Below are 144,179 nucleotides of genomic sequence, written 5' to 3' on the forward strand. Positions count from 1 at the left end.
ATCTACTGTCGCCCAAGTTGTCTGCTAATCCCCACCAGACACAGTCAGTTCTACTATAATGTTGATTTCAAAGAAGTAAATTTATACTCCAATATGATTAATATATTAGGCAACACTATTGTGCTCATAATGTTCCCTAATATACAAGGGATATTATAAAAAAATTACTCATGCATATATACTGTGGGAAAAATTCTAAATAAAATAAATAATAATAATAATAATAATGTTCCCTAATATATTAATCATATTAGAATATAAATTTCAAGCTTTCTTATGTGCGATTTTTCCCAAGAAAACAGAATTTTAAAACAGGGGAGAGAAAGGGAGAGGACACCATTTCACAATAACTTGCAAGCTGCAATCCTTCTGACATCCTTTTCCAGAAGCAATTTTTTGGGTTTGTGCCAAGGTAGAATATCATATTTACTGTATATCTTCTGGTACACTAGTAGCTGTAAGTGAAGAAGGACTATTCCACATATCCTGAGATTCCTTTCAGCAAGATCTCCAGCCCTGAGTCTGGAGTTATGGTCTGTCAAATGTGTGTGAGACTTTGCCATCTCAGGATGTAGACTAAGTAGGAGTCTAAGGCTACAAATGTTACCAGTATTTATTGTAGTGTTTATGTATTTTACCCAAGTGTCAGGGATAAAATTGTGCTACTGTTTTTAATTAGGCTTATTTTTTATATATTACTAATAATGATGTGACTTTAATCCTATTTTCTCTATAAATCTTGTGGCTTTTATTGCATGATTTTACATAGTATATAGTACTTTTGAGTGAGACTTATAGCAGAAATGATTGTACCATTGTCTTACCTAATTGCTTTGTCTTTAGTTGGTATGTATTTTGTGTTAACTTGTTAATATTTCCTTGAATTCTTTAATCTTCCAATCTTTAAATACATAGCTCCCTTTTATACCTGCTACTTTATAGCCCAATTATCATTCTAGGTGATTCTCAAACAAAATATTTCATTTCTTAGCTCTACTTTTTTTTAAATACTCAACCTACTAAGCCTGAAAAACAATCTCTCCTCATTTCTCCTAGTATTCTAGCTTTTCTTCAAAGCTAAACTCAAGTGCCACCTTTTACACAAAATCTTTCAGGATACAGAGTTGCTCATGCCTTCCTTCTGTAACAGTCAAAAGTTGAACTAAGGTACAATGTTCCAAGCATGGTCTTTTGTTAGTAAAACACAAATTTACCAATATATAGGATCTCAGCTGCCATAGCAAAGTTAAGATGCCATAGGAGAGAGATATCTCTCTTTTATATTTTGGGGGAGTACAGTACAATAACAGGACTTAGTAGATGGGGAACAAGTTATTATTGGTTAAAGGAGCTCAACATCATGAATGGTAAAAATCAATATGATTAGTTACATAGCTGAGACATGAAGGACAATATGATTGGTTGGAAATTTGTAATGCTCTGTTCTCTAAATTGTAATGGTTCTCTGTAAGCATATTTCTTGGGGAGCTTCTAGAGGCAGCCTTAGTTTCAGTTAAGTTCAATAATCCCAAAATGCAGCCAGGAGTTAAAGTCCAGATCCTTTATTGTCTCTTCCAAAATATTATCTTCTTCACTTAGGGATCAGCTACTTTTCTGGAGGCCTTCCTCTCTCCTTGGTTCTTGAGAGCTCTTGTCCGAATGTCTCCATCCAGCAAAAGGTTGAAGTGGGAATGAATCTTTTTTTTTTTTAACACTTTATTTATTAAGCACTTATTATGTTCCAGATGCTGTGCTAATAGTTTAACAGATATCATCTTATTTGACTCCCACAACAATCCTGGGAAGTAGAAGCTATTATTATCCCCATTTTAAAATTGAGGCAGAACAAAGTCAAATAACTTGCCTAGATCACACATCCATTAGTAAGTGGCTAAATGAATTCAGATCCTTCTGACTCCAAGTGCTCAATTCACTGCTGCTGCTGTAGTTGTTTGTACTTTGTTCTTGAAAAGGAGAATGAAATTAGAGAGGTGATGTTATGACACACAAATTGATTGGCTTTAAGAGAGAATAGGCCATGCAGAGCTACCAGCCTCATTTTCCCTTTTAGAGCCATCTGGGTCCAGTGTTCATATATAAATCAGGGTACTGGAGATGGCTTGTTACTGTGGGCCTTTTATTTTTTTTTATTAAGCAAAATTTTATTAATTTTTATAATTATAGCATTTTCTTTGGCAGTACATATGCATAGGTAATTTTTTTTACAACATTATCCCTTGTACTCCCTTCTGTTCCGAGTTTTTCTCCTCCTTCCTTCCACCCCCTCCCCTGGGTGGCGGACATTCCCATACATATTAAATATCTTATAGTACAATATATATGTGCAGAACCGAATTTTGTTGTTGTTGTTGTTGCAAAGGAAGGATTGTATTCACAAGGTAAAAATAATCTGGGAAGAGAAACAAAACAAAAACAAAAACAAACAAACAAACAAACAAAAACAATGCTCACAGTTTACACTCATTTCCCAGTGTTCCTTTTCTGGATGTAGCTGATTCTGTCCATCATTGATCAATTGGAATTGGATTAGCTCTTCTCTATGTTGAAGATATCCACTTCCATCAGAATACATCCTCGTACAGTATCATTGTTGAAGTGTATAATGATCTTCTGGTTCTGCTCGTTTCACTCAGTATCAGTTGATGGAAGTCTCTCCAAGCCTCTCTGTATTCCTCCTGCTGGTCATTTCTTACAGAACAATAATATTCCATAACATTCATATACCATAATTTACCCAACCATTCTCCAATTGATGGACATCCATTCATCTTCCAGCTTCTAGCCACTATGAAAAGGGCTGCCACAAACATTTTGGCACATACAGGTCCCTTTCCCTTCTTTAGTATTTCCTTGGGATATATGCCCAGTAGTAGTATGGCTGGGTCAAAGGGTATGCACATTTTGATAACTTTTTGGGCATAATTCCAGATTACTCTCCAGAATGGTTGGATTCTTTCACAACTCCACCAACAATGCATCAGTGAGTGGGAATGAATCTTGACTCTGAATCCCCAAGAGTGTGGGGGATTGTGGGTTTTTCTGTGGGCTTATGGGAGTTCCTTGTTTATATGCTGTACACTAAGCATACACCAACCATGCATCTAGGAAACCATTATTTGTTATAGGATTAAATCAATGCTAAATTAGATTTAACCATAGTCTCCTCAATTCCACTCAGTACCTTGTTTCAAGTTCTGGAGCATAACATCTCCTTGTAAGGTCAGATCAATCATATTGAATTAGATAATTATTGTCTCTATTCCTTCCAGTGACTTAGCATCTTGTAAGAATCCTAACAAAAATTGTCAATGAAGGGGTAGCAACAATCCCTTCCTTCCTTCTTGTGACTAAGAAATGTTTATTGTTCAAGTCTACCTGCAAGGTTAGAGACAGTGGACCTGACTTCTTTGGATAACAAACTAGAAATCCTTGACATAAGAACAGAAGAGATTAATATAAGAACTTGATTTTTAAACATGTCATTACCAGCCAGTAGGATTCTGAACAAAAAAACATGATGCAGGAAGTTACAGGACAAAACCAGTTAACTGTTAAGTAGATCAATTAAAAAAAAAACTACAGAATCAATCTGAATAGTACACCCCCAAATTATCTTCTTTGTATATAATTTATATATATAATAAGCATGTTGTTTCACCAATATAAACCCCTTGAGAACAGTTAATGTTTTTGTATCCCCAGAATTTTATGATACAAAATAAACCCAAAATAACTGTTGATTAATTGAATTACTCATTGAGTCTTTTGTGCTGCTCACAATTTTCCTACATTGCAATAGAATTCATTTTGGAAGCTGTGGACAGTAATTGACTTAAGGAGTAGATTAGGAGATAGGAAGAGTGATTTTGAAGGAAAGAAAAGAAGTAGGAAGAAAAGAGAGGAAAGGAAAAGGGAAGGAAAGAGGGAAACAGGGAGGAAGGAAGGAAGGAAGGAAGGAAGGAAGGAAGGAAGGAAGGAAGGAAGGAAGGAAGGAAGGAAGGAAGGAAGGAAGGAAGGAAGGAAAGAAGTAAGGAAGGAACGGAGAGAGGGAGGGAGGGAAGGAGGGAGAGAAGAACGGTTTAATAAGTTCTCACTTAATATGACAGAGATTGTTCTAAGCACTTTAAATATATTATTTTTACAAGAAATGTGTGAGATAGCTGATATTGTAATCCCCATGTTATAGTTGAAGAAACTGATGCAGACCACTTGTCTGAGGCCAAATTTGAGTTTTCTTGACTGGAGTAACTGGGCTCTATCTACTGTATCATCTGTTTACTTCAGTTAGTAAGCTGAATATGCTACAGCCATACACGTACAATTAACCCAAAATTCAAAATTTTAATGTACTGTCTAAAGAGACAGATAAAATGAAGATATTAAAACAATACTGAGTCATGATTATCTCAACCATAAGCATTTTTCCCAGACAATAGTTTTCTGCTTCCCTATCTTCCACCTGCACAACCACCTAGTAAAAAAGACCACCACAAGAGGGCTGACTTAACCAATACCTCACAGGAAACATGGATCAAAGATGTCTGAAGTCTCACTGATTCTATCACTTTACAATGTAGAAGACAGGCAAGGATAGCATGTATTGTTATCTTTGTATTCCCAGGGGCTTCTAGAGGAAGCTGGTTTATAGTTGCAGCTCAATAAATGTGTGTTGAATAGAATTGATTCTTCGAATCTAACATGGTGAGTTCCTGAGTAAAATCTCTCTACTCCCATAAATGACAAATATTTAAAATAATAATTATAGAAAAATTCATCTTAATAAAATGTCTCCTTTTGTATATACTCAAGTGAGCATCCCTCTCCATTCTCAAGTTATTCATAAGATTTTTGTCTAGATCTCTCCTCTGATATCTGACAGAAACAATGCAAGGTAAGACAGACATATTGAGCCAAATTTCATCCTAACAGAAACAACAATGCATGCACCTGTACCATTTGGATAATTTAATTAAAATAAAGTATGGAGAAAGGGCTTAACAAATTGTGGTATGTGAATATAATGGAATAGTTAAAATTAGAAGGAACTTTAGAGATCATCTTATCTCGCCTGCTTATTTTAAAAAGGAAGAAAATGAGACCCCAACATGTCAAGTGATTTGCCAGACCACACTAATTGAAAGTGGCAGAAAAGGGATTTGAACCAAGTTCAAGGAGTTTCTAATTCCAATGTTCTTGTATTCCATTCTTTCTTTTCTCTGGGTACATATAGTATCCCCCTGTACATTAAATTGTAAGCTCCTTGTGGACAGTAATTCTGTACCTACCATGTGCAGAATAGTACCTAATACACAGTACATACATTATAAATGTTTATTGGTTATTTGATTAATGATAGCACTAGACTTTTGGAGTCCAAACATAGCCATGTCACAGACCCTAATCTTTGTGGAATTACAACTGAATATAGGGGCAGGAAGATATATACAAATAATTATTGTACATAAAGGATGAGATCTATTGTACCTCTAGCTGAGAACTCTTCAGAATGCAACACCTTGAAGTATTTGTTGCTTAGTCTTTGTTCAATATTTGTGACTCCCTTTGGGGTTTTCTTGTACAAGATACTGGAATGGTTTGCCATTTTCTTTTTCAGTTCATTTTATAGTTGAAGAAGCTGGGATAAACAGGCGAAGTGACTTGCCCAGGGTCACACAAATAGTAAATGTCTGAGACAAGATTTCATTTTAGATCTTCCTGACTCCAGGCTTGTGCTCTCTCCACCAGAGAGTGGATCTGGACTAAGTATTAAAAGAAGGTTGATGAAAAGTAGAATATTTGTACAAGTTATCAATGTAGAAAGTGAAGATGGTACAAGGAAACTTCATGGAAGAATGATAACTTCATATGAATTTTGAAGGGAGGGACTTATTTTTTTAAATTTCTAGTACCAGTACTGAGTAGAAAACCATTGTATATTTGTTAAATAGATAGTCAGATGCATAAACAACTGAACAAATAAATACATAAATAAGCACCTGCTTGCATGTGTATAGAGTCACAAAATATTTGATACAGAAAACTATTTGATGTCATCTCATCTAGTCTTCCACCATAATATTCATCCCTTCTTGATAGCATCATAAATACAAATAAATACAAAAAGAGATATCTTTTTCTACCTATAGAATCAAATAATCTATCTATAAATCTACATATCTATATCTATGTCTATCTATGTAGATAGATAGATATAAAAGAAACTGATTTTTTACACCTACATTTAGGAGCAAACTGTGCATCCTTCCCTTTCCTACATCTTAAAGGCTGGGTCTATTTTAATGAATGGTTTTATAAAGTTAAACAAAAGGCATATAGTTTCTCTGGCAAATATAGTACACATTTAACAATGGAAACTGATATAACTATATCTTGACCTTATGAATTACGTATATTTCAATCTTTCTGCTCCATTTCTCCCCTGAATATAGGGGTTTCTTCAAAAAGACAGAATTGGATACAGTAATATACACAGCCAATTCCATAACCATAGCCTACAGAAATAATCTTTTGGTGGTAAAGAAAATGATATATACAATATTATATTTTGTCATTCACTATGGCTTATCTGAATAATCTTTGCTAAGTATCCCATTGTATCTATGTTTGCTCACTCATTTACTAAAGCAGTGAACCAAATAAAATTGACTTACACTACTTAGGAAAAGACATCATCTATCAGACAGCATATGTGGACTGACAGAATAGCTGAGGGTTTAGCAAAGTGAAAAAGACAGAGAGAGATTCAGACAGAGACATAGATAGAAAGGGAAACAAAGAAGAGAGAGAAAGAGAGAGAGAGAGAGAGAGAGAGAGAGAGAGAGAGAGAGACAGACAGACAGACAGACAGACAGACAGAAAGAGACAGAGTCAAAGAGAGAGAGACAAAGGCAGAGAGAAACAGACAGAGAGAAAGAAAGAATAATCAACTAGCTGTGTGACTATGACAGGTCACACCCTTTGTCTCTCTTTTTAAAAAAGGTTAAAATAAATGGAAGGAACTTTTAGAGTCTTTTCCAGCTCAATTGATGGAAATGCAACCATAGTCCCAAAGCCCATTGTATGTGGGTATTCCTTCCTTTTTGATAGAGATGAATGCCCTACTTTGAGGAGTGATGAAAGGGCAGAATCAGAACTTCAATCTTCAAATCTTCTTCATATTCTCATCAAGCTTGGAATACCTTTAAATCCTATGGTTGTTTTGGTCACTTCTGACTATCAGCTTCTAGAAGGAAAATGGAAAAAGTCAACCCTATTTCAGGTTTCTAAATGAAAAGATTCTGGTTTGACATAAAAAGATCTAATAGATTCCATTTTATTTCTATCTCCAGTTTTCTACTAGAGAATTCATGAAACTCATTCTTGTATAAGATCAGGAACATTTCTCTCTCTCTCTCTCTCTCTCTCTCTCTCTCTCTCTCTCTCTCTCTCTCTCTCTCTCTCTCTTGTTTGAGCTAAGTTGCTTTATTCTCAAAGGGAGAGTTTTTTCACTCAATATTGTCAAACATATATACACAATCTTCTCGGATTTCTCTTTGCTATCATTTGGATAAATGGTTTTCTTTGAAATTTTTATGTTTGTTCATTATGAAACTAGTTTGGTAGGCTCCTTGGATATAAAGCTTGGAGTTCTCCTTCCCTCCCAATAATGATGCTGAAATGATAAATTAGGTTGAACTTGATCTTGAACTATACTAATAATATTGAAGGAAGATGATGTATAAAATCTTAGTCATTACTAGTTTTCTCTGAGAAAAGGAGAGTGACCTCTGGCCCCAACCTTATACTTTTCTTCCTGGCAGAAATTAGTATGCCTTGAAAAAGGATGTAGGAAGAAGGGGCTAGAGATGTCAATTCTGCTTCCCTTTGAGTCACACAATATCCATAAGCTTCATGTTGGAGGATGGCCCCTTACCACAATAATAATAAAAATAATTTTGATGATCCAACTAAAGGAATAAAGTTTGAGATCATTCATCTGTTCTTCCTACTATTATTCTGACAGTTTATTAGTTCATAATAATGAGAGACAGCAAATGAGACAGCAAAATGTAGTTAAAATAGGTGGAAGCCATAAGAGCTGGCAAAGGGTATCTCATATATGTCATGTTACTTCTACTTCTAAGTCTCAATTTTTGCATCTGAAGAGGAGTTAATGCTTGAACTACCTCAATATCAGAGTTACTATAAGGATCAAATGAGAAAGCTTATGTAAAAGGGTTTTACAAATATAAAGAAGTATATAGATATAAGTTTATAAGATTCAATTTATGGTAATGATAAAAGCTAACTGTTCCTGAGAAATGATGTGGAAAGCTTCAGTAAAAGGTAAGTGTTGGTATAAAATGAAAATCAGGATTGCTCTACCATCCAATAAGCTTTGAAAGAGTAAAGTAAAAATTTTTGTATTGTCCATATTTTAGAGCTGCCAAGGAAAAAACCAACATCCCCTTTAGTAATCACGTCAGCATCAACTGGGAGCTTTTCTTCATGTTACAATAACCTTGACTCAAGCTGATCATGATTGATTGGCTTGTCTTGTTTCCTACCTATCTATACAAGTTTCATCATCGTAGCATGTAATCATGACCTTTCTAGATGCTAGTCACTCAACCAAGCTGGACACTCCCCACCAATCCCATATCACCAATGTACTCTCTGAGAGACAATGAGGGACACTAGAAAGTATTGTGTATTGGAAACCAAATGAGTTCTGCCCAATATTGAACCTGCTACTAGATCACAATGCAACAATGAGTGAGTTATTACATCTCTGTAGGCCTCAATAGTTTCATCTATAAAATGAAACAAGTAGGTTAGATTATCTCTAAAGACTCTTCCAACTTTTCCAATCTATGACCAAACAACCAGGTTTGCTGTTGCTCTATTCTCAATAGAGCACCTAACTAAGAGCATTAATATTACTTAGCCCTGAGCTGATAGGTTGACATGATAGCAAACATTTCCCAGAGAGGTGCTTGAGCTATGGTTTTTATTATTATGCCTGGGAACAGAGACCCACATAAGATTGTTTAGTATTCATAAAACACCATTGGCCCAGCCCCAGCCAATTTAAAGCCCATATTATAATTGCTAATGATTACTCATGAAAAAGACACTATTCTATGTTTAAAAAAAAAAAAAAAACTGCAATCAGTGGGAATCTATTCACCTAGCCATTTTCCACTGATACATTTTCTAAACAAAGCTCTGCCTAAATTGTTCATAATTATCTTCTATTCTTGCTTTTTCATTACTATCCCCCTGCCTCTCCTCCTCAACCTCCAATCCCCAAACAGAACATTTTACATCTCCTTAGACATTTGGTACAGGCATTAGGATCGCATTTTTATGTTCTGGATAAGTTAAAACCTAACATTTACTAATCTTACATATTAACTTCTGTGCTGAAAATCTAAAACGTAGAATTTTAAAATAGATTAGCAATAGAGAAGAAAAACACAGCTTTGTTTTTCTTTCTTGTGTATGTACATTCAATACTGATTTCTTCATTGATTATCTAAGATATCACATAATGATCAAGTTGATATTGTACAAGTTTATGTATTTTTCTAAATTAGTCTCTTAATGGTTTCTACTCAACTCAAACTCATTTATATATGTGTGTATGTATTTGACCTTATTATCATTCTATATATTCGATAGATAGATAGATAGATAGATAGATAGATAGATAGATAGATAGATCATTCTATATATTTCCTACTTATGAACTTATGAACTTCCCAAAAATATTTTATATCATTACTTCTATTTCTCTTCTATCCATTAACTCTTCTGATTGATCTCACCATTCTATTGAAAGTTTTTTCAATGATGAACTATCTCTTAATGAACTCATTCTATAAGTTTTTTAAGTCTCCATTCTGCTTGACCTCACTGCAGTTTTCAGTATTTTTAATCACCCATTATTTCTAGATATACTCTTTTCCCTCGGCTTTATTGACAAGACATTGCTCTCTCCTGGTTCTTCTCCCACCTGTCTGATTGCTAGAGAATATGTAAAGCTAGGATGAAGAAGACTTTTAATAGTAGAGCAATGATTGTAGAGGTCAGTGTTCAGGGAGAACAAAGGAATTGAAAGATTAGGGATGAAAATGCATGTAGTGGTTGAAATGGAGAGGTTTCCACTTCCATGAGCAACTGCTGTGAGTCTCAGAATTTAATCATATAAGAAGTAGTAATGGGGTAGCCATTAAGCAAGAGAGATACCAAACATGGAGGAATTTGCAGATTAAAAGTGCTCCAAAGTTCTAAATTTTATGTTTTATATTATTTTGATATCCTTCTTTAGAAGATATTATAGATATAAAAATCAAAGGAACATAATAATAGCTAGTATTTTCATACTGTTTATATATACATACATACATATTTACATAGTACTGCTATGGGCCAGTAATTGTGTTAAGAATTTTTCAATTATTATTTCATTTGATCCTTACAATAACCTTGGGAGGTAGATTCTATAATGATTCCCATTTCATAGTTGAAGAAACTGTGATAAACAGATTAAATGACTTGCCCAGGGACACACAGCTAGCAAGTGTATGAGGCCAGATTTGAATTTGGGTCTTCACAACTCCAGGCTTGACATTCAATTCACTTTGCCACCTCACTACATTGATACACAGTAAGCACCTAGCATATAGCATCTAACAATAAATTTGGGTTGATTGAGTTCCACTTTGTCCTCTAGAATTTTCAGGCTTGTTTGTTGCTTATTTGGATAATAAAATCTTCCTTAATTTCATGCAAACTAACCTTGCGATATATTTCTAGATTCTCTGTTATAGATTTAAAAGGGAATTTTACTTTGAAACCTAGCCAAGATTCAATTTGTTTGATAATTGAAATCTAATTTAAAATTTTAATTCACTTTTTAAAAATGTATTTTCACCACCCACAAAGGAGAATTATAAATATTTTATCTCCAAGACCACTTGTGCCCTTCCCCCCATCAAAAGCAAAATACAATGACATAAAAAAATTACAAAAAGCAATCACACTATTAAGTATTAATTTTAATAAGTTTCAAGTCAGATTATTAATTTTCTTTCTTCTTATTCTTTATCCCAAGATCATTTGCCTTCTGAGAGATACCCTTTTCCTTGGCTACAAAGGCCAAATTTATGCAATGACCAGAAGTGAATATTAATTTTGCTTAGACCAAAATTGTTGCAACTTAGAACATTTTATTTCCAAAACACTCTTCTGTCTTGTTTGAAAACAAGTGTGTCTGATTCACAGAAAATGTATGAACAGAAGGAAAAATTCCTCTCAATGAATATAGTATATTCATTTCTATTGGACTTTTTGCTCAGCAGCTAAGTGGCAAGGTGGAGAGACCAAACTGGACCTAGAGTGAGTCAGGAAGATAATTAAAATCCAGCATCAGGACCAGTAAAGCCATGTGCCCCCAAACAAGCCCCAATCTCTGTATCTCAGTTTCATCAACTGTAAAATGAGAATATTAACATTATCCACGTCATAGTGCTGTTATGAGAGCAAATGAGATGATAGCTATAAAATGCTTACCTAGCACAGTGTCTGACACATAGTAGGCACTTCATGAATTCATGTTCCTCTTCCCAATTGGCTACTTTTAAGTATTTTAATGATCCATATGACATAAATCATTATTATGCCACTTTTAACTCCCATTTCTATCATGCAGTATCCCCTGAGTGCTCAGATATCTAGTGATCTCTCTTATCTCTGAGGCCCAAGAATGGAGATTCACAAATTTTTTGGTCTCAGGGCCACTTTCCATTCTTGAGGACCCTCACCAAGAGCTTTTGTTTATATGGATTATATCTATCCATAGTTAAAATATTAGAAATTTAAAACTTTTCATAGTATGAAAATTGATTTGTCCTTGTAGATCTCCTTGAAAGAAAAGATCCTCTGAGGTCCCCACATAATGCTATGGGAACCACATCTTTTTTTTCATTCTAATTGGTATACTTTGTACCAATATATGTTTATATTTTATTTTATGCATTTAACATTTATTCTAAGAAGGTATCCATACGAGTCACCCAATTGCCAAAGAGGTTCTTTTTTGGAGGGGGCTTTAATTTATTTAATATTTTCCAGCAGTTACACTTAAAACAATTTTTTTTACATTTGTGTTTAAAACTTTTGAGTTGCAAATTTTCTCCCTTATCCCTGACCGTAGAGCCAATCATTAAGAAAGCACATGTAAAACATTTTCATAAAAGTCACATCATCCTTATTTTATGCCATGTCACTTATTACTTAATTATAAAACTTTAATTATTCTCATTCAAATTTAGAACTAGAATAAGGCAGTCAGTCATTGACTATGTAAATCCTCTTACTAAATAACTCCCTTTCATTTTGAATCTTTCATTCTTATCTTTTTTTCATCTTCTGATGATCCCTAAAACCTAGTTTTCTTCTAAAGTGATCACGTCTCTTAGTATCCTTGCAAAAGCTCACTGTTCTTTTTTTTCTTTTCTCATTCTACTAATATGCAGAACCAGGAAAAGCAATTGGCTTCCTTCTTTCTGCCCAATTCTAATTTTGGACCTTCCTCCTGATACCACCATACTGTAATTATCTCTCCTCTTTGATAGTTTATTCTATTTCGCCCATATTTTTGTTGCTATGATGCATAGACTTCCAAGTCATTCTCCCTCCTCCTACAAAAATTTAGTATCTGACTCATTGTCTTCTTATCCATTTTTCTTCCCACCCCTTCAAGAAGCTTTGCCTCAGTTTATTAGCTTTCCTAATTTTCATAGCATCTATATTCAGTTGATCTTAATCACATTGAGCAAAACAAAATCACCATAGTGCAAAGAAAATATAAAATATGCAAATCTAGAGATCTCTCTGACCCACATGTTTAAGTGAGTTATTTGTGCCCAACTTATGGGAGAACCTTCCAAACTCATAATCAATACACTGTACCTCAGTCCCAATATTGTAATGTCATCAGTCCCCTTAAAATATGAAAGATGATTTACACCATCCTAAGCACAGAGAGAAGTGCTCTCCCATAGTAGCTCAATTCCATTCACAGCTCTGCCTATTGTTCCAAGTATTAGAGTCCTATTTCTTCAAAGTACTAGAGGTCTTAACCTGGAGTACACAAATAGGAGTCAATGGACAGAACTAAGGAAGTCTGTAGACTTGAACAGAAACATATCACATCTTAATTTTCACTAACATCTGATGTACTTTTATTTTAAAATATGATTCCAAGAAATTCATAGGTTTCACTAGGCTGCTAAAGGGGTTTATAGAACAAAAAAGATAAGAATCCCTGGACTAGAGCTACCATCTTCCTCAGCAACTGACTGATTGATTGACTGGCTGATTTTCTGATATACCAATAAATGACATATTACTCAGAATCTCTTGGTTCTGTGTCTTTACAGTGAAAATAATCTGAGAGTTAATATATACTGCCATGTTATGCTTTGTTTGGATACCCAAATCTTAACCTTATACTAATAACACCTGACACAACACTCTAGATCAATGTATGGGGATATAAGAGTCTGTGTGTCCAAGTGTGATGATAACAACTACATAAGTTTCTAAGGTTATTGTAAGAATCAAATGAGATGATACCACTTGATACATTGCCAAGCACATAATAGACACTTAATAAAATGAGTTTTCCTTTCTCCTGGACCAACTGGCTTTAGAATAGACAATGGGTCAAGTTAGAATGATAGATTCCTTAACTATCTAGCCTTCATCAAAGAAAATAATAATAAAATAATAATAATTTGGGTGAGAAAGCAAAGAGTAAGGGACATAAAAAACAGGACTAGAAAGATAGAGGTGACATGAAGTGGAAATTAGGGCATGGACATGGGCTAGTTCAAGTTTTGCATCATGTATTTCCAACTGTGTGACTCTCATAAAATCCCTTACCCTCTCTGGGATTCTAAGTTTTCACATTTATAAAATTAAGGAGTTAGACTTGCTGGTCACCAAGGCCCCTTTTATCTCTAAATTTATGAATTTATGATCCTCTAAGTGTCAAAAAACATAGGAAAAGCATAAGGTGGAAGACCATGAAAGCTATAATCTATTATCTTCCTTCCTTCTGAATTTTTTGCAATTGTGGAAATTTCTCAGGTTAAAGCTAGTCTTTAATAAGAGATCAAAACTAAACCCTTAATAATAAATAGAGATGTAGTTGAATAATGATTTAGTGCAACTCTGCACATATATGTTTCATTATGCCTGATTAAATAGTAATAGCTCATTGATCTTCCTGTGACCTCAACTTCCTGGAACATAGCCCCAATCCCAGAAGTCAGCAAAAATGGCCTCTGAGCATCCATTTCTGAACTCAGAGTTTTTGTCCATAATATGCTTGAAGAAGAAAATTAGAAGAAAGAAAATTAGACCAGGCACCTTAAAAATCTCAAGAAGTGACATCTAATAGCTTGACAACAGTAAAAGACAGTAAAACTCATAAGCAAAAGTGAAGTACTATATGATACAAACATAGCACTATATAAAGAAAGAATGTTCATTATATTATAAAGACTCCAAATCATTAAGTAAAGGTTTAAATATATTCACTTCTTTTTAAGAAAATAAGAAAATAATGTATTTTGGGGAAATTGTTAAAATAAACATTAAAAGTAAGGTTCATACATGATAAATTTAGTACACAGATTTTGTGTGTACACATAACATTTCTTCATTCTACTAGTATTTATTAAGCAATGACTATTGCCTAGGGACTATATTAGTCAGTGAGGACACAAAAATGAAAGAACAACAGCCTTCTCCTTCAAGAAACTTACATTCTACAAAAGGGAGGAGAGGAAGAAAAGTACATAATATATTCACAAAAAAAATTAAATTCAAAATATGCAAAGTAATTTTGAGAAGAGTCATTAGCAACTTTGGGGATCATAGGTAGTGTTACTTGAGTAAACCTTGACAAATTTAGGGACTTAAAGATGTATAGGACACAAAAGCAAGAGATATTCTGTAAGAATAATAACAAATAGAACAGTTTTTAAGGTGTTTAAAAGCCAAACAGAAAAATTGTTATGCTAATCTAAAGGAAAGAGAGAGTTTATTGAACTTTCTTGACCAAGGGAATGTCATAGTAAGAGCTCTGCTTAGGAATAAGTTACATTCAACTTCCTGAAATGTGAATTGGAAAAGGTAAAGAACTCCCAGGAAGTCAGGGAAAGAGAATTAGTGAATTAGAAAAGGGAAAGAACTCCCAGGAAAGCAGGATTTGTGAACTGGAAAAGATAAAGAACTCACAAGAAAGTAGGATTTGTAAATTGGAAAAGATAAAGAACTCCAAAGAAAGTAGGATTTGTGGATTGGAAAAAGAAAATAAATCAGTTTAAAAAAAATTAGTAAAATGGAAAAAAATTCCATAGAACAAAATAACTCATTTGAAACTCCATTGTACATACACAAAAAGAAGTAAAAGAAAGCTAATGAAGAAAATAACTCATTAAAAATCAGAACTGAACAAATAGAAATGAATGATTCATTGAGACATCAAGAATCAGTCAAGCAAAACCAAAAAGATGAAAAACTAGGAAAAAAAATACATGGAAAAACAACAGACTTGGAAAATAGATCTAGGAGAGATAATCTGAGGATCATTGGACTTCCCGAAAATTGTGATGAAAAAAAGAGGCTAGATACTATTTTACAGGAAATCATCAAAGAGAACTGCCTAGATGTAATAGAATCAGAAGGTAAAATAGGAATTGAAAGAATTCATTGAACACCTTCTGAAAAAAGACCCTAAAATAAAAACTCCAAGGAATATTGTGGCTAAATTTCAGAACTATCAAATTAAGGAAAAAATATTACAAGCAGCCAGAAAAAAACAATTCAAATACCAAAGTACCACAATAAGGATCACTCAAGATCTGGCTATTTCCACATTAAAGGATCAAAGGACCTGGAATCTGATATTCCAAAAGGCAAAAGAACTTGGAATGCAGCCAAGAATAAACTACCCAGCTAACCTTCCATGGAAGAAGATGGATATTTAATGAAACAGATGTTCATTTGTTTCTAAGGAAAAAAAAAAACAGGTTTAAACAAAAAATTGGATCTCCAACCATAGGACTCAAGAGAAGCCAAGGAACTCTTGAGAACTGTATTTCTATTGTGGATATATGTTAGGATTACTAAGTGAGAACTCAGGTTGTCTGGATGGTGACAAGGTGAGAATTCAGGTTTTCTGGACAATTACAAGGTGAGAACTCAGGTTGACTTGATAGAGGGGGCAAGCTCATTGGCTGGGGTGGTTCTTCCCAGAAGCCCTTGCATTATCCCACGCCCATTCTCTGGGAGGATAAAAAGAGACAGCACTGGGCGCAGAGAGCAGATCGGCCTGGAGAAGGATAAGAGCTGGAGGAGATTCAGAGCCAGGATTCAAGAAGAAGACTCTGAATTGCATCAGGCTTGACGGGGCTCTCTGCAGGAAGGGAAGTCACTTCTTTGGACAAGAGTTAACAGCAACTGCCTGGAGACAACGGTTCTCTACAGGAAGAAGAATCTGTCGGAGAGATTTGAGTAAAAGAAACAGCAGATCTCTTCCCAGAGAGCGATCCAGCAGCTTCTGGAGACGACAGCTCGTTACAATTGGCGCCCAACGTGGGGCAAGGACTTTTGCTTATCCTGACAAGAGGAGCTAGACCAGACCTTCGCAATTTGGCGCCTGAACAGGGACAGACACAGTCCTGATTCCAGTGGAAAAGCTTCTGATCTAGATCTCAGTCTCTCTGACCCAGAACCGTGAGTAACGAGGAAACTTTGTTAAAGATTAAGTGAGCGTGCTAATAGATAAATAAGGAACTTAACTTGTTAAGGGCTAAACCAGGAATCTCTTAATAGCTGAAATGGGGCAGATGTTAGCTATATTCAATCCCTGGACCTCAGCCGACTCAACCTCAGCCCCAGACGCAACCTCAGCTCCATTCAGGAGTGGTACTATAGAGAGTATAATCAAGATAATTGAGGAGCAGAGTTTACTTGTAACCTGGGTACAGATTGCTAAACTCTTGGCTGCATTAAGACGTACATCCCCTTGGTTCTTAGAGGAAGAAAAGATAGATGTAGATAAATGGAAGCTAGTGGGATATGAAATGAAAGAATTTCAAGCAAAAAATGGGCCTCGTTCAATTTCTGCAGAAGTATTTTATATCTACAACATAGTTCAATTAGCCTTAAACTATCAAGCAAGTTGTAGGAGAAGGAAAAGTTCTAAAAATGAACAGAGGAGGAAGTGTGAGGAAAAAAGGAAAGATCAAGATCTTTCCCTAGAGCAAGAGGATTTAAATGAGGAATTATGGTATGATTCTCTTGAAGAAGCTTCAACCCTGCCTAGAGAACAGATTATTGACAGGCCCACATCAACCCCACCTTCAGAGATGGAGGAAGAAAGAGGGGAAGAGGCAGAAACACAAACAGAATTGCCTGTGAAGAAGCCTAAGCCTATGACAAGATTAGAAAAAGCATTGGTTAAAGCTAAGAGAGAAGGACAGGATATAAGTGATTTTATACATGCATATCCTGTGATTGAAAATACTGACTCTGTAGGTAAAAAAAGGAGAAGATATGCACCTTTAGATTTGAATACAATTAAGGATTTGAAAAAAGGTTGTACCCTTTATGGGGCTACATCAGCTTATGTCAAAATGTTACTAGATGGTTTGTCTTATGAAGTCCTAACCCCGAATGATTGGAAATCCATAGCAAGGACATGTCTGGAACCTGGAGAAAATTTATTATGGCTTGCGGAATTTCATGAATTATGTAAAATTCAAGTCAGATGCAATTTGGAAATAGGAGTTAACACACAATTCACTTTTGAGCACTTAGCTGGTGAAGGTCAATATGGAGAGAATTCGGAACAGATTAATTATACCATGACAATATATGAGCAAATTGCTAAGGCTGCAATAAAAGCTTGGGGTGTCCTTCCTGGACAGAAAGATCGTGGAGAGGCTTTCACTAAAATACAGCAAGGTCCCAATGAACCTTTTGCAGATTTTGTGGGACGTTTGCAAACTGCTGTCAAAAGAACTATTGGAGAAAATTCAGCTACAGAAATAATGACCAGACATCTGGCTAAGGAAAATGCCAACGAGATTTGCAAAAGAATTATATGGGGATTAGACAAAGATGCTCCTTTAGAGGAGATCATAAGACGCTGTGCTACAGTGGGAACAAATGCTTTTTACACCCGGACAATGATGAATGTGGAAAGACAGGGTCCCTCATGGCAAGGGCCTTCTAGAGAAACTCGGCGATGTTTTCAATGTGGAAAAATTGGGCATCTAAGAGCTCAGTGTAGATATGGAGATACAGTGAGAAGACAGGGTGAGAGAAGACCTAAAACTCCATGTCCAAAATGTCACAAGGGCTCCACTGGGCCTCTGAATGTAGATTGACACAGGGAAATGACAGGTGGGGCCCAGCTTCAGCCCCCCAAGTGGGGCATGATGGCAGCCGAGGTTACATCCAGAGAATTTTAAGACACGATCAATCAGCCAAAAGGCAATCAGATGGAAGAAAGGGATTGAAATTAGGAAAAATAGAGTTGTGTGCAGTAGAGACTACCGAGATACTCCCTGGAGAAGTGAAATCTGTTCCTGTTGAGCCTATGGATTCAAGAGCAAGTGAGAAAACATCCAGGCAAGATTTATATCTTGCATGTCCACTCACATAGTGGACTTCCAGGTCCCATTTTTGATGGAAATTCAAAGGCAGATAGCCTTCTAACCATGTTAGCCAGTAGTCCTTTATTTCAGGAAGCGCAAGAATCTCATTCTAAATATCATCAGGCTGCTCGAGCTTTACGTTTACAATTTGGAATCACAAGAGAGGAAGCTAGGAGCATAGTAAAAAGCTGTACAGCTTGTCTTCCTTTCCATGCTCCTACACTCCCTCCAGGGAAGAATCCTCGTGGTTTGAGACCCAATGAAATCTGGCAAATGGATGTGACCCATTATAAATCTTTTGGTCGTCTATCTTTTATTCATGTCGTGGTAGACACCTTTTCAGGATTCACATTTGCAATGCCAGCAGCAAAAGAGACAGCCCGAGTGGTCACTGAATTCCTTATACAAGCTTTTGCAATTATGGGTGTGCCACAAGCAATAAAAACAGACAATGGACCTGCATATACGTCCAAACATTTTACACACTTTTGTGCACAGTATAAGATTTTACATACCACGGGCATACCCTTTAATCCTCAAGGGCACGCAATAGTAGAGAGAAGAAACAGAGATATTAAGACACTCCTCCAAAAACAAAAGAAAGGGGGAGCCACAGGTAGCCCTAGGGAACTTCTAAATTTAGTTCTCTATACCATTAATTTTCTAATTTTTGACAAAGATGCACTGGCTCCAGCAGACAGGTTTTATAACCCACCAGAAGGGCAGTGTCCAGTGAGAGCATCTCCACTGTCCTTAGATAATCGCCAGGTGATGTGGAGAGATCCAGAAAGTGGTGAATGGAAGGGACCAGATAGGTTAACTGCCTGGGGGAGAGGGTTTGCTTGTATTTCTTCAGCAGGAGAAGGAATCAGATGGGTGCCAACAAGTCATATTCGCCTTGTCCATCAGAGAGAGACAGAAAAAGAGAAAGACCTCAAAATAAAGGAGAAGATCTAAGAAACATCTGACACTGAAAGAGCATGGATAATAAGAAGACTGTTAAAGAACTTAAAAACCAGCAGGAATCATTGGACTTCCTCACACAAGATGAGAATAATGGACAATGGACTTATGGACATTTATAAATTTTCAATTTATGATTATGTTATATACTTCTAGCATGTGTTATGTTACTATGTTACTATGTGCTTATGTAATTCATGTAATTATCTGTAATACTTCCCATATTGATGGATTTATATTTCAAGGTCATTTATGTAATTATCTGTAATACTTCCCATATTGATGGATTTATGTTTCAAGGTCATGACTGTCCTATGTTCTAAATCAAAAGAAAGGGGGAGATGTTAGGATTACTAAGTGAGAACTCAGGTTGTCTGGATGGTGACAAGGTGAGAATTCAGGTTTTCTGGACAATTACAAGGTGAGAACTCAGGTTGACTTGATAGAGGAGGCAAGCTCATTGGCTGGGGTGGTTCTTCCCAGAAGCCCTTGCATTATCCCACGCCCATTCTCTGGGAGGATAAAAAGAGACAGCACTGGGCGCAGAGAGCAGATCGGCCTGGAGAAGGATAAGAGCTGGAGGAGATTCAGAGCCAGGATTCAAGAAGAAGACTCTGAATTGCATCAGGCTTGACGGGGCTCTCTGCAGGAAGGGAAGTCACTTCTTTGGACAAGAGTTAACAGCAACTGCCTGGAGACAACGGTTCTCTACAGGAAGAAGAATCTGTCGGAGAGATTTGAGTAAAAGACACAGCAGATCTCTTCCCAGAGAGCGATCCAGCAGCTTCTGGAGACGACAGCTCGTTACAGATATACATAAAAACCACATTTATAATTTGATTTTATTGATATAACATAAAAATGGAAGAGATAAAAAGAGGGAAAATACATCCCACAAAGAGTCAAAGAAAACCTATCGTATCTGAGGAAATTTAGACAGGGGGAGGAACATTGTGTGAATCTTACTCTCATCCGAGTTGGCTCAAAGAGAAAATAATTGACATATTTGTTTTATAGAGAAACTTCTCTCACAACATTAAAAAGTGGGAGAGGAAAAGGGAAAAGGAAAAGAGTATTAAGGGAAGGGTACAAGAAAGGGGAAGGGATTCAAAGGGGGGAGGGAAGCATACTAAAGAGAGAGGGCTACATGACACAAGTGGGGCTCATAAGTTTAATACTTGGGAAGGGGTTAAGGGGGAAAAAACATAATTCGGAGATATTATGATGGCAGGAAATACAGAATTAGTAATTTTAACTGTAAATGTGAATGGCATGAACTCTCCCATTAAGCGGAGGTGGATAGCAGACTGGATCAAAAGTCAGAAACCTACAATATATTGTTTACAGGAAACATATTGAAAGCAGTGAGATATATATATAGAGAGAGAGTAAAGGTAAAAGGCTGGAGCAGAATCTATTATGCTTCAGGTGAAGTCAAAAAAGCAGGGGTCGCCATCCTTATCTCAGATCAGGCAAAAGCAAAAATCGATCTAATTAAAAGAGATAAGGAAGGAAACTATATCCTGCTAAAGGTAACAGACAGTGAATTAATATCAATACTAAACATATAGGCACCAAGTGGTATAGCATCTAACTTCCCACACGTTTTGGTATGATGTCTCATTATTGTCATTTTCTTGGGTGAAGTTATTAATTATGTCTATGATTTGCTGTTTTACCCAATCATTCTTAAGTATAAGATTATTTAGTTTCCAATTATTTTTTGGTCTATTTCCCCCTGGCTTTTTATTAAATGTAATTTTGATTGCATTGTTGTCTGAAAAGGATGCATTTACTATTTCTGCCTTACCGCATTTGATTTTGAGGTTTTTATGCCCTAGTATATGATCAATTTTTGTACAGGTTCCATGAACTGCTGAGAAGAAAGTATAATCCTTTCTGTCTCCATTTAGCTTTCGCCAAAGATCTATCATATCAAACTTTTCTAGTATTCTATTTACCTCTTTAACTTCTTTCTTATTTATTTTGTGGTTTGATTTATCTAATTCTGAGAGTGCAAGGTTGAGATCTCCCACTATTATAGTTTTGCTATCTATTTCCTCTTTCAGCTCTATTAATTTCTCTTTTAAGAATTTAGATGCTGCACCACTTGGTGCATATATGTTTAATATTGATACTGCTTCATTATTGATGCTTCCCTTTAGCAGGATATAATGCCCTTCCTTATCTCTTTTAATTAGATCAATTTTTGTTTTTGCTTGATCTGAGATGAGGATGGCTACTCCTGCTTTTTTGCTTTTGCCTGAAGCATAATAGATTCTGCTCCACCCTTTTACTTTTAGTTTTAATGTATCACCCTGTTTTAGGTGTGTTTCCTGTAAACAACATATAGTAGGATTCTGGCTTTTAATCCAGTCTGCTAACTGCTTCCTCTTTATGAGTGAGTTTGCCCCATTCACATTTATGGTTAGAATGATTAATTCTATATTGCTTGCCATCTTATTAACCCCTGCTTATGCTTTTCCCCTTTCCTTCCCTCTTACCCCCCTACCCAGTATTAAACTTGTGAACACCACTTGCTTTTCACAGCCCTCCCTTTTTAGGATCCCTCCCCCACCTTAAAGTTCCTCCCCTTATTTTACCCCTTTTCCCCGAAATTTCTGTATTCCCTTCCCCTTAGCTTATTCCTTCCCTTTCATTTTTCAATAAAGTGGAAGAAGTTTCACCATAAATCGAATATGTCTATTGATACATGCTATGTTCATCTCCCTCCTTTCTTTCTCTCAGATATAATAGATTACCTTTGCCTCTTCATGAGATGTAGTACCACCACTTTACACTTTTTTATGATATAATTTCCTTTCCACCTCTAGTTTCTAAGACAAATTGTAGATATGTTCTTTACATATTTTTTTTTTGGCAGAAGTAAAGTTCTCAAGATTTCTTTTTACCTTTTTAGAAATCTCTTGAGTTCTGTATTTGAAGATCAAACATTTTATGTAGGTCTGTTTTTTTCATCAAGAATAGATGGAAAAATTACCCATGCATATGTACTGTCAAAAAATGTTATAATTATAAAATAAAATTAAAATTAAAAAAAAAAAAGAATAGATGGAATTCATTTATTTCGTTAAATGTCAATTTTCTTACCTGGAAAACAATGCTCATTCTTGCTGGGTAAGTTATTCTTGGCTGCATACCAAGTTCCTTAGCCTTTCGGAATATCATGTTCCAGGCCCTGCGTTCTTTTAATGTGGACGCTGCTAGATCCTGGGTTATCCTTATTGTGGATCTTCCATATCTGAATTGCTTTTTTCTAGCAGCTTCCAATATCTTTTCCTTTGTCTGATGGTTCTTGAACTTGGCCACTGTCTTTCTTGGCGTTTTGATTTTAGGGTCCCTTTCAGTAGGTGATCAATGAATTTTTTCAATGTCTATTTTACCCTCTGTTTCCAGAATGTCTGGGCAGTTCTCTTTGATAATTTCCTCGAAAATGGTGTCCAAGCTCTTTTTTTCCTCACATTTTTTCAGGGAGTCCGATTATTCTCAAATTGTCTCTCCTGGATCTGTTTTCCAGGTCTGTTGTCTTTCCAATAAGGTACTTGACATTCTTTTCAATTGTTTTGTTTCTCTGGTTTTGCTTGACTACTTCTTGGTTTCTCCTTGAGTCATTCATTTCTACTTGTTTGATTCTAATTTTCAATGATGTATTTTGTTCACTCACTTTTTTATATCTTTTTGTAATTGTCTAATTGTGTTTTTAAGTGAGTTTTTTTCTTCTATGGAATTTTTTTCCATTTTATCCATTTTATTTTTTAGAGAGCTGTTTTCTTTTTCCAGCTCACTAATCCTGTTTTTCTTGGAGTTGTTTACCTTTTCCAGCTCACTAATCTTGTTTCTCAATGATTTGATTTCTTTATCCACTCTGTCTTTAAATGCATGGGATGACATCTCCAGGCTCTCTTGCCAAGCTTCCCTTTCCTTTTCCCATTTCTCTTCCAGCTCTCTTGTGAGAGCCTTTTTGATTTCCTCTATGATATTCTTTTGTATTGAGGAGCAGCTCATATCCCCCTTAGGGGATTCCTCTGGGGATAGTCTGGTTTTAGTCTCCTCAGTATTTGAAGTCTGCTCTCTCTCCATAGAAAAGCTGTCAATGGTTAGAGCCCTTTTGAATTTTTTGTTCATTTTGTCAGAGTAGGAATTGAAGAAAACAAATTGACAAGAGAAACAATTGGTCTGTTTTGCGGGGGATGGGGCTGGATGGTATTAATGGGCTTCCTTTACAGACTGGGGGTAGGGCACCAGAGAGCCACTAACAGAACAGTGATGACTGTACTGAGTCTGCACTCTGAGGCTCTGAGAACGCACTGAGTCAGTCCAGGTGGGGGTTGGGGATGGCCAGGTTCTGAGAGATGCTGGCTTTCCGGGGTTTTAATCTTCACCTCCGGTGTTTACACCCTCTCTGCTGCTCCTGGCTTGCTGCCAAGATGGAGTATCCACACTGGGGAAAAAGTCTTTTCACAGAAACGGCAGAGAACGTACCCCTCCCCCTCAGGTGTGAGCTGTGTTAGCTGCCTGTCTCTCTCTGGCTTGCCTGTCCTCAGTCTGCGCCCAGTCTGATTGACCCTCCCCCGAGCAAACACAGACCTTTTCTGGCGACTTTCAAAGATGTCTTCTCTTGGTGATTATTTGTGGATTTCTTTCTGGGTCAAGCGTTAAGTCTGAGGCTTGTCATGAAGTAAGTTCTGAGAGAAAACGAGGAGCTCAAGCAGCTGTCTGCCTCCACGCCGCCATCTTGGCCAGAAGTCTCACATCTAACTTCCTAAAGGAGAAGTTAAAAGAGTTGCAAGAAGAAATAGACAGCAAAACTTTAATAGTGGGAGATCTCAAACTTGCACTCTCAGAATTGGATAAATCAAACCGCAAAACAAATAAGAAAGAAATTAAAGAGGTAAATAGAATATTAGAAAAATTAGGTATGATAAATCTTTGGAGCAAACTGAATGGTGATAGAAAGGAGTATACTTTCTTCTCAGCAGTTCATGGAACCTTTACAAAAATTGACAATATATTAGGACATTAAGATCTCAAAATTAAATGTAGGAAGGCAGAAATAGTAAATGCTTTCTTTGCAGATCACGCTGCAATAAAATCTACATTCAACAGAAAGTTAGGGGTAAATAGACCAAAAAGTAATTGGAAACTAAATAATCTCATCTAAAGAATGATTGGGTGAAACAGCAAATTATAGACACAATTAATAATTTCATTCAATATAACAACAATGATGAGACATCATACCAAAATTTGTGGGATATAGTCAAATCAGTAATAAGGGGAAATTTTATATATTTAGCAGCTTACTTGAACAAAATAGAGAAAGAGAAGATCAATGAATTGGGCTTGCAACTTAAAAAAGCTAGAAAAAGACTAAATTTTAAAAACCAATCAAATACTAAACTTGAAATTCTAAAATTAAAAGGAGAAATTAATAATACTTAAGTAAAAAACTATTAAATTAATAAATAAAACTAAGAGTTGGTTTTATGAAAAAAGCAAAGAAAATAGATAAATCTTTGGTAAATCTCATTAGAAAAAGAAAAGAGGAAAATCAAATTGTTAGTATTAAAAATGAAAAGGGAGAACTTTCCACCAATGAAGAAGAAATTAGAGCAATAATAAGGAATTACTTTGCCAACTTTATGCCAATAAATTTGATAACCTAAGTGAAATGGATGACTATCTCCAAAAATATAGGCCTCCCAGATTAACAAGGGAGGAATTAATTGCTTAAATAGTTCCATTTCAGAAAAAGAAATAGAACAAGTTATTAATCAACTCCCTAAGAAAAAATCTCCAGGACCAGATGGATTTACATGTGAATTCTACCAAACATTTAAATAACAATTAGCACCAATACTGTATAAACTATTTGAAAAATAGGGAATGAAGGAGTCCTACCAAATTCCTTTTATGACACAGAAATGATACTGATACCTAAACCAGGTAGGTTGAAAACAGAGAAAGAAAATTATAGACCAATCTCCCTAATGAATATTGATGCTAAAATCTTAAATAAGATATTAGCTAAAAGACTACAGAAAATCAATCCCAGGATAATACATCATGATAAAGTAGGATTTAGACCATGAATGCATGACAGGTTCAATATTATGAAAACTATTAGTATAATTGACCATATTAATAATCAAATTAACAATAACCATATGATCATCTCAATAGATACAGAAAAAGCATTTCATAAAATTCAACATCCATTCTTGTTAAAAAAAAAACACTTAAAAATATAGGAATAAATGGACTTTTCCTTAAAATAATCAGTAGCATCTATTTAAAACTATCAGTAAGCATCATTTGTAATGGGGATAAACCTTTCCCAATAAGATCAGGAGTGAAACAAGATTGCCCACTATCACCATTACTATTCAATATTGTATTAGAAATGCTAGCTTTGGCAATAAGAGTTGAGAAGGAGATTAAAGGAATTAGAATAGGTAATGAAGAAACCAAATTTTCACTCCTTGCTGATGATATGATGGTATACTCAGAGAATCCCAGAGATTCTACTAAAAAGCTATTAGAAATAATCCACACCTTTAGCAAAGTTGCAGGATACAAAATAAACCCACATAAATCATGAGCATTTTTATATATCACTAACAAAATCCAGAAGTTAGAGTTACAAAAAGAAATTCCATTTAAAGTAACTACCGATAGTATAAAATATTTAGGAATCTATCTGGTATGTTGTCTCATTGTTGTTATTCTCTGGGGTGAAATTATTGTGTCTATGATTTGTTGTCATTCCATTCTTTAGCATGAGATTATTTAGTTTCCAATTACTTTTAAGTCTATTTTCCCCTGCTTGTTACTCAATATAATTTTTATTGCATTGTGATCTGACAAAGACACATTTACTATTTCTGCCTTTCTTCATTTGAATTTGAGGTCTTTATGTCCTAATATATGGTCAATTTTTGTATAGGTTCCCTAGACTGCTGGGAAAAAATTGTACTCCTTCCCATCTCCATTTAGTTTTCTCCAAATATCTTTCATACCTATATTTTTAGTCTTCTATTTACCTCTTTAAATTCTTATTTATTTTGTGGTTTGATTTATCTAATTCTGAAAGCACAAGGTTAAGATCTCCCACTATTATAATTTTTCTATTTCTTCTTGCAGCTCTCTTAACTTCCCATTTAGGAACTTACATGCTATATCACTTGTTGCATATATGTTTAGTATTTATATTGCTTCATTATCCATGCTACTCTTTAGCAAGATGTAGTGCCCTTTCTCATCTCTTTTAATTAGATCAAGTTTTGTTTTTGCTTTGATTTGAGATCAGGATGGCTACCCCTGCTTTTTTGACTTCACCTAAATCATAATAGATTCTGCTCCAGCTCTTGACCTTTACCCTGCATATATATTGCCCTGCTTCAAGTGTGTTTCCTGTAAACAACATATTATGGGATTCTGGCTTTTGATCCAGTCTACTATCCACCTTTGTTTTATGGGAGATGTCATCCCAATCACATTTATGGTTAAAACTACTAATTCTGTATTTCCTGCCATCTTATTATCCCCAGATTATACTTTTCTCTTTCTTTTCCCCCTTACCTCCCTTATCAGTATTAAACTTATGAGCACCACTTGCCTCATGCACCTCTCCCTCTTTAGAATCCCTTCCTTCCCCTTAGAATCCTTCCCCCCTTCTTATATTTTTTCTTACTATTTCTGTATTTTCTCATATTTAGCCTACCCTTTTCCTTTTCCCTTTTCCTCCCCCACTTTTCAATGAGTTGAGAGAAGTTTCTCTGCAAACAAAATATGTCTAACATTTTCTCTTTGAGCCAAATCTGATGAGAGTAAGATTCACACAATGTTCCTCTCCCCCTTCTAAATTTCCTCAGATAAATGTTTCCTTTAACTCTTTGTGAGACATACTTTCCCTCTTTTTACCTCCATTTTCCCCTTTTTCTAATACAATTTCTTTTCCACTTCCAATTCCTTTTTTATATTATAAGAGTAAAATCAAATTATACATAGACTCTTTCTGTATGCCCATAACAGAAATACAGTTCTCAAGAGTTTTTATCTTTTTATGCTTCTCTTGAGTTTTATATTTGGAAGTCATTTTTTTTAGCTCGTTTTTTTTTTTCACTTAAAATAAATGGAATTAATCTATTTCATTGAATATCCATCTTCTTCCATGGAAGAAAATGCTCAGCTTATCTGGGTAGTTCATTCTTGGCTGCATTCCAAGTTCCTTTGCCTTTTGGAATCAGATTTCAGGCCCTTCAATTCTTTAATGCAGAAACTGCTAGATCCTGAGTGATGCTTATTGTGGCTCCTTGGAATTTGAATTTTTTTCTGGTTGCTTATAATATTTTTTCCTTAGTCTGATAGTTCTGAAATTTAGCCACAATATTCCTTGAAGTTTTTATTTTGGAGTCCTTTTCATAAAGTGTTTGATGAATTCAATTATTTTAATGACTATTTCTGATTCTATAACATCTGGGCAGTTCTCTTTGATATTTTCCTGAAAAATAGTGTCTAGGCTCTTTTCTTCATCATGATTTTCAGGAAGCCCAATAATCCTTAGATTATTTTTCCTAGATCTATTTCCTAGCTTTGTTGTTTTTCGAAGTAGATATTTAACATTTTTTGCTTTTCTTTTTTTTTTTTTTTTGCTTTTGCTTGACTGGTCCTTGATGTCTCAATGAATCATTCATTTCTATTTATTCAGTTCTGATTTTTAATGAGTTATTTTCTTCATTTACTTTTTTTACTTATTTTATTTATGTCCAATGGAGTTTTTAAATGAGTTATTTTGTACTATGGAATGTTTTTTTTTTTTTCATTTTACAAATTTTTTTAATTAATTAATTTATTTTTCCAATTCACAAATTTTGCTTTCCTGGGAGTTCTTTACTTTTTCCATTTCACATTTCAGAGAGTTGTTTTCTTTTTCAAATATTTTTAAATGAGTTATATGCCTTTTCCATACTCTCTTGCATAGCTTCCCTTTCTTTTCCTATTTTTCTTCTAGCTCTCTTTTAAGATCTTTTTTAATTTGTTCTAGGAGAGCCTTGTATGGTGGGGACAAGGTTATATCCCCCTTTGGGGTTTTGTATGGAGACTATCTGCTATTATTCTCCTCAGAGTTAGAAAGCTATTCTCCTTCGTTATAGAAGCTACCTATAGTTATAGCTCACTTTGGTTTTTTACTCATTTTTAAAATAAAAATCTTTTAGTCTGCCTTTTAGGCAAGGAGGTTCCACGCTTCCTCTATAGAACAGGGATGGACAGTGGCTGTCCTGTGAACAGGCTGCGAATGGGTTGTGAAGAGTGACCATGTTGCAGGAGAAGAACTGCTCTGTGGAACAGTGACTGCTGTGTGAAGAGCAGCTGCACTATTATCATGCTGAGTCACTCCTGGTGCTGGGTGGGTGTGGCCAGGTCACAGTTTCACTCTGGATTTTGGGGTACACTCTACCTTTTGTGTTTGCGTAACTTCTCTGCTGATCTACTGCTTTGCAAACAAAGCAGAGCAGCCAACTTTTGGTAGAGTCCTCCCCGCAAATTCTTTGCCTGAGGAAACTTCACCCACATCCTGGTCCATATGTGCTGGCCTCTGTGTTCTGCCTCCCTATCTATACTGGCCTCTTCCTGCCTGATCAAGACAAACCTTTTCTGGTGATCTTCCAAATTATCTTCTGCTGTTAATTTGTTGTACTTCCAATATTCATGGATTCTACCAGTCAAGCACTATTTCAGAGGCTGAATTTTGTAATCAATAGTGAGGGTAGTAGGGGAGCTCAGAATGAAGCATATGTCTTCTCTGCCATCTTGGCTCCACCCCCCAAAATGGTATTTTGTGATCCACACTCAGTTCCCACAGTCCTCTCTTCAGGTGCAAATGGCTCTCTTCATCACAAGATCACTAAAACTGGATTCAATCTTCTCATTATTGAAAAGAGCCAAGTCCATTGGAATTGATCATGAGATAATCTTATTGTTGGTGTGTATAATGATCTCCTGGTTTTGCTCATTTCACTTAGCTTCAGTTCATGAAAATCTCTCTGAAATTATCCTACTGATTGTTTGTTACATAACAATAATATTTCATAAATTTTCATATATCATAACTTTTTCAGTCATTCTCCAACTGTTGGGCATCCACACTTTTTCCAGTTTCTTGTCACTATAAAATGGGTTTCCATAAACTATATTTGCACATGTAGGTCTCTTTTCCTCCTTTATGAAATCTCTTTGGGATATAAGCCCAGTAGAAACACTGCTGAATCAAAAGATATGCACATTTTAATAGCTCTTTGGGCATAACTTCAAATTGCTCTCCAGATTGGTTGGATCTATCAACAATGTACTAGTGCCCCAGTTTTCCCAATCCCCCTCAACATTCATCATTATCTTTTCCTGTCATTTTAGCCAATCTGAGAGGTGAGAAGTGATACTTCAGAATTATCTTAATTTGCATCTCTCTGATCAATAATGCAAATCTCTTATTTTGGAAATAGTTGTTTTGGTAAAATACTACTCAGGATCAGAAACTACATTATCTCACACAGAAGATACTTTGGAAGTGTTAACATGTATCAGGGAATAAATTGCTTCCAGAAGTCTAGAATGTCTAAATGATGCATCTTCTAAAAGTCAAAAAACATATATTTTAGCTGAATAGAAATGAAGAACTTTTTTAGAAATTAGAATTGTCCTTTAGTAAAACAGATTATTTTGAAGTAGTAAATTCTCTATCATTGTAAATGTTCAAGCACATAATGGAATATGGTAGGAGAGGAAAACTAGTTCATCTTTAACATTTCATCCAGTTTTAAGGATCCGTGAAATTTACTTTCTAATCACAGAATCACAGGACTCAAAGTGACAAACAATCTCAGAAATATCTAGGTCAATCCACAGTAAAAGGATGATTCCCACACACATAAGTAGAAATCATTTGGCCTTTACTTAAAGATTTAACCTCAGTCACTGCTTCTAGAAAGTAGCCCCTGTATGTGAAGAACATAAGAACCACTAAAATAAAAACTTAAGTAACTGAAGGATTAATTGGAATATTCATCTGTATTAAAGGACTTAAAATTGAAAAAAGAAATGTAATTTCATCCTAAATACATATGACCATCCAAATGAGTTCAAAACATTATTCTGCAGCAGAAATTTAGCACACCTGCCTAAATTAGTGATCTGAAACTAGCATATTAATTTCTATGGCAACCAAAGAAAAAGAAATTCTTGGAGAAGGTACATAATTGTCACTTTAGTCTATTGTTTTTAATGTTAAGGATGAGCTATATTTGAACTTGTCCTCTTCATCCCCAATCCAGCACTCTATCAATTGCACTACCCAATTGTTTCACAAATTAATTGATGCTCTTTATTTGTTATTTCATTCATTTCCACATGTCACTTCTAGACCTTCTCTTCTAGAATGGCCTTATCATTCATTTTTTCTCATTTGAAGTTGATGCCTTTTATTTATCTCTCCCCAAATCTTTGCCATGATTATCGTAACTATTCTACTTTAGGATTCATTTCCTCCTTCCTTATAACTTTAGAATTTGAAACTTCAATATTTTGACAAGTTGGTTTTGTTATTTGTCTTTCTTTTTCAGGGATATGCACTACATATACATATATACTAGACAGACACACTGTTGTGAGTCAGTTGATCAGAAAAGTTTTCAAAAGTAGAGAATGAGAGAAAAACCCAGACATGCATTTCAATCCAAGAAAAATTAATTGAGCAATTAATTACAAGATAATGGGCTAAGTATTAGGATCCAATGACAAAAATAAAAGCTCTTAATCTCAATAAATTCATATTTCCTGTGGTGGGGAGGTAAGAAGGCAAGGAGAGACTAGAGATAAAATATGAATTCAAACAATTATTGTTCCATGGCATCTGAGAAAGGAGAGGACGCTGACTCTTTTAGGGGAGTAGAGAGATTTATGAAGGCTTCATCAGGAAGGCAGAATTTAAATTAACTGTGAAGAGGAAAAAAGGCAGGAATAATATCTTAACCTCACTTTCTTCATCTAGGTTGAGTTATTTTCTCCTTAAAAGATCATTGAGACATTAGCAAAGACTCAGTTAGCACAGGGAACAGGAAACTAAAGGCTCAGATTATTCATATCACTTTTCATCATCTGAGCACAAAGCAACCATAGAGAGCTAAAGAGGCTCTGTGATATTTGGCTGGTGGAGTGTGATTAAAGCTTTGCTCACCTAAATCAGTTCAGGGGATTCTCAATGGCTAGCCTTGTTTTGTTTAATTTTATTTTTACATTATAACTTTATTACTAATATAGTATAATTCCTGTGATCCAGGTTCAGTATGCATTTTCTTATACCTTAAACTAATGCCTTATATTTTAATTAGGCTAAAAATTGTATTTTATTTTTCTCCAATTACAGGAAAAATAATCAGCATTCATTTTTATAATATTTTGAGTTTCAAATTTTTTCTCTTTCCAAGACAGCAAGCAATCTGATATAGGTTGTGTGTGTGTGTGTGTGTGTGTGTGTGTGTGTGTGTGTGTGATTCCTAGCCTTGTTGAATCTTTCTCCATTGTTAATTATTTTTAATAATTGGCAAATGTTTCATTTTGTTTCAGTATCAAACCAAAATTACTTAGGGACTTGCTAAAGTTAATCTCAGAAGAGTTGCTGAGAGTCAGTGATGAAGAGGGAATGAATAATTTTGCAAAGACAGAAGATAAAATATCAAATTTTTATTGTTTTGGTATTTTTTCAATTATGTCCAAATTTTCATGACCCTATCTGGAGTTTTCTTGGCAAAGATACTGAAGTGGTTTGCTATTTCTGTCTCTTGTTCTTTTTACAGATGAAGAAACTGAGGCAAACAGGGTTAAGTGACTTGCCAGAGTCACGCAGTTGGTAAATGTCTGGGTTCACATTTAAACTCGGGAAAATGTCTTCTTGACTCAAGGACTAGCACTCTATCCACTGAGACACTTAGCTTAATATCAATTGAATGAACAGATAATGTACAGTTTAGCAAGAATAGTTAGTAAAGGGGAGAAGTATGAAATAAGATTGAAAAGACTGAAAAGAGTTCGGTTGTGTGAGTTAGACTACCAGAGAAAACAAGCAGTTACAGCAGTTGAATCCTCCAAAAAGGGTAGAATACAGCATCAGGGGAATAGAGATGCTAGTACCAGAGGTGTTGAGCTTTGAGCTGAGTATAGAAGCTATAATTTGGATACATAAGGATGTGAAGAAGGAAAGGTAATTGTCAAATGCTAAAAATAGCATCTAAATCAGGATTTGCAGGCTAAGGAATTTGGAAAGAACTCAGTAACTTTAACCATCATAGTTTCATACAAACAAGAAATGTATGAATTATTATATTTCCTTTCTCTTATGCCATGCTGGACTTTGCACATAGAATGAGGCTCACCCTTCTAGTGGAAGTTAAGGAAAACAACTCTGGACACTGGATTTGGAGGACAGAGTGGTTGGGAATCAGGCAAGTCATCCCAGAAGTTACTCAATGAATATTGATTCAATGAATGAGCACATAAATGAATTTTTTTCAAATGCTTTGAATTCTCTTAAGTATTTGAAAAAAAATTTCCATTAAATCTCATTTATACTATTGTTATAACTTAAGAAACCAGGAGTTTATGAACTTCTTGGGATTTATAAGGCTCACCTGAGTTTACTTGTGGCCTACTGCTTCTGCTATGTATAGCATGCATTTCCCCACTTTCTATCTAACCAATTTCTCTCTCCTTTTGTCACCCCAAGCTTATACTTCCTCTTTGGGTGAGATGGCCATACTCTTGTCAACAGTTGGTAGTTTCCTGTTTATCATAATACAGGTGGCAATCCAGGTACACCTATAAAGGAATCACTACCCAACATAAAATAAAGTAAAGACCTTTTTTCTGACAGAGTAAATTGCCATGATATGCACATTATTGTAACCAAGGCATGATTCCTTGATTAAGATGAATCAGAAAGATATGCACAGAACTAGATATGAGTCCAATCTTAGCACAACTCTCCAAAGTGGCATTGCCATTCCTTTCCTTCTCTCAACATGACACAGATTAAACTTAACCAGAATCCTTGTAATTGACTTTGTTATACCTTCCCCTATTGTGGGTGCTCCCCCATGCTCTTGCCCTATAAGCATCAATTTGAGTGAACTAAAATGCTCTATGATAAAAGACAATATTTTATGTATCAATGATCTGTTTGAATGTTTTGACAAAATTCCTTGTAGCTATCCTTTCAAACTTTCCTGAATCTATATCTCTAAATTTATTTTATTTACTTTTTCCTCATCCTTTCTCATATGATTTTCATGCAAATAATTTAGAAATTATCACCCAAAAAGCCTCCTACTATTAAAATATGATTATGAAAATATAATTGATTTCCTCCTCCCACAATATTTTAGCTTTTATTGCATGATTAAACTTTTATTAATAAAAGAAGGGAAAGGCTTTATAAACCTGGATTCTTTTTTGTTTGTTTGTTTCCAAAAATTTCTTCTCTCAAGGAAAATACTTCATTTTTTCTGTTTATCATATTGCTCTCCAATCTATTGAATTGAAATGCTCACAATGGCAAACTTGTTCAGCAGTTCTTTCTGGAAAACAAAGCACACTTATGGACTATTCTTGTGACCCAGGAAACAGATCAAAAGATTTAAGCTTAAGATTAAAAAATGAATATTTATTTGCAGACACAATATTCAGTCCTCATTCAGTCATATTGTATAATTCTACTTTAAAATGTTATTACAATTGTTATTTTAGAGTTTAAAAATACTTTTTTATTGTTGCTAAGTCATTTTTCAGTCATATTGTAATGCTGGAGAAACTGAGGCAAGATAGAGATTAGAGAGTATTTAATAATTTATTTAAAATGGAGAGATTTACTGGGATCAAATGGATCCATGGTTTGGACCCAAGGCTGAATAAGACTATAATCTCCAAGAATTCAGCAAACAATATGACTTCTCAATGACCCATATACACATGGCTCAGATTCAGGGAGTAGACTGAGGCAGAGGTGGAGTCAGGGGGCTGAGAGCAGGAACTGGACTCTGACAGGGTGGGGTGAGCCTCTGGAAATGGAACGATATAGGATATGGGATGACCTAATGGGGGGAAGGAACCCCAGGGATGGGGAGAGGCATTCTGATATTCTAAAACACAAGAGCTTTTAGCCTTATCAAATATTCTGATAGAGAGGGAGGGGGGGATTTGCAGGACTGAGTTTTGATCTGATAATTATAAACTGAAGCAGAACAATTAGAGAAACTGAGTCAGGACTGGGTCAGGATAATTAGGGAAACTGAATCAAGACAATAAAAGAGAACTGTTGTACAACAATATCTAACTCCATGACCTCACTTCTATATTTTACTCATTATGTTATCAATATGTTGCAATCTCAATTTTCTCATCTGTAAAATGTGTATAGAATAGGATTATTCTGAAGATCAAATGAAATACCATTTTTAAGATGCTTTGCAAACCTTAGAAAGTTATAGAATTTATGTTACTATTTTTATTATACACTTTAAAGTCATATAAATGTTAACCTTGATTTTTGATCAACGGATATTTACTAAGCACTTAGTATAAGCCAGACAGTATACTAATTACTGAGAATTCCAAGAAAAAAAGATCTCCCTAAGGAGAATACTTTCCAAAGAATGAGAAAATATGTATAGAAATGAGGACAAATATAAATCAGAACATATCAATATAAATTAAATATAAGTATATGTAGATGGAAGTATTTATTCTTGGTAAATATAGTAAGTAAAGTATTATTTACTATACTTCAAAGTACTTATGATAGACTATTATATAGAAGGGAAGGCTAACACTTGAGAGAACTGGGGAAAACCTACTGTAAAAAATGATAATGTGAATTGAGTAAGGATGCAAACTAGGGATCCTGAGGGGCCAGAGTTTGGTGGGGGGAAGCCTTGTGCAAAGACATGGAGACAAAAGATGGAATACTGTGTGAAAGGAACAGCACATATAACTGGATTATAGCATTCAGAGGAGGAAACAATGTATAATATCAGGAATATGAAGAGCTTTCCATGCCATCCCGGGGTTTGTATTTGATCAATATTATTGTTATTATTATTAATAAATGTTGGTTGGATTGAATTTACAATAGAAGAGGAAGAAATTTAAATTGACCTCTACAATCACTAATGTATAAGATGGAACATCAGCATTCATTCACTTGATAGCTGTAGGCAAAATCAGGAGCTGAATTCCCCCAGGAGCAAGGTGGTTGGAGCTCTTAGGCTCAAAAGACAACAGCCAATTTGGTATCATTAGCAGGCTGGCTAAAGGTCATTTCTTACATCTGTTGTCCAGAGCAGATATTTCACTTATAAGTACATTTGTGTTCCTCTCTGTGACTTTGCCCAGAAGGCTGTCTAAAAATAGGGCTCCATCTTGAGGAGACCTAAGACAACAAACAAATCATGCTTCTATGTAGTTGCCCTTACTCCTCCCTTATTTATGGGGAGTGAGTGCTTCTTTTAAGATTGAAGAAATTTTCTTGACACTCTGCTCCACCAATTTTCTTTACCTATATTACTCTTCTACCTTTTTTCTTCCACCACATATACACCTATATATACCAAAATATCACCATAGATAGTTTTTGAATAGTGTGTTTTAGAACTGGGAAATACCTTATCGTCATTTAAGCCAAGTTCTTCATTTTCATAGGAAAATAAACTCTTAGAGAGGATAAGCAACTTGCTCAATGTCATATAAGTTACAAAAGAGCCCAAACTATAAACTACTCCTCATCTAAAATTCTTTCTAACATAACTCATCACACTTCATAGGATGCTTTTTGTCCTACCACAACTGTGATGCAACAGTTGGTATCTATGGCAACCAGGTTTTTTTTTTTGTTTTTTGTTTTTTGTTTTTTAACTTTCTTATCTATCATCAGTCTTCCAACATTTCTGACTTTTGGAAAGTCTTGTTTCCTTCTATATTTAGTTAAAAAAAAACACAGAAGACAGCATTTTAATGGAACTTTAAAGTACACAAAATATTTTATCTCATTTATTCTTCTACAATATAAAAGTTCCTAAAAGATGCTACAGCTCTAAAGATTATAGAAAATCCATAGTATTGGGACTTCTGGCCAAAATGGCAAAGAGGACCCACACATCTATTTAAGCTCTGTCTTATTCTCAGAATATTTTTTTCATGACAAATCCTCAGAATTGGTGCTTGATTTTAAAAAAAGCACAAGTAATTACCAACAGAAGATATCCTTGAAATTCATCAGAAAAGGTATGGTGAATTTTGCTCACAGGTGGGGATGGTTAGATCGGCACAGACTGTAGGCCGGCAGTGAGGGTACCGAAGGCAGCTCACACTGAGCAGACCTGAGGGGGGTGAAGTGTCATCTTAGCCATTTCTTCAGGGAGAACTTTACCACAGTGTGGCTACTTTGCCCTGGCAGCAAGCCAGTAGATCAGCAGAAAATCTATAACACAGGGGGTTATAAAGGGCTGAAACTCTTGAGTTAATGCACTGAGATTGGACAACCACGCATGTAAGGCTAATTACCGTGGACAATACTCTATTAGAATATGCTTGGAAAATGTCCCTTCCCACTAGCCTGTGCTGGCCCAATCATTTGGTGTATACAGAGAATTATAGGAGGGACTAGGGAGTGGAGTAAGATTAGCCAGGGTCACTTCTGGGCAGGAGACAAAGAGGTGAGGTCACAGAGATCCTGCACATCCATTCCCTTCATTTCTATCACTAAAGACCAAGAATAAAGACCAAGGACTTTTGCTTATCCTGACTCCAGCTGATTCTAAGGTATCCAGGATGCTAATGCAGTCACCACATTTGGTGCCCAACATGTGGACCAAGGACCCTAATTTCTCTGACGAAGTCCCAAGTGACCAGGAAATAGGGTGAGTATTTTCACAGACAAACAGGGAACTTACTTTGTTAAGGGCTAAACTAGTAACCTTTTCTAGCTGAAATGGGGCAGACATTAGGAAAAGATTCTCCCCCATCCCCAGCCCCACCCCAATCCCGCCCTGAAGGGGTGCTGTAGAAAACATACTTAAGTTGATCAAGGGACAAGGCTTAATTATAACTTGGTTGCAGATCACTAGACTCTTGGTTACATTAGAATGCATGTTCCCTTGGTTCTTAAAGGAAGAAAATAGAGGGCCAGATAATTGGAAACTAGTAGGAGATCAACTCTGTGAATATTACAATGATAAAGGTCCTGGTTCAATTTCCAAGGAAACCTTCTATATGTACAACATAATGCAATTGGACTTAAAGAATCCTACAAGTTATAGAAAAAAGAAACATTTTCAGAACAGCGAGATGAGGAAGTGTGAGGAAAAGGAGGAAGACAATGAACAGATTAATAACAATATCACTAGAGGGCATTGGAGTTAAGTGAGGATGAAGGGCATGGTGAAGGGAATGGTGATTCTCATTCTCATCAGGCAGCTTCAACCCCGCCTAAACCAGAACTGGTCCTTGACAAGCCCCCATCAACTTCACCTTCAAGGATGGAGGGAAGAGTAGTGGGAGGGGCAGTGATATCACCAGCACCTCCCCCCCCCCCCAGCAATCACCCCCTCCTTGACTAAATTGCAAAAGGCACTACTTAAAACCACAGAAGAAGGGAATTTCTCTTTGTATCTCTTGCTGTTGCATTTTGTTGGTGATATATAAAAATGCTGAGGATTTATGTGGATTTATTTTGTATCCTGCCACTTTGCTAAAATTCTGAATTTTTCTAATAGCTTTTTAGCAGAGTCTTTGGGGTTCTCTAAGTATACCATCATATCATCTGCAAAGAGTGATAGTTTGGTTTCCTCATTACCTACTCTAATTCCTTTAATCTCTTTCTCAGCTCTTATTCCCAAGGCTAGCATTTTTAATACAATATTGAATAGTAATGGTGATAGTGGACAACCTTGAGTATATCTCTCCATTTAATAAATTATTAAATACTCTCTAATCTCTATCTTGCTCAGTTTCTCTGGCATTACAATTGAAGAAAATAATTTGTTTTTTGTTTTTGTTTTTGTTTTTTTTTTTAATTAAAATGGAACAATTGGAAGCTAATGACTCTGTAAAACATCAAAAATGATAAAATTGAAAAGAAAAAAATAGAAGAAAATATGAAATAGCTCGATGGGAAAAACAACTGACCTGAAAAAACAGTGTGAGGAGAAATAATTGAAAATGTTTTTTTGTATACTTGAAAATCAATATGAAAAAAATAAAAGAATTTAGACATCATCTTTCAAGAAAATTTCAAGGAAAAAAGAAAGCAAAATTAAAATTTAAAGAATTAAAATTCAACAAATTTAATGAAAAGTTCCAGGAATATTATTGCCAAATTCCAGTGCTCCTAATGATGAATTGTTTACACTATTATATTGGAAGGTGATACTTGTAACTCCTAATAATTTTGTAATTATAGAAGTTAGAAGTATGCTTAGATGGATGGCCTGAGTATGAATTGATTATGATAAGATGATACTCAAAAAACAAAATTAAATTAAGGGGTAAGAATGAGTGATGCACTGAGATAAGGGGAAATGGAAAGATAGAATGGGGTAAATTATCTCACATAAAAGAAGCAAGAAAGAGCTTTTGAAATAAAAGTGGAAACTGGAGGTAATTGCAGGCAATATTTAAACCTTACTTTTATCAGAATTGGCTTAAAGAGGAAATAATATGCAAACTCAATTGGGTATAGAAATCTATTTTGCCTTAGAAGGAAGTACAAAGACAGGGGGATAAGAGAAAGAAGGAATCTGATAAAAATGAGACTAGCTTAAAGGAGGTGGGAGAAAGAAATAAAACACTTTTGAAGATGAACAGGATGACAAGACAGAGAGACGTATAAATAACCTGGGGTGAGGGGAGAAGCATGATGAAGAGAAATAAAGTTAGCAACCATAAGTGTAAATAAGAATAAGAAAAAGAGTAAAATAGAAGCAGAATGTTTACAAAAACAAAATCTACAATATAATTTTATTAGAAATATATTTTTTTATTTTTTTTATTATAGCTTGAAATATACTTTTAAAAAGGGGTTTGGGTTGAATTTATTATGTTTCATTTGAAATAGTTTTATAGGGATTAGCAATTGTGATTTCAGATCAAGCAAAAGGCAAAAATCAATGTAATTTAAAGAGATAGGCAGGGAAACTATGTTATGCTAGAAGTTACAATAGACACTAAAGTAATATGAATGCTAAAGATATATGCACTAAATGATATAGCATCCAAATTCTTAAAGAATTTTAAATTATTTACAAGATAAAATAAACAGTAAAATTATACTGGAGAGAACCTTGTCTTTTCCCCATTAGAACTAGATAAATCTAAACAAAGAATAAAGGAAAAAGAAATTAAGATGAATAGAATTTTAGAAAAATTAGATATGATAGGCCTCTGGAGAAAATTAAATAGATATAAAAAGAAATATATCATTTTCTAAGAGGTATATGGCACCTACACACAAAAAGACTGTATTTTACTGCAAAAAATCCCATAACAAGAAAAGCAGAAATATTAAGTGCTTCTTTCTTAGATTATAATATGAGCATAAAGTCTGATTAAAATTAATTAAAAATGAAATAATTGAATACTAAAGGGTGAGAAGGTCAAAGAAGAAATTATAGAAATAATAAATACCTTCATTAAAGAGAGCAATAACAATGAGAAAATTCATAGAATACAACCAAAGCAATACTGAAGGAAAATTTACATCTTTACATATAATGGAATAGAATAAAATAATCAAGTAGAAAAAGAGAAGATCAATCAATTTAGTGTGCAATTTAAGAAAAGCTGGAAAAGAACAAATAAAAATCCACAATTATACAAACAGAAATTAGAAATTTTAAAAATCAAAGGAGAGATTAATAGAGTTGACAATAAGAAAACAAATAATTACTAAATAACACATGGGATTTATTTTTTGAGAAAACACAATAAAATAGATAATGCATAGTTATTTGATTGTTTTAAAAGTCAAATTAACAGTAGCAAAAAAGACAGTTATAATCATCACCAATGAAGATGAAATTAAAGCAATTACTAAGAACTATTTTGCCAATTATAGACCAATAAATAACAATCTAAGTAAAATGGATGAATACTTACAAAAAATATAAATTACTCAGATTACCTGAAAGAGAAAATAGAATATCTAGATTACCCTATCTTGTAAAAATAAATTTAAGAAGCCATCAATGAATTCACTATGAAAAAAATCCCCTGGATCAGAGAGTTTTACAAATGATTGCTATAAAACATTTAAAAATAATTAGTTCTAATACTATATAAGCCATTTGAGAAAACAGGCAAAAATATATTATCATATTATTTTTACATCAAAAATATAGTATTGACAACTAAACCAGGAGGAGAAAAATAGGGAAAAAAAACATGAATTGATATTGATATAAAAAATTTAAATAAAATTCTGGCTTGGAGATTGCAGTGGTATATGACAAAAATCACACACCAGGAGCATATGAGATTTATACCAGTAATATAGAGCTCATTTGGTATTAGAAAAACTGTCAACCATATCAATAGTAATATCAATAAAAATCATGTGATTATCTCATTAAATTAAGGGAAAAGGTTTTAATAAAACAGTACTCACTCCTATTAGAAATTCTAGAATGCAGGGAATAAATGGAGTTTTCTTTAAAAGGATAATATTTTCTATCTAAATCCTTCAGCAAACATTATTTGTAAATAAAATAAATTAGAAGCTTTTTCAATAAGATCAGGGTGAAGCAAAAATGCCCATTATGACCACAGTATTTAATACTGTTCTAGAAATGCTAGCTATAGCAATAAGAGAACAAAAAGAAATTGAAATAGGAATAAAGAAACAAAATTATCACTTTTTTCAAATGAAATGATAATATACTTGAAGAATCCTAGAGAATCAATTAAAATAAATTACTTGAAATCATTAAAATATTCATGGATGTAAAATAAAGCTATGTAAATCATAAACCTTTCTATATATTACCAAAAAAAAGTTCAGCAACAAGAAATAAAAAGAAAAATTTCAGTTAAAATTACAATAAAAAATAAAATACTTGGGAAGGGTCTAAATGTCAAGACAAATACAAGAACTATATGACCAAAATTGCAAAACACTTTTCAGATGAAAAAAGTCAAATCTAATAATTGAAAATAATATGACTTGCTCCTGGGTAGACTAAAATGAAAATTCCACCTAAATTTATTTATATTTATATCTTTATCATATATAAATATATGTGTATAAATAATATATAATAGTATATTATATCTTAAATAATATAATATTAAATAATATATACATTATATTATTGTAATATTGTTTATATAATATAATATAATAAAACATATTAATTAATATTAAACAATATAATAAATAATGAATATTTATTTATTTAGCACCATGTCAAACCAATGAAACTACAAAAAGTTACTTCATATTGCTAGAAAAATAGTTTTAAAATTCGTTTGAAAGAACAAAATTTGAAAAATATTGAGTAAATATTTTTCATGTGCAAGGTGGCGGCTTAGCCATACCAAAAATTAAACTATACTACAAAGTTTATAATCAAAAATTTGCTTGGTGCTATCTAAAAAATAGAGTAGTAGATCTGTGGGATAGATTAGGTATACAATATACAATAATATTTTATAAATACTATATAATAAATAATGTTTTATAAATGCAATTTTATAAAACCAAAGATTCAAACTTTAGAGATTAGAATTCATTTTTTGACAAATACTGCTGAGAAAACTGGAAAGCAGTTTAACAGAGAATAGGTGTAGAACAACATTTCACATAGTATATCTAGATAAGGTCAAAATAGGTACATAATTGAAACAATGGGTGACCATAAGTAAACTGGGGGAGCATGGAATAATTCACCTGTCAGATGTATGAATAAAGGAAGAATTAGAATGAAAAAAGAGATATCACGAAGGGATATATATAATGAATAATTAAGACTTCATTAAATTGAAAAGGGCTTGTGTAAATAAAACCAAAGTTAGAAGGAAAGGAGAATAATGTGAAGGGAAAGAATTTTCAATCAAGTTGCTCTGGAAGAAGCTTCATTTATCAAAGATATAGAGAACTGAGTCAAATTTATAAATATATAAAAATTATAAGTCATCCCACAATTTAAAAGATAAAATTATATGATAAGAACAGGAAGTTTCAGGAGTACCAGATTGTATAATATGACAGAAAAAAAATGACAACTGTTGGAGCAGATATTGGAAAACTGATACATTAATACATAGCTTTTGAAATTATGGATTGATCCAATCATTCTGGAAAACAAGCATGTTGTTTGGTATACAGTACATAATTAATAAATAATGTCAAATAACAAATAATTGACCCTCTCTTTTTAGAATATGAGCTTCTTGAGAACAATCACTGTTTCATTTTTTGTCTTCTGTTCTCTATGATTGACACAGTATCTAGTAGATAGTAATTGCTTCATAAATGCTTCAAAATTGTAACACTGGAGTAAAAACAATAACAAGCCAAGCACAAAGAGAAATTTCATGTGGGCCTATCATTCTTACTAATCTGTCTCTTCAAATCTTTGTGTTCAACAGTTCCTATTCTAGGAGACCAGTCCTTCTCTTAGATCTTTTATGACTCTTGCTTATCCAAATTCTTCAGCTAAAACTTGGTAAGCAGGCCTACTTTCTTCTGTTTTATGAATGGGACAAGCCTTCAGATAGACAGCTTGTTTAAATTCAAGGATAAACAATTCTTTCTTTCCCTGTTTGTATATACTTCCTTATCTAGTAGTAGAATGAAAGAATTATTTACCCTTAGATAAAGACCTATCTGATAAAGGTTTTCACAATTTCAGATAACACAAAGCTGAAAGGAATACTAATACACTTGATAAGACATTCACAATCCAAAGAACTCAAACACCTAAAAAAGTATCAAATCAAAATAGATATAATTTAATGAAGACTTGTATAAACACTTACACCTGATATTGAAAACTGGATACTATTTTCCATGATCAAATTCTAGAGATTTTAATCAAAAAGTTTAATATGATAAAATATTTAATTTTAGAAGCCAAAGAATTTAATATGTTCTTAGGCTGCTTTTTACAAAGGTATAGTTATTAGGACAAAGGATGATGATAATCTAAACTCTGTGTTAGTTAAACTCTATCTAGAATATAATATAGTGCTAAGTACCATATTTTAGAAAGGAAAAGGGTAAACTGTAGAATCACTTTTATAAAAAGTAATTGTACATACTAAGTAGAGGATTATGCCCAATTAGGGCTGCCACTTTTCTATAGAATTACACATACTAGAAACAATATTTAGATAACGGCTTCCACATTGAAGAGAACAGGGATTGAAGAAGTCAATGAAACAGTATGTCAGGGTTTTTAAGGAGATAGTGATATTAAAAATTAGGTCCATCATGACACAGACAGGGTACTGATACCTAAACCAGGTAGGTTGAAAACAAAGAAAGAAAATTATAGACCAATCTCCCTAATGAATATTGATGCTAAAATCTTGAATAAGATATTAGCAAAAAAACTACAGAAAATCATCCCCAGGATAATACACCATGATCAAGTAGGATTTATATCAGAACTACAGGGCTGGTTCAGTATTAGGAAAATGATTAGTACAATTGACCATATTAATAACCAAATTAACAAAAATCATATGATCATCTCAATAGATTCAGAAAAAGCATTTGATAAAATCTAATATCCATTCCTATTAAAAACACATGAGAGTATAGGAATAAATGGACTTTTCCTTCAAATAATCAGTAGCATCTATTTAAAACCATCAATAAGCATCATATGTAATGGGGATAAACCTTTCCCAATAAGATCAGGAGTGAAACAAGGTTGCTCACTATCACCATTACTATTCAATATTGTATTAGAAATGCTAGCTTTGGCAATAAGAGTTGAGAAAGAGGTTAAAGGAATTAGAGTAGGTAATGAGGAAACCAAATTATCACTCCTTGCTGATGATATGATGGTATATTTAGAGAACCCCAGAGATTCTACTAAAAAGCTATTAGAAATAGTCCACACCTTTAGCAAAATTGCAAGATACAAAATAAACCCACATAAGTCATCAGCATTCTTATATATCACTAAAAAAAAAAAAATCCAACAGTTACAAAGAGAAATCCCATTTAAAGCAACTACCTATAGTATATAGGAATCTATCTGCCAAGGGAAAAATCAGAAACTACATGAGCAAAACTACAAAACTATTTTAGTGACCTATAAAAAATAACAACAAAGTTTATATGGAAAAACAAAAAGTAAACTCCTCCTTATATATACTTTCTAAAGGAGTGAACGCCTTTAAAGGTGTGAACTAAGTACATAAGCATTAGCACCTTGTTTCAAGTTCTGGCCCATAACAGAAGAAGAAGGAATTTATGACCAAAGAGGAACTAGAGATCATTATTGATCACAAAATAGGAAATTTTGATTACATCAAATTGAAAAGTTTTTGTACAAACAAAACAAATGCAGACAAGATTAGAAGGGAAGCAATAAACTGGGAAAACATTTTTACAGTCAAAGGTTCTGATAAAGGCCTCATTTCCAAAATATATAGAGAATTAACTCCAATTTATAAGAAATCAAGCCATTCTCCAATTGATAAACAGACAATTCTCAGATGAAAAAATTGAAACTATTTCTAGCCATAAGAAAACATGCTCCAAGTCAGTATTTATCAGAGAAATGCAAATTAAGATAACACTGAGATACCCCTATACACATATCAGATTGGCTAGAATGACAGGGAAAGATAATGTTGAATGTTGGGAGGGGATAGGGGAAAACTGGGACACTGATACATTGTTGGTGGAATTGTGAATACATCTAGCTATTCTGAAAAGCAATTTGGAACTATGCTCAAAAAGTTATCAAACTGTGCATACCCTTTGATCCAGCAGTGTTACTAATGGGCTTATATTCCAAAGAGATTTTAAAGAAGGGAAAGGGATCAATATATGCAAGAATGTTTGTGGCAGCCCTCTTTGTAGTGGCCAGAAACTGGAAACTGAGTGGATGCCCATCAATTGGAGAATAAAGCAAGAAACCTGCTATTATTCAATTGGCTGAATAAATTATAGTATATGAATATTATGGAATATTATTGTTCTATAAGAAATGACCAACAGGATGATTTCAGAAAGGCCTGAAGAGACTTACATGAACTGCTGCTGAGTGAAATGAGCAGGACCAGGAGATCATTATATACTTCAACAACAATACTATAAGATGATCTATTCTGATGGATGTGGCCCTCTTCAACAATGAGATGAACCAAATCAGTTCCAATAGAGCAGTAATGAACTGAACCAGCTACACCCAGCAAAAGAACTCTCGAAGATGACTATGAACCACTACATAGAATTCCCAATCCCTCTATTTTTGTCTGCCTGCATTTTTAATTTCTTTTTCAGGCTAATTGTACACTATTTCAAAGTCCAATTCCTTTTATACAGCAAAATAACTGTATGGGCATGTATACATATATTTTATTTAACTTATACTTTAACATATTTAATATGTATTGGTCTACCTGCTATCTGGGGAAAAGGGTGGAGGGAAGGAGGGGAAAAGTTGGACAAAAGCTTTTGCAATTGTCAATGCTGAAAAATTACCCATGAATGTATCTTGTAAATAAAAAACTATAATAAAAAATAAAAATAAAATAAAATAAAAATTAGGTCTGTTTTATGAAGTAGTGATTAGGTCACAGAGGAAGATTTATTCCTGTACTGAATTCCATAAAAAAGAGGTAAAATGACCATCAGATCAGTACATAATAATAAGTTTCTGAATTTAATAATGTGACATACCAAATGAACTGCAAAGGAGAAAGGATTAACAAGTAATGGCAGCAAAGAGAAGGATGAAAGTGGTAGATTGAGATAAGAAATTTGATGATTCTTCCACCTAGCCCAATATAAGAGAATGTGTGTTGGACAAAGTAGCCTTAGTTTAGAAGACTAGAGTAGAGGTAGGAGAAAGCCCTCATCTTCTCAGTAATGAATGAGGCCTATCTTCAAGTATTTAAAAAAATCAGTTCATAGTAAAAATGTATTTACTTAACTCCAAAAAGTAGAAACAGGAGGAATGCATGGAAGAGAAGTAGAAATGGTTTAAGATTCAAAATTAAAAGGCATCTGTGAGAGGTAAGGGGGTACCATCCTTGGATAGCTACAAGCAAAAGTTGAATGATTGCTTGTACGGAATATAATTCAAGGAATGCCTGTAAAGTTTCTGGTTATGCTAGAATATATTTTATAAAACTCATTGTTGAGCATCTCAAAGTATCAAGGAACTTTAGGAAAAATATCAAAATGTGATTGGGAAATGTTTAAGAAAATAAAGCCTCAATACAACATACATAATGTTAATTTAGTGGTTTTCTAAATCAACTTTTGGCCTATAGAAATGCATACTTTTTTTCCACTGGTAGACAATTTCTAAAGATAATTCCAAGGTGGACATTCTGTGATTTCATGATTCATAAGTATCCATTTTTCTTACCTATAAGCATCTTTGTTCAATGCCTAAAGAGTTCAGAAGTCACATATAACCAATAGCAGCTGAAAGGTTTAAAATTTGTTTTATAGCCAATGGCTCTTCCATGTCAGCCCATGTTGAAGCTCATTCTATACCGAGTCTCTTGGGTGTCTTTTCTTCCTTCAAAACAGTAGTCAAGCAAAAATTTATTTTAGTTTTGGTTTTGGTTTTGGTTTTGGTTGGTTTGTTTATTTTTGCATTCAGGGCCCATGGAATTAAGCTTATCCAAAGATAATTCAACAACAAAATGAAAGGGACAGAAATCAGGTAAATTTAATTATAACTAGTATACATTGACTTCATTTTCTCCAATTCCTTTCTCTTAACTCTTGCTGTATATCTAACCATAATCACATTGCTGTCACAACTGGGATACTTTTTAATTTTGATGACTAAAAGACAGCTGTTCCCAAATTGGCCCAGATCTCTGCCAGCCTTTTCAATTGCACTATACAATCAATTAAACTTCTCTGACCTATTCCTGTCTCTAGATAAATTTTAGAGGTGACACTTTACAAAGCAAATCATGTATATAAATTGGTTCTACTGACAACTATAGAAGCATAGTTATACATGACTTGAATATTATCAGATACCAAAATGTCCAAGAACACTGACTTCAAGAAAGTAGTCAAGATTTAACTAGAAAAATTCTCATTTCAGCTACTTTATTCAAACACAATAAGTCTAAGCAACACAGACAACAGAAATCTTTCTTTGTAGCTATTTATTTCTCATTGACTGAAAACAATGTCAAAAATATTCATATTGTGCCCCAATTAATGAGGTCAATAAAATAATTGCCTTCTCTTCTAACATCAGTACTATAAAGAATTAACATTAGAACCTTAGCCCCCAAAACTGACAGTGAGAAGCTTTCACCAAGTGCAGTTATTAAAGGAATTCACCACATTTGAGGTAGTGGAATATTATTGTAAGTTCATAGAACCACTCCATAAAATGGGTATTAATTTAATCCACAAAGTCCCAAAAAGGACAAGCAGGATGGTGAGTGGTATGAAAACAGTCAGTTTCAATTCATCTGAATATTTGATAAGAAAAACTATGTAATGAAAAGGAAGAAAAGGACATTTTCCACTATTGCAAAGGAAAGAATGAGGACTAGCAGGTTCAAGCTAAAGATGGATAAATATTATTTCAATTTAAAGGGAAATATCTTATGTTGCTCATCTTTCATTTCTGAAAAGGATCAGTAATGTTTTAACTACTGAATGAATTGTAGTGCAACCGAGTTGCACCAATTCATCAGCCTTACCCTTTTTCCCAGTCCTTGAAGTACAGTGGTAGGACAAAAGTCAAGATAACTGTTGATGGCCTTGAAAGCAGTAGATGACTTTGGAGTCTGACCAAGTTCTATGCATTCCACATCACCTGCTTCTGCTGCCTTCCACTCATTCTAATAAAGAAATCTTCATATGCTTGGAATAGACATCCTCCTAACTCACCTACTGAGTTTGAGACCTATTACCCTCAACCAGGTTTAGTCTCTTTGCTGCAACAGTTTTATCAGAGTGGGGCACTGCTCATGCTACAGCTTCTTGGAGGAACAGTGAAAGTTGAGTGCTAGTAGACACGAGAGGTGAAGGAGCAATCCTGAAGAAGAAGCAGGAGCCCTCACACTAGAATTGCTAGTCCTTCCTGAACACCTTATATATAAAGCTTAAAACAACCATAATGGTAGCTGACATTCCTCTACCTACTTGAAAGTTTAAGAAATACCTCATTTTGACACTGAAATACACGACACTATTAAGATAAGGTTAAGAAACATTAACTGACCCACTCATAGCCACAAAAGTAATGGGTGGAAGCAAGCCTTGTCTGATTTCAGTTTCTACATTCTTTCCACTATAAAAGGTGATGTAAATGGCTAACTTATCCTTGAAAATAACAATATAGTACTAAATCCAAATAATGTCTACTTATATAACTGCCTGATCTCAGAGTGAAAAGTTAATGAAGTTAAAAACTTATGTCACTAAATTTTACTGCTATATAATTCTTATGAGTTATGCATTTACTTTCTTCAGTATTTGTAAACCCAGTGTCCTCAAGTTCTTTTTTGGTGCTATGCCCCTCCTTGGGAGCCTGGTGAAACCTATAGTCCTATTCTTGAAATATTATTTTTAAATGTATAAAATGAAATGAGCAAACAGATTCTGCCCAAATGCAGTTACCAAATTAATTTTTAAATAAGTTAACAGACCCCAGGTTAAGAACTTTTGTTACAAATTATTGCTTATCACTGGATTTATATGTTTCAAAAAAACATTTTTTTCTTTTTGGAGAGCTAATCAAAGGGAAAATATTCATTAATTCATTAACTACCATCTTCTTTCCAATGTGTCTTTTAAACCTTACACTAGCCCAGAAGAAACAACTTTTAATTTGCTTCTGCAAAAGCCCTCCTTGAGTTAACAGTTATTCTCTCCTTTTACCTCTGCAGGTGTTCTCTCAGATCTTATATCTTTTATCTCTCAGATTCCCCCAAAGAGAAGCATACAACATGCTTCTATATTAAGCATTACTTTACTTTTCTCATTCAGTAATTAGGGACTTTTAGTTACTGTCTGGGTTTCTTAAAGAAACCAAATGCTGCATGCCCTCCAATTTATAGCAATAGTAAGTACAAGTAAGTACTGTGTAATTGAAATTTAGCAGTTGGGCAAATGATCATTAAGGACATTCTTTTTGTGATACCCTGTGTTCTAAATGAGGGAAATATAAAGGTGTCCCAATGTAGTCATTAGTGTCAAGAATCTTTCACTCCCCCTTGCCTTACTTTCTCTAGCTTCATTGTTTTCTTCTAAACACTAAAATAATTTCCTAATTGATTTCATGGCATCTGGTCTCTTCCTCACAAGTTCAATAGCCTTATAACTACTAAATAAACTTCCTAAAACTTGAATAGGGCCATATCATACCGTTTTTTTGGGGAATCACAAATGAGTCCCTCAATGTTCTCCTTTTAATGTTTAACATCTTTCACAATTGGCTTCCAATATACTTTCCCAGGTTTAGGGCACATCATTCCCTTTATACATTCTATAATTTAATCAACAGGTCTATTTTCTACTCTGTGAATTCTACATTTCATTTCTCATTTGTGTACAAATTGTTCTTTGTACCAGGAATGTGCTTTTGCCTCACTAATTCCTCTCAAGATGCTTAGCTTCCTTCAGATCATGTACCTCATCCCAAAGAATACTTTTAATGATCTGTCCAATTATTAGTGCTTTCTCCCTCATACTTAAGTTATGTACATGATTATTCACTTACACATTTCATTATTCCTTTCCTCCTCTACTTCCACAAAACATAATCTTCTTGAGAGGAAATGATTTTTTCAGTGAGTTTTTCTTTGTATCATCAGTATCCACTGCAAAACATTGCATATAGGTATTTAATAAAGGCTTAATGGGTGTATTGGAATGGATTGAATTCAATGTATAGTTAATTCTCCATATATTTCTCTCCTGTTTTCCAAATATGGCAATCATTCCCTTTCTCAGGGAGCAACCTCCAAGTGTTATAACTTTGAAGTACAATTCCAGACAGGTCTTTTCCTAAAGCATTACAGTTGAGTAGTTTCTTAGTCTCAGGCCTCACAAAAAGTTGTCTTTCAGGTGCCTAATGTACAATACAAGTTAATTCTCTGTCCAGTTCCATACTAACCAGTAATGATTTGCTATTGTATTACATGCTAACTCTCCCAGAGCCCAAGTAGCATAACTCTCACCTATTTCTTACTCTCCATAACTTGGAAGAATATCTACTCTCTCCTTGGTTGTTTCTTACTTCCCTGACATTTTCTGGAAGGAAGTTAGGCAGTGTAATACTCAACTTACTCAGATTGTTTTCCAAAACATCTAAATGAATGTGAAATAAGAAGCATTTATTGCTCTAACAATACTAGGTTGTTGTTCAATAGTTTATAGCCCTACCTTGTTCAAAAGACAGCCAGTTTTACTACCTATGTAGACAATATACATATTATATATAATACACTGCTACATATAACATACACACACACATACACACACACACACACACACACACACACACACACACACACACACACACATATATATATATATATATATATATATATATATATATATATATATATATATATATATATATATATATATATATATATATATGTAGGCAACTCCTTCATAGAAAAAAGAAAAAAAAAAAGATGATTTTGTCAAAAAAGTTCATGATCTAGTGGCCAAGATTCTAGCAAGCTTCTAATTCTTCACAATTAGCTAAGATTGACTTGGGACTGTCCTTGAAAGCTTCCCAATTTGTTAGGGATATGCCCAAACTTGTTTTGTTAGTACAACATTTTTATACCTAGGTTTTTCTCCAAACCCTTAAAATATATCTGAATAGAAAAGAAGAAGAAAGAGAAGAAGGAAAAGGAGAAGGAAAAGAAGCACAATAAAAAGGAGGAAGAAAAACAGCAGCAACAGCAGCAGCAGAGAGATTTTTATTAAAGATGGAATTTAATCTAGGTCTTCCGGATGCTGTCCATTATGGCAAGTTACTTCTTTGTACTGATGTATATACATATGTATGTACTTGTAACTGCTACCCAAAGTCCATTGGCATGAGATGCTCTCCTCCTTGGTAAAAATAGTTTCTGTCCTGTGTTAGAGATTGAACAAAATTGGTGAGAGTTGAGAGAGCTACGGGCTTTACCAGTTACTCTTCTGTTCTCTTCAAGGTCATTCTTCTTTGAAACTGGTCAAACTTCAAATCTTGTTTGAGTGTTGTCACTTCACCTTCTCCTGATGTCCAGCTTTAAGCTATTAAAAGAAAACACAGGAGAAGATATGAGGAATAGATAGTCTTTGTTATGTATCTCTTCAGACTTGCTAATCTAAAAACTTTGGGGAATTTCCCCTTGACTGAGATTTAGGAAGTTTTCTGTATTGCCTGGCATATCCTCTCCTATGTATACCTTTTTTGATTTCTGTGGTACTATGATTTTGGCCCCAAACTCTTGCTTCCTCTCTTAGAAAGAATGAAAATCTCCTCTAGAGAACAGTAGGGGGGAAAGAGGCCAATGTTGTCTATTATATTTCCCTTTGAACCACAAAATGACAGACCTTACTGATGGGCCTCTTCTCTTTATATATGCATATATTTATGTTTGTATGTTTGGTTGATATTTGTAAGCCATTATTGGTTTTGTTTATCCAGAGAAGTTTTTGCTTCCAAAAGGTTTATGAAGTATAAAAGAGCCTAGATGTTAATTAAATGGCTTGTAGGACTTGTCTCTGCCCTTTCCACTGACATTTAATCTCTTAAGTTTCTTTTCCAGTTTTTAGCTACTTTAGTTTTCTCTCTCCCCCTCCTATATCACAGGCATTTTTATTATTTTTTTATTTCGAAGTGGGACAAATTCCTTTTATTACCAAACCCTACTTGTTATTGTTCCTTATTTTTTTTCTTGAAAGCCTCTCTTATCTTTTCTTCTCACCCCACTAGTCCCTGTGGTTGCAGTTAAAATGGTAGCCAGCAGCTTCTGGCTGGGCTTCAGAAGAACCTTCATTTGTCCAGATTCGTGAGGGACCAGAGGCTGATTCTAAGCTTTGTAGGTTTACCAACTCAATTTTATCTTTTCAACTCAAAGAGTTTTAGGTCCTGGTAGAATGAAATCACATCAATTCATCTCACAGGAGACTGATTAATAAACCAGAATGCTAATTTATTAATTTGCCATTAGAAATGTAACTGAGACCTGGCCAGTACATTCTCTTTTGGTAGATAAATGTACTTGGAAAACCAAGCCACAGGAAGATCAGCTGGTTTACTGCGAGGCAATTTAGTGTAGAAAATAGAGTGCCAGGCTTGTAATTTAGAAAGGCCTATGTCCCAAATTCCATTTCAAACACTGGCTGGGTTATGTGATCCTGAGGAAGTCCCTTAATTCCTTTGATGATTCAGCTTCTTCATTTATAAAATGGTAAGAATAATAATATATACTTCTTTTTGTTATGAAGATAAAGGAGATAATGTGAGGAGATAAGCAAAGGAAGAGGTGTGTAGATACTTCAGTGGATGGAATGATGGGATAAGAGGCAAGAAGATCTCCTGTTTTCCCTCCTGGCATCAATAAAAGTGTCCCTTGTAGAAAGGTGGGAAGAGAAGAAGCCATAGATGTCATTTTGCTTCTGTTTAAGCCACATATGGACAGTACATGAAACACATGGGCCTCTCTACATAGAGTTCCATTCTGCTATACATTCATTTATAGGCTAATTCAACAACAATTGATGATGCATCAACTACATGCCCACCACTGTGGCTACATGAAATAAAAAAATCTATGCCCTCAGAGAACTTATATTTTACTGAAAGAGTTTGGCCTAGAAAACACTACACTTAGAGCAGAACCAAGGGAACATTGTATATTGATAGACATCTTTTCAATGATTAGGTAATTCAATACAATTCCAATAGTCTTGTGATGGAAAGTGCCATCTATTCAGAGAGAGAACTATGGACACTGAATGTGAATCAAAGTATAGTATTTTCAACTTGTTATTATTGTTGTTTGTTTACTTCTTGGTTTTTTTGCTCATTTTTTTTCATTTTAATCTGACTTTTCTTGTACAACATGACAAATATGGAAATACATAAAAAGGAAACTCTACACTTAGTAATACTATGTGAGGAGCCATATTCTGTCAATTGATGATGGTCTCAATTTGTCATCCATTCCATACTGTGTTCTTATTAGCTACAGTCAAAGAAGATGACATTCTCTGATCCGTTTCGAACTTATGATGTTAGAGAGTAAGAAAGGACCAAAGAGTCAGCATTGATTGGTAATGTAGCACACTCTGCACTTGTAATGAAGCTGTATCTCATCTCATTTCATCTCTATTTGCTTCTCATGCCCTGTTATTATTCAATTATATCATCCTACTAATATATTTGCAGATAAATCCAGAATAATATCTATATTGTTTTATGCACTTAAGACATAAATACGGCCCAGGAGATATCTGTGAATAAAAATATAGTCTTCCGTCATCAAGTCATGATCTGGCAATTAGAAACTCATTAATTCCAGTCCCAGAAGCATCACTAAAGTACTCTACCAGTAAGCTTTCAGAAACCTCTCTGGGCATTAATAACCTCCTTGGGCTCTTGTGTCCTTGACATTGAAATGCTTCAGTGTCCAGGACCCTTTTTCAGGAATGGAATAAAAACCAGTATTCTCATAATGTTAAGTTCCCAGGAGATGGGTGTAACATAAACACAGATAAGGAATTCAAGGTCTTCCTTTGGAAATTCCACATAACATGTGGAAACAGCAAAAGTTCATAAGATTTAGAGATCGTAAAAAATCTAGTCCAGTTCTCTTATTTGAAAGATGAAAACTAGGGAAGAGATATGACTTGCTCAGAATTATATAAATGGCAAATAGAAGAACTCAATTTTGAAGCCTAGGCCTTAAACTCCAAAACCATTTTTCTTTCTATATTTCACTGAGATGCAATAACTGTTAGTTACATCTTCTCTATGAGTTTTTGCTTATCTATTTCTGTGAGAATATGTCAAAAATTAAACCTTTGACACCAGTTTTTACAACCAACATTGTATGATATTGCAAAGGGGATCTTATGACACAATTTTCTAGACTGTGAATTTTATGGATTGGTAAAATTAAGATGTTCTAGAAAGGTTAATCACCTTTCAGTGAGACTATGTAGTCTGGCTCAATGAAATAAGCATCATTCCTGGCATCCATGATCCATAACTGCTTTGAGTATTTACACTATTATATTCCTTTCCTGAAAAAACATCCAGGTTCAGTAGATGATTAGATCTGTGCCCATAATCAAATTGTTTAAGCTTCTGTTTACTCATCTGTAAAATGTAGATAACAGAGCTCACACTTTTGAGGAAAGTGGTTTTGAAAGTTTGTCATGCTGTGTAAATTTAAGCTAGCCTCATTATTAAGAAAGGAAAATATGTGTGAACATACTTCCTAAAGTGCTATTCAAATGTAAAATATTTTAATTTAAACTCTGAATTAAATTATAAGGAAAACAAAATGGGAGTTAAGAAACATTTAAGGGGCCTTTTAATTTTATGATACTTATTCTCAAACTTCTCAAGGAGACAAGCAGAAATTTATTATAATAAAAATTGAGAACAAATGTACTTTAAAATAATAATAATAATGGCTCATATTTATACAACACCTTTTGGTTTACAAATCACTTTCTGAAACCAATCAGGTAATGTAAATATGTAAATATTATTATCCACATTTTAAAGATTAGGAGACAGATTTGCTCCAATTGAAAAAGTCATGAACTGTCAGAATCTGAGCTTATATAGTTGATTTCAAATCCCATGTTCTTTTCATGATAGAGATCATATGATTTGGGTTCATGAAGATATAAAACTTCATTATAATAACAATAATAATTAAGTGCTTACAATTTATAGCCACATAAAAATGAGAAAGAAAACAGAAAGCAAGCAAACAACAAAACAGATAAAAATACTGTTTTACTATCCACACTCAGGTCCCATAGTCCTTATTCTGGATGTAGATGGCTCTCTCCATCACAAGTTTATTAGAATTGGCCTGAATAATTTCATTGTTAAAAAAAAAGCCACATCCATTGCTCATGAAGTTGTGAATAGATTCAGCCATTCTGGAGAGCAATTTGGAACTATGTTCAAAAAGTTATCAAATTGTGCATATCCTTTGACCCAGCAGTGTTTCTATTGGGCCTATATCCCAAAGAGATCTTAAAGGAAAGAAAGGGACACACATGTGCAAAAATGTTTGTGGTAAAATGGTTTTTGTAGTGGCAAGAAACTTGAAACTGAGTGTATGCCCATCAGTTGGAGAACGGCTGAATAAACTGTGGTATATGAATGTTATGGAATATTATTGTTCTAAGAGAAATGATCAGGAGGATGATTTTAGATAGGCCTGGAGAGAATTACATGAACTGATGCTAAGTAAAATCAGTAAAAGTAGGAGATCATTGTACATGACAACATCAATATTATACAATGATCAATTCTGATGAACCTGGATGGCTCTTTCCATGACATGATTCAGGCCAGTTCCAAAAATCTTGTGATGAGGAGAGACATCTGCACTTAGAGAGAGGACTGTAGGAACTGAATCTGGATCACAACATAACATTCTTACTCTTTTTGTTGTTGTTTGGTTGCATTTTGTTTTCTTACTCATTTGCTTTCTTTTTTATCTAATTTCTCTTGTGCAGCAAGAGAATTGTATAAATAAGTTTATACATATTGGATTTAAAATATATTTTAACATGTTTAAGATATACTGAATTGCTTTCCATCTAGGGGAGAGGGTTGGGGGAAAAGAGGAGAAAATCTGAAAAACAAGGCTATGCAAGATTCAATGTCATCAAATTATCCATGCATATATTTTGATAATAAAAAGCTTTATAAAAAAACAAGAATAAAAAAACACATCCATTAGAATTAATAATCAACATAATCTTGATGTTGTTGTGTATAATGTTGTCTTGATTCTGCTTACTTCATTTAGCATCAAGTCATGTAAGTCTCTCCAGCTCTTTCTGAAATCATTCTGCTTCTTATTCAACAATAATATTTTGTAACATTCATATACATAACTTAATCAACTATTCCCCAACTGATAGGCATCCACTCAGTTTCTAATCCTTTGCCTCTATGAAAAAAGGACTGCTACAAACATTTTTGCACATGTAGGTTCTTTTCTCTTTTTTAGGGATACAGGTCCAGTAAAGACACTGGTGGACCAAATGATATGCATAGTTTGATAATCCTTTGGGCATAGTTACAAATTGCTCTCCAGAATGGTTGACTCAGTTCATAATATCACCAATAATGCATTACTGTCCCAATTTTCCCAAATCCCCTCCAACATTTATCATTATCTTTTTTTGTCATCTTAGCCAACGTGAGAGATGTGTAATAGTATCTAAGTTGTCTTAAGCTGTATTTCTCTGATCAATAGTGATTTAGAGAATTATTTCATATAACTAGAAATGTTTTTAATTTCTTCATCTGAAAATTTTCTGTTCATATCCTTTGAGCACTTATCAATTGGAGAATGGTTTGCATTTTTATAAATTTGAGTCAATTCTCTATAGATTTTAGAAATGTGGTCTTTATCAGAACCCTTGAATGTAAGATCTATTTTCAAGTTTTCTGCTTCTCTTCTAATCTTGCCTCCATTAGGTTTATTTGTACAAAACTTTTTAATTTAATATGATTGAAATTATCCATTTTGAATTTCATAATAAACTCTTATTCTTCTTTAACCACAGATGCCTTCCTTCTCCACAGATCTGAGAGGTAGATTATCCTTTGTTGATCTAATTTGCTTATAGTATCATTCTTTATGTCTAAATCATTAGCCCATTTCAACCTTATCTTAGAAAAGGGTGTTAGGTATTGGTCAATGTCTGTTTTCTGCCATACTATTTTCCAATTTTCCAGCAATTTTTGTCAAATAGTGAATTCTTATCCCAAAAGCTAGATTCTTTGGGGTTTATCAGACACTAAATTGCTATAATCATTGACTATTATTTCTTGTGATCCTAACCTATTCCAATTATCAACTAATTTATTTCTTAGACAGTCCAAAAAGTTTTAATGGATGCTACTTTATAATATACTTTTAGGTTTGGTACAGCTAGACCACTTTCATTTGCATTTTTTCATTAATTATCTTGAAATTCTTGACCTTTTGTTCTTCCAGATGAACTTCTTATTATTTTTTTCTATAATTAATTGGCAGTTTTATTGGTATGGCACTAGAAAAGTGAGTTAATTTAGGTAGAATTGTCATTTTTATTATATTAACTTGGCCTACTACAATACTATTTGCATAATTTTATAATTAATTGTTCTCTAAATGTTTGGTAAAATTCACTTATAAATCCCTGGAGATTTTTTTTTCTTGAGTTGATTCATAACTTGTTCAATTACTTTTTTCTAAGTATTTATGGACTATTTATGTAATTTGTTTCCTTCTCTGTTAATCTAGACAATCTATATTTTTATAAGTATTCGTCAATTTAACTTAGGTTATCAGATTTATTTGCATACAGTTGTGCAAAATAGCTCCTAATTACTCTAATTACTTCTTCATTGGTAGTTCACCCTTTTCATTTTTGATACTAGCAATCTGATTTTCTTCTTTCTTTTTTCTAATCAAATTAACTTAAGCTTTATCTATTTTGTTGGGTTTTTTTCATAAACCCAATTCTTAGTTTGGGTTATTAATTCAATAGTTTTCTTACTTTCACTTGTATTAATCTCCCCTTTTATTTTCAGAATTTCAAATTTTGTATTTAATTGGGAGGTTTTTAATTTGTTCTTTTTCTAACTTTTTTGGTTGTATGCCCAATTCATTGATCTTCTCTTTCTCTAATATATTCAAGTAAGCATCTAGAGATATAAAATTTCCCCCAAAACTGTTTGGGCTACATCCCATAAATTTTGGTATGCTGTCTCATTATGCTCCCTTTAGCAAGATGTAGTATCCTTGCTTACCTCTTTTAATTAGAACTATTTTTATTTTTGCTTGATCTATGATCAGGATCACTATGCCTGCTGAAGCAAAATAAATTCTGTTCCAGGCGTTTTACCTTTCCTCTGTATTTGTCGCTCTCCTTTAAATGTGTTTCTTGTAACCAACATATTATAGGATTCTGGCTTTTAATCCAGTCTGCTATTCACTTCCATTTTATGGGAGTGTTCATCCCATTCACATTCACAATAAATTGACTAAACTCTGTATTTTGTTATTATCCCCAAGTTATACTTTTTCCTTTTCTCCATTCCCTCCTCCCCCTTGTTCATTTTTTTGTCTCTTCAAGTAATGGAATTTACTCATTTTACCTCTCCTTTCCTCTTCCAGGAAAATCCCTTTTCCACCGCTAATTTCTTTTTTATATTATCACAGTATAGTCAAATTATATCTACACCCTTTAAGTATATTCCTAACAAAGATACAGTTCTTAAGAGTTAAAAATATTGTCTTCCCATATAGGGATATAAACTCTTCTCTTTTTTATTTTTCTTTTTTTTTTAATTTTTTGACATTATATATGCATGAGTATTTTTTATAACATTATCCCTTGTATTCATTTTTCCAAATTATCCCCTCCCTCCCTCTACTTCCTCCCCTTGATGACAGGCAATCCCATATATTTTACATGTGTTACAATATAACCTAGATACAATATATGTGTGTAAATACCATTTTCTTGTTGCACATTAAGTATTAGATTCCAAAGGTATAAGTAACCTGGGTAGATAGACAGTAGTGCTAACAATTTACATTCACTTCCCAGTGTTCCTTCTCTGGGTGTAGTTGTTTCTGTCCATCATTGATCAACTGGAAGTGAGTTGGATCTTCTTTATGTTGAAGATATCCACTTCCATCAGAATACATCTTCATACAGCATTGTTGTTGAAGTGTACAACGATCTTTTGGTTCTGTTCATTTCACTCAGCATCAGTTCATGTCTCTCCAAACCTTTCTGTATTTGTCCTGCTGGTCATTTCTTACAGAGCAATAATATTCCATAACCTTCATATACCATAATCTACCCAACCATTCTCCAATTGATGGACATCTATTCATCTTCCAGTTTCTAGCCACTACGAAAAGAGCTGCCACAAATATTTTGGCACATACAGGTCCCTTTCCCCTCCTCAGTGATATAAACTCTTTAATCTTTAAAAATCAAAGTTTTTTTTTCTTCCCTTTTTTATGTTTTTATGCTTCTCTTAAGTTCTGTATTTGAAGATCACTTTTCTATTCAGCTTTGTTCTAATCATCAAAAATAAATTAAAATTCCCTATTTAATTGAATGTGATCTTTTCCCTTGAAAGATAGTGTTTAATTTTGCTGAATAGTTAATTCTTGTGTGCACAAGACCCTTTGTCCTCTGGAATATCATATTCCAGGCCCCTTGATCCTTTAAAGTGGAAGCTATGAGGTCTGTCTAATTCTAATTGTGGCTCCTTGATATTTGAATTATTTCTTTCTGGCTTCTTGCAGTATTTTCTCCTTAATCTGCTCATTCTGAGATTTAACTTCAATATTCCTTGGAGTTTACATTTTAGGGTCTTTTCAAAGAGGTGATCAGTGCATTCTTTCAATGACTATTTTACCCTCTGGTTCTAGGACATCAGGGCAGAATGATTTCTTGAAAGATGTTGTCTAGGCTCTTTTTTCATCATACTTTTCAGGTAATCCAATAATTCTTAGATTGTTTCTCCTGGATTTATTTTCAGGTCAGTTGGTTTTTACAATGAGATAGTTTACCTTTTCTTCTATTTTTTTTTCATTTTTTAAAATTTTGACTGATTCTTGATGTCACATTGAGTCATTCTCTTACATGTGTTCAATTACAATTTTTAATTATTTTCTTCAGCTAGCTTTTTTATTTCTTTTTCATTTGGCCAAATTAACTTTTAAATAGTTGTTTTGCTCACTGGATTTTTTCCCATTTCACAAATTCTTTTTTTTAAGGAATTGCTTTATTTTTTCCATTTTACCAAAACTATTTTTAAGGACTGCTTTTCTTCAGACAATTGCTATGTTTCCTTTTCCAAAACTCTCATGTTTCCCCATTTTTCTTTAACTCTCTTTTAAGATACTTTTTGGATTATTTCAACAGAGTTTTTTTGAGTTGGAGATAAACTTATATCACTCTTTGAAACTTCATCTGGAGATGTTTTCTCTTCAGTCTGCTGAGGATTTGAGATCTGTTCTTCCCTTTCTCCATAAAAGCTATTTATGGTCAGAGCTGTTTTTTGCTTTTTTTGCTAATTTTTAAAGGTTGAGGCCCACTTTTAGGGTAAAGGGGATATTGTTCCAAGCTTCCTCTACAGGTGACAGTGGCTTCAAACTTCCCTGGGGCTAGTGCTCCTGGCTTTTTTCTCATGCTGGGTGGATGCGGCTAAGTCAAGCTTGTTAGGCTGGAGTTCAAGGACTCACTATTTGCCTTCTGTAATTGCATGGATGGTCTCACAGGTAATATGCTGATCCACTAGTTTCTGAATCAGTACAAAGTAGTCAATACTGCCTTATTTTGGTTAAAAGTCTCCCTGTGCATTCACCCAGCATAAAGGCTTCTCCACACTGGGTCTCCTTGCACTGTGCCTTTGCTAGGCCTTCTTCTACCTTCCCCCACCTGATTCAAGTTCTTCCAAAATAGTTTCTGCTAGAAATTTGTTACAGTTCAAATATTTGTAGGTTCTATCACTCAAAACCCATTCAGAGGATTGATCTGGTGTTCATCTGAGGGAAGTCAGGAAGAGCTCAGACAAAGACATTTACAGTCTGCCATCTTAATTGCTGATAATTTATATTCTTTAGTGAAATTTTCCATTAATAAAAACAATATTCCTTTTACTCATTTGAAGGAGCTAAGGAATTTGGGGGTGAGAACTGTCTTGTATGGGTCTTCAATAGTTATGGCTGCTGAGAAGGTAGAGTTGAATCTCAGAGCAGCAATTGGCAAGACTCATCAAAGAATTTTTCATTAAATAATGTCAGTGATCGATGGGCTAAAAAGTTAGAGTGGTTGAATTGACAGTCGTTTGTGGCAATTAGTTAATAATTGTTTGTGGTAACAATGATGCTATGGCTCTTCTAAATAGGGATTGTTCTTTTTAAGAATGGTTCCTAAGGACACTAGGCATGAAATCAGAGAATCTTTCTTAGGATTTTTAGGTATATTGGGCTTATATCCCAAAAAGATTTTAAAGAAGGGAAAGGGACCTGTATGTGCAAGAATGTTTGTGGCAGCCCTCTTTGTAGTGGCCAGAAATTGGAAACTGAATGGGTGCCCATCAATTGGAGAATGGTTGGATAAATTGTGGTATATGAATGTTATGGAATATATAAGAAATGACCAGCAGGATGACTTCAGAGAGGCCTGTAGAGACTTACATGAACTGATGCTAAATGAAATGAGCAGAATCAGGAGATCATGATATACTTCAACAGTAATACTATAAGATGATCTATTCTGACGGATGTGGCCCTCTTCAACAATGAGATGAACCAAATCAGTTCCAATAGAGCAGTAATGAACTGAACCAGCTACATCCAGCAAAAGAACTCTCTAAGATGACTATGAACCACTACATAGAATTCCCAATCCCTCTATTTTTGTCTGCCTGCATTTTTTTATTTCCTTCACAGGCTAATTGTACACTGTTTCAAAGTTCGATTCTTTTTCTACAGCAAAATAACTGTATGGACATATATACATATATTGTATTTAGCTTATACTTTAACATATTTAATATGTATTGGTCTACCTGCTATCTGGGGAAAAGGGTGGAGGAAAGGAGGGGAAAAGTTGGAACAAAAGGTTTTGCAATTAATTGTCAGTGCTGAAAAATTACCTATGCGTATATCTTGTAAATTAAAAGCTATAATAATAATAAAAAAAGATTTTTAGGTATAGCTTTCTGCTATTTTCAAGAGTGACCTTTCTTGAAGCCACCATCATCTTTGACTGACATGTTTTCCACTTGTTGTTGTGGTTAATTATTTAGACATTGGTCACTACCCTTCCCAATGCCACCACCTTAGAAAAAATTGGCTATTGACTTTCACTACAGGAAGAACCTTTGATAGATTTCTTGAAATCCATATGTTTATCTAAAATAAAAATACATAAAAGACACAGAAGCACCATGTGCTCACAGACACATAGAGACCCATGAAAAAATGCATCTGGTTACTGTTTCCTCACCCAATAGTTCACATCATTCTACACTTTTAAAATTATAAAATGGATGAAAATAAGTTTGTAAAGTACTCTAAAAAATCCTGTGCAATTTTAATAAAACATTACACTGAGGCATCTATACAAAGATTAACACTTTCACATCAAAAGAGAAGAAAAAATATGGTGGTCTTAAAATACATGAAAAATAGATCAAAAACCTTTAGGAAAAAAATGTTTGGAATAAGCAGGTAGCATTTCACTGAACAGTACTACAGGCTGATAACAGGAACTTGCCTTTGGAATTATTAAATATACTACAATTACTTTACTTTCCTATGGGTGCACATATGGAATCCAAAGACACTCCATGAGCCATATCTACATAAATTCAATGAACAATATTTTAAGAAACATTAGACAAATTACTGAGTCATGGATTTATTGCGCTAAAATAAAGGGTTTCATGATTGCAATTCTGTTTAAGTTCTATGTTATCAGATAATACATATAAATTATGGTTAAGGAGTCTGTTCTTAGTGAATGGTATCAAGTATACAAGGAAAAGGGTTGGCTAGGTGGTGCAGTGGATAGAGCACCAGCCCTGAAGTCAGGAGGACCTGTGTTCAAATCTGGTCTCAGACACTTACTAGCTGTGTGACTCTGGGCAAGTCACTTAACCCCATTGCCTCAGCAAAAAAACAAAGCAAACAAAAAAAAAGTATACAAGGAAAAGATGGAGACAATGCACTATATCACTTTAATTTATAAAAATTTAGTATCTACTGAGTACCTATCCAGTTATAAATTGATAACTAAAATGATACAACAAAAGTCTGTTACACTTTGCACATTGATAAATGACAAAACCCTCATATCTGCTGAGGATTATCCAATCTCCATGTGTAGGAGGCAGAACTCAAATTCAGGTCTTCCTGACATCAAGTGTAATGATACTTGATAAATGATAATTTTTACTTGCATTATCTGATTTTTGCCTCAGGCCAATCCTGTGAAATAGCAAATGTTCTATTATCCTCATTTTAAAGCTGACGAAATGGATTTAATTAAGCAAAATAACCCCCAGAGAAGTCACATCACTAGTGAATGGCTAAATTGGAGTTAGAAATTACATCTTTTGACTTGAAACCTGGTCTTTTTTTTTTTCACTGTACCTTATGGCCTTACTTCCCAAATGGGTGTGGCTGAAATTCAGCAATGCCATTGCCACACAGTGCTGAGAATCAAGAAAACAGTGTTTCCCTTTTTAACCAGATGTGTGGCAGCATATCCAGACAACCAATCTGATTATTTACATGATAATTTACAAAAAAATAAGAATGCTAATCATAACCTTCTATAAGACAATAGGTTTCCTGGTTTTGAAGTAAAAGTAAACATAAGCAGTTGGCTCATCTTGAACCCAGTGAATTATGCCAAAGTTATGTGAAAAAAAATGTATGGGCTTCTCTGAAAATGCATAGCAATGGCCTGTTTATGGATTTGCTTTACACTGAACAAAAATAAGAATTGATCTGAACCTTGTACCAACCTTGATTTTTCAGCAGTTAAAAAAATTGATTTGGGGGTTTCTTTTTGGAGGACTACTCAATTTTGCACACTTCAGCACTTCATGATTTCCTAGCAGGGGAGATCTGCAGTCTGCAAAATATTCTCAGATCAAATTGGAAGTATGAAATGCCAAAAATCTCTAAGGAAGATTATTCTGCTTCAAAGATTACAGCCTTCCTACACACATACCTCCTGCCTAGATTCAGAGCTTAAGTTTAGGGGAAAGGAAAGAGAGTGAAGGAACTTAAGGATCCTGACATTTTGACTATACCAATGTCCTCATACAATCAATCAAAAAGGCAAGCAATCAATACCACTACCTGATTTTTACCTACTTATGGAAATAAATTTTAAAAGGTGAAGTTTGTTTTTATTTTTCCCTATATAGTAAAGTGATACTTGGGTGAAGTTCTGAATTCCTTGGGAATGAAGCTTGTTTAGAAGCTTCATTAACCATGTTAAGAACATTCATGTAAACATACAAACAAAAAACCCTCCATAAATTCTGAAAAATAAATTGGTGACTCTGCTCTCATTATGGAATATAATAATATAGGATGCAGAAAAATGCATTAAGCTTTTTTGGTGGGGCAGAATAAAATGTATGTGATAACATTTTGTTAAATCATCATAACTATCAAGATAAAGCACCTACTGTGTGCCCAGCACTGTGCTGAGTATTATGAATAAAAATAATTAAAAAAAAAACTAGAAACACAGTCCCTGATCCCATTAAGCTTATGAAGGAGTTGACATTTTATGGAGGATAAAGCATGCAAACAATTATGTTTATATAAGATATGTACAAGGCATAATTGGTTGTAATCTCTAAAAGAAGACACTAGCAATGTAAGAGTGGAAAATGTGGGATAGGGGAGACCCAGGAAAAGCCTCTTCAGAAAATGGGATTTCAGTGAACTGATTATAGGAGAAAAAAAAACAGGCATGAAGGAAGTGCAGGTCAAGAAAGAAAATATTCCAGGCTTGTGATGGAGTCAAATAAAAGTGTATATTTAGAAGTTTTCCTTTGAATTTTATTCTACTTTTGGTGTATTTATTTAGTAGTTGTAATGTTCTGTTCTCTAAATTATAATCATTCTCTGTAAGAAGATTTCTTGGGGAGCTGCTGGAGGCAGCCTTAGTTTCAGTTCAGTTCAATCACACCAAATACAGCCAGGGATTAAAGTCCAGATCCTTTATTTTCTCCTTTGTGTCTTGTCTCCTTCCTTGATCCTGGTGAGCTTTCTTAGAGGTCTATCTCTCTCCTTGGTTCTCCCAGAGCTCTTCTCCCAATGTCTCCAACCAGCACAAAGGTGAAGTGGGAATGAATCTTGACTCCGCTTCTGAGAGTGGGATTGTGGGTTTTAGTGGACTTGTGAATCTCCCAGAAGTTAATCTAGTTGTGAATCTCCCAAAGTCCTCTTTGGCCCTGAATCTCTTAAAGCTTCCAGTGGGCTTGTCCTTTTATATGCACTTTTAAAGGTGTGAAAGGTGTGAACTCTGAATTAGAGAATTGTTAAGTACCATGCTAAATTAGACAGCCGACTTAGCACCTTGTAAGAATCCTAACAAGTAGTATTTGTTATGAATGTTGCTCCACAAAGACTTCCTCTGATGCCTCATAACAACATGGTAATGGCCCTAAGTTCTCAGAAGTTACACCCATAGGGAATAACTTCCAACAAGTGCTACTATAATGGAAGGACTTCATGAGCCTGACAATTTTGTTTTTGTTGCTATTGTTGTTTGTCATTTGTGTTTAAAGAGGATCGATGACATCACATGGTGATATCTTGACTCATGTGAGAACTAGATTTAATTGAGGCAACATTGCAAAAATTCATCAACCATCACTCTATGTTCCAGAGACAAAGTCCAATGTCAAAACAAATCAAGTTAACTGGTGATGACCTAGGATGCAGCAAATTAACTTGGCACTTTTGACATTTAACTAAGTTTCAAGCATTCAACAGAATCTGTTCAAGTTGTTTTCATGGCCATTGGTATAAATAATTTTCACCTGTTCATTCTGCCAGTGGAAATTTTCACATGGTTGGAATAGAAATCCCCTAGCTCACTGTCAGATTTAAGGCTTATGAGTTACCCTCAACCTGATATGACCCATTTGCCTATATCACTATGCTTACTGGGGCTGTTGCACATGCTATAGATTCTTAGAGCCAGAAATGAGAGTAGAATGCTAGGTAGACAACAAAAATAGATAAGCAGCCCTGAAAAGAACTTAGCAAACCCTCACACCAAAAGTGCTAGTTCTCCTTAAACACACCACAAATACATACATACTGACAACCTAATCTGTTTTCAAGGGACCAAACCAGCTAAGTAAATATGGAAAGATATTAAATGAAACCCCATACATATCTACTTCTTTAAGGATGGTGGCAGAGTAGCACCAAAAGGGGACAGAAAGTCATGACTAACCTAGCTATTAGATTACTGATAAATTTTAACTTAGTTTTTATTTGTCCAGGAATCACACTGCCATGTAACTAGAAAATTTTGCACAGAGGAAATGTAGCACAAATCCTGCCCAAGGCAGCTTTATAGGTCTCTTTTGTTCAGTGACTCTCCTCCCTCCTCCCACATTTTCTGTTCATCATTGTTATAGATGATCAGCTAGACTCAGCATATACCAACCCCTTACCCCTCCCTCTGACTCCACTAAATACTGAGCTAGAATTACCTTAGTGATCAGTCCTTACTTGATTCAGCTATTTCTCCCCAGAACCAGAGCAGCACCTCAGAGGTATCTCTCCCACATGCTGTCTGAATCTTCTACTTCTGTGTCCCAGTATCCTCATTCTCCTCAGGAAACTGACAGATTCTCTCTCAATTATTTACATTTTAATCACTTTATCCAATTACTGTGGATGTGAGTTAAAGTTAGACAAGAGCTATTAAAAAATCCATGGGAAGATCTCTAGAGTATGGAGTATATATTCTGGAAAGGATTTAAGAAGAACATGGATTTAAAAAAGTATGTTCAAACGGATTGATATGACCAGTATCAGAAAGATCAAAGCTGTATTTAAATGCTGAGATCTCTATAATTCTGTAAGACAAGCTGATGACAAGGTAAGAAGACTAATTTTTCAATGAGAAATGTTTGCAATCACACATTAATCTCCTCACTCCACTCCCTTTGAAATAACTAAGTAATAGTGAGTACCTAAAATCTGTTTCTGGGAGTCACTGAAGAAGAAAACATCTATGACTTCAGATAAGGTTTTGGAACTGAAAGAGAATATCTATTCCAGAATTTTAGTGTCCTTGCTTGTTTGAGTTGAAACTGCTTCCCATCTTTGTGAGACATCTACCTTAGTCATTTGATGTGGTCACAGTGACTTTTGGCATGCTCTATACACTACTCAATACACTCTAGTGGCTCCCTATAAAATCAAATACAAAGTACTCTTTTTGACATTTAAATCACATCAAAATGACCCCAACTTACATCTCTAGTCTTACTGTATATTATTACACTCCATGAACATTAAGACCAATCTTACTGTTCCTCATATGTGACTCTCTCCCCTTTTCCCACAGTCTTCCCACATTCATGTTTTTCAATTAGGTTAGATCTTATTCTTTTTTTAACTATTAATTTTATAATTATAACATTTTTTGACAGGACATATGCATGGGTAATTTTTTACAGTATTATCCCTTGCACTCCCTTCTGTTCCGAATTTTCCCCTCCTTCCCTCTACCCCCTCCCCTAGATGCAGGCATTTCCATACATATTAAATATGTTATAGTATATCCTAGATACAATATATGTGTGCAGAACTGATTTTTTTTTGCAAAGGAAGAATTGGATTCAGAAGGTAAAAATAACCTGGGAAGAAAAACAAAAATGCAAACAGTTCACATACATTTCCCATTGTTCCTTCTCTGAATGGATCTGATTCTGTCCATCATTGATCAATTGGATCTGAGTTAGATTTTCTCTTTGTTTAAGATATCCACTTCCATGAGAATACATCCTCATACAGTATTGTTGTTGAAGTGTATAATGATCTCCTGGTTCTGCTCATTTCACTCAGCATCAGTTCATGTAACTCTCTCCAAACCTTTCTGTATTCATCCTGCTGGTCATTTATTATAGATCAATAATATTCCATAACCTTCATATACCATAATTTACCCAACCATTCTCCAATTGATGGGCATCCATTCATTTTCCAGTTTCTAGCCACTACAAAAAGAGCTGCCACAAACATTTTGGCACATACAGGTCCCTTTCCCATCTTTACTATTTCTTGGGGATATAAGCCCAGTAGTAGCACTGCTGGATCACAGGGTATGCACAGTTTGATAACTTATTGGGCATAATTCCAGATTGCTCTCCAGAATGGTTGTATTCTTTCACAACTCCACCAACAATGCATCAGTGTCCCAGTTTTCCCACATCCCCTCCAACATTCATCATTATTTGTTCCTGTCATCTTAGCCAATCTGACAGGTGTGTGTAGTGGTATCTCAGAGTTGTCTTAATTTGCATTTCTCTGATCAGTAGTGATTAGGAACTCTCTTTCATATGAGTGGAAATAGTTTCAATTTCATCATCTGAAAATTGTCTGTTCATATCCTTCTACTATTTTAGATCTTATCCTTGAAATATATTTCCTCTTCATCTCTTAAAACCAAAACTCAATTCAACCATTACCTTCAGCACAAAGGTGTCTCTGTCTCTGTTTCTGTATGTATCTATATCTGTCTTTGTCTCTGACTCTCTCTGTATCTGTCTCTGTCTTTCTGTCTCTGTCTCTGCTTATGTGTCTCTCTTGTCTCTCTCCTTTTTATGTGCATATACTACATATGTGAATTATTATATATGCTGTTTCAAACAACTAGACTTTGTTTCACAAGACCAAGATCTGTTTTACTTTTGTTTTTATATTTGCAGCTTCTCCCAAAGGACCTAAGTACTTAGTTAATGTTGATTAATTAACTAATTTCAAAAATCGTCCTCCTATGTTTGTTTTGAATGTTACCAAGAATATTCAGAAGAATTATCCCACAAACTTAGAACACAATTCCCAAAAAGGAACTGCAGAGATATTCTGAGGCATGGCAACATGTTTGGAATCACTGGTTAACATCCCAAGATCTTTTGTATATCTAATTTCTTGTATATTTGTTTAAAATAACTGGCACTTTTGTCCACATTTTATCTGCCACCTGTGGAGAAAACTTTTCTTCTATTTTCTTGGAAACCACATTACTATTCTAACCATAAATCATCCCTCGTGTGTGTGTGTGTGTGTGTGTGTGTGTGTGTGCGCCTCTTTCCTCAAAGATTGTTATTTGATTTGATTTGATCCTCAAAATTCAGCCTTTTTCCCAATAAACTGAACTTGCACCATATACTAAACCAGTTTTACTGAGTGTTTCATTATCCAGGGTCAGTTGTAGAAAAGAGCTCACCTTACTATTCTATGTTAACATGAGATTTTCAGTGGTTTGTAACTAGAGATCAGGAATGATGCACCCTCCCTCCTTTTTTACTCCTTCCCCTTCCTCCTTTTTTATCCCACCTGAATAACTGATAAGAACTCACTTCCATCTTTGGCAGAGAAATATATTCATTTAAAAAAGATAAAAAGATTTTATAAATATCAATTATTAAGGTTTTAGATAAAAGGAAACATTGTTCTTGTTTAGAAGCTTGTTTTTTGTTCCTGGAAAGAGGAATTTTGGTACTATTTCTAGATTGTCTTTGTATCTTAGCCATTGTTCTTCCTAATCACTTGAAATTTAACTCAACCTTAATTTTATCCATTTTTCTTTACTTGAAAGGCTAAACTCATTATCTTTAGTACATTTGATACCATTTTAAATGAAATCCTTGCAAATGCCTCATGATATGGTCAGCAGTCCATTAGCCTTTTATGGCACTTTAAGTCACCAGCAGCTAGAGGATAGTGTTTCTTATTAAGGATTGAAGTTTGGAGAGAAAAATCCTGATATCAATCCCTAAAATGATTAACTTCTAAATGAATAGAGAGGTGTGTGAATTTGAAGTTGGCCTCTTCTTAGGCAAGGAAAGGGAAAAGATGGAGACTAAGACATGCTTACTTATGTTTCCTTGAATAAAGTGATCTTTCTTTCCACTTAAATTGGCCCTTTGAATGTGCAGCTGAGATTTGGGAGATTGGCATTGAGGAGAACAAAGCTAGCAGATGTGAAAAGAAGACCAATGGTCAACAGCAAATCAAATATCACAAATATAAAATATTACCAATAATAAAGGCATATGATGTCCTCAGCAAGTGAGTTTTACTTACTCAAAGGAAATAAAAACCTAGAAGTGAAGAAAATATAAACCTGAAAGACTTGTCTTTTCTAGATATTAATCTGCATATTAATATATTATCAGGGAGTCTTTTAGTCTGTGGAAGAGCCCCAAAAGTTCTTAGGAAATTTACATGGTTCTATAGTAGAGGAAAGTGATGAGGATCAGTGTGTCAATAAGCAATTAATAAACACCTACTAGGTGCCATCACAAGGCTAAGAGGAGCAAAAAATAGTCTCTGTTTTTGAGGATCTCAATCTAAAGAATGAGATAATGTGCAAACAACTATATACAAATGGTCTATAAACAGTATAAATAAGAAATAATGAACAGAAGGAATGTACTAGAATTAATGAGGATTGGCAAAGAATTACTGTAGAAAGTGGAATTTTAGGTGGGATTTAAGGGAAGCCAAGAGGGGGAAAAATGAGTAGGGAGAGATGTGATTGAAGAAGACCAAGAACCATTCTGAGACAGAAAGGACTTGAAAGCCCATATATTTTACTCCCATCACTTGATGTTATCATTATTACAAATTGAGTCTTACAAGGGCTTTGGCCAAAAGCAATACAATTATTTAAGTTTCTCAGGGTGTCTCAAGTCTTCTGATTTTCAGCCAGTATGCCTTCCACTAGACAATATCCACTTACATGACAGAGAGACAGTTCTGAGTATGCCTCTATAAAGCCCAGCTATAATGGCTGATTATATCATCTTAAATTTAGGAAGAGAATTTCAGTGGACTAGAAACCCTTGACATAGAGCCTATTAAAGATCATATCTGATTTTCCCTATGTTTCTCAAACTATCTTGGTCTCAAGACCCTTTTACACTATAAAAAATTATTGAGAACCTGACAGAGCTTTTGCTTATGAGTTAAATCTATAAACTGAAATGTATTTATGCTGTTTTACAAATAGTTCTGACTTTACAGAAACCTTGAAAGACTCTGAGAATACAGAAGGATTATATGGGCTAAACTTTGATATTATAAATTATAATTTATTGTTGTCATTATTGTTCAGTCATTCAGTCATTGACTCTTTATGACTCCATGGACTATCGCATGCCAAGCCCTTCTATCCTCCACTTTTTCCAAAGTCTGTCTGAACTTATGTTGTTTTCATGACACTGTCAATCTCATCCTCTGCCATTGCCTTTTTCCTTTTTCCTTCAAACTCACCCAACATCAGAATCTTTTTCAGTGAATTCTATCTTCTCATAATGTGGACTAAGTATTTGACCTTCCAATAAACATTCCAAATTAGTTTAAGTATTGACTGATTTGATCTCCTTATTGTTCAAGGGCCTCTCAAAAGTCTTTTCCAGCACCATAATTCAAAGTGTCAGTCCTGGGGATCTCCTCTGTCTTTATAGTTCAACTCTCACAGGTATTTATTGTTACTAGGGAAAAAAAAAACAAAACTATTGCTTTGATTATACAGACCTTTGCTGTCACAATGATGTCTCCACTTTTCAGCATGCTTTCCAGATTTGCTTTACCTATTCTTTCAAAAAGAACCCTCTTTTAATCTCATGGCTGCAATTTGCTGCGTGCAAACATCTTTGAGCACCAAAATATAAAATATGATACTGCTTCCATTTCTTCTCCCTCTTTTTGCCAAGAAGTGATGGGGCCAGTTGTCATGATCTTAGTTTAGTTTAGTTTTTTGTTTGTTTGTTTTCTTGTTTAATGTTGAACTTCAAAGCAGACTTTACACTCTCCTCTTTCATCCACATCAAAAGGCTTCTAATTCTCCTTCACTTTCTGCCATCAGAGTAGTATCATTTACAGATCTAAAATTGTTATTTCTCCAGCACCATATTTATGCCTTTTGATTCATCCACCTGGCATTTCACATGACACAATCTGCATATAAGTTAAATAAATAAAGTGACAATATACAATCTTGTCATACTTTTTCCCCAATCTTAAGCTATTCAGTTTTTCCAAGTTCAGTTCTAAAAGTTGCTTCTTAATCCATATATTGGTTCCTTGGGAGACAAGTAAAATGATTTAGCACTCCCATTTCTTAGAGTATTTGTCATATTTTGTCATGAGCTACAAAGTCAAAGGCTTTAGTATAGTCAGTGAAGCAGAAGTTAGGTGTTTTTTCCTAGAACTCCCATGCTGCTTCTATAATCCAGAAAGTTTTGGCAATTTGGTCTCCAGTTTTCTGCCTCTTTGAAAACCAGCCTGTTCTTCTGGTAATGCTTGGTTAACATGTTAACTGAAACTTAGTCTGCTGAGTCTTAAACATAACTTTGCTAGCATATTAAATGAACTTACTTTATAAGCATTCTTTGGCATGGCCCTTCTATAGGACTGAATGATCTTTTCCAATGCACTGGCCACTATTGATTTTTTGAAGTTTGCTAGAATATTGGGTGCAACAATTTAACAGCATCATGTTTAAGGTTTTTAGGCACTTTAATTGGAATTCTGTCACCTAGTTTTATTGTTAGAAATATTTCCTAAGATCCACTTGACTTTATTATCTAGGATGTCTGGCTCTAGATTAGTAACCAATATTGGTGATATTAAGATCTTTCTCATATAATTCTTCTATGTATTCTTGGCAAATCTTAATCTCTTCTATTTCTCTTAAATCTCTACCATTTTTGTCTTTTATCATGTGCATCTCTGTATGAAATATTCCATTGATAACTCTAATTTTCTTGGAAATTTTTTCCTCACTCATTCTATTGTGTTCTATTTCTTTGCAATGCTCATTTAAGAATACTTTCTTCCTTCTTTGCTATTCTCTGAAATTCTGCATTAAGTTGCTTATATCCTTCCTTTTTTCCTTTAATTTACACTTTTTTTTTCTCAGCTATTTGTAAATCCATATCAGATAGCTATTTTGCCTTCTTGCTCTTATTTTTCTTTGTAAGATTTTTTTGTTACTGCTTCCCATACAATATTGCAAATTTCTGTCCATACTTCTTCAGGCACTCTATATACCAAATCTAATTTCTTAAATCTATTCATTACTTCCACTTCATATTCATAAGGGAAGCTATTTAGGTCATACTTACATTGTCTGATGGTTTTTCTTACTTTCTTCAATTTATGTATGAATTTTAAAATAAGAAGCTTATGATCTGAGCCACATGAACTCCAGCTCTTATTTTAACTGACTGTGTGGAGCTTCTCCTTTGGCTAAAAAATATATAATCAATCTGATTATGATATTTACCATCTTTTGATATCTATGTGTAAAGTAGATAATATACCAGACCCAGATAAACTGTAACCCACAACTATGGCCCATTATAGACTTCAAACTAATAATGTTTTTTTATATTTTTATGCTGTCTGCTTTTATGTAGCTTACAAGCTATTAAAGCTATACAAAAGAGACCAATAGGCCTCATTTGACCTGTGGGCCAACTTTGCTAACTCTTTTCCTGAAGTAATGAAATAAACTTTTTGTATTTGTATTTCCAGAAAGTGTCTGACACTTAGTGCATGCTTAATATATATTCAGTGACTGATATGTTGATGAGATGCCATAGATAATCTTTGAAATATTTTGAAAAATGGAAAAGGTGCCTGGGGATTCCATAAAATATAATTTCCCATTTTAAAGGGAAGATATAGCATAGTATAATAAATTTTTAACAAAGCAATTGGCAATGCTTTTGTGATATCTATTCTTGTAGATAAGAGGAGATTTATAGATCATATTAAAATTCAGTATAGCCCACTTGGAGTTAGTTGAATGGTTTAGATCTAGAGCATTGTCCATAATTGGTCAGTGCCAGCTTGTGGAAAAGTGAAGATGTGCCTCGATATGATATACCTGAACTGATCAACTTTTTTATAAATGATTTGGATGAAAGAATGAATGATATATTTTAAGGATATTAAAAACCTTGAAGGACTTTACTTGATTACTTACTTAGTATGCTAAATGACAGATCCACAACCCACTATAATTTAGACTGGATAGAATGGTAGAATGAAATATGATTCAATGGAAATAAAAATAAATTTATATACTTGATGTAAACATAACATTCAAAAGACAGGAAAAACTTCAAAAGACAGCTACTCCTTTTTAAAAAATCACCTAGGTGCTTTAATGAACCACAACTTCAATTAAAGTATTGTATTGTATTCAGTTCTAGGAAGCACATTTCAAGGAAAATCATAGGTTAACTAATATATCCAGAAAGGGGCAACCAAGATGATAAAAAAGCACATAAAATAAAAGAAATGAGAAGGACTTAGAAAAGTTTAGTCTGTTGAATAAAAAAAACAAGAGGGTTATAATAGTTAACATAAAAAAGTGTTTCAAGAAGAAAGATTTTTCAGGTTGGCCTAAATCATTTTGGAGATTTATTCTAGCTCTTCATTTGTCTAGGAACTATTATCCAGACCAAACTACACTGGATCTAAAATTATATGAGTGGAATAAAAAAAATAAATGTAAGAGCAATAAGAGAAATTAAATCAATAAGCAATTGTCAAGAGGGAGCAAGATGAAGAGATGGGGGATAGAGAGAGAAAAATAAAAATCAACTCAGATTTCAAGCTTGAATTATCAAGAAGAATAAAGTACCATCAACAAAAAGAGAGAACCTGGAAGGAAGGATATTTTGTGAGGGAATTGATGGATACAGACATGTTGATGGATTTCAGATATGTTAAGTCTGAGATACTACTAAAGTAACTAGGTGAATATCATAGTTATTGTTAGAATAAATTAACTAGTTAATTTTTTTGCAGAAAAGGAAACTAAAACTCAGGAAGTTCAAACTTGCTTACCCTGGGTTACATAGTAAGAGTCAGAGGTAGAATTTGCATGGGGGGGGGGGGGGTCTGCTGATTCCAGATCTAATTCTTTTCCCAAAAAACTGTCAATGTCAATGTCCAGAAGCTAACTGGAAAAAATAAACTAGAGGTCAAGGATAAGGCTGACTGGATATATAGATTTGATAGCATCAACCTAGAGGTGATCATTGAACCCAAAGAAATAAAAGTACTAATTACCAAAGGAAAGGATATGCAGAAATAAAAGAAAAAAGGCTCAAGGATAGAGTCTTAGGGACAACCACACCAGGGAGCAGAAGATAAAACATAAGAGATAGTGGAGGAGTTGTCAGACAGTTGGTGTAAATAGAGAGTAAAAAACGTCACAGATTTGAAGGAAAATAAGCACTCAAGAAGGGAGGAGTCTGTTGTGGCAAATACTTCAGAAATGACAAGAATGATGAGTCTGAGAAAAAGTCATTGGATTTAACAATTAAAAGGTGACTTGCAGTATATGGGGGACAAAAGCCACACTGCACTGTCCTTGTCTTATTAGCTAATAGTAGCAATAATAAATATGAGCTAATAGTGTAGTAAGATGATAAGGAGGAAAAGGAGGAGGTGCTAATCTTCACTGAATGGTATCAAATAATTATACAAGTATTTGGTGATAAATAGCATCCCTATGACATAGTAGACAGAGAAAAAGTATAACTTCCGTCAAAAAGACCTCATTTCAAATCCTACCTTAGATATCTACTGAGTATTTGACTCTGAGCAAGTCATTTAATCTCATTGCCCCAAACAATTCTCTGGGATTATAAGGAAAGAAGGAAACAAATATTTATAAAGCACCTAATATGTTCCAGTCACAATATTAAGAACTTTCCTGATGTTCTCATTTCATCCTCATAACAACTCTATGTGATATGTGGTATTATTATTCCAATTTTTCAGTTGATGAAACTGAGATAAACAGAGATCAAGTAATTTGCCATTACTTGTCACACAGTTATTATTTAAGGGCATATTTGAACCCATTTCAGGATCCAGTGGTCGGTCTGTCTATGAACTATTTAGTTGCCCATAAGTAGCTAAGCAGGTGCCTGCCTACTTTATTAATAGAGAGACTTTCTTTATAAGAAGAGCCCAACACCAATGAAATTATAGGTCTAATCCCAGTATTGTTATTGTTCAGTCTTTTCAGTCATATCCAACTCTTCATTACCTTTTTTGGAGTTTTCTTGACAAAGATATTGGAGTAATTTGTCATTTCTTTCTCCAGTTCATTTTACAGATAAGAAAACTGAGGCAAGCAGGTTTAGGTTGACCTGCACAGGATCACACAACTGGTAAATATCTCAGGTCAGGTTTGAACTCATGAAGTTGAGGCTTCCTAACTCCAAGTTCACCACTCTATCCACAGAACCACCTAGCTGCCCCTAGCCCCAGTATAAACCATTAAAAGATAAAAAGAGGCATATGTACTCTCTTTCCCATTATGATATTAGGTAGTTTTCAGGAAACCTGCATGAAAAAGAAGTAAACTACCAAAGAGACATAGTCTAGCTACAATTATTTCCCTGGAGACCCATTATCTTGAGAAAGTTTGCTCTCAAATTATCCATAGATATTGTAACTACAATTTTCATATATCTGCAGGAAAGAAGCAGAAATAAACAGCTAAAGCTCCAAATGTTTTTAAAAAATAGGTAAACGTTTGTCCTTATGTGGAGGTTTCCCATAGCCAGGATCAAGATCTCACAACATTCAAAGTGCTGCATGGATGCAATGATTTCCTCTCAACCATTTCCTCATTCTCATTTAGTTGGTGCCCTGGGGGATGTGTTCATGGGATATTAATGTGTTAGTCACTCATATAGTATCAGAATGCTCATGGAGAAAGCCCAGAGTATATCATCTCCTTTCTAACTGCCTTCCAGTGAAAGACCATATTCCATAAATGGGTTGCAGACTCCCACCAGAAAATCCACAAAACACTCAATGAAGTTTACACATCAAAAAATTCTACTTATGCCTAACAATGCTTGTCTCCCTCTTGGGACTCTTAATAGGTTTTCAGAGTAATCTGAAAAGCAATTAAGCTTACATTAGTGGTATTTCAATTCTTAAGGAAAAAAAGTATTTTGCCAAAGAAAAGACAGAATTTATGCTGGAATGTCTCTCCAATAAGGCAAGCTACCATTGTGTAAAATTTGATAATCTTTATGTGCTAAGTGAGAGAAGTTTTGAGACCACATACGATTGATGTTCAACTTTCTACAGCATATTCCAAATGTCTATTGCTTTTGCACATTTTCTTCCAAAGTAAAAGACTTGATTAAACTCATCTGCTACAAATTCTTAAGCAAAAGTCAAGGTAGTTATTAGCACCAACTCAGAATGTTTGAGATAGAAATGATGCAGGTGAGGACTCTAAAATATCCCTGACTGCAGCCTCTAATGATGAGAAGCTTACTGCCTACTAAGGTGGTCTACTTTATTATTTGATTGCACTATCGTCTAGGAATGTTTTTCATATTAAAATTATAGAAAATGACAACATTGTTCCAGGAACTCAGTTGCACAAACTAGGATTACTCCTGGATTTCTTACCATCTCTCACCACTACCATTCCATATCCAAGCTGTTACTAAGGCCTGTCAAATATCCTCTTTGCAACATCTCTTGAATATGCCCTCTTTTCTTCTCTAGCACCACCATCACTCTAGTGCAAGCCCTTATTACTTCATACTTGAATTGTTCCACTCAGCCTCTTGGTGGGTTGGTCTGCTTCAAGTTTCTCCTCACTCCAAACCACTAATGTGATTTTCCTAAAGTACAAGTCTGTCATGTCACCTACTCTTCTCAATAAACTACAGTGGCTTCCTATTGTCCTCTAGAGCAAATATGAAATTCCACTTGGCATTCAAAGTCTTTCATAACCTTCCTAGTCTTTCATAGACTCCTCCTGCCTTTTTAGGTTTCCTAAAACTTAATCTCCAAAAAGTATTTGTTCTTTGATCCAGTGGCACTGGCCTCCTGGTTGTTCCATGAACAAGACACTACATTCCTCTCTGAAATAAGTATTTTCTCTATCTGTTCTCCAGTTATGAAATATTATCCTTCCTTTCTTCTGACTACTCACTTCCCAGGTTTCCTTTAAATCCCAATTAAGATCCCAACTTCTACAGGCATATATGTGTGTGTATGTGTGTGTGTGTGTGTGTGTGTGTGTGTGTGTGTGTGTGTAATTTGTTTGCATGTTATCTCCTTCACTAAATTGTAAACTCCTTGAGGGCAAAAACTATCTTTTGCCTCTTTCTGTATATCCAGTGATCAGCACAATCCATGTCACATAGTGGGCACTACATACATACTTGTTGATTCTAGTTGATTAAGATCTGCTTCCTCAATAACTTAAAATGACTCAAAGGAATGAGGTGGCTGCTTTTAAAAAATCAACATAGTTTAAACCATATTATTTTTAAAAATAGTTCCCAGATCAAAAGAAATAATTCAATTTAATTTTAAAGCATTTATTAAACACTGTTTGCAAATCACTACCTGCTACATGTTGGTTGTGATTTTTTATGGGGATCAGGGAAAATTAAAAGTCTTTGTATTTTTATTTGAAACATTTTTATATTGAAGCAACAACAAATATGTTGTTCTCCCCTCCCCCCACAATTGAATGCAACTTACTTAAGGACAAGGAGAGTTTCATAATAAACACCTGCTATATTAGTAAAATTCTATTTTTAAAAGGAAAAGTGCCCTAGAGAGATATAGGTGGATAAATAAGCATTTCCTTCCTAAGTGGTTTCATGTAATATAGGCAGAAGATAAAAAGTTGCTTCTGTATGTATGTGTGTATGAGCATGAATTTATGTGCCAATGGGGCATATATTTACATCATTCATTAGCCATTCTACCTTAAATAAGCACCTCTTATGAAAATCAAGCACCTTGTCTGTGGAGATCCTTCTTACTCAAGAGCTCTTCTCAATGAACAAGCAAAACTGATGGGCTTTCCTTCAGGATAAGCTTCATTCCCTTGCAGTTTGATCACAGCTCTTTAGATACTGAAAAAAAAAAAAGAAAGAAAGAAAATGATTCGTTGAGTGTCAAGAAAATTCTCATTATATGTGAACTTCAAGCATTGCTTTTTCCTCAAAGGACTGTAATTCCTCACAATCTAACCATTTTTCCATGTGTCATATCATTCCTGAACTGGTTATTCCTAATTATCTTATCATTTGGAACCTGGGAATCCCCCAGACCACACTTTTCTCTGTAGGGTCATTTCCATCTGGGATGACAGTAGCTAATTGGCTGATTTGATTTACCTTATAGATTGAGTTAGCCCTTCCCTCTAATTAGAATCTCATCATTTAAAAAACTTCATTTGATAAGATGAACAGGATGGATAACTTGAAAAACTTCATTATTTTTCTCTGGTATTTTGTGTTTCTTCATTGCATGTCACCTCTTAGTGCTACTGTAACTATTTCTCTTAAAAGCTATGAATGTTTAAGATGGGGGAAATTTGTATTGCTCTTTCTTTCTTCTGATCATAATTCAAGCCAAGTTAACCAATAAATACCTGTCTGCTCAAAACTGAGTTGAGAATTTTGGGAGAGAATACAATGGAAGGAAAATATAAGAAATCTGTTCATGAGTTGCTTCTGATTCTCCCTCCCCCCATCTCTGCCTTCCCTTTCAAAGAGGTAGCACAGTACTGTGGGGAAAAGTGCTAGGTTTGGAGTTTATGCTATGGATATTACCAATAAATAAGATATATGACTATTCCTATGGTTACTTTACTTTTCTAGGTCTCAACTTTCTTACCTATGAAATGACAAGGTTGAGGGAGATAGTGTATATCTAGGATCTAGGATCTCTGGAAAGCACCTGCTCAGAGCAATTGGTACAACTGTGTCCTTTCCATGACTTTCCAACCAAGGAAATAAACTGGTAGAAGGGGTTAACACAACCAAAAGATATTCCATTCAGTCATTGGATGTAGCGTGCTGTCATCTCTAGAAGCTGCTGGATCGCTCTCTGGGAAGAGATCTGCTGTGTCTTCTACTCAAATCTCTCCGACAGATTCTTCTTCCTGTAATGAACCGTTGTCTCCAGGCAGTTGCTGTTAACTCTTGTCCAAAGAAGTGACTTCCCTTCCTGCAGAGAGCCCCGTCAAGCCTGATGCAATTCAGAGTCTTCTCCTCTTCCTGGAGTGCTGTCCTCTTTATCCTCCCAGAGAATGGGCGTGGGATAATGCAAGGGCTTCTGGGAAGAACCACTTCAGCCAATGGGCTTGCTCCTTCTATCAAGTCAACCTGAGTTCTCACCTTGTAATTGTCCAGAAAACCTGAATTCTCACCTTGTCACTGTCCAGACAACCTCAGTTCTCACTTAGTAATCCTAACAATTGGAGAAGGAGATGACAAATCACTAAAGACTCACAATGAGTCCACCCAAAATAGAAAACAGACACTGATTCAAGACAATCAAAGAAGATATATTTCCACAGATACTCAAAAAAACTTTTTTTATAGAGGGCAAAGTCTTGGAATTCAGGTATAAAACAATAGAATATTAAAAAAAAAAACTGATAGTATTAAATACTGTTAAAGTAAAAAACAAACAAACAAACAAACAAACAAACAAACAAAAAAAACTACCTAAGATGGTAGATTCTCAAAGTTATCCATCCATGTTCCAGGTTTTTGTTTTGTTTTGTTTTGTTTGGGGCTTATCAGATCTGTGTCTCATTAGCATATTATACAGCACCCACCCAAAAAGTGTTTTGGGTTTTTTTTCAGTGAAACACTAAAACTCTTTCCATACTCATGGAATGTTGAATACTGATAAATATATTCATATATCAAGAAGCAGAATTGCTATGGAATCATTAAAAATTCTCAAATGGAAATGAAATACTGCCATATAATGGTGCACCATGCTACATAAGACATTTACTTAAAAACTGGAGATAATTATACTTTAAAGGCTTATGATTTAAGCCCCATTGAAAATCTGTGCACCACAATCAAGGCCAGGTGTTTGTCAAAGATATGTTTGATATCATGACCCAGCTTTTTAAGAGCTAGCATCATCTACCCGAGGAAAACCATACATTGGAGATCATTGAAACAGAGATTAAGATAGTTTCAAAAAAATTTAATGTGCCTTTCTAGAGCAAAAGACAAAATAGAAGGACTCAGCCTCTACCAAGAATGGAGATAAATAGAAATAGATAAGCACAGTCTTGATGAGCAGAGTATTATTGACAGGAAAATGAGAAAATACAGAGCATTAATGTGGAGAAGTAAGCCCTGGTCTTTCCCTTTATTAGGTCCATGTGCAACACAAGAATCTCTTGTCTTTCCAAGGGGCAGAATAGCTGACTGGAAATCAGTGGGAACTTGAACCTCTGTGAGATAAGAGGTTAGTTGTTTCTAAATCTTAAACAATGAAAATAAAACTATTCTATGTTTTGAAGCCTGGTGAACCTAAACACTAATAACATAAATTAATGACCATCACCATTGAGATTATATCAAGTATGGAGGAGATAATCAGATTTGTTCTATTGAACACAGAGGACACAACTGGGGGCAGTAAGTATAAATTGCCCAAAGGTACATTTTGACATCATTTAAGGAAAGTTTCCCCAATAATTTGATCTTTCAAAAAATAAAATGCACTTCTTTTGGAGGCATTGGATTACCTTTCACTAGGGGGTCTTTAAGTGAAGACTGAATTTATTATGTTGTAGAGATATTTTTTGTTGAGGTACAAGTCAGACTAGATGGCCACTGAGTTTTTGTCCACTTCTAACATTCTCTATTTTTTAAGAGAAATAAGGATTTATACATTTATGAATCCTAGCATATACTATCCTTTCACATTAAATACACTGAGTAATTTTCTCATATTTGATTATATGGTACTTATGTAACTTTCTCTTTCTAAACAGAAAAAGTAAGCTTTGTTAAATCTATCTGGTCATCTCTGAACATAGAACTATAAGTAGGTGGTCAAAAGCAATGCCCTTGAAGTCAGAAAACATAGGTTCAAGTGAAATATTTGGTATTTATGAGCTATAAATCTATGTGCAGCCATTTAAACACTTTCATTACTTTCATTTTTCTTCTACGTAAATTGATGATAATACACACACACACACACACACACACACATACACATACACACTTTCTAGCCTTCTACCCCATGGGATTATTGTGAAAAAATATTTTAAACATAAAATACTTCATATATATATATATGCATATTCATATATATATATATGCATACATATATGTGAATTATATAGGAGGAAATGAAAATAATGGAGATGTTCCAAAGAAGAGGATCCAAATTGGTTAAAAAGATGGAAATAAAAACTTGGGTTAAGTTTTTTTACCCTCAAACTGAGATGACACAAATATCTATTGAATTTTAGAATTTAACAGGACCTTGAGATTATTGAATAATTGTTTTCAAGCATACGAAAGCTTATATTGAAGATGCCTACAAGTCATATCCATTGTCATAGAAATTGTGATTGAATTATTGAAAGAAAGTTTGTCTAAGCCTAAGAAAAAACATCTTGATTATAAAGGTTTCAGGGATAATTCATTCCACACATTTGCAAGGACACAGGCAGTTTAAAAAAGGAACTTCTCAAATAATAAGCCTAGACATGTCTAGTAATAAATTCCCTTGAGGTGATCAAATAGTTCATGGAAACATGGTACAACCAGAAAAGCATAATGATGAAGAGTCAAGGAAGAATAAATAGAAGCAAGATTCTGCAGCAGTAAAGGGAATGAGACTTGGAAATAGGAAGAAAGATGATAAGCAAAAGAAATATGGGAATTTAATGATTCAATTCAAAAAGTAAAGTGAATAGATATAATAAGGAAAACTAATGGGATTCATAAAGACATAAAAATGGCAAGGCAAGATGGCCAGAACCAATTTCTCTCCCTATTCTTCCTATGAAAAGAATTAATAGATGGAGGATTTCTTTCCTCTATCTAAGACAGTCACTTTTCATTCAAAAGACTCTAATACTGAAAGAGATTAAGTACATACTCATTTTGGAAGATGATACAGGGCCATCATGGGACAAATTCCTACTCCACAAAGATGGAGGAGGGACATCTCTTGGTGAAGAGTGAATATATGCCTAATGGTATTGGTCTTAACAAAACGCAAGAGAACATAACTTGTCAAAACAGTTCCTCTTCTATATGGTCTTTGAAAGCAAACTAACAGATAAATTTCACTTTTCTTTTTGTCTTTGATAGGTGAGATAGGTGCATTCTGTTTTATGAAAAGAGACACCTTGTGTTCATGTGAAATAATAATGGCTGCCTTAGAGTAGAAGTATATGACAGATACATGTACCCTACCATAGTTTTTAAGCCAGATCATAGTTGAGATTTAAGTCAAGAGCTCAAACATTTTTTACAGAAACACAGTCCATGGACAATGGGAAGCCAGAAGTGAATGTCATGTTATGATTAGATCTTGAAATTGGGTACCTTTGAAATATAATAGTCCAAAGAAAATCCCAAATTCCATCCAGACTAGGGATTGGTGTGAGACCTGCATCCAATAATAATTGCTGTGATGAAAAGTTGGTTCATATTTTGTCTAAAATAGATACTTACTGGCCATGCAATCGTAGGCAACTGATAGACCATAAGACCATAGAACTAGAACTAGTAAACATCTCAGAGGGTATCACATTCAACTCCTTCACTTAACCTTTCTCTTAAAATTTCTTTTCAACTTTCCTTTATGATTAGCCAATCATTAGAACGTTTCCTATGCCTTTTCAGTAAGGTATCAATGGGTACAATCCATTTTCCATGGAGAAGTACCTTTTGCTTATTTCTTGAAATTTTCCTGCAATCTAATCAAATTAATTAGGAAATTCATCAGACTGGGGAAGGAGTCCTGTCATCAATCCTTCTACTGAATCAGTATGTCTTCCAACTCCTGGCATCTAACTTTATAACTTTTCTAACTTCATTTAGACTGAATTAGTAACTTGCTCAAGTCTTCCTGACTCTGGGTTCAGTGTTTTATTCATTATTCCATCTACTTGCCCCAATTCAACATTTTACCTCTAGTTGAGCACATATCAACTCAACAAAATTTAGTAGCCACTATCCTCTTCCTCTATCTCTCTCCTAGTGCTGTCTTACATAAAGTAAACAATCAGTAGATGCTGACTTGAACTGAAAAAGTATCAAAGGAAATTACTGAATTTTCATCTCTTAGAGATCTTTAAAAATGGAACTGATATGTATCTATATTAAACAGTTTAGGAATTGATCAATCAAAAAATAAGGAACTAGATCTAATTGTTTCTTGAGGTCCTCTCAAACTTCATCATTCTGTAACAATTAAAAAGAAATTAGAATAACTTACCTTTTAATGTTGTGGATTCCTTCAGTGTGATGCACTTCAGTTACCAAGAGTCAATGATCTGCCCAAGATCATAGATTTCAATTTCAATGATATAAGTATACTTCAATTCACTCATGAATAGTTGAAAAATCATTGCTTTTTCTCAGATAACAATTTCATTTATTTCAGTAGACATTATAGAAAAAGTAACAACAAAAACTGACATAGAGAAAAACCAAACTTACTAAGGATAATTGCAAATATCTACTTAAATCAATCATTTGAATGGAAAAAAATCTCAAGGCTTACAGCATAATCTAATAGGCATTCCTATATATATTTGCCAAGCAGGAAAGAGTAGAAATAAAAGAAGAGAGAAGGACATGAACTTATAAGCAGCTCTTTTTACATTTTAATTTAATATAGTCTGATTTATTTAACAATTATTTCATGCCTAGGTTATATCCAGCGTTGTGGGTCCAGGTACTGAGATTGGAAAAAAAAATGAATAGATCCTGAAGGAGTTTGAAAGGGAGGGAGGAAAAAGTCATAGAGGTACACAAATACATGAGGAAAGAGAGTCAGAGACAGAGAGAGACAGAGAGAGACAGAGAGAGAGAGAGAGAGAGAGAGAGAGAGAGAGAGAGAGAGAGAGAGAGAGATCCCCTATTCAAATCTCTTAATTTTACGGAGGAGGAAATTGAGAGCCAATGGAGGTAATGACTTCCTAATAATCTACTATCATATAGGTAGCAAGTTACTAATATAGGATTGGAAACCAGATCTTCTGACTCCAAGGCCTAACAGGTTATGTTTAAAATATGTATGTAAAATAATATATATTCATAATCTATACATATTTAAACCCTAAATGTATTTTCTGTAGAATATACATAGAAAAAATTTAAACCCCAAATATATTTTTGTGGACTCTATTCTACAGGAAAATATAGAAATATAACTCAATAGGTATAGCTATTTAGCTTCCTATGCTAGCCCTCAAAAATCTGTTAACAGCTAGCAATATAAGTGAAATTTGTTCCTGGAATAAGTATACACAAAGTTTAACACAACCTAACCACAAATCTTCTAAATTAGAACAATAGAAAACAAAACTTCATCAACATGGCAGTTAAATCACTTTCCCAGATCCAAGCTGGTAGCAACTCTGTGCCTGGGTCATATACTCCAGAAGGGCCATAAAAAGGAGAGTGATGGTGAGGAATGAAAACAGTAGCATCTAGGAATTTGAAGACTAGGAGTTATAGATGAACCCATCTTATTTTGTAAATTTATAAGAATGTCTCAAAGTTCTGAGTCCATTCTCTACTTTTTACCCTTCTTTTATTCACTAGACTACCAGGATCCCAACTTCTCTTCACTTTGTCTTGCCATCTTTGGTGAACTTCCACATTTGCTCTCTGTGGCATACAATGTAAAGGATACAGAAAGAGAGAAAGACAGAGACAAAGAGAGACATGGAGTCAGAGGGACAGAAAGAGACAAAGAGACAGTGAGAATGGATAAGTGATTTTTCACCCTCTAATATCCTTGTTTATCATGAAACTGAACATATATATTAACAATATTTTGGTACCATAACCAGTTTATAATTTTTTCTCTATATGCATTTCCATAGCAGTTATTCCCATAGTGAGAGCCAACATTATGAATCAAGTCCACAGTCTTCATATACATAGGGAGCGAGAAGTAACTTCAATCAAATAGTAACAATTTGATATTTCTATAGATCTCTAAGTTTTTCGAAATGCTTTCCATACATTATCTCATTTGAGCTTCACAACAACCATATAGATAAATACTATAAATATTATTATCTTGATGATATAGTTGAAGAAATTGAAGCTGAAAGAAAATCTATTTTAGATCACTTTCTGCTTCAATTATCAGACTAGTAAATATATAAGAAAGGATATGATAAGATAATATTTTCTCCTACACAGAGTAATACAAAACGAAAAATGTCTTATGAAAGACAGACAGAGAGAATGGGAAAGGGAGAGAGGGATAGAAGAGTGAGTGAAGAGAGAGAAAAGAAAGTGAGAAAACATAAAAGAGAAAGAAGGGGGAAAGAAAGGAGGGAGAAAAGAGAAATAAAGAGAGAAAGAGAGAAAGAGAGAAAGAAAGAAAGAAAGAAAGAAAGAAAGAAAGAAAGAAAGAAAGAAAGAAAGAAAGAAAGAAAGAAAGAAAGAAAGAAAGAAAGAAAGAAAGAAAGAAAGAAAGAAAGAAAGAAAGAAAGAAAGAAAGAAAGAAAGAAAGAAAGAAAGAAAGAAAGAAAGGAAGAAAGAAAGAAAGAAGAAAGAAAGAAAGAAAGAAAGAAAGGAAGGAAGAAAGAAAGAAAGAAGAAAGAAAGAAAGAAAGAAAGAAAGAAAGAAAGAAAGAAAGAAAGAAAGAAAGAAAGAAAGAAAGAAAGAAAGAAAGAAAGAAAGAAAGAAAGAAAGAAAGAAAGAAAGAAAGGGAGGGAGGGAGGGAGGGAGGAAGAAAGGAAGGAAGGAAGGAAGGAAGGAAAGGAAGGAAGGAAGGAAGGAAGGAAGGAAGGAAGGAAGGAAGGAAGAAAGGAAGGAAGGAAGGAAGGAAGGAAGGAAGGAAGTAGGAAGGGAGGAAGAGAGGAGGTAGGAAGGGAGGAAGGGAGGAAGGGAGGAAGAGGAGAAGGAAGGATGGATCAAAATAATTTTCCAGCTAAAGACAACGTAGAAGATCAGCAGGAAAGGTCTGTCCTACCTAAGTGAAAGTGGGCTACATTTCAGTGCAGGGTTCCAGCACAGATCCAGCCCTAGCAAATAGGAACAGGTCTTGGAAACCACTAAATCAGCAGTGGCAAGAAGCAAGAGCTGCTTCCAAAGCTCTCTACCCACAGATGTAAAGGTATCAGACAACTGATCAGAAGATTACAAAGTCTCTTGGCTAGTATTGAGGCAGGACTTTGTTGTTTTACCCATACTCAGATCTGAGTCACAATAATGAGTAATAGTCAGGATGAGGAGAATCACTAGCACATGAGCACTTGCAGCCACAATGGAGTAAGGATGCCCTTCATAATTCCAAGTTCTTATGGTTGCTCACAAGAAAAGAATACAGATCAAGATAATAATAAAGACCCCTCTCCTTAGATCATACCACCTTGGAAGAACTGGAAACTTAGTTTTCTAGAAGTATCTCTGAAAACAGCTGCACAAAACTTCTGAAGTCAAGAAATAAGCAATAAAAATGAACAGATAATAGAAAGAAAATCTGACCATAAAAAAATTACTATGGTGACAAGGAAGATCAAAATGTACACACAGAAGAAGATAACAAAATCAAAACTCCTTTGCTTAAAAAAGGATAAAACATCAAAGCTTCTACTTCCAAAATCTCTAAGAAAAAACATGGATTAGTGCCAAGCCAAGGAAGAGCTCAAAAAAAGATTTTGAAACTCAAGTAAGAGAAGTAGAAGAAGACTTCAGATGAGAAAGAGAGTGATGCAAGAAACTCATGAAAAACAAATCAACAGGTTGGGGCAAAGGAGACACAAAACAAAACTAAATAAATAACACCTTCAAAAGACAAAGTAGGACAAATGGTGTAAAAAAAAATGATACAAAAAAACAATAAAAAGAAGAATGCCTTAAAAAGCAGAATTAGCGAAATGGAAAAGTAGTTATATAAATTCATTGAAGGAAAAAACTCCATAAAGAGTAGAATTGGCCAAATGGAAAAGAATAAAAAGCTCAAAAAAGAAAATAATTCTTAAAAGTATAACTAAACAAATGGAAGCTAAGGACATGAAAAATCTAGAAACAATAAAGCAAAAATGCAAAAAACAGAAGTCAATATGAAATATTTCATAGAAAAACAACTGCCCTAGAAAACAGATCTAGGAGAGATAATGTAAAAATTATTGGCCTGTGATTAAAAGCCAATGATCAAAAAAACACCTTCACATCATCTTTCAAGAAACTGTCAAGGAAAATCTCCCTGATACTCTAGAATGAGAATATAAAATGGAAATTTAAAGAATCCATTAAACATCTCTAGAAAACAGTCTCAAGATGAAAATTGCCAGGAATATTATAACAAAAATCCAGAGCGCCAAGGTCAAGGAGAAAATTTTGCAAACAATTAGAATGAAACAATTCAAGTATCTTGGAGCCATAGTCGGAATAACACAGCTTCTACATTTAGCAGCCTCTACAATGAAGAATCAAAGAGTTTGGGATATGATATTCTAAAGAACAAAAGAGTAAGGAATTCAACCAAATATAACTGACCCCAGAAAACTAAGTACAGTCTTTCAGAGGAAAATGATATTAAATAAAATAGATGTTTTTCAAGCATTATTGATAAAATAAAATTTAAAAAAACAGAACTGAATAGAAAATTTAGCTTTCAAATACAAGTTCCAAAAGAAGCATTAAAAGATATACAGGTACACAGAGTACAAAGGCACACTCTCTATGCATTATATTTATCTAGAGTTCTTAAAACTTTCAAAATTGTTATTATTAATTTTTATTGTACAAATTATTCTCTGATTCTTACCTCATTTTGCATCAATTCATATAATTCTTTCTAGTATTCTCTTTTACAATAATAATATATTATGTTTATGTGCCATAATTTGTTGATGAATTTCCCCAAGTGATTGTCACCTCTTAGTTTCCAATTCTTTTCTTTCACAGAAAAGGTGTTTTCAATATTCTTGCACATATGGAACCTTCACTTTTTCTTTGATCTCTTTGACAATATAGGACTGGGAGTAATATGACAGGGTCTTTTAGATCATAGTTCCAAATTGCTTTCCATAATAGCAATATCAATTTATAGCTCCACTGAATAAAGCATAATATTCCTGCTATCCCATAGGTGTTCCAACATTTATCATTTTTGGTGATGTTTGCTATTCAGTTGAATATGATAGGTGTCCTCATATTTGTTTTAATTTGCAGATCTCTAATTTTCTATAATTTGTAACACTTTTTTATATGTTATATGTAACACTTTTGTTCATAGCTTAATTATTTTCTTTGAAGACTGCTTGTTTATATCCATTGATAATTTATCAAATAGAGAATTTCAAATCAGTCAACAATAATTATATTAAGCATTTACTATTTGCCAGGAACTGTACTAAATACTGACAATAAGAAAAATTAAAATGTTATACCTATCATAAAGAAGCACACATTTCAAAGGTGAAAAATCATTCAAACAACTATGTACATACATAAAAAGCAATTGAAAAGGGAAGGCACTAGCAATGAAGACTGCCAGAAAAGGGATTTAGTCTGAGTATTTCAGGAAGGTAGTAGACAGAAGTAAGAAAGAGTATTTCAGGTATTGAGTACAATCAATGAAAAGGCACAGAATCAGGAGATGATATGTCATGTACAAGAATCCAAGAAAATGGGTTTTATTAGATTGTAAACTATGTACATAGTTTAATAAAGTAATGATAATTTTACTAAGTTTAAAAAGGGAATAAAGTACAGATAAACTGTAAAGGTAGGAAGGGGAAAGGTTATATAAGTCAAAACTTATTTTCTATTTGATCTTGGAGATAATAAAAAGCTTGGTGTCAGTTGAGTTGGGAGGAGTAACTTTGTGGCATTTATGCTTTAAGAACACTTTACTAGCTAAGTAGAAGATGGATAGAGTGGGGAGAAACTTGAGGCAGAGGCCCAACTAGTCCACAATCACCATAGCCTAGACAAGAAGACATGAGGTAATGAAAGTCTGAATCAGAATAGGGCTTATGTTAGGCAGAGAGATAAAGGAACATAGAAAAAAGTGTTGCGAATGTAGAAACAAAAAGATTGGGCAAAATTTACATATGCCAAGTGTACGTGAGAGAAAGAAATCAAGGATAATGCTGGGACTGCAAGCCTAAGTAATTCAGAAAATGATAACAAACTTAATATCAATAGGCAAAATTAAAAGAGGAAAGGTTTTGGAAGGAGACAGATATAATGAATTCTATTTCAGATATATTGAGTTTAAGATGTTAAAAGGAAATCTCATTTGAGATGCCCAAATGATAGTTAATAGGTATACAACAATAGCTAGCTCCTCAGAGAGAATAAGCTAGAGTTACAGATATGGGAGTAATTTGAATAGAAATGATTATTGAATCTTTGAGAACTGATGAACTTACTAAACAAGATAATATAAAGGAAAAAGGAAAAGACTAAAGAAAGAATTTTGGGGAGACACCACTGATTAAATAATGACCATGGATGAAAATCCAGCAAAGGAGATTTGGAAGGAGTAGTTTATGAGACAGAACCAGGAGAGAACAATATCATGAAAACCTAGTGAAAAGAGAATACAGAGAAGGAGAGGGTGTTCAACAAAGTAAAAGGTTGAAAAAAGATCAAAAAGAATAGTAATTGAGGAATGATTATTGAATTTTTCACTTAAGAGACTAATGGTGGCTTTACAGAGAGGAAAAAAGGATAGAAAGAAGGAAATAACCATGAAATAAATCATAAAATGCAATGCACAAAACAAAATTAGCAACATGTAAAATATTTTCTCACTAGTAATTTCATAGAATTCTATGAGCTTTTGTGCCATCGCAACTGAAAAAAATAATTGCAGATAATATTCACTTTTCATAACACATGAAACCTACAGTACCATAAACACTGTCCATCAAATACAATTCTTAAAACTAAAACAGTTTTTTAATCTGAATTTTACCTTCTACCATGTCAGATGGCAGTATGAGCATGTTATACAATATACTATACTGTTGTATACCTCTCTACCTTGGTCACCCTCGATAAACAAAGAAATAGTTTCATGAGAATTTAGTTAGCTACAGAAAGACACACCAGTCTCAGTATCACCCCCAGCACCTTGTTCTCCATGGCCAGTAAGTGGTTTTAGAATTGTGAAGAATGTTCAAGCTTGGCATAATCCATTAATGATGTCTGCTTCATACTCTATATTGAGAACTTAAGGATCTCAGAGTTTGGGAGCATAACAGAGGCAAGCTGATATTTTACATTGAGGAGGCAATTGAAGGTAGAATCAGTAGTTTCAATGTCTGTAGTTAGTTGGTTCATTAAGCGAACAGCAGCTGCAGACATTTTGATATAACTTTATTTACCTGCTTTATTTTTTCACTAAGTTACATTATTGATTTTGCATGCTTGGGTTTAGAGCCCAAAGGACTTGCACTACACTTTGGGGGCATAACAGCAACACAAAACTTGAGTTTTATAGCAAACTATGAAAGTATGCAATGAATACCTGAGGAGCTTTTTACAATGGTAAGATGAGGAAAACCAGTGAGCTCCTCCACAAACTTAGGCACATCTTTTTTTTTTTTTTCTTTTTTCTTTTTTTTTTCTCTCTATTGCACATATCTGTGCAACAGAACATAAAAGTGAAAATGAGTTTAGTAATAGAATCACAAATACTTGAAGTCACAAAAGTTAAACATTTAAGGGGAAGCTGGGTGGCACAGTGGATAGAACATCCTCGTCAGGAGGACCTGAGTTCAAATTTGACCTCAGATGCTTAATACTTCCTAGCTGTGTGACTCTGGGCAAGTCACTTAACCCTAATTGCCTCAACAACAACAACAACAAAAAGTTAACATATAAATGTTGAGACTGACTGTACATAATTTTCATGGCTTGTTTCTTCCTGATTCCATTTTCTTGGCTTCTCTTATTTTACTACTCCAGAACTACTACTTCTAGACTCCTAACTATTCTGCCTCTTCTGCCTCAAGTATATTATGAATCTGTGATTCAAATGCCCCTTACTTGGACAACTGTTAAAATCTACTCAATCAGATGAAATCAACATGAAATCCTTAATGTTTTCCTGATGAATAATACAGAAACACTTAATAAAGCTGAAGTCAGGGACACTTCAGGGATTTATAGCATTAGATAAAGAAGATCCTTGTCTTAGCAATGTTCAGCAATTACCAATGAACAAGTACCAATGACTGCAAAACACTTTGTAAATACATTATAAAACTTGGGAAATAGACTAAAAGGGTTCCAAAGATTAAATTAAATTAAATTAAAGATTAACTCTTTCCTTTAGAAAAAGGAAGAAAGAAATCTAAAGATAAGTATATAAAGATAAGTGTGTGTGTGTGTGTTTGTGTGTGTGTGTGTGTGTGTGTGTGTATGTTTAGTTCTTTCTACATCTGTGGGCTTATATCGAATGAAGAAAACAATGTTTCCAGACCTTCAATTAACTCTTGACAAAGGAGCAATTGCTTACAGGACTGAAGAAAACAGTTCATAATGTTGCCCTGACTGATGAAACATGCTCTAACAACAATGAAAATCTGTGATAGAATTTCATTGTGCTAAAGTTAAATGCATGTTCTTTCCTTCCAAGAGTCAAATGGGATTATCTTCACCTTCCATACCTGTTGTAACTGTGGTTTCAAGACAGTGTGAAAAGGCAAGCTAGGGTGCACAAAAAGCCCTGCAAATGGCACCCATTGGAGAAGCAAAAAAGTAGCAAACTGTTGTTGTTGTTTCTGAATAAAGGCAACATTAGCAGGATTTAAGCAGTCACTGACTCTTCTGCCATTGTCTTTAACAGTGACAAGTCTTGGAAGAGACTGGAGCTTTCAAAAATTGCATGTTAAATATAAAGTGCGATGTGATGGAAAGAGCATTTCATCTGGAGTTGGAAGATGAAGCATGAATAATGCAATCATTCCAGATCCCAACTCTGTACCTGTGTGACCTTAGGAAAGTCACTTAACCTTAAGGTTACAGATTCTTCATGTGTAAAATGAGTGGGTTAAATCTGGGATCCTTTCCAACTCTAAAACTATGATTCTTTACAGAATTACCATTCCCTCACAAGGCACTGACACTCAGAGTTATCCTGATTGTCCTTTTTTCATCAAGTGCAGTCTTACTTTGATCAGCACCACACCCTTTAAGGAATGGAATACTATTGATACATGAATTTTTATGTCTTAAAATGAAAATAAGTAATGGATTAAGCTTTTAATGCCACAACAACTATTGGTATTATTACTTATTGATTACTGTATTTATCAGGGAAATTCACAATTTGAGAGACTTCTAAGAAAGACTTTTATGTGGTTGTATAAAGTTAATAGTTTTCTGTGAAGCATTTTCAATGCTAGCTTCAAAAATGCAAAGTCTATATTTTTCTTTTCTTCTAAATTCTATAAGATTTTGTACTTCTACCCTAGTTCCACAAACACAATTTTTATAAGAGTAATTTCTTAAGCACCTAGACAATTCTATGGGGCATGAATCCACTAGCTGGATGTAGAGATATGAGTTCAAATCTTATCTTGGACATTTATTTAGCTATGGACAAGTGTTTAATCTATATTGCTGCCAGAGATATTTTATTATCCCTATACCGATATGATACTTATAAGAACTTGGAAAAGGCTATAACAGGACCAGAAGATATCTTGCAGGCCCAAAAGAGCATATTGTTCATCTGGCAGTATTCAATGGGGCTAAAATCAGTATTCACATTCTAGGTACTCACTATCCATCTGAAATCTGTAATTCATCTCTTCAATAACTCATATCTTTTAATAAATCTCAACAGTATATACATGAGTTTTTCTTTTTTAAAAAATTTCACATTTGGGTATTTTAGGATCATGTTTACAACTTAACATTCACTTAGTGAATATTAGCTACTAAATGCTGACAAAAAGGAAGCACAGACCAAACACCTCTCTGACCTTAGCAATTACTCATGAACATTAAAACAATGGAGGTGTACTTCAGTCCTTAAAAGTTTACTTTCACAATCCATCTTTGAGTCAAGTGCTGTCACTTAGCCTCCCCTCCCTGTTCTTTATAAGCTAACACTATATCAATATCACTATTGGGAGATAGGATGACCCTTCTCCATGTCACTACATAAACACTGGGGCACAACATTAATGATGTCCCTCCCTCTTTTTTGTGCCAAATGAAGTTTCTTCTAATTGTGGCTCCAGTCATAAATGGTGATAAGGAATCTGTATTCCTAACAAATGACTTTAAAAGCTCTTCTCATCTTAAAACAGACCTCAATCTAGCCTAATCTGTATTTCATAGATGAACTGTTATAGCCATTAACTGAGTATAATGGGGGTGTGAGTATCAATAATGAAAGTGTAGTCTTTAGACACCACTTACTCTTCAGCTTCTTTTGTGCTCATTCTTTGCTGATTTTTGGTCGTTTGATACTTTTACTTCATCCAAAACAGATCAAGTTATAGCTTTGTGTGAAAAATTGGAGGAAGCACCCAGAAGTCCAGTCTTCTCTAATATTCATATACCTAACATCAAGAAAGAAACAAAAAGATATAGTGGTACAATTTATTCATGGGCACATGACAGCATAGGTGAGGAGATAAGGCAGTTTAGCTGCATTGCCTGCTACTTTTTACCACCTCTTTCATCCCCTAACAGGCTTAAACCACTTCTTCATCCTCATATAAAAGCCACCAAGAAAGAAAGGGTTTTTTTCCCTTTTATTCAAATATTTTGTATCTAAAACTTGGCTCTGACCTAACAGACAATTAAAAAACTTTGGTTACCACACAGTAAACTAATGAGAAATAGTCAAAATATAGTTTGCATACTCTAAAGTAGAAAAAGGGCCCTTTCCCCACTCATTTCAGGATACAGGTTCATCAAGCTTCCACAGGGGTTGATATGAAGTAAAACATATTGTAGAGGCTTTAGGTTCTAGGCCTTTGCCAACCAATCCCTTGGATCCACTTTCTGTCATGTAAACTCACAAAATCTAGTAAAAATTCCAGAGAAAATATAAGAAAACTGGATAAAAAGTCAAGCATGCTTTGGGAATTAATAGAATCTCTGCTTTCTATTTTCATATTTTTTAACTGCGTATATAAAATCACATGATTTTACAATCTTAGAAAGTTCTATCTAGGAGGTAGGAGGTAATAATTCCACTACATTTTGTCCTGGTTAGATTACATCTAAAAATAATTAATTCAATTCTCAGCAGCATTTTTACAGAAATCATTGATAGGCTGGAAAGTAAGCAGTATGCTGAAGTATGTTAAACTCATTACATGTGAGAGTCAGTTGAGGAAACAAGGAATGTTTAGCCTGGAGAAGACTGATGGAAGTGAAAAGAATATAACTATATTCAAATAGTAGATTGTTGTCATGGTAATGAGATATGAGACTAGTATTATTTGAACTCATAGGGCAGAATTAGTAAAGTATAGAAGTTGAAAAGATATATATGTAGGCTTGATGTCAAGAGCTTTTTAATAGCTGGAGGAATAAAAAAGATGGAATAAATTGGCTTGGGAAGTAAGAATTTGTCCTTTTTGGAGTTCTTCAAGCTGAGGCTGGATGATTGTGTCAGGTATGTTATAGTGGGAATTCATTTGGGAAATGGTTTAGACTAGAGGAGCACCAAGTTTCCTTCTATCTAAAAAAATCCAAGATTCCATGAACAACCCCCCAACACAACCCATTTTTGTTTGTTGCTATTTTTGTTTAAAAACCTCTCTTAGAAATAACCAAAAATATCCTGTTTCTTCAGGGGCAGATGGATAAAAAGAGAAAGTATGAGATGATATTCTGTCTGAAGATGACCAAGGAAATGAGAAACCTTGAGAGGAAAGGTTAAAAAGAGGGCTCCTATATATCACCAACATTTGGATTTTTGGATATAGTTTTATTTTTCCTCTCCCAAGATGCTTAATATTCATTGAACAAGTACTAGAATTAGATAGATGGTCAACAAATGTGACACAAGATATAGGGATGACAAAAGGAATTTTGAAAGAAAAATAATACTAGAGATATGTCAGCAATAAACAATAAGCTAATTTGTCAGAAAAGACAAACTAGTGTGACCATGACCATTTCTGTATTTCCTTTTTCAATCATTTTTTTAATATCAATGGAAATCACTGAATGAATTCATGTTCTATCAAGTAGAACCACTAGAACCAATGCCATTCAGGAAGCTAATGTGTGGAGTGTGTTTAACATCTGTGTGTATAGCGGCTGCCATTCCTGAAGTAGTTCAAGTCATGCCAATGACCCAGTCTGGAACATTTCCATTATTGGAATATCTGAGATCATCTCCTATGCAGCTGGTTCCCTTTACCCTAACAAATATTGTGAATTAGCTGCCATGAGTAACCAACAACAATTCTTTTCTCTCTCTCTCTCTCTCTCTCTCTCTCTCTCTCTCTCTCTCTCTCTCTCTCTCTCTCTCTCTCTCTCTCTCTCTTTCCATGTCTTTGAGTCTACTATCACAGCATCTCCAGTATGTTCTTTTCTCTGTGTTTACATGACTATTGCTCCCTGAATACTTTTGCTTCCCCTTCTCTCATTAACCAACCTATCTGAAGCATAATCCTAGCCCAGGAAATAAGAGAAAATTTGGCTCACTAGTTTCCCTCTTAGGAAATTGAAAAAAAGACAAGGTGCCCTGCTTAGAATGAACAGAGAGGTTAATGTGGGTCCTTTTCTTTCATTTATGATTTCCTTGGGATACAGACTCATAATGGTACTGCTGGGTCAAAAGGTAAAGGCACAGATATTAAGTAGAGTGAAGACTGAACAAAGGTTTGTGAAAAAGCTACTGTGAACAAACTTAATTGCCTCATAATAGTTGAAATAATAGCAGAGTATGGATCACTAGACTTTCCACTAAAATAAGAAAATTTAGAAATCATAGATAGAAGTGCCCAAGGATATGCATTATCTCTTACTTGGACTTGCCATCCATATTGCTGTCTTCATTTCACTTATAGAAATATTTTCTAAACATACATACCCTTTTGATGTCCAAGGTTCTCTTCTCCCCACCCATCTAATGATATTAAGCTCACTACCTCCACTCCCTGCTAATTATTAACTATATTCCTAGTTAAGAATCTACCTACTACCTACTATAGTAATGTGAAAATTAAAGAGGAAATAGTCTCTTCTCAAAACCTATTCTCATTTCTAGCAAATACAAATTTTTCTCCTTCTATCTTGCCTTAGGGTCAGAAAGAGTGCTAAATTAGCCTATATTTCAGGAAGGACTGAGAGATTAGAGAAGAAAACTTTTCCCCTAAGAAAAGAAGTAAATTGAAGCAATTAAAAAAGGTTGCTGGAGGGGGGGGTTGTCCCTTAGGGATGCAGAACACCATTAGGGTGGTGCATGATGGTCTCTGCTGAAATGAAGCTCACCCATTTTAAGTGTTGCTAAGCAATGTTGGCAGGAGATAGCATAGGAAAAGCTCAGTTGAGGGTGTATATATATAAAATATTAAGCTCTTGCATAGCATCATTTATAGAGGGTTTTAAAAGCATCAAATCTCCGTTGTCTATCTTTTCAACTCTTTTTGGTCCATGCAGAAGGCTTTAACAGCAACATCAGCACATATACTGGACAAGCAGAATGAGCGTGGCATATGGGAGTCCTAATGAACAATTAAGACATCTGGACTATTAATATCACCTCTTAATAAGAAGGTAAGGACCCAGGCAACTTTCTTATAAAATGCACATCATTCAGCTGATAGTTTTGTTACATTTCACTGTAAGAAGAACTTGGTGTTGTAGTGTCTGATGAGATGCACTAACTAGTCTTAATGCTTCTAAGGCATGAAATCTCCCAGGCAAAGAACAGCAACCTGGCACTCAAATATTCATGTCCCTCCCAACTACAAAGATTCTCTCCCACTATTCTTATTTCATATTACTTAATCATTTTCATGTTCCAACTAGAGCCTGAGTGGTCCCATCAGCAGAAAGCATAATGTGAAACAATAATAAAACAGTAAGTTCCAGGGTTTACCTAAATGCACAAGGATTTTAGTCTTATGCTTTCCAGGACTGACCATATCTTCTCTTGTATTTTTATAAGCTTCTCCATTTTTAGATTATACATGCTTGGTGAATGCCCATGAATTTCCTAGTATGAAATTCTCTATCAACTCTTTAGATTTCTTTGCTCTAAAATCCTGAAGGACAGGAATTTGTTGTTTTTATGCCATCCTCAATTAGGCATCAACTAGGATGCCTAGATTTCATTTTTTTTACTGTATATCTCTCCCTTTGATGCAGAGAAGTGTCTTACCTAAGGATAGTGATTGTTATCAGGGAGTAGCACATATATGTGAAGTAGAAGAAGTTGAGTTTTATTTTGCGTGCACATAATTTTTTTCTTTCAATGGTCTTGCTTCTCCACTTTATTTCCCCTAATAGAGAGAGAAGACCAATGGTTTTTCTATGTCTTGGATAAACTTGGCCAAGTGTGATTCTTGTGTTAAATGAGAATTCTACTTCTGGGATGAAGATATCCCAAGGTTTGCTCTATCCTAAATCAGTAACTTGAGGTTTCCTGGTTTCTTTTGGGGGACACTGTGAGGGGGGAAGCAGTTATTGTAAGGAAGTAGCAGATTTTTTTCATTCTGATTTTTTTTCATTTGAGGTGAGATGTTTCAGATGTATGAAGAATATTCATGAAAACTCCCCAATAAAGTAGCTAAACTATCTGCCTATAACATAGACTAGTAGAGTTTCCTACAGCAAACACTAAGGTGTTAAATGACTTGCTTCTGGTCACACAGCTTCTGTTTGACAGAAAAAAGAAATGAATCCACCTCATACTGATCAAAGGTCATCTCTCTATCCACTATGTCAAAACTATACTCTCATTCCTGGCTGGATGTATTTAGTTACTGACAAACCACTGCTCCTTCAGGTCTCTTGGCAGTAGAGGAAATGAAATGCCTGAAGGTTCAAATCCTTTGACTAGTAACTTCCATTAATTAGAGCATTCTATAATATTTTAACAGTTTTGAATAGGACACCTTTTCTTATGGTTGAATGAACACAAAACCCATCCATTTTCTCAATACTGGCAACTGAATAATATAGTCTAGAAACAAGATTTAAAAAAAAATCATAAGACTGCCTGCCATTAATGTCTCTGAGGAAGGTCATAGAAATAAACAGTCCTAAGTACTTTGATGTAACTATATATGAGGACTCAATGTTGAAGCTGGACACAATTGAAATATGTCATTTTGTAACTTTTTGCTGCCATCCTTCCCTACCCTCCACCCATACCTAAAAGGTTCTCCCTCCTCATCTCTACTTCTAGGCTTCCCTGACTTCCTCCAACTCTCAGCTATAATCTTATCTTCTGCAAAAAGCTTGTCCTGCCCGCTTTTATGCTGGTATTTTCTGTTGATTTTCTCCAATTTATTATGTGTATATATATATATATATATATATATACATATATATATATATATATATATATATATATATACATATATATATATATATGTATGTGTGTGTATATACATACATACATATATATATATAAACTATTTTTGTATGTAGTTGTTTGCATGTTGTCTCCTTGTGCTAGAGTATCATTGTGAACTCCTCAAGAGCAGATAGTACTTTTGTCTTTCTTTGTATCACCAATGCTTAGCACAACTAGCTTAGTAGATGTTTAATAAATGATTGATTATTTACTATTTTTCTTCCTCTATCTCTGTCTATAGGAACAGAAGTTGCCATAGACAAAGTGAGAATGTGCTCATGCTACCCAACAGGCCGTTAACAGTCTGATCAGAGGAGTAAGGTGGGACTCACTGCCTTCTTGTTGGGAACCTGTAAAACAGACCCCACTGGTCAAATGTGTTCTTATATTGTCTGATTTCCATGGATTTGGGATGAATTGATTGACTTTGAAATTATGCCCAGCAATAGAATAATTACTTAACATCTGAATATTGTTTTGGTTTTTTTTGTTTTTTTTACCAATGTTTTTTGGCAAATATTTTATGAGAACCTAGTGGAAAGAGAAGATTTTCATGCTCTTTAATCCAATCCAACCCCAAAAGCATTTATTAAGCACCTATTGTATTTGTACAACATCTTAGGTCTTTAGATACAAAATGAAAAAGAAATAAGTCCCCGCTTTCAAGACACTTATTTTAGCTAGCTCAGTTTATTATTTTATATTTCAGTTGGTTGTATGGCTTTTATGTCTATTTTTATTCCATTCTTCTGACTGGTTAGTAGACTGAGTGTGCTGGCTCTGTTTTTCTTCTTTTTACATACTCAGTTTTTACAACTGTAAAAAGTACCTGGAAAAAGACACTCAGTAAGAAAAGGAGTACAAAATCTTTCCTGGAAAATGGACAGCTGTCCCCTCCCCCCAGTCCCCTTTCCCAAATTAATAATTTGAGCACACACCAATTTGCAAACAGCAGCTCTAGGCATGTGGCACAGCATCTGTTCCTGAGACACTAGAAAGCCCAGCTAAGGCAAGCTGGGTGTCTGCCAACACACACTCTCCAGCTCTTTTGCTGACAAGGCTGTCAATAACTGGGCAGATGGCATCAAATACACTGCCAGGAGAGTTCAGTTAACAACCAAATGTGTTAAATGATTTCAAATTCATTGTATGCCAAGTATTGTGCCGTGCCCTTTGTCGGGTCATTAAAACTATTCCCGATGAAGAATGGAATAGGGGGTTAAGAAATCAGGAGGCACAAGCTTCATATAATAAGATTAACTAAGCTTCACACAGTTGGTAGGCAATATATGATCAGTCATTGTGAATACTTTTCCCTTAGAAGGAAAAAAAAAAATCTCATTCACAGATTTAATTTAATGCCGTTTGGACACAGAGATCAAATCCTTGGTAGCTGTACATGTACATGTGACAGAACTTGGCAAGAAATATATGCATAACAGGAAGGTTTTCCACATGTTCTCTGCAAATATATTTACATATCATTCTATCTTGTGAGGGCCCTATACAAACATGCATGCTAAATATGGATGGCATTTTAAATTAACAGCCCAGGGTGGCCTTTACCAAATAGCACTGCAGCAAAAATTTAAAAATCCTATCAGTTATCTGGAGGTAGCATAGGGTAGCTTCTCCTTTTGGATCATTTATTTGGCTTCAATTAAAAAGTATGTGCAGCACATATAGCACAGAGCATGCTGGACTAGAAATTTGAAAATATATGGTCTTTCCCCCCTGTCATCTGCAGCAACATGACTTCAGGGCAAGTTACTTCACTAATCTGATGTTCAGTTTTCTCCTCTCTAAAATGAAGATTTGATTTCATTCGATTTAAAAAAAACATTAGGTACCTATTGTGAAGCAAGCAATGGAATAGAAAGACAAAAGCAAAAAGAGTTTCTGTCCTCAAGAAGCATCCAATCTACTGGGGAGAAATAACATGTAATTTAGGCAAATGGCTTTAGAGATAGGAGGGACCTCCTGAGTTATGTTTGAAATCCAATATATGTATGTGAGCAACTAAGTGTAAAATGTTGAAGAAATAAATACAGAGTGACTTAAGAGGGGGAAAAAGAATGAAAATAGGAGGGGGAATGGGGATGAAAAAGCCTACTATAGTTTAAAATTGCATCATACAAGTTCTATGAGAAACAAATTAAAAAATAAACAGAAAAGTGTGTTAAAAACTTTAAAGTGCTATGGAAGCCCAAGATATCATTAAAAGCCAATCATATCCTAATAACCAGAAACAATTTGGGTACTCCAGGAGGATTTACTAAGGGATGAAAATGAGCAGCTGAGACTTTAAACAGCACTGCTGTCCTGCAGTTTATAATACAGTAACTTTTAAAAATATATTCCAGAGATTTAAGGCTCAGTTCCATACTGTTGTCTATGCCTTCTCTTTCCTCTTTGTCTCTGAAGCTTTTTTGATTAATATACAAGGAATGATTGAATTTATAGGACTTGGGCCTCAAGATAGATGACATCAGAACAGAATTGTTTCTTTATCCATTCATACTGGAGGCTGAGCTGAATGAAATCAATAAAGATTATTTCAGAGTCATGGAGTAAAAGTCAAACTTTACAAGTGGGATTAAATTAGAAATTTTCCAGTCCCATTACCTAAGAATGGAGAAAGAAGTACAAGTGCCCATTTGCCAGCAAGATCATTGATTAAGGAGTATGGCGTCTGGGAGTCAGAATAAGTACCTACAATTGAATTACAGCTCTACTATTGAATATCTGGGTGACTTTAGGTGAAATGTTTATCATAATGGAACCTCAATTTACAAACTAGTGTAGGCTTTCATCACTTCATACATGAATTATTCCAACTGGATGATGGTGGGACTCCCTATTTCATCTCTTTCCACTCCAATCCATCCTCCATTTAACCACTAGTATGATTTTCCTAAAAAAGGTTCCAATCTTAGACCTCCCTACCAAATAAACTCCAGTTACCTATTGTCTCAAGAAACAAATACAAAAACATTGTTTGAATTCAAAGCCCTTGATAAGTTTTCCCCTTTCTACTTTTCCAGCCTTACTCTCCATCACATAGACTTCAGTCTAGTGATACTAGCTAGTTAGTTATTCTACACAAAAGATACTACATGTCTTGGCTATGGGCATTTTATCTCAATGTCCCTGATGTCTGTAATGCTCTCTTTCCTCTGCTCTGTCTACTGATTTCTCTACTTCCTTTAAGCTTCAACTAAAAACCCACCTTCTTTTTTTTATTATAACTTTTTATTGACAGTACATATGCATGGGTAAATTTTTATAACATTAACCCTTGCACGCACTTCTGTTCCAATTTTTCCCTTCCCTCTCTCTACCCCCTCCCCTAGATGGCAGGCAGTCTTGTACATGTTAAATATGTTGTAGTATAACCTGGATACAGAACCAAACAGTTCTCTTGTTGAACATAAAGAATTAGATTCAGAAGGTAAAAATAACCTGGGAAGAAAAACAAAAATGCAAGTAGTCCACATTCATTTCCCAGTGTTCCTTCTCTGGGTGTAGCTGATTCTGCCCATCATTGATCAATTGGAACTAGATTACATTTTCTTTGTTGAAGATATCCACTTCCATCAAAATACATCCTCATACAGTATTGTTGTTGAAATGTAGAATGATCTCCTGGTTCTGCTCATTTCACTCAGTATCAGTTCATGCAAGTTTCTCCAAGCCTCTCTGTATTCATCCTGCTGGTCATTTCTTACAGAACAATAATATTCCATAATATTCATATACCACAATTTACCCAACTATTCTCCAATTGAGGGGCATCCATACATTTTCCAGTTTCTAGCCACTACAAAAAGGGCTGCCACAAACATTTTGGTACATGTAGATCCCTTTCCCTTCTTTAGTATCTCTTTGAGATATAAGCCCAGTAGTAACACTGCTGGATCAAAGGGTATGAACGGTTTGATAACTTTTTGGGCATAATTTTAAATTGTTCTCCAAAATGGTTGGATTCATTCAAAACCCCACCAACAATGTATGTGTCCCATTTTTCCTGTATTCCCTCCAACATTCATCATTTTTTTCCTATCATCTTAGCCAATCTGACAGGTATGTAGTAGTATCTCAGAGTTGTCTTAATTTGCATTTCTCTGATCAATAGTGATTTGGAACATTTTCATATTATTGGAAATAGTTTAAATTTCAACATCTGAAAATTGTCCATATCCTTTGATCATTTATCAATTGGAGAATGGCTTTATGTCTTATAAATTAGAGTCAATTCTATATATATATTTTGGAAATAAGGCCTTTATCAGAACCTTTAACTATATAAATGTTTTCCCAGGTTATTGTTTCCCTTCTAATCTTGTCTGCATTAGTTTTGTTTGTACAAAAGCTTTTCAATTTGCTATAATCAAAATTTTCTATTTTGTGATCAATAATGAGCTCTAGTTTTTCTTTGGTCATGAATTCCTTCCTCCTCCACAATTTATTTATAATCTCTTTCTTTATTCCTAAATCATGGACCCATTTTGATCTTATCTTGGTATGTGGTGTTAAGTGTGGGTCCATGCCTAATTTCTGCCATACTAATTTCCAGTTTTCCCAGCAGTTTTTGTCAAATAATGAATTCTTATCCGAAAAGTTGGGATCTTTGGGTTTGTCAAACACTAGATTGCTATAAGTTATTGACTATTTTGTCCTGTGAACCTAACCTATTCCATTAATCAACTAATCTATTTCTTAGCCAATACCAAATGGTTTTAGTGATTGCTACTTTATAATAGTTTTAGATCAGGTAATGCTAGGCAAACTTCATTTGTTTTTTGGGTTTTGTTTTTTTTTTTCGACTCTTAATGCCGAAGATAGCGTTTCCAAAACAATATTGAATAATAATGGTGATGATGGGCAACCTTGTTTACTCCTGAACTTACTGAGGTTCCAGTTTATCCTCATTACTGACAGTTTTTTTTTAAGTATATGTTCCTGACTATTTTAAGAAAAAGTCCATTTATTCCTAGACTCTCAAGTATTTTTATTAGGAATGGATGTTGGATTTTATCAAATGCTTTTTCTGCATCTATTGAGATGATTATACAGTTTTTGTTAATTTGGTTATTGATATTGTTAATTATGCTAATAGTTTTCATAACATTAAACCAGCCCTGCATTCCTAGTATAAATCCTACTTGATCATAGTGTATTATCCTGGGGATGATTTTCTGTAATGTTTTTGCTAATATTTAATTAAGATTTTAACATCAATATTCATTAGGGAGATTGGTCTATAATTTTCTTCTCTGTTTTTAGCCTACCTGGTTTAGGTATCAGTACCATGTCTATGTCATAAAAGGAATTTGGTAGGACTCCTTCAATCCCTATTTTTTCAAATAGTTTGTATAGCATTGGAGTTAATTGTTCTTTGAATGTTTGGTAGAATTCACATGTAAATCCATCTGGTCCTGGGAATTTTTTTCTTAGGGAGTTGATTAATAGCTTGTTCTATTTCTTTTTCTAAGATGGGACTGTTTAACCAATTTATTTCTTCCTCCGTTAATCTGGGCAAACCATATTTTTGAAGGTATTCTTCCATTTCATTTAAGTTATATAATTTATTGGCATAAAGTTGGGCAAAGTAACTCCTAATTATTGCTCTAATTTCCTCTTCGTTAGTGGAGAGTTCTCCCTTTTCATTTTTAAGATTAACAATTTGATTTTCCTTTTCCTTTTTTTAATCAAATTTACTAAGAGTTTATCTATTTTGTTCATAGAACCAACTCTTAGTTTTATTAATTAATTCAATAGTGTTTTTTTTTACTTTCAATTTTTTTAATCTCTTTATTTTTAGAATTTCAAGTTTAGAGTTTGAACAGGGGTTTTTAATTTGTTCCTTTTCTAGCATTTTTAGTGGCAAGCCCATTTCATTGACCTTCTCTTTCTCTATTTTATGCTAGTAGGCCTCTAGAGATAAAAAAAATTCCTCTTATTATCACTTTGGCTGCATTCTACACATTTTGGTATGATGTCTCATTATTGTATTTTTCTTAGGTGTTATTAATTATGTCTATGATTTGCTATTTCACCCAATCATTCTTTAGGATGAGATTATTAGTTTCCAATTATTTTTGGTCTATTTTCCCCTGGATTTTAATTGAATGTAATTTTCATTGCACTGTGGTCTAAAAAGGATGCATTTAATATTTCTATCTTATTGCATTTGAATTTCAGGTTTTTATGTCCTAATATATGCTTAATTTTTGTATAGGTTCCATGAACTGCTGAGAAGAACTGTACTCCTTTCTGTCTCCATTTACTTTTCTCCAAAGATCTATCATATCTAAGTTTTCTAGTATTTTATTTACCTCTTTGACTTCTTTCTTATTTTGTGGTTTGATTTATCTAGTTCTAAGAGTGCAAGGTTGAGATCTCCCACTATTATAGTTTTGCTGTCTATTTCTTTTTGCAGCTCTCTTAATTTCTCTTTTAAGAACTTAAATGCTACACCACTTGGTGCATATATGTTTAATAATGATATTGCTTCATTATCTATGCTACCCTTTAGCAAGATATAGTTTACTTACTTATCTCTTTTAATTAGATTAATTTTTGCATTTGCTTGATCTGAGATCAGGATGACTACCCCTGCTTTTTTTATTTCACCTGAAGCATAGTAGATTACCTTTACTCTGTATGCATCACCCTGATTCAAGTGTGTTTCTTGTAAACAACATATTGTAGGACTCTGGGTTTTAATCCAGTCTGCTAATCATTTCCTCTTTAGTGGGTGAGTTTACCCCATTCACATTTATGGTTAAAATTACCAATTCTGTATTATTTGCCATCTTGTTAACCCCTGCTTATGCTTTTCCCTTTTCATTCCTCTTTACCTCCTCCCCAGTACTAAACTTGTGAGCCCCACTTGCTTCTCACAGCCCCCCCTTCTTAGCATCCCTCCCCCACCTTAGAGTTCCTCCCCCTAAGTTACCCCGTTTCCTCATAATTTCTATATTCCCTTCCACTTAGGTTATTCCTTCCCTTTTCACTTTACCCTCCCACTTTTCAATGAAGTGGAAGAAGTTTCACCATAAATTGAATATGTCTAATATTTTTCTCTTTTAGCCAATTCTGATGTAAGATACACACTATGTTCATCCCCCTCCATTCTTTCTCTCAAATACAATAGGTTTCCTTTGCCTCTTTATGAGATGTAGTACTCCCACTTTACCCTTTTTCTAGTACAATTTCCTTTCTATCTCTAGTTTCTAGAACAAATTATACATATGTTATTTATATATTTTTATAGTATGAGTATAATTCCCAAGATTCCTTTTTACTTTTTTAGGTTTCTCTTGAATTCTATATTTGGAGACCAAACTTTTTGTCTAGTTCTGGTTTTTTCATCAGAAATAAATGAAATTCACTTATTTCATTGAATGTCCATCTTCTTCTCTGAAAAAAAAGATGCTCATTTTGTCTGGGTAAGTTATTTTTGGCTGTATTCCAATTCCTTAGCCTTTTGGAATAGCAGATTCCCAGCCCTTCAACTCTTTAATGTGAATGTTAATGTGAACGCTACTAGATTCTGGGTAATCCTTATTGTGGCTCCTCAATGTTTGAATTGATTTTTTTTAGCAGCTTGTAATATTATTACCTTGGTTTGATAGTTCTGAAATTTAGCCACCATATTTCTTGGAGTTTTGATTTTAGGGTCCCTTTCAGTAGGTGATTGAAGAATTCTTTCAATGTCTATTTTACCCTCTGTTTCTATAACATCTGGGCAGTTCTTTTTGATAATTTCCTGGAAAATAGTGTCTAGGCTCTTCTTTTCATCATATTTTGCAGGTAGTCCAATAATTCTCACATTGTGTCTCCTAGATCTATTTTCCAGGTCTGTTGTTTTCCCAAGAAGATATTTGACTTTTTTTTTCCCATTGTTTCATTTTTTTTGGTTTTGCTTGACTGATTCTTGGTGCCTCCTCAAGTAATTCAGTTCATGTGTTCAATTCTGATTTTCAATTAATTATTTTCTTCACTCATTTTTTATATCTTTTTCTAATTGTCCAACTGAGTTTTTTAGTGAGTTGTTTTGTTCTATGGAATTTTTTTCCATTTCTCCAATTTTATTTCTTAGAGAGCTATTTACTTTTTTCCAATTCACTAATTCTGTTTTTTCAAGGATTTGATTTCTTTATCCACTCTATTTTTAAATGAGTGGGATGACTTATCCAGACTCTCTTGACAAGCTTCGCTTTCTTTTCCCCATTTTTCTTCTAACTCTTTTGTGAAAGAGAGCCTTTTTAATTTCTTCTATGAGAGTCTTGTGTTTTGAGGACCAGATCATATCTCCTTTTGGGGATTCATCTGGAAACAATCTGTTTTTAGTCTCCTCAGTATTTAAAGTCTGCTCTCTATCCATATAGAAGCTATCAATAGTTTTAATAGTTTAAATAGTTTTAAGTCCGTTTTAATGTTTTGCTCATTTTGTCAAGAAAGAATCAAAGAAAACAAATTAACAAAAAAAAAAAAAATGCAGTCTGCTTTTATTTGGTCCGAGGGAAGTGGGGGATGGTTGGTATTACCGAGCTTCCTCTACAGACTTCAGGGGCAGCAGTGAGACACTAGCAGGACAGCAATGGCTATACTGTGTCTGTGCTCTGAGATTCTGAGAACGTGCTGAATCACTCCAGGTAGGGTGGCCAAGTCCCAAGAGACTCTAGCTTTTCAGGGTTATAGTCTTTACCTCCTGTGTTTACAATTCCTCTGCTGCTCTACTGGCTTGCTGCCAGGGCAAAGTATGCACACTGGTAAAGTTCTCCCCATAGAAACAGCTGAGATCACACTCCACCCCCCCTCAGTCAGCTCCCTACTCTCACCGTCTGCTGTGTTGCTGCTGCCTGCCTTCAGTCTGCACCTGATCTAACCATCCCCACCAGTGAGCAAAAACAGATGTTTTCTGGTAAATTTCAAGGATATCTTCTGTTGGTAATTATTTGGGGGGGGGGGGAGGGTTTCAGTCAAGAACTAATTCCAAAGCTTGTTATGAAATAAATTCTGAGAGCGAAGACGGAGATTAAGTAAATATGTGTGTCCTCTCTGCCATCTTGGCCAGAAGTCCAAAAACCCATCTTCTATAAGAAACCTTTCCCAACTACTTTTAATTTTAGTGCCTCCCCTCTCTCAATTATTTATTCATTTTCATATAGCTTGCTTTATATGTATATATTCATTTGCATACTGTCTTGTCCATTATACCAGAAGTACTTTGAGGGCAGGAACTATTGGTTTTGCCTCTTTTTGCATTCCCAACACTTAAGACAGTGCCTGGAACATAGTAGGTGTTTAATAAATGCTGATTGATTTAATTTCATCCAATTTAAAAGAAAAAAATGGGGAATTAGTTTAGATGACCCTCTTCTGGGAACATTACCTTGGGGACTAAAGACTTTTTATTCCTTTCTTATTCCATTACAAATATAAAGTGATAGATGGCTAGAGATGAAGAAAGTTCAGAGTTGTAGTTGAGAAAAAAGAAAATGTAATTGTCTTTTTGCCTAATTTCAGTCTGTCTCCTTAAGTATCTACCTCTGTATCCTTGTACATATCACCTAATCTATCTGAACTCCATATAACTCTCTAAGGCTATAAAGTAAAAGCAGGTGTTGACCTGTATTAGTAGAAGCAATTCCTTTATGGCATGACAATTAAGCCTTATTCTAAAGATATTATATGTTAACTGAGTATTCATTGACCCATTCTACCAATAGATAGCAACAAGACAAAGAGAAGCTTGAAAGAGGATTCATTGGCTGGGTAGCTTTCTAAAACATGCTGTTCAAGTTGGGAATTGTGGGTGCACAAATTATTTGTGACCAAATACACTTCATTTAAAATGGGAATGTTTTCCCTGGCTACACTATCTCCTTTAGTAGTATTTGAAATAAATCAATCAGCGCTCATTTTTTAAGCAATACAATGAATGAGACCTTAACCTTGGTATGTTGAATTCTGGATAATAAGCCATAGACATCCTCCCATTTCTTGCCATTAGTACTGGGAAAATTGAGTTTAGAAAAGAGCCCAGGAAAAGCTTCGACTCCCTTTACTTAACCATTGTGTCATAAATGTTCAGGTGCACTATTTTGATTCTTGCTAGGATGATTCCCCTTCTTTTTGAGTATTGCCCTATGCCTCACTGTCTCCTGTCCTCAACCTTCTTATATTGACCCCTATCCTGTCAGGATTAAGTTTTGATCTTTTCCTGAATCCTTGTCCATCCTCTCAATATCTTTGACCCCTTATCTGCTTTTGTTTCCCCTATAAGATTTTATACTCAAGTATATATTCTGTTTGCAAACCCTAATTAGCTAAAACCCTACATAAGCTCTCTTCCTCGGTTTATTTGCACCAAATGTGCTTTGGAAGCACATTTCCATTCAGTCAGCTAGCTTAAAATCTCCACATTAAAATTAAAAACCAATCTCTACTTGCCTCAGTTTCTCTGGTATTGCAGGTGCTGTTTGCCAAGGTAAAAATGAAATAATCCTTTACCTAAAGATTATAATCGATTGAGGAAAATAAATCTGAAGTTTTTTAAATATATATATGTGTGTATGTATAATAGAATTAACATTTTTCTTTTAATATATAATTAATTTTAATAATATAGTGTTATATGTTATTCTTATATAATATATTGTGGATAAAGCATATATATATATATATATATATATATATATGCATATATATATATATATTTACATACACACACATTATCTATGTTGTTTTGTTGTTGTTCAGTCCTTTTCAGTTGTGCCTAACTTGTGCCTAACTCTTTGTGACTCAATTTGAGATTTTCTTAAGATTATTGCAAGAGTTGATGGATGTTTCCTTCTTCCCACTTATTTTACAGATGACGTAATTGAGGCAACCAAGATTAAGTGACTTGCCCCATCTTCTCCATGAGTCTTCTTAACTCCAGACTTTGGCACTTTATCCACATGCTACCTAGGCACCCTTGAGTTCAAATCTAGCACCTGACACTTATTAACCCTGTGACTCTGAGCAAGCCACTTAACCCATTGTTTGTCTTAATCTACTGGAGAAGGAAATGGCAACCATTCCATTATCTTTGCCAGGAAAACCCTAAATGATGTCGAAAAGAGCCAGATATGACTTAATAACAACATATGCTTGCTAAATTAGCTGGACTGAAAGTAGATGAGGAAAATGCAATTTAGGTCAAAGAAAGAAGTCAAGATCTGGGATGAGATAACATGTAAAATGGCTTAAAGAAGGAGAGGGGAATCCCTTTCACCAAAGCAAGGAAGACCAAAAAAAAAAAAAAAAAAAAAAAAAAAAGGATTAAGAAGTGTTAAGAAGTCCAGGAGGACTCCAGGATCTATCTTGCCCAAGAAAGTTAAATCATACTATAAGAGAATCCTGTGATAAGATAAGGGTCTTTAGGTAAGTGCTTCAGGACTTTTTGAGGAGAAATGCTTTTTTTCTGAGCATGAGAACATCTGGATTCCACTCTCACAACTGACATATATGACCACTTATATACCTCAATTTATTTTTAATCCATTAGACTATAAATTTCTTGAAGGCAGAAACTGTCATCTACTACTTTTGGTATCCCCAGTGCTTAGCATAGTACCTGGCACATAATAGGCACTTAATAAGTGTTTTTTGATTGAGTCCATAAAATTAGGACAATAATACTTTGACACCTATCTCATGATGTTGCTGTGATGCTAAAGTGCATATAAAGTATTCTCCATGATGTGGAAGGTATATTTCTATTAAGGCAGATGACCTTCATCTGCACCACAACTCTGATAAAGATTGGAACTCCAAGGACAAGGTTTTAGCTTTCCCTACTTTTACCAAACCTTCCTTTTCATGCTTATTCCTACCCATCTGACATCACTGAATCCTGTTTTGGTCAGTTTGGGTATCCTTAGGTATCAGAAGTAGGAATATAGAAGTACAGTTGAAAAAGATTTGAAAAACCATTTAATCTAAGACCCTTGTTTTATAGATAAGGAAGCACAAGAAAAATCAGATCAAAAAGGAAAAAAAATGAGAAAAAAAATAAAAATGCAAGTAAACAATAAAAAGAGTGAAAATGCTATGTTGTGATCCACACTCAGTTCCCACAGTCCTCTCTCTGGGTGTAGATTGCTCTCTCCATCACAACATGATTGTAACTGGCCTGTATCATCTCATTGTTGAAAAGAGCCATGATCTTTGTATAATTTTGTTGTTGTAGTGAATTCCTGATTCTGCTCATTTCACGTAGCATCAGTATGGGCCTAATTATTGACTCAATACTGAGATTTTCATCCAAAACTAAAATCCAGGTCTTTCTGACTCTATTGACTGTACTTCCTGGATGCCTTCAGGACCAATCTCCTGAGTGAAGGGTGAACATAATAACCATTCACATTTAAAGAGTATTCCGAAGCTTACACATCACCACTTTCCTCACCCCACCTCTCACAGATCAATCCCTCCTTAAACCTCCCACAAAAATTTTCATTTGACCCTTAGGTACACTGGATTATTATATTTCTCTTCATTCTCTCTTCCCAACAAGATCATACACCCCACAAGACAAGAGTCTCATACTACTTTGTATCCCTAGCACTAGATACTTGTTTATGGATAAAAAGGATAGTGATTAAAAAAAATTATCCAAGATATTGCACAATATTATTTGCCAGTACAAAAAAGAAAATTAAATGAAAGGATTTTAAGCAAATTTGTCATGTGAATTTGTATTAAATATGTGCACCCATGACTCTTATTTTCACTGACAAAAGTAAGAACGACTAATAACACACTGGGACAATCGGTTTCTTGTCAATGACAACATGTCTAACAATGTATCTTAATTACTGACTGTCAGTACTAATGATCCAGGGCCTTGGCTTCTAAGCTGTGAAGCTGCACTAATTGTTTCTTACATTAATGTAGTAGTAAGAAACCTGTGGATTTAACTGAATTGATATCATTTAATTCAAGCCAGTGTCAAACAACATAGTAATAAATGACATTCACATAGAGCTTTTAAGTTTTAAATCACTTTGGATACATGACATCATTTCTCATTTGAGGTAAACACTAAGGATATTGTTATTATCATTTTATGGATACATAAACTAAAATTCAGGGAAGTTGTGCCTTTCCCATGTCCCCACTTGAAAATGTTATTTGAATTCGTAATTTTAAGCCTGATTTTTTTTTACTCCAACACTCTGTATATTAGATAATACATGTAAACTGCTTTGTAAAACTTAAATGCCTAATAGAAATCTCAGCTATAATTATATATCATATAAATTATAAATTATATAAACACCACAATTGTAATTTAACAATTTTTTTTGTTGTTCAATAGTGTCCAATTCTTTGTGATCCCATTTGGAGTTTTCTTGAAACAAATACTGAAGTGGTTTGCCATTTCCTTCTCCAGATCATTTTACAAATGAGGACAAGTGAGATAAAGTGAGTTAAGTAAGTCAGCCTGAGTCACAGAGTTAGTAAATATGTGAGGCCAAATTTGAACTTACGAGGATGAGTCCTCAATGTGCTACCTAGCTATCTTGTGATATAATGATACTAATAAGTAGTGGTAGCAATAGTAGAAGAACCTATCTTGATAGATAAATCTATTCTCTATTTTTAGTCCTAGTAAGTATAGATGGATTATTAGAATAAGCTAACAAAAGAAATGTCTTTCCTAGGTCACTTAGAACAGAAAAAACCTACTTTTCTTAGATTTTGGTAACCCCCTCACTTTCTTAGTTGCTTGAGATTATGGTAACTTGATTCTGATTCTTGTATTGGAAAACCAATATTTTATGCCTTACCATTTCTTGATAAACAAAAGGGAACTGTAAAATAGAATGAGCTCTATTAAGTGTACATTAGAATGAACCTGTTGGGTTTTTTTTTCCTTTTAAACCTCAATTAGCACAGCCTTTTCATGATTCAATTTTGGGGTAAAATGATTCCAAACTTTTATTTTATATTTGTTTTCATGTAAAAAAAATCACATACAAATCTCATCTTACAATTATTCCAGAAGCAGTATTCATATGATCCCTGTCTTTTACTTTCGGCAATGAGAGATTTTAAAGAGGAAAAATATTTTTGGTGTTGTTTTGCTGTTTTTAATCGTCTTTGTGAAGCAGTATTTAGAGATAAGGTGGCTACTTTGTGGGTGAAAAAACATTTGTGCATATATAAATCAGTTACATTAATCAATCACTTTACCTAACTTAGAAATAACTGAGTCCAGCCCTGATCATTTTTTATCAGGAAAGCCCTTCAATCATCAGTTGAAAACATCAGAGAAAATTACACCCAGTAGTTAAATTAAATTGCACCCAGTAAAACTATGGATATTATATAAAATAATAAGCAAGAAACCAGAAATTTGACTAACCAGATGCTTGAAGGAAAGAAATATTTCAGCCTAAATGAGAGAAAAGTTGGAAGAAGGACTATAACTTCTGTCTCGTCTCTCTATTCTTTCCTCAAACGATGACTTAGTAAACTTTAGAAAGTCAAAGGATTTAGACTTCCTATCAGTATCCTAGAAGCATCCCAAGGACAGACTGGCAGTGCTGTTTGCATCTTCCACAGTAATCCCAGCAGAAACTTGAGGATTTCAGCAAACGGACTTTTAACAATTGTGAGTTACCCTCCCTTTGTTGTACATACTCCAAGTTTGACTCCACTTTCTCCTGGACCTGTATTTCTGGGAAAGTGTTTTATAGACTTGGAAATGAGGGGATATATTTAGTTAGATAGCTGTTTGCTTGTTTATTTTGTCAATTGTTCTCATAATAAAAGCCAGCAAAGTTGATACTCACATAGGGAAGTGCACTGGTGAGAAGCTGACTATATCATTCAAAAAAAAAGTTTCTGTCCCCCATCACTTCTAGGTCACCCTTAAAACCTTGAGGGGAAATACAGCAGTAGAACTCTAAAGATCTGAGTCACCAGACTGAGTGGCTGGGAGATTAGTTCCGGATCATAAGCCACACATACTTCAAAATAAGTATGTTTGGATGGATATGTAAATGAGAAATTGAAATGGGCAGGGAAAGGGGGACCTTGAGATGGAATCTGAAAGAGAAAAAAGAAAAAAAAAAAGTCATGAAACAAACAAACAAACAAAAACTCAAGATTAGTCTGGGATGTCTTAGGCCACATATGTAATGTTTATATAGTAAATACTTTGCCTACATTTTTTTAAATCTCTAAAACAACCCTGTGTGGTAATTACTATTATTATTTTTTGTTATAAGTGAGGAAACTTAGAAAGATATTAAAAAATTTTTTGGAGGTGACATAATCCACTTCCTCTTTATTAAAAGGAGAAAAGTAGGCTTGCTTTGCTTTTAAGCTTCTGAAGTCAAGACTGGTTACTACATTGGTCTAAATTCTACTACATTGGTCTGAATTCTGAAGTCTTTCACATGATGACTCATGTGGGGTCATCAGAAAAAAAAATTGAATAGCCCTTACTCTCAAGAAATTAAAAATTTTTTGGGGATTAGTGGAGAATGCAATGAACAGATAAGGAAGTACAATGAAAAAAAAAAAAAAAAGCTGATGTATTTTACAGATGAGGAAACCAAGTCAGGCAGTGATTTTTTTTTTCCACTATCACATAGTAAATAAGCATCTGAGACTGAGATGAACTTTTCTGAACTCCAGGTCCAGTACTCTATCCGTTGACTTACTTAACTGTCTCCATAAGTCTCTCTTAACTTCCTGAGACATTTGTTCAGAGTTAAGAACCTGATATGTCCAGAGATTATATACAGACATTTGTATATATACAGACATTATATACAGACATTTGTATATGTATGTATATATATATATATATATATATATATATATATAAAATATTAAAAGGTAGAAATGACTTGTTTTTCATTTCTATAGGCAGGTAAGGACTGGCTAATACAAATGCCGTGAATTGAAATAATAAATAAATGTAAATAACTGAAATTATCATCTTTACTTTGTAAATCTTAATGCATATATAAATATCACAAATTATAATTATTAGCAGTAAAAATAGCACTATTTTAGACTATGCTCTGAAACTTTTAAATCCATCTTTATAAATCACATTTAAACAAAAAGTAACTAAATCTATTAATCAATGGATTTTTCTTCTCATAAAAGTGAAGGCGATTTGTTGTTGCTGCTATTCAGTTGTTTCAGTGATATCCAACTCTTAATGACCCCTTTTTGGGGCCTTCTTGGCAAAGCTCCTGGGATGGTTTGCCATTTATTTCTTCAGCTCATTTTATAAACTGTAGTGCTGAGGCAAACAGTTAAATGACTTGCCCAAGATCTCACAGCTAGTAAGTGTCTGAGGCTATATTTGAACTCATGAAGATGAGTCCTCCTAATTGCATGCCCAGCATTTTATCCACTGCATCGCCTAGAGGCAATATGCTATAGTTAAAAAAAAATCTGGATTTGGTTTTAGGGAATACTTGGGTTTAAATCCCAATTTTGATATGTAAAAAGCTATGTAAACTTCAAGTAAGTTGTAATGTTCAGGCTAGCTTTCTGGAGTTCTTTCGGAAGGGCCTTGGTTTTTAGGTAGAGAAATGATGAAAGCAGGAGAACCACCAGGAGGATGGTCAAAAATAAAATGTTTCATTTCCAGTCCTCAGCCCTTAAATACTTTGGTATGATAACATCATTATAGCATACTAAATATGTGTGAATTAGAGAACCATCATTTCATCAATTCCTCTGAGTTAACTTAAACCTTGTTTCAAGTATTCTTCTCCAGAGTTCTGGCCCTCTACAGTAAGTAACTTTATTCTCTGAGCCTTCATTAACTTATCTTTAAAATGGAGAAAGGAGAAATAAAGAAAATGGAGAAATACAGTTGTTATATGGATCCAAAAAGATAATGTATGTAAAAGGCTTTATCACCTATCAGGCACTGTAAGTACCAACTTATTGAAGTAAGACATGCCCTACACTACTAGGAACTGGGATTTTTTCATCTTGTAATTAACAAGAGTAACTGAGCCCCTTGAAATTTGAGTGACAGGTAGGGGAGGGAGTCCCAAAATTTAACTGTAAAACTGGTCTAGTGTGTTAATTTTAAATAATAGATTTTCTCAAACCCATTTTTTCTTTCTTTCAAAAATGTATTTAAATAGTTTTATTTTTATATCACCTTCATTTCCAAATGTATCCCTCTCCCTTATTTACCCAAAGAGACATTTATTTTAATGAAGAATAAAAAAGAAAGAAAAGGAGAGAACAGGACAGGGAGAAGAGGAAAGAGAGATGGAGACACAGAGATTAATACAGAGAACTAACTAACATATAACGGAATCTGATAACAAATACAAAGTTCCCCTAACTCTGAAAATAAATATATTTCCTCATTCTCCTTTCAGGCCTAATCTTGACCTTTATAGTTTTACAACAATAAATTTCATAATTTCATAAATTTCATAATTTTATTACTGTTGTAGTTACTGCACACATTTTCTTTACTTTGATTACATCATTTTACATCAATTCATATTTCTTTCTATACTTCTTGTATTCTTCAGCTATAATATTTTATATCTCAAAATAATTTTATACAGAAGCATAAACTTAGACCTGGAAGGGAGTTTGGGTGCCATGAAATCCAACCTCCTCTCCTTATAGATGAGGAAACTCAAAGAGTTTATAAGTATTCTAAGTAAGATTTGACTTCAGGTCTTCTTATTCCAAGTCTAATACTCTACCCACTATATCACCTAGCAGCCTATGTTCACTTACTACAATTGGTTTATCTATTACTCACCTGATAGAAATCTACTTTGTTTCCAGTTCTTTTCTATTATAGAGAATGTACAGCTATAAATAGATATTTTTAATGTATTGGACTTTTTTTCTGTTTTTGACACCCTAGCAGAGACTCCTCTGGATCTCAGGCTATGAACTGACTTTCTTAGCACAATTCCAAGCATATTCATTCCATGAAACTAAAGCAAGACACTTTAAAATCACTCTGTGATCCATAAGTCCTTTCCATGAGTCCTTTCAATGATACAAAAAAATATTGGGATATCCTGCTTGGGAAATCTGCCAGAAATCAAAAGAGTAAAAGTTCTAAATTCTCCAACTTAAAAAGGAACCATTCACCAAATAATATCCCTTCTCCATTTCCTTTTTCTGCCTCTAGTCTTCTAATTTCCTTGAGAAAGGAGAACTTTCATATTTAAAGGTTTCCTGGTTTTTGATAAAAGCCCAACTCCAGGTAAAAATTGGTATGGATGCCTTGAGCTATCTGGAGTGATCATCATGTCCATCTCAGATTCTCCAAGGTATTCACCCTTCTTCTCCACTCCCAAATACAAAGCTATCTCTCTTCATCTAAAATGCCCTTTCTGTCACACACAGGGGAGGTGAGAATGGAGAATACAATTTCAGGGGAAATAATTGGCTTATTTTCTTCACTATTAGCATTAGATATAGATGAAAAGATGCCCTGGAAGGACAGCTAAATGTGATTATATTCACTTCTACAACCCACAAAACAGATATCCCCTGGCAGGATGGAAATTATCCCAGTAATAGTTCATTTTTGTCCTGTCTTTAATCTCAGGAACCTGAAAACACAATGGGGAGATCTGTAACCATTTTACTTATCTCAAAATACTATTGTGAGAATTAAATGAGATAAGTTTGTAAAACACTTTACAAAGCTTGAAACACATTAAAATTGCCAGTTGTTGTTGGGGTGAAGGTGGGGGTGATTATCCTGGCATTCAGATTATAAAATTTTAAGGCCAGAATCAATGAATCTATATATATATATATATATATATATATATATATATATATTTTTTTTTTTTTGTTGAACATCTGGAGCTATGCAAAGCATTTTAGGGGACAGAGAAACAGAATGTCAAGGCTAGAAGGAGATTATCTAACTCTATCATTTTTTTATTGTTGTTGAGCTATTTCACTCATGTGAACTCTTCATGACCATATTTGGGTTTTCTTGGCAAAATACTGGGGTTTGCATTTATTTTTCCAGCTGATTTGATAAATGAGAAAACTGAGGTAAATAGGAAGTGACTTGCCTGAGTCGCATAGCTAATAATTGTCCAGATCTGGATTTGAATTCAGGTCAAATCCAAGGCCTACCCTCTTGTACCACCTGGTTACCCCTTGGTTATAGTGCTTTAAAGTGTTTTACATAGATTGTCTCATGTTACCAGTGTTACCTCCACTGTACAGATAAAATTGAGACTCAGAAAGATTAAATTATTTGCCTATGGAGGTAACATGAGTCAGTGGAATGATTCAAACCCAACTTTCTTTTAAATCCAGGTTCAATATTCTATCTATTTGCTCGATTCAGTGGGGTATTTTTCTCTCCCACACCTCCCTCATATGGCTTTCCTTTCTAAGACCTATAATAGTATTAAGAAGTTAAGGTAGTTCTCAGTTTCTTAAACTGTGGTTTGCAATCTCATACAGGGTCATATAACCTGTGAGGGTTGCAAAATTTTGATTTATTATCAGTGAATGTTTGATTTGTATACCTCATTTATATACCTACATACCAGGGACCACATAAAAATTTTTCTGGCAAAAAGAAGTCCTCAATTAGACCACATTTCTATTCAATGGAGTGAATGAATCAGGTCTTTTAATATTGAAAAAATGTTAAGGACCACACCTAAGTGTGAAACCCAGAAAGCCTGTATAGGGTTAAAGGGTATTGTAACATTAAGGAGTAGGTCAGTTCTCTGAAACCTCTGCAGCAGTGAATCATAATACACTTGAAGGAATTGCAATTCAGCCTTTATTGACACAGATGTTGCTTGGGATTTGGAATGAAATAAATCAGAAGCAAGAGAGAGGAGGAGAGAAGTCCGAGAATGCATCTGCCTCTCAGTCTCCTTGTATTGTTATCATCCTCTCACAAGAAAGGATTATTCTGCTGGCCAGATCCCCAGCAGCCACTAGCAGGTGTCTCCCTTAACAGAAAAGCAATTGTTAATGATACTGGTAGATCTACTGGCCCCCATCCTTAGGTAGCCTAGTCCCTCTTGTCTATGATGTTGAAGTATACAAGAAATATGTGAAATGGCTCCTACATTCCATGAACCTGAATTGAAGAGGGGGGAGAGGAAGAAGAGGAAGAAAAGGAAGAACAAGAACAAGAAAAAGAGCAAGAAGAATTTAAATTGGGTCTACCATATACTAAGAACTTTACAAATATTCTCATTTATCAGTAGATGCCCATCTTTTGAGGAATGAATGAATAAATTGTGGTATATAAAGATAACTGAATATTATTGTTCTATAAAATTGATGAAAAAGCGGATTTTAGAAAGGCCTGGAAAGATTTATATGAATTGATGCTGAGCAGAAGCAGGAATACATTGTACACAGTAATAGCAAGATTGTGTCATGATCAACTATGAAAGATTTGGTTCTTCTTAGAGGTTCAGTGATTAAGGCACTCCCAATAAAGTATAAATAGAAAACTCCATCCACATCCCAGAAGAGAACTATTGGAGACTGAATGTAAATCAGCATATGCCACGTTCACTTCTTTTCTATGTTTTTTTTTTTTCACTCTCATGGCTTTTCCCTTTTACTCTTTTTCTCTCCCAACATGATTCATAAAGAAATGTGTATACATGTAAAGAAAAACAAATATTCTCATTTTATTCTCACAAAAAGTCTGGGACATAGGTGCTATTACTCCCATTATACAGATGGGATACTGAGGCAAATAGAAGTTGTTACATACCCAGAGTCATACAGTCAGTAAATGTCTAAAGCCAGATTTGAAGTCAGGTCTTCCTAACTCCAGTCAGTACTCCATCCATAATAGCTGTTCTATGACACCAATAGCAAAAAATCTGACATGATATATAATTAAGGGCTAAATTGGGAAATATACATTATAGACATGGCATAAATTAAGATGGTGGGAAGTTTAACATAAATGAAATAATATTAAAATACCATAAATGAAAGGCTTTAAGGATGAAGTGAAAGATAAGCTAGTTTGGAAATATAAATTTCTATCATATATTATTTTAAGGTTCACAAAGATAGATAGATAGATAGGTAGATAGTTAGATAGATAGATAGTTAAAATCTCCTTAATCCTCACAATAAATGTGAGGTGGGTACTATTATTGAACTTGAACTTGTAGATGAGAAAACTGAGACAAAGTGAATTTTTCAGGATCATTTGATTAGTAAACATATAAAGCAGTATTTGAACTTGGTTCTTGAAAGAATGTAAATTCAGAACATGTTTACTATGCCACCTTATTGCTGTGTTGTCTGGGTCATTTTTAGTCATGTCTGACTCTGTAACCTGATTTAAAGTTTTCTTGGCAAAGATTCTAGAGTGACTTGACATTTTCCTCAGTTTATTTTACAGATGAGGAAACTGAGACAAACAGAATCAAATGATTTGCTCAGGTTCACACATTTAGAAGATGTCTGAGATTTAAAGTCATGAAGATGAGTCTTCTGAATTCAGACCCAGCACTCTATCCACTTGCACCACTTGCACCACTTGCCCCTGAAGTGCTGGATTTAGAAAGGCAGTAAACTAAGACATGTACAGGTAAAATGGTTCAAATAAGTGAAGGTGAGAGGTAGAAATAAAGGCAGGAACTTCAGGGACTGGGAAGCTGATGAATGTCATTAAAACAAGAGGGTTTGTGCTAAGAATCTTCCTCAGATACAACAATCTATATATTATGGTCTGTTTGGATTTAAGGAAAGAAGGAAGGAATAGTAGCTCACACCCAAGGGGAACTTAGTTATAACATAGTGATGTTAAAATAAGGGATCTGGGACAACCCATCAATCTGTGAAACTGCCTCACAGGTCACTTTTGTCTTGATTTGAGAGATACTAAAATGTATCTGAAGACTGACAGGTCAGCTCTCCCAAGAGTGACAGCTGAGGGGCCTGAGGGACTCCTAAGCATTAGCTTACATTGGGTTATATCCAAGAGGAGAAAGGAGCCAGCACCATTTATAAAGCTTCCAATCTAGGATAAGGAGACATCAGGCAATCTCTGGATAAGATGCAGATAGGTTAGCTAATCGAATTCTTTTGTTGCTCAGTGGTTATGCCTATGGGCTCATCAGCCACTCTGGTTATTTCCTAACTGTCCTGAGGGAAGTCTAAACAGATTGTCACAATATAATTAGAAGAGAAAAAATCATTCAAGCAAATTTGAAAATTTTCAATCCATTGTCTTTTGTTCCATTTTTAATAGTAAAATTACTAACATAATAAATAAATAGAAAGAAAGAAGGAAAGAAAGAAAGGAAAGAAAGAAAGAAAGAAAGAAAGAAAGAAAGAAAGAAAGAAAGAAAGAAAGAAAGAAAGAAAGAAAGAAAGAAAGAAAGAAAAGAAAGAAAGAAAGAAAGAAAGAAAGAAAGAAAGAAAGAAAGGAAGGAAGGAAGGAAGGAAGGAAGGAAGGAAGGAAGGAAGGAAGGAAGGAAGGAAGGAAGGAAGGAAGGAAGGAAGGAAGGAAGGAAGGAAGGAAGGAAGGAAGGAAGGAAGGAAGGAAGGAAGGAAGAAAGAGAAAGAAAGAAAGAAAGAAAGAAAGAAAGAAAGAAAGAAAGGAAGAAAGAAAGAAAGAAAGAAAGAAAGAAAGAAAGAAAGAAAGAAAGAAAGAAAGAAAGAAAGAAAGAAAGAAAGAAAGAAAGAAAGAAAGAAAGAAAGAAAGAAAGAAAGAAAGAAAAAGAAAGAAAGAGAAAGAAAGAAAGAAAGAAAGAAAGAAAGAAAGAGAAAGAAAGAAAGAAAGAAAGAAAGAAAGAAAGAAAGAAAGAAAGAAAGAAAGAAAGAAAGAAAGAAAGAAAGAAAGAAAGAAAGAAAGAAAGATATATGTACATATACATTTCAGTTGTTATATAAATACAACAAGAAATCACCATCATCCTTTTCTTCTCTTGGTCTTTAAATAGTTCCTTAAAGGTTTGCTTTCCAAATAAAGATAAATATTTGGTGTCATATATTTTAATTTCTAAGCTTGTTCCAAATGAGAAGATGAAAAAGCAAATAAAATAATTAAGTATCATAAGGTCAAAAATGGAATTAAAAAAAGAAATCAGACTCCTAACAAAAATGGTGCATGTGCACACACACACACACACACACACACACACACACACATCAGGCAATGGGGGTAGGAAAATGTTTTAAACTATACTAGTTTGCTTCAGAAACATTTGTGCAAGGAACAAGAGAGGTTGCCAACTGTTAAAAAATTTCAGAAAAGCCATAGGGAGCCTTTGAGATTCTTTTTCAGATCTAGAATATTTCAAAACAGCTCTTCTCAAGGGGAATTGTCCTGCCAAGCCGGGTAACCTAAACCTAAGCAGACCTTATTTCCATTTTCAATATCAAATGCAATTTAAGCAATCTTGCCAGTATATATGTGGTTCTCTGCCAAACACTTCCTAATGTTAAAGATTATTCTGAATTTGGGGCCAACAAAAGGCCTCATTAAGCCTCCTCTAAATAGTCCCATCCAGTGCAACATACATCATTCTCCCCTGATTCCTCTTCACACTTGGGTATTATTCCTTGTATTTGTTTTGTATGATTTTCATCTAAATAGATAGCATATTATGAACCAAATGTTGAACTAGGAGTCTGAATACCTGGGTTTTAGGACATGTAGCTATTTGATTAAGTATGAAAAAGTAAATATCTCAAGTCAATGAGTCAAAAAATCTGTATTAGTCACCTGTTCTTTGCCAAGCACTATGCTAAATGTTGGCAATATCAAAACAAGCAAAAATAGAACCTGCCCTCAAGGAGCTCTGTGTAAAAAAAAAAAAAAAAAAAAAAAAAAAAAAAAAAAAAAAGTGGTACAAGATAAATTAGAGATAATAACAGAGGAAAAGTGCTGGCATTAATGAGGACAGGGGAAAGCTTCTTAAAGAAAGTAGAAATTTAACAAGAAATTGAAGTAAACAATGGAAACCATGTGGTGGAGATAAAGAGGAAAATTATTTTAAGCATGGGGGATAGACAACAAAATACAAAGTCAAGAAATATAATAATTTATATAAGGAACAATAAGGAGGAGATTATCACTAGATGGTAGGTTGTGTGGAATAGAATCAGGTGTAAAAAAACTAAAAATATAGAAAAAGCCACATTATAAATACCTTTAAAAGCCAAAGTGTTTTATATTTGATCCTGGAGGTAATAGGGAGTCACTGGTGATTATTGAATGGGAGGGTGATCTGGTCTGACTTGTGCTGCAGTAAGATAACTTGGATATCTGAGTGAAGGGTAAATTGGTATGGGAAGGGACTCGAGGCAGGGAGGCCAATCAGCAGATAAGGAATGAAGAGGCCTGCACCAGAGTGGTAGTGATGTCTGAGGAGAAAAGAGATAAATAGAAGGGATGTTGCAAAGATAGAATGAATAGGACTTGGTAGGAGATATTGTAGATAACAGAGTAATAAGATTAAAGAGTCAATAAAATCCCTAGATTTGCAAGCCTAATACTGGGAAGGGGGTGAATCTTTAATAATAATAGGTAACTTAGGAAGAAAGGAAGGTTTGAGAAAAAAAATGATGAGATCACTTCTGGGCATGTTAAATTTAAGATGTCATTGGAACATTCAATATGAGACACCTATTAGACCATGAAGATCTGAGACTGGAAGTTTAAAAAGAGGTTAAATCTGGAAAGGTAGATCAAATATGAGATGATAATTGAATATGTGGAAGCTCATCACATCACCAAGAGGGAGAAGAAAAAAGGGCAGAGGACATGCTAACCCATGGTTAGCATATGCTACATGATTGAAGATGAGGTAAAGAAGACTGACCGAGAGTAGTTAGAAAGACAAAAGAACCAGAAGAGTGCAGTGTCATGAAAATCTAGGGGGAAAAAAATAGTATTAAGAAAGTTTCCTGGAAATTCCAGTTTTACTTTCTGAAAAATGGGAATAATACGCTAATAGACTTGAAGGTTGTTATCAGAAAGCACATGTCAAACATTAAAGCTTTATGCAAATATGAGTTGTGATCATCACTAGCTATGAGAGTGTTAGACTAGACTATCCCTAATTCCTTCCAACTCTAGGAGCCTTTCCTTTCAATGGTAACTCTGGGAGAATAGAGGGTCTTTCTTTTACATATTCTTCTTTTTCATATACAACATTCAGTGCAGAGCTCTGTGGGATAATCTTTTCCTAATATCTGCCTCATTTCAGCTAGAAAATGAGTTAGTAGTTTAGCTCTTAACAAAATAAGTTCCCTGTTTGTCTATTAAAATATTCACCCTATTTTCTGGTCACCTGGGACTTCTTCAGTGAAATGTAAATTCTGGGCTAGCTCCCTGGAGACCTCAGGATCAGCCAGAGTAAGGATAAGCAAAAGTCCTTGGTTTTAAGGGGAGAAGTAAAGGGGATGGACAAAATCGCCAGGAATTTTGCCTTGATTCTAGAGTTTAGCATCTCCACACTTTTATCCTCTTCATCCTAAGACCAAGTGAAATTCTCTCCCTTTCTCACTCCACCCCCTAATCTTACCTACAATTCTCTTAAGCCCAACCATTGAGTGAGCATTAACTGAGAGAAGTTCTAAACATATGTTAATAGAGTTATTGACCAATAGGTAATTAGCTTTAAGTGCTCCATTGTCTGATTCAAGCACACCTTTTAAGAGTTTCAGCCCTTTACAAAGCTCTATATATATATTATTGCTAAGGTTGTTTGCCCTTCATTTTCAAAAATAAAAACAAAGACATCAGAGGGTGATGGTCTGACCTGTTATGTAATTGGATTTAAGTGAGGAAGAGCTGTGAAAAGTTATCACTCTTTCTGCCAGCATCACTGAAGTTCACTGGCAGAACAAAAGTCAAGGTAACTGACAATAGCCTGGGAGGCAGAGGATGACCTTGATGTCTTCCGTGTCTGACCAATCTGTAAGTGCTCCTGCATCAGCAGCTTTCATGACCACTGGAACAAACTGTTCTCATCCACCCATTCTAATGGGGCAATTCTTCCTATGTTTGAGGTAGACATTCCCCTTAAATCATCAACATTTGAGGTTTGAAGCTTGTAGGTTACCCTCAAATTGATTTAGCCCATCTGCCAAGATGTTATACCAGAATGTAGTTCCTGCCCATGCTACAGCTTTTTGGAGCCACAGTCAGGTGAATCAAGTGGATAAGAGAAGTGGATGAGCAATCTTAAAAAGAATTCAGCAAGCCTTCACAGCAGAAGTTCTAGTTCTCTCAAACCCTCCATACATCTCTACATATAGTGAATGCTTCAAAAACATACTAATAGTCTTTGGTATGCTTTTTTTTTCCTAGGGAAAAAAAAACTATGAAGAAGCAAAACTTGCTTTCTCTAGTCTCTTATCCCTCCTTTCATTGATTCTGGCCTCAGATACACCTCCAGGTTAATATCCTGCAGGTTGCTGTGATGACCTATCTATAACAGTCAAACAGCACTTCTTACCTAGTCTTAGATTAAGGCATTCCCCTCTCCTAACCAATATCATAATTATCCTAGGATTTTAGAAGCTGGGAGAAGGGAAAGCATTTCCATTTTCCTATATGTGTGAGGTTCAACAGTTACTCCTCTCCCTTCCTCTGACCCCAGTTACTTCTGAGATAGAAATAGGATAATAAATGAAAGTGTATTTGGAGTTGAAGGTTGCTCCAAGTGGGTGAGACATTATTAAAGAGATAATAATAAATAGTTCACTTTCCTATAGTACTTGATATAATACTTCACATGGCAGCCTCACACAGTAATGGAGACATAGTCTCAGATACAAAAAGACATATTCCAGTGAGGCAGGATTACACAAAGTCATCAGGATCACTTCCTTTTCCAGAGTCATTAAAGTTCAATGGCAAAACAAAAAATCAAGATGACTGGCAATGACCAGGGGCACAGTAGATGACCTTGAAATCTTTAGAGTCTAACCAAGCTCTAAGTGCTCCACAGCACCTGCTTCAGCTGCCTTCACCTCTGATATGTACCAGCTATGTAACCATAGGCAACTAAGTTAAACAGGAAACTTTCTAAGACTCTAAATTGCAGAATAATTAATTGCTAATCTACATTAGTAGGGTGGAATTCTGCATTAGGATCTCTCTAAAAGAATGAAATCATGGATCTGAAACAACAACCACCACCACCAAAAATGGAAACATTAAATATCAATAGAAAGATTTTATTGAGATCATTGTTGCTCCAAAATGTCATAAGTAAAAAGATAACATCTTTATATCTTGTGTTGTTGATAAGGTCGTTTTTTGTTGATTTTGTTTTTTGTTTTTTGTTTTACTGATGGTGTAATGGATGAGGCAAAGAGGTTCAGAGCACGAAAGGAGAGGGTCAAATGTTGAAAAATGGTGGAGTCAGGAAGACCTGATTTCAACTCCTTCAGCTACAGATATATTTTCATTTATCATCCTATTACCATCTCAGAAGTTACTGCGCTCAGAGAGAAGGAGAAGTGTAACTGTTGAAGCTCAGAAATATGGGAAAATGGAAATGCTTTCCCCTCTCCCAGGTCCTATAACCCTAGGACCATCATGACTTTGGTCAGCCTCCAGGATATTAACCTAGAGGTGTATCTTATTAGATGTTTCACTGATCTAGTCACTTAACTCTATTTGTCTTAGTTTCCTCAACTGTAAAAATAAAAATAATAATAGCAACTACTTAGAATCAAATGAGATATTTATAAAATCCTTAGCACAGTTCCTAGTACATAATTAATAATAATATATATAATAATAATATATAATAATAATTAAGAAGCTTAATAAATGCTTGTTTTCTTCCTATCTTCTTTCTTTTCTTTCTTTCTTCATTTCCTTCCTTTCCTCTCTCCCTTCTTCCTTCCTTTCCTCCTCTCCTTCTTTCTTTCTTCCCTTTTATCTATCTACCTTCTTTTCTCATTCCTCTTTATCTTCCTCCCTCCTTTCCTTCGTTCTCCTTCCCTTCTTCTCCCTTCTGAATTCCTGTGTCCTGACAGTACTATCCATCAGCAACAGTATACCAGCCAATAAAACTTACCACTACTAGAATTTGATAAATAATATCTGATAATATGCTGATGACATTTTTAAACTCAAGACTTCAAGAGACAAAGAACATACTACCCATGTTGTCTAATTCATTACATTGTAACCATGGGAATCTCGGTTCATGAAAGGCTAAAGTGGAAACTGCTTTTCAACAATCATTCAATACATAGTCATTAACTTCCTACTGAGAGATAGCATGGTTTAATAGATAGAGGGCCAGCCTCAGAGGAAGGAAGATCCAAGTTCAAGTTTTGCTACTGACATATTTTACTTATGTGATCCCAGGCAAATCACTTGACATCTCAGTGTCCCAGGCAACTCTCTAAAGCCATAAATTATAGAAGAGTTGTCAGACTGAATGGTGAAAAGTTTTTACCCTGGAGAAATCTGAGGTCCAAAAATAAATAAATGCAGTGCAGAATACTACCAGACACTTTGTGAGCTCATTTAGGGTATTCTTGGGATATTACAGTGGTCAGTCTTTTCCTTCTTCAGCTAATATTACACAGGAGCAAACTGAGGCAAGCAAGATGAAATGACTTGTCCAAGATCTCATAGCTACTAAGTGTCTGAGGCCAGATTTTAACTCAGAAACATGATTTCTGATTCTAGTTCCTATATAAGAAAGTCTCTTGAGATGAGATAAGAAGGATCAGAAAAGGTTTCCTGGAATTGGAAATAGGTAGACACTTAGACACTTTTAGTTCCTCAAACCATAGCACATAGCTGACTGCCTTTACTATCTATCCACAAAGCTATAATTGCCATCCTACCTTTTATTCAAGGTCATTCAACCTCTGTACTAGTGAGAGATTGTTAAATTGTTTTCTTAATCTCAGATACATTTTTTTTCTTATGCCTCCCCAACACCATATCTTGTTTCCCCTTGTCAGCTGATATTAAGGTCGGTGTGACTGTGTAAGTTAATGGGTCTTAGTCAATACTGTATATGAGACATGTTTCATAGCCTTAATGCTTCTTTAAAAATCAATATGGCATCCTCTGATTGGCTTTAATAGGATTTCCTCATTAAAAATATATGCAGGATGACAAATAGTGTATGAATGGGAAAGAAACACAATGGAAAGAAGTCCATGAGCATGCTGGTTGACTTTCTCACCCACCATTCTTGAGCTTCCATCTCTGAGAATGGCAGGATGGCTGTGCCCTGCCCTGGCCTGGCCTGTGAGCCCTAGTAGCTGGCAATTTCTTCCCAGATGAATCAGAAATCATAACTATGAACCCAAGAAACCTCTGTGCTTCCTAACTGTCCAGTGACTGCTCTCCCCCTCACAGCAAGGCGGGTAGGACAGCATACTGTCATACATTTTCCTTTGAGCTGTTTTCCACCCCATTAAAGTCTCCTGCAGTGGGCTATTATTTGTGCAGGCCCGATGCAAGAGAAGCACCACCTCATGAATCTTTATACCACTCAGCCCTGCTTGAATGTTGTTTAATTATAAGCTGCAGTGTGAAAATCCCATGTTACCCCTATGCCTGCCTGCACTGCAGAGTAGAGCTATTAAAGACGGACGGTATAACCTTTGGAATAGACTCAGCTATAATAGCTAATACCCCTCAGGAAAAATTCTGCCATTGTTCCCCCGCTGAAATGGGATAAAGAGAATTTTGCTGGGCTTGAATCTGCTTATCTGTCAAGATACAGGAAATGCATCCAGGGAGGCAGCAGGCCCACTTCACAATTACATGGTCTCACTTTCTGAGTTGCTAGAAAACTCTTTAACCATTATGTAACAATCAAGACAACTTTGTGAAGGCAGTCAAAAGTTAGGATTGAGGTGTTCATTTCACAGATAGAAAAGCCAGAGTATGCTGAAGGCACTTACTCCAATCGATTCAAGATAATGGGGCAGGTCTAAATGTTTGTTGAGGTGAGAGAACATTTGAGAAGAGACTGTCTTTTCCAAGTTTTTCCTTTTAAAATAATTGTAAGGGACAGGAAAAAGAACTGCTCCTATGTTTTTTATTGATATAAGGAACTCCAATGGGAGGAAATTCCATCTACTACTGCAGTTTAACAACAATAAGAATAATTAGCACTCATATAACTCTTCAAGGTTTGCAAAGTGCTTTACAAATATTATCTGATCTCAGGAGGTAAGAGCTCCAAAGTTATGGAGCATTTGACTCATTATGACCTCAAGATTTTCATTTTTTTTATTATTTCAAAAGTATTCCCCTTTACATTTTTTTAGTTTTTTTTATTTTCAAAATACATGCATAGTTTTCAACATTAACCTTTACAAAACCCTGCATTCCAAATATTTTTCTCCCTGCCTTTCTCTCACCATATCCCCTAGATAGCAAGTAACACAATATATGTTAAACATGTGCAGTCCTTCTATACATATTTCCACAATTATCATGTTGCACAAGAAAAATCAGATCCAAAAGGAAAAAAATGAGAAAGAAAACAAAATGCAAGCAAACACCAACAAAAAGAGTTAAAATACTATGCTGTGATCCACACTCAGTCCTGACAGTCCTCTCTCTGGATGCAGATGACTCTCATCACAAGACCATTGGAATTGGCTTGAATCACCTCACTGTTGAACATGCCCAAGTCCATCAGAATTGATCATCACATAATCTTGTTGTTGTTGTGTACAATGTTCTCTTGGTTCATCTCACTTCATTTGGCATCATTTTTAAATCTCTCCAGGCCTCTCTGAAATCATTCTGCTGATAGTTTCTTATGGAATAATCATATTTCATAACATTCATGAATCATAACTTATTCATCCATTCTCCAACTGATGGGCATCCACTAAGTTTACAATTTTTTGCCCCTGGAATCATGGGTCTGATTCTCTATTTTATGATCTTTTGGTGACACAGGCCCAGTAGAAACACTGCTGAATCAAAGAGTATGCACAGTTTGATCACCCTTGGTGCATAGTTTCATATTCTCTCCAGAAAGATTAGATCAATTTACAGCTCTACCAACAATATATTAATGTCTCTTTCACAACATTGATCCTGTCATCTTAGCCAATCTGACAGGTGTGTAGTGGTACCTCAGAGTTGTCTTAATTTGCATTTCTCTGATCAATAGTGATTTAGAGCATTTTTCATATGGCTGCAAATGGTGTCAATTTCTTCATCTGAAAATTGTCTGTTCATATCCTTTGACCATTCATTTATCAATTGAAGAATGGCTTGTGTTCTTATAAATTTAAGTCAATTCTCTACATAATTTAGAAATGAGGCCTTTATCAGAACCTTTGGATGTAAATTTTTTCCCAGTTTTTTGCTTCCCTTCTAATCTTGTCTGCATTGGTTTTGTTTGTACCAAAATTTTTAATTTAATATAATCAAAATTATCCATTTTGCCTCTCATAATGTTCTCTAGTTCTTCTTCGGCCATAAATTTCTTCCTCCTTCACAGATTTGAGAGGTAGAATATAATTGTTCTTCTAATTTACTTATAGTATCACTCTTTGTGGCTAAATCATGAACCCATTTTGAAATTATCTTGGTATAGGGTATTAGGTGTTAGTGCCTATTTCTGCCACACTATTTTCCAGTTTTCTTAGCAATTTTTGTCAAATAGGAAACACTTATCCCAGAACCTGGAATCTTTGTGCTTATCAAACACTAGATTATTATAATTATTGACTATTGTGTCTTATGAATGCAAGTATTCCACTGATCAGCTATTCTGTTTCTTAGCCAATATCAAAGGGTTTTGATGACCACTGCTTTATAATAAAGTTTTAGATCTGCTACAGCTAGGCCATCTTCATTTGCATTTTTTCATTAATTCCCTTGAAATTCTTGACCTTTTGTCCTTCCAGATGAATGTTGATATTATTTTTCTAGCTCCATAAAATAATTTCTTGGCAATTTGATTGGTATGGCTCTGAATAAGTAGACTTGAAATCCATATCCTCCTGGCTCTCTATATACTAGGCACCTCTAACATCTATATAGTTGAATATTATTACATCTTGATTTGTAAAGTCAGGTATACAGTAAACAAAATGTATAGGTACAATTTGTTGTATATAAGGATGATATGACTAGTTTGTTATCAGCTCCGTATTATCATTCCACTTACTGTGTGACCAATCCTGTGCCAGGTGATATGAAACACCTTGGTAATTTATAGAGCACTTAGATTTGGAGTCAGAAATATCTGAATTTGAAGGCTGTTCTATGTCTCTTGGGAAATCATTCTATCATCTCTCGGTCTTTGTTTCCTCATTTGTAAAGTAGGGATAATAGCTACTATGATATTTATCTCCTAGGATTACCTCAAGGATCAAATGAGATCATGTATGTAGTACTTCACAAATCTTAAACTAATATAGAAGTGTATAAGTCTTATTACAGAAACTTCTAAGGGGTAGGGTTTCTCATTCCTTCTTGGATATACAATCTAGTTCAGTTCATGAAACAATTAGGAATCAATCGAATGCTAAACCGTGTGGTATCGATCATGAAGTGTTCTCTGAGAAAAGAGTTGTCAGACAGGCATCAGGTCATAGGTAGTTCTTGGGCTGGAATTTGGGAAGTGGAGGTAGAATTTGGGTAAAAGGGGAAGAGGGTATTCCAAGGGGGAAGAAAAGGATAATTTCATGTTTCAAGGCATAAGGCAGAAATGCATATTTGTGAGAGAGCAGAAAGAAACAGAAAAAGAAAAAGAAAGAAAGAGGGAGGGAAGGAATAAGGGAGGAAGGGAAAGAGGAAGGGAAGAAATGAAGAAGGAAGGGAGAAAGGGAGAGGAAAGAAAAGAGAGAAAGAGAGAGACAGAGATAGACTGAACAGACTGGAGAAGAGAATATAGAATCAAATATATTTAGCATAAATGCTCCTGAAAGAATAAGAGTAAGTTCTATCAACCAATGAGATTCTGTTTTTTAACTTTGTTTTGTTTGTATTGTCTGGGCATCAAACACTGTAAAACTAAGACCCTAGAGGAATATTTGAGATCCACTTCATTAGAGGGGACCATGGACCCTTGAATAAAGTGTTATTGACTCAAAACTCTGCCTCCATTTCTTTTATTGTAAATTGGACTATTTTGGACCTCACAGAAGAGAAATTAGAGGCGATCTAGTCCTCTCATTTTACAGATGAAGGAGACAATATGATCTGCACATTGTTAGACAGGTGGTGAATATTAGTGATAGGAGGTGTTGTTGGCAAATAATAGAAAAAAATTGCAATGAAGCACTTCAGAGAAGTTGAAAATCAGCAGAGGAGTTTGGAATCATGTGGTAGGCAGTAGGGAGTTAATGAAGTTTCTCATCCCCATTTTGCAAATAGGAAAACTGTGTATGTGAAAGAGGTTAAATTTGTCTAAAGTCACAAAACTACTAAGTACTTGGAACAGAAATTTGAACTCAGGTCTTCCTAATGTCAATTTCATTGCACTACCTAGATACCTCATTATAAGATTTTTAAGATGTACCAAGTGTTTTGCTCCTGACAGTTTCATGAAATTGATAGTAAAAGACTCATCTTTCTTATACATATAAGAACACTGAGGATCCTGGAGGCTAAATGATTTGTCCATTGTTACATTTCTAATAATTATCAGAAACAGGATTTGAATTGTAACCCTGAAATCATTGTTTTCTTAACCCTGAAATCATTGTTTTCTTTTTGTTGAAACCTGAATAGTAAACTACCACCATATCAGGAAACTGAGTCACTTCCATTTGAATAGTCTTAGGAAGCTTCTGAAGATCACCTATCAGGATAAGATACCAGACAGCAAGTCCTTCTTGAACTAAACTGCCAAGCACTCAAACTATTGCAAAGAGCACAACTCATTAGGCTGCCCACATTGTTCAAATACCAAATGTACGCTCACCAGAAAGATTATTCTGTAGAGAACTCACATAGAGCAAGTGCTTACAAGGGGATCAGAAAAAAATAATAATAATAACAATATAAAGGCACTCTCAAGGTCTCTCTTAAGGATTTTGGAATTGACTGTATGACTTGAGAGACACTAACTCAGAACCACCCAGCATGGCATGCGTGCCCTCATCAGAGAAGGTACTGTGCTCTACGAACAAAACAGAATTGAATAAGCTCAGAAGAAATATGAGATGCACAAAGTTAGAAAAGCCACCTCAAATGTTCATAGGGATTATTTGTATCCAACCTGTGGCAAAGCATTCTGAGCTTATATTGATCTGATCATTTGGACACAGTGTAACTCAACTCTAATATAATTCATTTTGCTCCTCTTCAAGAATAAAGGACAACAACTAATCAGCCAATGACTATTTAGTTATTTTCAATTATCATTACTTGGAGACCTCCAAGTCCAGATTAGGTCAGTATTGATTGAGAAGATGAAATTGAGCCTGGGACAGCCAGTTGACTGAGTTGTTTTATATCAGGTCTTCTCCTCTTGTCCCTGATGGCTAATTATTTAGCCTTTAGATTGCCAGCTTTATGTCACCCTTTTAACATCTTCAGTTAGTTGTTAAATATTTTTGTAGAGTCTGAGACATCGTCTCTGTTCTCTTCTATCATCTGTGACTTGCTTTCTCAGTTTCTGATTCCCTGCATTTGCTATTTATTCTTCTTCCATCAGATCCTTATCTGATGCAACCAATCTATTCTCACCCACAACCCAGTCTGATTTGGATATGTAGAGTTTGAGGTGAATAAATTAAAACATCAATAAATCCATAGAACCATAGAATGGCATATGTAGAAGGGACCTCAGAGATCATCTTGTTCAATTATCTCATTTTATATCTGAAGAATTGGAGGATACCCCAAGGAGGAAAAGGGAATTGACCCAGAACATACAATTAGAAAGTCACAGATCCTGATCTACTGTTTTTTCAGTTATGGAGTTTTTTTAGAAAAGGTTCTGGAGTGGTTTGCCGTTGGACATCTGATCCCAAATCTAGTGCTTTTTTCACTCAACCACTGCTTTTACAAAGAAGGAACTGAAGCCTAGAGAAGATTTATCCACACTCAGTTATACATAATAGATGTATGTTGTAATATATCTTAGATCGAGATCAGATCTCTTCTTTAGTCTTTCTCAAAACCTCCCTGAAGTACCTCCCAGTCATTTTCCTTAATCCAATTCCCTACTTCCTATCCCATTACTTATTTCTGATAGTATCCTATCAGCTGGTACCTCCATGATCTTTTCACCTTCTCCATGCAATACTTTGACTACTGTCCAACTTTTTGGTCACCCAACGCCTATCCTCTTTTTCCATTCAGGGAGTTCCCAGAAATCTGATCCATTCCTTTAAGTCTCTTCTGAGTTATAGGAAAAGTCATAGCAATTTTAAATGCTGAGTCCCCTAAGGAAAAAAGGATCCTTTAAAAAGCTAGCTGGTTCTTCTATTGGTATATACAGAGAAGTAAGTATACCACTATCACCACCACCCCACATGCCTGGAAAATCCTGTCTAATTCTGGGAAAAGACATGTAAAATGAGCCTTGGAAGAGGGATATACACTCTTTGAAAATTTGAATACATAAACAAAAGAGTTTGTAGTAGAGGGGTTTCCTTCAAACGCTTAAGAGAGGATGAAAAGTAAATGGTTATAAAACATAATAGTATTTAAAAGCTCTAGGAAGTTGTCAGACAACAAATATGTGTCATGAAGACCAAAAAAAATGAATGAGTCCAGTCTTGGTGCAGTGAGAATAAATTATTTTATACTATTCTAGGAGTCAATATAGGTGGAAAAAAAAGACATTCATTAGCTGACATGAGAAGGAGAGATGTGTTAAAAATAAGAGCAATGTTTATCTTCTCTGAATCATAGTTTACTTATCTTTATGTCATCACACGTATTGGATTGGAGCATTTCCCACAGAAATGAGAATATGTTCTAGCCTCTTCTAATGGGTCATCAATTCTGACCCTGGCTAAGACACATGGACAAGCGATATGTATTGTTTCCTTGGTCAGCATGACTAAGGTGAAGGGAACAGTTGAAAATGATTGATGACTCAGTTAGGAAGAGTCACTGCCCCAAGAGGCTACAAGAACAGTAGAAAAATGCCACCTGCCTCCCATTTAAGTGTGTCATCTGGTACTCAAGCAGCCTGTTAACTGGCCTTCCAGCATGTTCAGGAACCCACAACTGAACCAAGTTTTTGTCTGCTTCTTCTGTTTTTTCTGAGACCAGACCACCATACAATGACCCTAAGAAATCTATATTTGTAGTCTTAATAAAATTCTAAAATTTCAGATTTCCCAAATCAAGGCCAGTAGTCATGTAATATACAACAATTTCTTGGAGAAGAAAATAATCTCATAAGGAAAATTCTGCAGCAGAAAAATGAAAGCCATACCAGGTTGTTCAGGAGATTGGGCCCTTTTGAGTCATTTTGCCAGTGTGGCCTTCAGAGGAAAGAGAAGTATCTATGTAGCATTCCTACAGAGTGACTTTCTCTTGGAATAGTAAAATAGATATGATGTGCTATTGTTTTGTGTTTTAAGTAGTGGTTAATGTGCACTTATGGGAATTAGGTTTTATGAATTTCTTTTCTGGTGGAAGAAATAGCTTTCTTTTACTTAGTATCTGTTTTATCCATTGAATATCTTTTCTAAAAGAAACTCTTTTTTTTTTTTTCTTTTAGGGGAAATCAGAGACATCAGCCACACCTAAGCTTAGTTTTTTTCCCAGTTCTATTCCAGGGAAGGGGCATAACAAGCCAAAAAGTGAGAGGCAATGTGGATCTCTTCTCTTTGTGGTCATGTTCCCTCAATTATGTGAGGATAGACCACAGACAGAGAGCTCCTTATGGGAAGAGGCACCCTCTGGGCCACAAATGACATCTAAAATGGTACTAATCACACCTTACTGCCTATTTTACAGGGCTAGTTGAGAAGAATGTTTTGTTATCACCCTCTGATCACAAATTACTATAATTATTGTTGTTTATCAGAAAAATAGCACAATATAGTTGAACTTGGAAACAAGAAACTTGTCTCTCAGGGTAATTGTAGACAAAGTATTTCAAATCTCTGAATCCAATCTCCTCATCTGTAAAATGGGAACAATAGTAATTCTACCACCTACCTTATAGTGTTCTTATTGAGGAAAGAACTCTATAAACTTTAAAAACCTTCTGCAAGTTAAGCTATTATTATAATCATGCAAAGGCAGTTCCAGTCCTACCAAACTTTCCCTGTGGGGTGTCCAGCTCAGCAGGATTCATGGACACAGACTTAAGATCTGCATTTTGCCTTGTTTCTGTCTCAGCCCAAGCCATATGTTTATGCTTAAAGGCAGAGTTGCATGTATGTTTTTCCACCAATATGTCAAATTGGGGCCTTCCCTGGAAACCCTTGGTAGTAGACATGCCCCTGCCCATTTCCATATGTAGATTCCAAATGCAAAAAACATTGGCTTTTGCATCAGGCAAAAGAGAAAGGGAAGACTTTTCAGCGAAGTCGAATGTAGCTTTCCGTGACATGGTTTTCTTCAGCCAGGAGAATAACTGTCAGGGGCCTTTTTGTTTCCTTACAGTAAATTTGATTTCCCTGAATGGAACACGGCCTGTTCCTTTAAGCCTGCTAAGCTGGGAGCCCAGTGGAGAGCTGTCTTCTTTTTGTTTTGTTTTGTTTTGTTTAAAAAAAGAAAGAAAGAAAGAAATTTTAATCCACAGCTGCTTCCCCATGGCTTTGCGCTTCTCATGGGGAGAATTTAGCAGCAGGTTGTCGAGGCTCCATGCTGAGAGACTCCCTGAACCTCTCTAGCTTCTTTTATGAGAAGCACCAGCAGCAACCTCAGAAAAATAGAATCGAAGAGTACGTCCCCATATGTTTGTGATTCCTTAATACTGCCCTTCTCACTGAGCAAATGCCGGCAGCTAGTGGGAGCATTTGTACCAGGATAGCAGCTCAGCCCCGCGGGGGAGCTCATTTGCTGAAACTAGCTAAGTGCTCCACAAACATCATCGAGAGAGATTAATTGGTTGTTAAAATTTGATTGCTTTGTGCTCCCTGGTTGATAGTTTGAAAATGAAGACGTGCTCATGTATAGATTTTCATAGATGCCTTCTGGTGGGATGTAGGCTGAGCTTTGGATACCTTTCTTAACGGCAGCCAGACCTTCTGGAGGAGACTGAAGCATGACCCAATTATCTTGAAACTACTTTAGTTAGTTGTATCAATTATAGATTATGGCTCCTTCCCCCCACCACCCTTTCCTAAAGTCTTTTTTGGTTTAACATGTTCCAAAGCTGTAATCAATCCAGATTAAACTATATTTATGAGGCCTCAATAAAACAACTGGTTGGAAATGATTTCCCTTTTGATATCTTGCAAAGTTCACACTCAGGGTTTTGATGCCATGCTTTCATTACTGCTGTGATTGTTGTTGTCACTTTATACATTTGCATTTGCAAGTTCAGCAAGAAACTATTTCAAGCCAGAATTGAACCTGTGGTTCAGTTAGGTTTTGATGTCACCAGGAGATAGATAGGATATCTCAATGGTGACCACTCAGAAGATGGAAGGATTCAGAGCTAGAAGGAATCAATCCAACTTATTCATTTTATAGGTGAGGAAAGAAATTCTGGAGAGTGCAGAAAATGACTTATCCAACATCATTTAAATAGTAAATGTTAGAGATGGAGTTTACCCCGCCCTGAGCCTATAACTCCAACTGCCAGGGATCCTATCAAAAAACCACATTGCCTCCTAGTCTATCTTCTCATTTTAAAGGAAAGGAAATTAAAGCCCAGGGAGCTTGCTCAATTCTGATTTCTAAATCAAGATTCTTTCCATTAGGCTGTATCTGCCTGTTCTGGCTCAAAAACATGACTGTGCTTTCAGGATTTGCTTAACAGAGATCTTTTCACACCAAATAGAATTCAGTTGAACAGTTCATGGACCATTATCACCAAACATTAGATTTACTTAAATAATGAAGATTCATCTTCTTGAGTTAAAATTTGGCCTCGGACATTCACTAACTGTGCAATCTTGATCAAGTCACTTAATCCCGTTTGCCTCAGTTTCCTCATCTGTAAAATAAACTGGAGAAGGAAATGGCAAAGCAATCCAGTATGTTTGCCAAGAAAACCCCAAATGGGGTCACAGAGAATCAGACCTGATTGAATAAAAAAGCTATCCTCACAACACATTTCTGTACCTCTCTGAGCTAATGAAAGAATGGCCCAGGATTCAGTGGGTGACTGTACTCTGATGACTTTGGGGGAAAGAATTGATGTTGACTACTTTGCTCAGCTCTTCCTCACTTAATCTCGATTCACTCATGAGTCAAAATATCACCTTATGATGGGACATTGGTCTTATTTGAGAACAAAGGACAAACAATAACAAAAGATACTTAGAAGGTGAAGAGGAAAGAGACACAGTATCTTCTCTCCTGAATCCCTGTACAAAAGTTCTGTGTTCTTTCTTAAAAGACAGAAGCCAAAACAAAGATTTCATCATTTAGAGCCCAAACACTTCCACTCCATATCTTTGATCTCTAACCAAAAGATTTCCTTTCTCTGAAATGAATAAAAAGTATCCTTGCAAAATAGAATTAGCAGTTGCTTGGTTTTTGTTTTTGTTTTTTCTCCTTGAAATTTCCATGTTTAAAGTTTATATGTTAAAAACAGGGGAATGATTCTGTTAGCAACTAGAGTTGTCCATAGCAACCTGAATTTTTCAAACTGCTTTAGATATAGATTCTTTAGTAAGCCAATTCCTCCATACTGAATCCTAAGAGATTGCATCATTACAAAATTTGACAATTAAAGAAAAATTTAACCAAGTTTAAAGTGGCTTCAACATGACTGTCAAGCTCTATTCTCTTTGAGAAATGTGCTTTAATAGATACAGTAGACCTCAGAGGACTGTCTTGGACTGTTTCTGCTCAGACTCCTTAGAAGCAATTTAGGAAGTTCTAGGGGAATTTGAGTCTCTGTCCTTTTTAGAATTTCATGTTTCTTATATTTGCTTTGACCAGCAATTTTGAAAGCCTGGCTCTCCTCCCCTGAGACCTTAGAAAAGTGGTAGAATTGGTATATGAAAAGAACTCAGAGCTAAAACCTTTATTATTCAGAGGTAGCATTCAGGCAGTGCCAGAAACTCCAAATACTTTATCAAAGACACAGTAGAATGGACTTTCTCTATCAACAAACAATTCAGCTGTTTAAAACAATAAAAACTATGCCTGGAAAATGCAGATTAGACCTAGAAATAAGACACTTTATATCTCCTACCTACCACATTTATAATAAGCAGGCTGTATCCAAGTATAGAGACCAAGTCTAGCACTCTCTGCTTCTGTTTTGAAAAAGACTTCAAGAAAAGTGACATCAGGGATTGGCACAGTAAATCTCTACTAAAATGAACTCAATCTAAGTTTCTTGTAAATCAAAGTAAAGAGAAAGGGGAAATGACAAGTACTCCACATTGCCTTTTGGGAAACACTTATGATAGTCAATAATATGATTAAACTTTGTGAAGAAAGCCTTTTCCCTTAATAAGGGATGAGTCTCATACTCCATGAATTGTCGACAGTTTGCTAGGTATTTTGATATCTATATTCTTTGATAGCTGGTAATGCTGAGTGTGATTAGGCCAATGAGATGCCTGCAGCTTTAGACTTTGTGGAAAATATTTAACCAAGTTAGAGGGCAGCTAGGTGGATAGATAAAGTTCTGGGACTGGAGTCAGAAAGACTCATTTTCATGAGTTCAAATATGGTCTCAGACATTTAATAGCTATTAGATCTTGTTCAAATCACTTAATTCTCTTTGCCTGTTTCTTCATTTGCAAAGTGAGGTGGAGAAGGAAACAACAAACCACTCTAGTATCTTTACCAAAAAAGCCCCCAATGGGATCACAAAGTCATATGTAACTGAGCAACTGAACAAAAAAAAAAAAAAAAAAAAAATCAGATTTTTCCAGTAACCAAGCTATTCCCCATAACAGTAATAATAATCTCATATTTATACAAGGCTTCAAGGTTCACAAAATATTTTTGTCCCAACAAATGAGATTGCAAATGGTTTATTTTTATCCCCATTTTACAAATGGGGAAAAAATGAAACTAAAATTGGCTGTGTGGAATGGGGATAGCCCTCAAAACAAACATGGTGCTGAATCAATTCAAACAATAGGGATGAAATTTCCATTAAGGTCAATTTGACTCATTGTAAGTAGGGAGGGAGGTGGATTGTATCACCTTTTCTTTGTTGCCAGTAAAGTAAGTGCTTAAATCAATTCAAGTTGATTGACAAAAAGAAAAAAGGGGGGGGGGGGAGACAAATTTGTCTCAACTACAACCCAACCATCCCTTCCAGAATAGTTTAGTCCAGGTCAGGTTTTCCCCTGTTTGGATCTGCCTAAAAACATGAAATGAACTGAAATAATTCAGTGCCATTCTATTTGTCTCTGAGATCTGGCAGATTTATCAATTGGCAGATTCATTTTTGCAATTATAGAAAACCCAATTGAACCCTTCAATCCCCATTGCTAACTGTCTTCTCTGGGGCTTTCCTAAATGAGGGCTCCAAAAACCATTCAAAAGGAACTCTATCTTCTCTTGATCTGATGTATACCTCGAGGACCTAGATTTATAAAGAGCCAGAGCAGAGGGGAAAAGTCCAGAAGTTTTTCCAGCATGTTTGGCAAGTTAGTCCAGGGGACTGATGTCATAGTAACTAGTGGAGCTGAGGGGTAAGAATGGAGCCAGCACAGCCTGTCCAGTCAATAGAGGATCTGGATAGCCTCCATAAAGTATCCACTTAGGTTTAGAAAGCAACAAATCCCCTGGCCACCAATTTAAACCAACATTTTCAGAAAGGAATTATTTTTCTCCACAGTTAAGTTTTCCATATGGATGGTAAATAGTTAAATAGCCATATGCATTTGTAGAGTAGATAACATAACAAAACAGAAAGATCTTCCACCTTTCAGCAAAAGTTGGGCTGTTCATACACATCTGGGAGTTTTATTTGAGCTGTATCAATCCACAGGAGATCAATGCCAGGATTAGAAGCTAGGAAATGCCAGAGCCAAAGAGAAGGAAGGAATGGAAATCCAAATATCACTTGCCTGGAAACAAGATAAATAAAGAAATTAATACATGGTTAAAATATGAAGAAACAAAGAATACAAGACAGTTATTAAGCAACCAGTCTAGGGTACTTAAATTGGTGATTATGAGGAAGGTAGGATAATTACTTTCAGGGGTCCCCTCTCTTTGCTTTCTTTTGTAGGAGCTGGGTCATATCACCTATATTTCTCTTTTCATCCTAAAGGAGACATTGTATTGGGTGTGAACATTTAAGATTAGATTCCTTTAGAGGAAAAACTATGTAATAGGGACTTTAGACCAGATTAGCCTCAAAAGTTCTTGAGATATTTCACAGGGGCTAGTTTGGGGTATCTCTATTTAAAGAATCTTTCCTATGACTGACTATTTTTTAAATCATTCTCTTTACATCTCACCTCCCTCAAAGGTCCTCTTTTCACTACTTCCTTATAAATAAATTGAGAAAAATATGATGGTGGTGATACAATTGAATCCATGAAAATACAATGCTTATTTTTCCCTCAAATAGCTTTCCAATCCCTTAAAGAAGAGACATTCTTTTTCCCAACAATTAGGTTTACTTATATCTAGGTATGACTTAAAATGTAAATGTCCTTTTAGGGAGCAATATGGTGCAGTAGTTACAATGCAGGCTGAATTTGAAATAGGAATAATTGAATCATAGGTTCAGAATTGGAAAATACTTTCTTTAGAGGTCATCTAGTCCATCACTTTCACTTTAGAGGTGAAGAAAGGAAACTCAGAAAGAATAAATGACTTTCCCAAGATTTCCCAAGATTGATTTTCCCAGCACTCAGACACACAGCACATTGCTTTTCTTAGAAGATCTGACTTCAAATATCATTTGGGAGACCTAATAACTATGTGACTCTGAGCCAGTCAATTAATCTTTATGTGCTTTAATATAATAGAATGTTGTTGTACCATAAAAAATTACAAAATAGTATTTCAGGGAAATCTGGGTAATATGAACTGATGCAGAGTGAAGTGAAAAATTAGGAGAACAATTTATACAATGAAAACAATACTGTAAGGGGGAGGACTTCAAAGACAAAAATATGGATCAATGCAGTGACCAATCATGTCCCCAGAGAACATTTGATGAAGCATGCTACCCATTCCTCAGAAAGAAATAAGGGACTCAAGAAAAAAAGGATAAATACTTTGCACTGACCAATATGTGGATTCATTTTGTTTGACTCTATGTATTTGTAAGAAGTTTCTGTCCTGTTTTTTTCCTCTTCTCTCAATTGTTGATTGGATAGAAATTTGTAAAAAGAAAGATCAACAATAAATAATGTGTAGATTATAAAATATACTTTCTTTTAAGTATAATACTAATTCCAGTGCCCCCTGTGCATAATATATTATAATTCATCCCTCCTCCAGTTTCTTGATGTTCTTAAGAAGGACTAAGAATTTCT

General features: G+C 34.7%; 1 long non-coding RNA gene across 1 annotated transcript; it reads left to right on the forward strand.

The window, feature by feature from the left end:
- The first annotated feature begins 36,869 nt into the window (after positions 1 to 36,869).
- LOC141553729 (uncharacterized) lies at positions 36,870 to 101,176 on the forward strand. The gene is made up of 4 exons (XR_012485610.1): positions 36,870 to 37,076; positions 37,560 to 37,711; positions 98,684 to 98,800; positions 100,849 to 101,176. It is a non-coding gene; the product is annotated as an uncharacterized LOC141553729 (long non-coding RNA).
- The last annotated feature ends 43,003 nt before the right edge of the window (positions 101,177 to 144,179 follow it).

The sequence above is a fragment of the Sminthopsis crassicaudata genome, chromosome 2, assembly GCF_048593235.1.
Source record: "Sminthopsis crassicaudata isolate SCR6 chromosome 2, ASM4859323v1, whole genome shotgun sequence".
Classification (NCBI taxonomy): domain Eukaryota; kingdom Metazoa; phylum Chordata; class Mammalia; order Dasyuromorphia; family Dasyuridae; genus Sminthopsis; species Sminthopsis crassicaudata.